Source organism: Pithys albifrons, chromosome 5 (genome assembly GCF_047495875.1).
Source record: "Pithys albifrons albifrons isolate INPA30051 chromosome 5, PitAlb_v1, whole genome shotgun sequence".
In the NCBI taxonomy this organism is placed as follows: Eukaryota; Metazoa; Chordata; class Aves; order Passeriformes; family Thamnophilidae; genus Pithys; species Pithys albifrons.
Genome location: NC_092462.1, coordinates 39,208,496 through 39,352,674, shown reverse-complemented (window position 1 = coordinate 39,352,674; position 144,179 = coordinate 39,208,496). Strand labels below are relative to the sequence as shown.

The 144,179-nt window shown below is 36.4% G+C and overlaps 1 protein-coding gene across 4 annotated transcripts; it reads left to right on the top strand.

The window, feature by feature from the left end:
- Positions 1-39,261: 39,261 nt before the first annotated feature.
- VEGFC (vascular endothelial growth factor C) lies at positions 39,262-141,472 on the top strand. 4 transcript variants are annotated; one of them, XM_071556280.1, is made up of 7 exons: positions 39,262-39,331; positions 122,846-123,059; positions 124,953-125,143; positions 131,956-132,107; positions 135,871-135,980; positions 136,235-136,565; positions 140,956-141,472. In XM_071556280.1, exons 1-7 carry the CDS (start codon positions 39,329-39,331, stop codon positions 141,068-141,070), a joined length of 1,116 nt encoding a protein of 371 aa, XP_071412381.1. In that variant the 5' UTR covers positions 39,262-39,328; the 3' UTR covers positions 141,071-141,472. The 4 variants fall into 4 exon arrangements, with proteins under 4 accessions (XP_071412381.1, XP_071412378.1, XP_071412380.1 ...); XM_071556277.1 differs by lacking the exon at positions 39,262-39,331 and adding an exon at positions 64,048-64,423; XM_071556278.1 differs by lacking the exon at positions 39,262-39,331 and adding an exon at positions 67,188-67,315.
- Positions 141,473-144,179: the final 2,707 nt, after the last annotated feature.

Here is a 144,179-nt window from a genome sequence, read left to right as displayed (position 1 = left end):
ATGTTCAGGTGAGGCCATGTCAGAGAAATGGGAAATCTATTTTTAAATTTTGACAAAATAATTATATTGGAAGCTAAGCTTAAAATTTTCTCTTTTTGGAAATATAACCTGTCTGCAAATGGCAGTTGGTTTAAAATTACCATACCCCAACTTATGCTACTAAATCATGCAGACTTTTATGATCATTGAAAGTCTGTATGAAGTAGCTAACTCCAGTAATTTATTCAAGTGTAATGAAAATAAAATATACATTAAAATTCTATTTAATAATGGGCTTTGAAATTCATTCTGGATGAAATGGAGGAAGCAGCAGAAGAGAATGGAGATCAAATCTTTGTCTAATAGGTTAACGTGGCTCAGATTACTTCAATGGTTTTTCACTGATTTATACCAGCTGAAGTGCTAGCCTGCTTACTGAGTTTTCAGAATCACATATGGCTTACTGAAATGTCTTTTTTCTCAACATTCATCCAATCTTAGCTGTACTATGTTTACACTAGTCTAAATTTCAGTGGAGTTTTTTCACATTTCAGTTTTCAGTTTAGATTTCACACCAAATAAATGCAAAATCCAACATGGCAAGGAAAAACCTGATAATAAGTACTATAAAATTGGTTCATAATGGTTTGTAATGGTTTGACCCGTGGCTTCCCCAGTAACCATTGTATCTAAGGAAGTTACAAGTATTCCACACGTGTCTTCCACGTAGCAGTGGGGGAGTGGTGGTGCTTTCTTCCGGTCCTTGGCTGAGGAGCTGGAGGGAGGTGGTGGAGGTCTGGTCCCTCCGGTCCCTGGTGGTTCTCCTGTCCTGGGTGAGATTGTTTCATTCTTGTTCCCCTTCCTTGAGGTTTTTAATTGTGTTTGTTTTGATTCATTCGGTTTCTTTGGGTTGGGTTGGTGTCTTCCCTATTTTCCAGCTAATCAATCCCCTTTTCTCCCTTCCCCTCTCCCCTGGGAGGTGGGATCCTATGTGTTGTGTATACAGTGTGGTTTGTAAATGTTAGTAAATATAATTTATTCTTTTTATTCAGTTAAGTTTCTTTAGAGTGCGTTTCTTTTCAGTTTTTTTTTCCCTTTCCTTTGCTGGGAAGGTTCTGGGAGGGGGAAGGGGGGGGCCAGTCCAGGGTTGGCAACAGCAAGGCCAAACCTGCGACATGGTTAAATTGACAATATGTCATAAACATTCATCTAAAACTTATGTACTGTTTTAGGAAAAATATGCCAAAGGAACATATGGGGGAAATCTCCTTAGAAGTCACATAATTTCTGTTATTTAGAATGCATATATTACATTCCATAATATACCAGTGGTTGAGATTAGAAATAAATTGCAATATTACATATTACAGAATAAAAATCATAATTTTTACCAAAAACTATCTTAAAAATATGTTTCTGAACTCCATGTGTATGTATAAATTTATATTTATATTACATATTATTATTTGTGTTTTTAGAAACCTGTGGAAGGTCTGTCATTAACTTCAGTGATTGTGAAATTTCACTCCAGTGTCAAAGACTTGTCAGAATGCCTTTAAATATATATCTGTGCCAGAATGAAACACCATGGAGGATTTCATGTGTTTAAAAGTTTCATGGGGTTTGTTCAAGAATGATTAAGTGACTATGCTAAATAAATCCTATTTATCTATGTATGATGAGATAATCTTGTTCATACCCTCAGGCTAATGAAAGCCAAGTTAAGAATACATAAAGCACTTTTACGCACAGTGTAAGGGAATTTGAGGGTCATTGGCATCTACATGAAGATTTTTCAGTAGCCCTGAAATACCAGTTTCCAGGCCAAATTGTTTCATCAACCTTCTCATTCCCTAATTCATCATTTCATTACCATGTTGCTAACTTTCTTGCTCCTTTCCTCTAGCTAAAGCTGTGGTGTCAGCCCTATTACATTACTAAAACAAGGTGTTTTTTACATGTTCTAGATTGTTTTCATTGATGCTGGTAGTATCTTTTAAGTCACTGTCTTATTCAGATCTCTTAGAGTAACCTCTCTGTGTTCAGTTTCTACTGCTGGGTATTGACTCAAAATAATTGTAGAAATAATTGAACAGTTATAACTAACAACAGCAGAATTGAGAGAGAGAAAAGTGGTAGAGCCAAAGAAAAAAGAGGTAAAGAAAGGACAAAAGAGTGCTCAGATGGCAACAAATAGATTATCACAATACTCTAAAAGTTTGATTTCACTCAGTAAGAAAGTTGCTGAAAATTTATTCCAGCTAATGAGTTTTTGGCAAAGTCAGAGGCCGAGTTAAAGTTTTTTTCAAGTCTTTATCTCAAACCACTTTTCAGTTGTTAAAGAAGTTATGTGGATAGTCTAGTTTTGGGGGTTTTAGTATATTTTGTCAGGCTCCCAACAGTTCACTCTCACAGGCTGTATATGATAGAACAATCCATTTGTCTGATTAGTGACTTTCACTCAAAATTGATTCACTATGGTAAGAAACATTGTGTCAGTCTCCAAATATTTCTGAAATAATGCTCTTAACCCTTCAGCCTGTTACTTCAGCTGCTTAAGCCACTCAAGTTAAGAACTCATCTTTGTCCTCAGTGCAAGTGCAGCTTATTGGCATGAATCACCTCTAAAACTGTTTGGGAACATGTTCATATTTTTCCCCTAAGAAAATGTAATTTTGGCAAAAATAAAGCCTTTTTGGAAGAACATTTTCATTGAAAAAGTATTTCTTAGGTGCAGATGAAAATTTCTAGCCAAATCTGTGGAAAAAATAGATCCAGCTTACACTTCCTAATCGTCTGTGAGACTTGAGTGAGGTTGGTAAAATACTGGGTTCTTGAATTGTAGTAGAAACCATAAACACTGATGATGTCTTCTCTGTTTTGTTATGCTTTGTCACATTTTATAAATAATGAATTATTTTTTGGGACAAAGTAGTGCAGTAATAAGAGTCAATGACTAATACATTAATTGTTCTGCTAATTTATGTGAAATATCATTTTTCCTATGTTGTTCTGTTTCTGGAAGGATGATTTTTAGACAAGCTTAGAAACAAAATTAAATATATCACTCATGTATTAAAATGGTTCAGAAAATTTCCAAACACTTTGTCAACATAGCAGAATATTCCCACCAACAGCAAATTAGGAACTGGATGAACTTGGAAATACACCTACTTGCTATCCATTTTTCCTGGTAGATATGACTGATCACCTGAATCTCAAGGTGATTTTTTCTGCTTTATGATTTACTGACAGAACTTCTTTAAGCTGAATAAAATGGCATCTGTACATCCCACTGAATACACTCTATTGTGCATTCATTCTACATTTCATGAACATTTGGGGATGCCATGCACATTGTAAATACCTATCGGTAATCATCCAAGTACTTAGGAATGTAATAATATACCTGTAGATTAAACTTCTTGCTCATAAATACATGAATGAAAATTGTGTAATTCAAACAGTTGCCTCCATTTCTAGAAAGGACTACTTTCTGAACCAAGTGTTGATCAAGAAAAATGTTTGGCTATTGTTAATACATGGACAGCAAAAAAGCTACTGAATGTCAGCAGAGAATTTTGGACTCCCATGTCTACACTGATTTTCCCCAGCCAAATAAAGTTCTCTTTATTCTGTGGGAACTTTTCTCAGTAACACTGATCCACATACTACTGTCAGCTACATTCTCACTAAGTGTGATCTACCATGTGGATCTCAAGCAAGAAATGTTAACAGCTCTGCAAGTAATATGTGGTCTTCAGTATATAAATATAAATTCACTTTTCTTTGTGCAACTATACATAACTGAATCAGTAAATTATGATTTAACAGAAGCTTGTTGAAAAATAAGTTTTCTGTTATTTAATGAGACCAAAATGTCAGCTTTCTGGAGGAAATAGCTAAATCAAACATCTTGTGTAATTTCTGTTCAGTATTTGGTAGAAAATGTAGCTGCCTGTTTTCTTCTAAACATTGGGTTCTCTAGTAAGACTATATTTGGTTTATTGTGGTTTTCTTCTGTAAAATAATTTCCTCAAAAATGAATTGTCTGAGAGCACAGATTCATACATAAAGGAGAATGGTAAAGGAGGAGATTAAACTACATCTTTTATCAATCAGTACAATAGCATGTACACACAGAAAATACTTTGAAATATATTTATTTTTAACAAAATAAAGACTTTGGTTTTCAACAGCTTGAAGTTTCCATGGAGAAAAATACTTTAGGAAATAATGTTTCTATTGTCAAATCTGCTTTCCATCAAAAATCAGTGTTTCTAACAATATTAGAATAAATTGAAGTTTTAATACTAGAGAAAACTGATTTTTTCCCAGTAGTTATTGCAATCATTTGTCCTTGAAATGTCTATTTTCAAACTGTGATAAAAAATAGGATACTTGGGTCAAGACAGTTTTTCCTATAATAAGTTTCAACAGGTTAATGAATTTCAACCAATTAGCTGAACAGAAATAGTATAGGTATATCAGTAGAGTAGCAGCTGCTTTTCTATAACATTTCTATCCTTTCCTTAATGAATTTTATTTGTGAACCTTCAGTTTAAATGTGTCCTAATAATTAATTAACTGAATGTGAGCACTTACATTCAGTTTGCTTATTTAACCTGACACCGACTTTCTATGCTAAACAGAAATGTTCAACTTGGCCTTGATACTGCTTCCTGATTCTTTCATTTTGTCTAATATTCTCATAGTATGCAAAAACAGTTATTATGGGGAAATTTGTACAGCACCCTTAATACTTCTCTTTTGCTTGAATTTTAATATTTCTACAAAAATAAAATTATGATTTATACTGAAACTATTTATGCCAGTTAAAACAAAATACACAGCTGCTGTGGCAAGGAACTTTGTTTTCATGGAACTTGGACCCTACAGATCTCTTCCTGTCAGAATGTTAATTTCAAAGTTTCTGTTTAGCTTCGCTGCTTGTGCTAGGAGACTTGTCAGTGATGTGGGCTCTACATAAATGCATTGCAGAGGATCAGTGATAAACTATAAAATCACCATTACTTTCAACGTGTGCAAAGTGGGACAAAAAGCAAACAGACCACTGATCAGCCCTTGGGTAACCAGGCAGTTGGGTTTTATTTTTTAAGCTTTATTCAGTGAGTGCCAAGCACATGATCAGTATAAATAATAATCCCTTCCTTGTGAATGTTGCTTCTATTGGCATTTTTGTCCTTGGACAAGCTACTATGTCTAGTTCCAACTATCAAATCATAATTTAGAAATCACAGAACCATATCATTATCATAATTGTAGATAACACTTGGCCATGTGAAAGACTGGATTGCTGATATTTTCCAATCTGAAGGAGAAAAAACATGTAAATATGTGAACAGTTCCATATTAAACATATTTTTTTTAAAAAATTGTTGACAAGGCAACATTTTTTCCATTGACAGAGAGGAGAGATGAGGATGAGAAACATATACAGGAAAAGATGCAAGACTTAGAGTAGGCACAAGAGAAATGTAAAAATTACCAGTGTATTCCACACAATTAATCAGGCAAATTGCCAGGTTAATCTTTCTTTCCCTCTTTTTCCCTTAATGAAATCTCATTTGTTTTTGAGAGAAAATAGCTTTGTAAAACAGTTTCACATCCAGATAGAAATAAAGCCAAGGGTGAATACAAAGCTTTAGACATGAAGTACAAATGAAGCAAGGTTCTGTTTCAGAAATTCCAGCCAAGATCCTTCTCGCCAATCTTTTCCCTTTAGTCTTGCTCTATGACTTTCATATTGTCTGGAAAGAAAAGCAACATTTTGTGTTTTTTTCTTTCTGTTCATACTGAGTCATATTGTTACCAAGCCTGCTGCAGAAGTGAAGCACAGTTCACAATTCACAAAGCATTGAGAGATATTTCTAACTTCTTGTTAGAATTTCTGACAGTATTATCTTTAGTAAAGTTGTGAAATCTGTAGTTTTATGTCTTTCCAGTTTCACTGAGTTTCATTTGATTGAAGTTTCACATAAACCTTAAAAGCTGAACATCTATTGTGTCATTCCAGTGCACTTGCTAATACATAAGACCACACATTTTCACACTTGACAGAAACATAACCAGTAAATTAGGCAAATATATGGAAATGTAAGACATATTCGCAATTAAAAAATATTTGTGTTAAAATGTGAATAAAGCTTTTTCCACTGGAGGAGAGAAGGTTTTTAGTTTCTCTGTCTTTTTTTTTTTTTGAAAGAAATAAGGCCTTTGTCTCTAACTAACTACATAATGTGCAAAACAAGAAAGGCAGGCAATGAAGTTGTTAAAGCTAATGTTGAAGAACTGGGCTAGGATTAAGCACATAGACTTCCTTATCCATAGCTCAGGTGACCTCTGCTCAACACCCTCACTGTTCTGAATTCCACTCTAATTCTTCCTAGGCTGTATTTAAGGGCATACATTTGACTTTCCTAACCAATGGCTGCAGTATTTGCATGAGATTTTAAAAGCCAAATTTTGCAGTGCCTACATTTCAAAAGTGCAGTGTGTCTGTGTATGTAATCTGTAGATTCTATATCTTATAAGAGGGGATTAATAACATCTACTTCAAAGGTATTTTGGAAGAGTGAATACAATAAAGGTGAAAAGTGTCCAGACATTTAATATCACCAGATTCACTCATAAACTTGACCAGTACAGGTTGTTTGAAAATAATTGCTATTGTCAAACTAGCACTAGACATATTCCATAAATGAGCAAGTGCAAAGAACAATTTAAGTTAAAGAGTCTGATAGCTGCAATGAGCAGTCCCAGGTCCATTCCATTGTCTTTCAGTTTCTTAGCTGGAGGTTGCAAAGGGACATATACGCACATACAAATATTTCTTTTTTTGTTTTTTAAACATTCTGATTTACTTGGTGAGGGATGCCTGGAAGAGGTTGCATTTTAGATTGATGGTACTAGTGACATGTTAATCTGACTAAAACTGCAGTGCTATTCTTGTTAAAATAACAAAAAGTTGTAAGCTTCTGAACTCCTCCAGACTCTACTTGATTTTGGATTTTGTTTTTTAACTCACTGTCAAAAAACTCAAGAAAAATGCCAGAAACCAAGAATTCATAATCCTCTGCTCAAGGATTGCAAAGTGTAATGGTAATGCTGGAACATGAATAAGACAGAAATAGAAGTTACATAAACAACACAGATGACCTCTCTTTATCAGCATTTACTAGAACAAATACTGTGCCTGAGAAAAGAGAGATAAAGTCAAAATATGACCAAAATAAAACTGCCACATTTCAGTTAGAAGATACCTGGAGATAGACGTATGGTTGGATTTTCACTCAGTCGGGTTCTTCAAAAGTACTGTAGTGATAATAGAGACCACTTTAGGCACTTAACTACCCATTTAGGCTACACTGATATCACAAACTGCCACCCTTCTCCAAAGGCAGGTACATTTTTCCTGCATTTCGGTTTCTGTCAATGAGTTTGTGTTCACAATATCAGTTCTGATTGCAACCCTCTGTTAGCTGAAGTTCAGTCCCAACGGAAGACTCCTAACCCAAGCTCTGTAGACTAGATTTTATAGGCATGTTCTGAACACAGACATGAAAACAGAATAGAATAAAATTGCTCCAGGTATTGGCCAACTATTTTCACTTTTAGCCATATTGTAAGTGCAGAACACCTAGAAAGTTTTACAGTAAAAACACTTTCTGCAGGATAAGTGAGCTCAGCTGAAATTCCTATGACAAATTAGGCAAAGGGTGGATTTGTAGTTATGTCCTGAGTGTTTCATCTGGGTCATTTGTTATACAAGAGCTGTTTGTTTCTGCTTATTGCCTCTGTTTTGGGTTCCCATTCTGCCTGGACATACATAAATGAGTAAAACTGGAATTTATGACCTTGCTTCCAGGAAAGGAGTGTACAGGTTTAGGACTGCATCCTGCTTTTGGATTAGTTCAAGACAATTTTTTTATGATCCTTCCAAATGCATGTAATTAGGTGAAATGTAGGAGTGAATGATTTCACTAGGTAATATCTGCATAAGAATTAGTGGACAATGGTATTATTTGAGAACAACTTTACAATAAAATACTCAGATTCATAACTGTCCGCTTTGAAAATCAAATACCTTAGATCAAGTTTAAAGATATCCCTGGTGAATTACTCATTGTGAGGACCCAGCAAGCAGGATGAACATTGGATTCAATGTCATTAGGTCATTTCTTATAGCACCAGAACTGAAATTATAATTAGCTATCCTGTGTTTTGATGGATGCCTCTGTTTATAAATACTGAAAAGATAAGTTCCATGCTTTAAAAAATAACTAATTTTAAAATAATATTGGATAAAATACTATGAGAGTGATTTGAGTACCTAAACAGAGATGACTGCTGTGACTGACATAATTCTTGTCCTTGTCTGTAAGTCTAATCATAGAATCATAGAATCATAGAATCGATTGGGTTGGAAAAGACCTCCAAGATCATCGAGTGCAACCCTTGGTCCAACTCCAGTCCATTTACTAGATCATGGCACCCAGCGCCACATCCAATCTGTGTTTAAAAATCTCCAGGGATGGTGAATCCACCACCTCTCTGGGCAGCCCATTCCAATGCCTGATTACTCTCTCTGTAAAGAATTTTTTTCTGATATCCAACTTAAATTTCCCCTGGCAGAGCTTAAGCCTGTGCCCCCTTGTCCTATTGCTGAGTGCCTGGGAGAAGAGACCAGCCCCCACCTGGCTATAACTTCCCTTCAGGTAGTTATAGACAGTGATGAGGTCACCTCTGAGCCTCCTCTTCTCCAGGCTAAACAACCCCAGCTCCCTCAGCCTCTCCCCATAGGACTTGTGCTCCAGTCCCTTCACCAGCCTTGTTGCTCTTCTCTGGAACCGCTCCAGCACCTCAATATCCTTTCTGAACTGAGGGGCCCAGAACTGAACACAATACTCAAGGTGTGGCCTCACCAGTGCTGAGTACAGGGGAAGGATCACTTCCCTGGTCCTGCTGGCCACGCTATTTTTGATACAGGCCAGGATCCCATTGGCCATCTTGGCCACCTGGGCACACTGTTGACTCATGTTGAGCTTCCTGTCAATTAGTACTCCAAGGTCCCTTTCTACCTGGCTGCTCTCCAGCCACTCTGTGCCCAGCCTGTAGCGCTGCAGGGGGTTGTTGTGGCCAAAGTGCAGGACCCGGCACTTGGCCTTGTTGAACTTCATCCCATTGGAATCAACCCATCTCTCAAGTCTATCCAGATCCCTCTGCAGAGCCCTCCTGCCTTCCAGCAGGTCGACACTCCCTCCCAGCTTGGTGTCATCAGCAAATTTGCTGATGATGGACTCAATCCCCTCATCTAAATCATCAATAAAGATGTTAAACAGGACTGGACCCAACACAGACCCCTGGGGAACACCACTGGTGACTGGCTGCCAGCTGGATGCAGCTCCGTTCACCAGCACTCTCTGGGCCCGACCCTCCAGCCAGCTCTTAATCCAGGAGAGGGCACACTTGTCCAGGCCATGGGCTAACAGCTTTTCCAGGAGTATATTATGGGAGACAGTATCAAAGGCCTTGCTGAAGTCCAGATAGACCACATCCACAGCCTTCCCCTCATCCACCAGGTGGGTCACCTGATTGTAGAAAGAGATCAGGTTGGTCAGACAGGACCTGCCCCTCCTAAACCCATGCTGGCTGGGTCTAATTCCTTGTCCACCCTGAAGGTGCTCTGTGATTGCACTCAGGATGAACTGCTCCATAACCCTGCCAGGCACGGAGGTCAGGCTGATAAGTCTGTAGTTGTCAGGGTCCTGCTTGCAGCCCTTTTTGTGGATTGGGGTGACATTCGCCAACCTCCAATCATCTGGGACCTTCCCAGAGAGCCAGGACTGTTGGAAGATGATGGAGAGTGGTTTGGCAAGCTCTTCTGCCAGCTCCTTCATCACCCTGGGATGGATCCCATCTGGTCCCTTAGACTTGTTAGGATCCAAGTAGCTCAGTAAGTCGGTCACTATTTCCTCCTGGAATACAGGAGGGGTATTCAGCTCCCTCTCCCTGTCCACCAGCTCCAGAGGCCAGTTGTCTTGAGGGCCACCTGTCTTACTGGTGAAAACTGAGGCAAAGTAGGTGTTAAGTATCTCAGCCTTCTCCTCATCTTCCTTAACTATATTTCCCTCCAAGTCCAACAGAGAATGGAGGTTTTCCTTGCCCCTCCTTTTGTTATTAATGTATTTATAAAAGGACTTTTTGTTATCCCTAACTGAAATAGCCAAATTTACTTCAAATTCCACTTTTCTTTCCCGAATTTTTTTCCTGCATGAATTAGCCATAGGGTCAGAATCATATCTGCTCACCTTTTGTAGACCACATTTTTCCAAAGTTAATAATTCAACTTTAATCAATTATGTACCCATTTTTCCTTCAGTTACCTCTGTGGTTTTCCCCTCTCCCTCCATATGCCACTCCCTCTGTCTTGAAATATTCCTCTTTGATGTACTCTTTGCTGTTATAGTAGTTTAATATTAATCAACAAATTTGAAACATTGTCTGGAAATTACACATATTGTTATTCTATTTCTTTCCTTCTTATTCATACCTTCCACATTTCAATTTTGGCTTATTTTTGTCTGAGCAGGAATAATTTTCTTCCTTCTCTGTCCAGTGTGTTCCATGATGGAGACTAAATTCATAAATAAATATTTTGGTGTTAAAATAATAGTATATAGCCATGCTTTATACCCCTAGTGCTGTCAGGTATATTATCTATTACAATAAAATTATTCTTAAATACTGAACTATTTTAAGTAAGAACCTTCTGAAGCTGCTCTAAACAAGGATTCCAGAGAGGCAGAAAATGGTACCTAACACCATTTTCCTGGCACCAAGCAGAGTTTAAACCCAGTGAAATTATATTTCCACAAGGTTCAATCTATGACCTCTTTTCTATCTAGTGTCTTTCCTCTTTAAAGTCATTGTCCTTCTTTCAGTAGGGGAGAAATATCAACTAAACAAGCACCTTCTCAGAGCAGCTCACAGAAAATGCCATTTATAATGTCCTTTCCTGGACTTTACCAGTACTCACTGGAGATACAAAATTTCTGGAGACAACTTTAGTGTGAAAGGTTTTTGTGTTTAGGATAGAATTTTGGATAGAATAGCTCGAAGGCTCCATAAGGGAAGATCCTGTTACACTGGCTGAAATATTGAAAAAGTCTGGCTTTGCATTTACTACCCAGACAGAAAAAAAAATTTCATTAAAAATGTCATGCTGAGTAAATAACTGAAATACTTCATGTTTCTGCCATCCACATTTATTTCATTTCTGGTATTGTCCCATTCTAACAACATGCAGAATACCTCCTAGCATAGACTGGAGTTGAGTATGTCTGCATTTCCCAGCTGATAACTGAATTCCATGCTGGTGTACTGGTAAGAGTCAGATATGGATGTGACAGGAAATTATTTAGATGTCCTTGAAAAGATCTTATTTTAGAAACAATTGGTCCTTTGGAAGGAGAATGGAAACAGTCTAGACTGTAGGAAAGGGCTCTTGTCTTGTTTGAAATCACTAAATATTCAAATATTTAGACATGTTAAGTAGAGCTGTTTTAAGACAGCACTTTCTACTTTAAATTAATTTGCTGAATTTCAATGCCCAGCTCCTATCCTTTAACTGAAAAATGCAAAATATACATTTGCATTGCCTAAAGGAGGACAGTCTGAAGAACAAATGAGTCATGGAGTCTTCTGTGTTGCTACCTTTACAATTCAAATAAGCATTTCATTTTTTTTAAAGCATTGTTAGCCATTGCATTAAAATCAAGATAGTTTCAGCCTTATTTATAATTTGTTACTGTGTAGGATAGAAGCATTGTTCCAACACATTTCATATATTACATTGTTATGGAAAGCACGGATACAATGTAATAATATTGTGTGATACATTGAAAAGATTCAGTAATATTTTCTAGAAGTAAATACAAAATTCATTTTCAGCCCAGTTTTTATTATTAAACCACAAATAATGAGGGGATATGTTGGCTAATCTGAGCAGCTCTGTTTCAGATTCAGATATCTCTGGAAAAGGAATTATTTTCCATTTTTAGTTAGTTGTATTTTCTCTGTTTTCCATGGAAAACATTCATTGACTAGCACAACGACTGAAAAACACATTTAGACATGGCTGTACTCTGATCTTGTCTGAGTTCTAGGTCTGCCTTCTGAATCAGAGAAAAAAAGTGTTTTAGGTCAAACAAAACATGTTGACATAAAAATCCCAGTGAAAACAATTTTACAGCAAATACTTTTCATTAGTTGAGATTATCAGCTATTTACTTTGGGTTTTGTCCACAAAATCTTTCAATTAGTATTTGCAGAAGCAAATTGGCTACTGCAAAATGCTGCCAAAGACTACTTATTGAAGAAGTTGGTTTGAAATTAAAAGCAGGAAGTGAGATAAAAAAAAACCTTTAAAACATGCCAAGTGCTAAAAGAATTTTATTTGTGAAATTTATACCGTAAGGCCTCAAGTAAAGTGAAGAAAGTGAAAAAAAAATATTTGAAACACAATTTTTAAAGATAAAAATTCCAAATGTAATTGTGATTTAACATTCTCCAGTAGAAATAGCATGAGTTGTTCAATGAGAAATATTTCAACAAAAAATATTTTGTTTAGAATTTCCTTGGTTTTTTCTATTCATTAAAAACAACTGTCTTGTTAGAAAAAAAACCTGGCAATAGCTGTTTCTTTTTCTAATTCGAGTTCTCTACCCCAAAATTAAACATGTATGAAATACAAGCCATGTTATTTTGTATCAAAAGAAATTTCCCTGTGTTTAAAAAAACCCTTTAAGTACAGCTAATTGCACAGACTTTATGCCATCACTGCATCTTGACATCACCATTATTATTAAGTGAACTTGGAGCAAAATGACAGAAATCCCATCCTAACAATGTTCAAGGTTGCTCAGACACAGAATTGTAAGAACATTGATAGAGCTGAGCTAGAAGTCTTATGAAGTTTTTCTGCCTGTAATTCTGGGGACACCCTGCCAAGAGGTGAGGGGGGTTTTTTTAGCTCTAAGAAAACGATGAGGTCTCTGGATGCTTGCCCTTTTTTAAAATGAAATACCATTATTAAATACTATTATGAAATATTTGGTCCATTAACCCTGTAATTCATACTTTGGTTAGAGTTTCTGTATAGCTAATTGGGAGTATCCTGTCTAAAATTATTACACATGCAAAACAGAGCTTCCTGATTTCTGTCTTTTCCTCCCCACTTCATTCAGTATCCAGTAAGTACAGCAGTTAATTTACAGATAATTCACCTTGCATTGGATCTTTTATATCCAGTATCCAAAAATCACTTCTACATATATTCTTTTTCTATAGAATAACCACTGTGCTTTAGAAGCCCAGTATTAAAAAGTTCTACTTTTGTACACTTCCCAGAAAATTGGAAAACTTGTGATGTTTTGCACACAAGGGAAACCCCTAATTACGGAAAGTGCCTTAGCAGTTTGCTTGTCACAACAAGTGAATAAAGGTAGGTGAAAGCAAACACAATATTTCAAAAACAGATAGGCAAATAGAAGATTATACTTTCTGAAGAGTCAGATTTCACTTTCCCTTACTCTACCAGTTGTGTGTAAGTAGGTGAAGTATTATATCTCCTTTTATATAATATATATTGTATAATATATTATATTACGTACACATACGGACTATGTATTTGAAATATAGATCATGTAGATCATTGCTACCGACAGCAGTATATCCATAATTAGGAGGCCCGTGTTTTGGAGTTTGACTGTAATAACATTTTACAAGTAGATCCTCATCATATTGGGCTAAGTAAAACTAAGCTCAGTTTAGCACATTTTTTGCAGAAAAGTAAAATATAAGTAATATAAAAACTGATGAACAGCACAAACCCCCCAATCTTAAATCACAAATAAAATGAGCAAGAAATAAATTGTAGTCCCTCATTTTCATAATTCCAACTGATCTCAGTAAGGACCATAAACTACAGTACAGGAGGAGACTCCAGCCTGTTTTCTGAGATAACAGCAATGTGAACAATGAGAAATATATACAACCTTGGGGAAAAAAGTAAATGCCAACTTTCCACTGAATGCCTGGCAAGAACTACCAGCAGCAGTGTCTCTAGCCCTTTCAAAATGTACACCTATCAAAATATTCCCCAAAATATCGTAATCTTAAGAATTTTCAGGGATGGATTACAAATCTAGAATTAGACTCTCAATCTCCACTGGATAGCAGCAGCAGTTAGAATAGAAATTGAGTTAGGCCACTCTTGAAACTTTTAGAGGAGTTTATTATCTGAATTTGGGAATTGGTGCTATATGAATTAAAGAAATTCTGTCTTTCATTCCCAGAAATAAGTATTATGTATTAAAATAAATTAAATACTATTTTAGAAACAATAACAAAACAACAATATTGGCACCATTAAAAATTAATTGGAGTATGCTAAAAATATCACAAGATACAAAATTTAATCTGACTGTTCTTAGTTTAAAATCACCACAGATTTTTTCTAAAATTAAATTTTCTGTGAAGTATTATTTTACTGTTTATTTTCATAGACTAATTTGGTATAGATTTAAGCTTATATACTTTTTCATATAAAAAATACTTGCCTGTCTGATTGAATGCACCACTGTCATCTTAGAATGCCTAACATATGGGAAATTATTCCTTGTATCTAAATTTTCTTATAGATGTGTCATGGAAGATTCACAATGTGGGGAAATTGGGATCTTGTCTTATTTTAGCAACTTTGGCTTAGTGAAATGAGAATTATGAGTGGTGTCAAATCTATTGTACTACCATTTATCTTTTTCTCATGGTCTTCACATATTTTATATCACATACTATTTACATAAATAACAAAGTGGTTCTAGCAGAATTTTTAAGATTTATAAGAACAGTTAGTGATTAAATTTATGCAATAATTTTAAGCATACACCTCTAGAAAAGATCTGGGATTTAGTTTTGTAAAAAAATATTGCTATCAGAAGTTTATCTTTTAGGCAAATACTTGATCAAAAATTATGAGTACACATTTTCCATTGCATATGAAAACAGTTTACACATAATTTGTCATTATATGTAAATTAAGATTTTATTCCACTTTTAAAAATTCTCTTTAGGCATCCGATTACACATCATGCTGAAATAGCTAAAAGTGTGTACTTGCTCCTGTTTTAACAGATATCTTGAACTGGGTCATTATCATAATACATTTATTCTAACTTTTCCTAAAAGAAAATCAGCCTTCCCAGGAGGATTTTCTTAGGTGACAGGCATCTGGTTGTTTATCTAGGGAAAGTTAGTTCTTCAGATAATTTTGACAAATCCAGTCCTTTCATGGGTCATAAGGAGAAAAACTGCCAAATTTTATAAATAGACTTTTGGATTCTTTCTAGCTTCTGAATAAAAGCCAAAAGGCAATGCACTAAGTCATTAAAATGTTTTGAAATAAAAGAAAAAAATTAGTTCATACGGGAAGTTATTAAAGTATCTGATAAATTTCAATATCTGCAAAATATCCTGCTGGTTGAGGCAAATATTTTCAAGAGTAGATGATTAAAGAACTTTTCAGTCTTCAGTAGTATCAGCACTTGGTCAAATCACTTTCCTGTGTATACGAAACCTATTTGGCAAATTTTTTTACTGAGCCTGACATTATTTATTTTATGTTCATATAGATTTCATGTCAAGTGTGAACTGGACAGACCTTTGCAAGTAGCATAAGAGAGAGATGAGAAATCAATTCCTTAAGCAGACTGAGACTCCTAAACAGGCCAATGGCTAATTATGTGGGATATTCATCACCTAACTAATGTGTCACTCACAGTTGGCATGCTAACAGTCAGAGTATCAAAAACACCCACTTTGCTTTCAGGAAAGTAATAATTTGGATTAATTTTTCCCAGATCCAGAGTCTGATAAAATGTCCATCAACATTAACAAAATCTGTGAGTTGACTTAACTGATTGTCTATCAGGTTGCTAAGTTAAAGTTTGAATCTACCATAGTAAAAATCAAGTTTGAGATGCAATTTTGCGCTATGAAACATTGTATTTGCTTTGTTCATCACTGTGTACATGCCTTAAAGTAATACAAGATGCTTGATTTCTCCTTGTTGGAGAGTAGAAAATGACAGGTATAATGAAAAGGAATCTCTGAAATACTGTACATTCCTACTCACTTAGCACAGCAGTTGGGTTTGGGGCAGTAACATAACATTTTGGAGTGCCCTCCACTGCAGGATATCTTTTAGCTGGAATGTAGTGGCTGACATGACAATGTTGAACCAGACCAGATAATGTTTCTAAGAAATAATGATTCTTTCTTTGAATAAGAGGAGGCCATATTTCCCAGGAATAATTTTTAGGAAGTTCCTTATCTAGAAGTAATAATTCAGATTTTTCTTTCTCTCTTTTTTTTTTTTTTTTTTTAATTTGTGATTTGATCTCGTGAAATTTGGATGGTTTTGGTATAATTGAGAGTAGAGTTTGACCTAGCTGGGGATCTTTCCTACATTACTGAAATTTTGGCTACTCTCACATAAACAACAAGAGATATCTAGGGAGTATTCATGTAGATAGGAGCACTGAAAGTTTCATAAATCATGTAACTTCAGTCTGTATTTTAAATTTGTTACTCCAGATATCATTTCTCACTCAGATAAATTATTCTCTTCCCACAAAGCTAATTTTTAAAATTATGGTAAGTATAATATACAGTCATTATCTAAAAAGAACATACTCTAATGAGATCTAGAGGTCCAAGAAATTATGTCATCAAACTACTGAAGATATTAAACATCTGTGTTAGTTATGCAAAGTTTATCAAGAAGCAGTCTCCAAATATAGAATGGAAACAGGTCAGATTTGCGAGACTATACTTACTTCATAGTCACATTTTGAATTGAAAATACTTGATTCCTTTAACTGTAAAGTAGTTGTGCAGGTAATCCAAATTCACATTAGATGATCTCAGGACATTCTTTAAATCAGATTATACAGAATCAAAAATTACATACCAGTGTGAATCCATTCTTTTGAATTATAGTCTAAGAAAAAATGGTCATATCACAATTTACCATGTGAAGCGTTCTTACAGTTTTAATTTGTGCCAAACAAGTTATTGTCAGGATAAATATTTTTTTTTATGATAGCCATTCAGAATGACAGAAATATAGGTAAGGAACTAAGCTTATGCAATATCTGTTTTCAAGATGTCAGAAATCTGAGAAAAAAATTATTTTGAAGAATAATTTGAATTAAACAGCATCAAGTTTGAACATGCTTTGATCTTACATTCATAAACCAATTTGTCGGTCATAAGTGCTTAAGTATTGTTGCCTTAAAGCTTCTGCATTTGGAAAGGATGAACAGTGGTTAGCTTTTTTACCTTTTCATTTTATTCATTTGATGTGGAAATCAAATATTTACCATTCTGAAAGAGTCATTATGAAATGTTTTCTGAATACTCTTAAACAAAAAGGTACTTGTTAAGTGTGTGGAACTTTCTTTTAAGCTTAAATAACACAAAAATACTTCACATAGGAAGCACTCATCAACAATGGGAAAATGATGTACAGAAAAATTTTAAGACCTATGTTCCCAAAAAGAAAGTAAGATATTTGGGCATATTGCCAGAGAGCAAATTATGTGCCTGAATGGGATTTAGGTACCTAAGTAATTCTGAGGATTTAGATATTCTTCTGTGGAAATAAATCATAAGGCTGAACTTATAGAAACTTTTAATTTAAAAAGTTAATATTCCATGGTATTTAAGTTAAATAAATAATGTGTATTCTTCTTTAGAGAATCTTGGTAAAATTTTATTATATTTCTGGTCACTAGCAGGCTCAGAAGTATGTCAGAGTTTATCCAAAATTAAGTCATATTCTTTGGAAGTAAACTTAGACCTTGTTTTTTCCCTTCATTCCTCCATCACTTTTCACAGTTTATTAGTACACTGCATTCCTGATGGGCATTGAGCTAAAATGAATTTTAATGTTAGAGCTTACTGATCTTTCTCCAACACCAGAATGTTTCCTTTTCTCATGATGAAAAAATATATACTTACAGACCTATTAAAGGCCACTCTGTTTTCCATCACTACACTGGTTTAGCTGACTGGTCCCTTTTTATTTGTGGAGCATATATTGTTCTTAGTGCCACTTTTTCTCTTATCATAAATCCCATTCCCCACAGAATAGGAAGATATTTGTTCACATTACTTATGTTTTCAAGTAGGAACATGAAGTTCAGATTCTGAAATATGTTTGAAAAGAAAAAGCGCTGTTGTTGTTAGAAGGAATTCAAACTCCTTGTAACACTGACATGAAACATTGTGCTCATTGTTATGGGAGAGGGTCAGTAGTTCAGATAGAATCTGTTTTACAGACAGTTCCAAAAATGAAGCTAAAGAAGCACTGGTAATATAATTTTGAAGCACCTTTCCCTGTGCTCACTTATATGTTATTCATAAAAGTGCGGTCGCCTTGCAGCAGAGAGACAATCAAAGCAATGATTTATAGAACAGCCTTATCACAACATGTGTTAAGGAGTGAAAGGAAAATGGAGTCTGAGATTTCATAGTCACTCCTGTTTTTTTAAAAACTGTGTATAACAGAGGGAGACTATTGATGAAGTCATATTTACTTTTAATGGATAGGGTCCTAACAGTAGAGGATGGGCACTTACTGAAAAGCTGTCAAGTGTTACAGACAAAATGGTAACACTGGAATCCTAATAACAAGAGTGCATGCAATATCACTGCAGTGCTAGGATTACAAATGTGATTCAATCGTACCATTAAATAACAAAATGCATTTAGGGATTTGAAACAACTTTTAAAGACATAAAATCATCCTAATTCTTGGACAAACAGATAATATTTGAATTCCTCATTCTCAGATGTTCTATGAACACTTAAATATCCACAACAGGTTGACTGTTTTGTCTTCTGTTTGCCAGGCAATTATTTTGAACATAAAAGAGTAATTTATATTGCTGTGTGCTCAACAATTACTACAACATTTTTCTGATTTAGCGTGTTCATCATATGTGAACATTTAACTATGCCTGATAAAACACCTCTGTCATAAACAGCAGTGAGACGGAGAACAAGATTGTCTAAGCAGTCAAGCCAAACAACTTTTATTTGCTTACTTAACATTATGGTATCACAACACGTATCATAGACTGCTCTCCTGTGGATGTGAAATGCAGCAATAAGTTGCCCTGTCAGTTTTCTGAGTACTAGTGTATCAACTCCTTTTGGGTAAAATGGTTGTATTGATAAAGTTTTTTTGTGAAACACTAAAAGATATTATATTTTATATCATGCTACAAAATAGCAATTATTTTTAGGAGCTCTATAGTTCATGTTACATCCACCAACAGGCATGTAGTTGAGATGCATTAGTTGGAAACCATGACTAAGCTATTTTTAGCAGTAACTGAAAAGTATTATTAATGACTACCAAGAACCAAGCTGTTAAATAACATGAGATTAATGTCTGTGTGTTCCAAGATTACATCAAATGGAAAGATTATCTCTCACCGTCTTAAAAATCCCATTAATTATAATTTAACCCTATTAGCCATTGCCCAAGCATTGGGCAAATTTAAACCCATGGTTTTTTTCCTTTCTATATAGAAATTGTTGAATTCCTTTACTGATATAATACATTCATTGTACTTTATCAAATTTTTACATTCTCAGTATTGTTACTAATTAATTTTTTTGTCAACCTTATAGAATGAACCTTAACCAAGTATTTAGACTAGGTAAAATGTGACTCTAACCAAATAAAGAGGGGAGATTTTCTTCAAATTGCTGAAATGGATCTCACTATTAAACACTAATTCTTTGGTTGGCATGTGGCTTGAAATATTCAACAGTAGACACTCAGTGCATGAGCAACACAGTTGTGGAGCTAGGACGAGAGCCACAAAAACTTAAGCATTTCTTTCCTTACTGCCAAAATACCCAGTTGTTATAGAATCTGAGTTGTACATCCAGTCTTCCTTGATTATGCAGAATTAAGTGAAAAACTGTAGGCAGATGAATGAAGTTGGGAAGATATTCTATCATGTCTAGCTACTGTGACTATCAGCAAAGAGAGAGCAGCAGCCACTATATGCTCCTCCAAGAGCCTTAATTTGCTGTTTCCTTACATGTCCTAAAGTTTGAGTGCTGGTGGTTTTCATTCTGTTACCTGTGTGAAACTAGCTCAAGTGTATATCAGTCATAATATCCCATGGTCATGTAGATAGCATAACAGACTCATTACAGCACATGCACTAGATAGGCAACTGTGCAAGGTACAATAGGAACACCAAAGACCACTCTGTTACTTGTTGAGGCTGTTTTCACCCTGAGAGGATTTTTTCCCAGATGCAGACTCATATTTGAAGGAGGATGTATATTTCAGTGCCATAATTCCCAAAAAAATTCAGGGTGACTAAATCAGGTGCTGAGCTATTCCCAGCACGACACTGTTGCTTCTGACATGCAAGTTAATAACTGCAAGGCACTACACATTTATGCATGCAAAGCTTAGAAGACATCTCTCTCTTATCTTGTCAATAATTTAGGTGCCAGTTTAGATGAGAATCTTTAGCCCTGCAGTGAGGTGTGCCTGAGCTTTTCTCATTAAAAAGGCAGTTGTGTCTAGTGCTCAAAAAGTCAGTGAGATTACACATCAGAGACTTAGCACTGTAGTCAAAATTTGCTCACAAACTGCCTTCTCAGCTGCCTGTTAGCAAAAAAGGGTTTCACCTGGAGATTAAATACAAGTTCCCATTTACTGATATGTTTTCCCACCTCTTAAGCAATGGCTTGCTCATGTAAATTTTGGCCATTTCTAAGTGTCCCAAACCCCAAATTTCTCACTGCCTATCTATCTTTACTCACAGAAGCTTACACATTCAGTGATTTTAGGCAATCTTGGGGTTAGACTCTGAGACCAAAATTTTGGAATAAAATTCAACTGAAAAAAAGTTTAAATATGCAGCTCAGTCATCTGTGATGTTTCTCTATGTTTTCTATGAATCTAGCCTGTGAACAGTGTCTCATCTTTCTGTAATGAAGAAAACTGACAATGAGACAGATGCTACTGACCTCACTCCAGTTACTTCTGTTACTGTTTTGCTTAATTATCTTTCACCAATTAGTCTTAAATGCAGGAAAGGGTCAGAGAATTGAAAATGCATATGCTTTAATTCAGTAAGGCTGTTTGATTACCAATTGTAGATGTCAAAGCAATTTTCTTTGTTATATGTAGTTGAATCATTCCTGTAGATTTGCCAGAACCTGACCTTTACTTACCAACTGAAATATTAAATACTGAGTGACAATATTAATATTTCATTTCCCTGTGTAGTGACTTGACTAGGTTATCCACAGTCCAGAAAGTTTAAGATCTTAAAACTGCACAGATTTGAAGAAGCAAAGGAGCAGGCAATCATTTCTTGTGCACAAAATACTTACAGCAAAAGTATATGATATATGTTTCAGTACAGTAGAAAGGGTTCATTATCTAAATGAAAAATACATTTTTATTTAGTAACAATTAAAAATATAGTGGTAGCACACAACCAGGGTAACAGACCTTTAGATGGTTATGTTTGAGTTGCACATGCTTTCTGCTAACGCGGGACTCTGGCCAGCAGAGGTCATACTGAGTCAGTGGGATTTCATGTTCCCACTTCTCTTAATATCCCTTCAGGTAAAGTTTCCAGTAAAAACTGAAATCATGCTGTCAACAAAAATATGGCTGTGAGAATACTCCTAGTATGAGCTGAGCACTTTCTTTCCACAGCTGCAGGATGTCATTTATTAGTCTGCACCCTGACAGTAGTGTCTTGCAATCATGGCAAAGTTTGTTTGTTAAGATTTGCTTGACTTCATTATTCCTCTTCTCTATAACTGTCCATTCACACAGCACAAACTGCCTCACTGGTAGACGACAGTTTTACAGGTGGCAGAACAGAATTCCATGGCAAAAATGACTTTCTCAGGGCAACACAACAACAAAAGACACAATTCAGAGGAGAACTTTGCCTCCTATATAATAAATGAACATGTAAATCACAAACCCATGCAAATTTTCATCAGGCTGCACAGCCTGAGTAGTTTGCCTCAAGTGCAAGAAAGAAATAATGTAGGACTGCCATAGGTATTAGAGGATGTTACTTCTTTCAAAGGAATAGCAGAGAATGCACTGGGGGAAGGGATGGATTGATCAAATGCGTGGAACTGTACCAAAACTGAAACATGTATACGAATTTTTTCCTCCGTGAAGCAAAGGCAGGGATAGTCACATGGCAAATTTCTCTTTACAACTCTAGAGCAGCATTCAGCAACCAAGACCAAAGCAAAGGTCCCTGCTAGATAATTAATTCCATGAGGTAGCCAGAAGGAACTGTCAGAAACCAAGAGAAGAGAAAAATGAGGACATGAGCTGGTACAAGAAAAGGAAGAAGAGGCATCTGTCACTGCTCTGGGTGGCTGAACAGGGGAGAATCACCTGGGAATATTTTGGACAGCAAAGTAAAATCAAATAAATGCTGGATTGTAGGTGCAGAAATGTCTCCTACTTGTTTTAAAAAACAAATTTGTAGATACTAATTTCTCCAGTCACATTTAAATCTCACTACTTATATTATATTAGGTGCTGCACCATCTGTGAAGACTCATAACGTTATTTTGAATGTATGCAACAGTAAGCTTTATTGAGATTTACTTAGTTTACCAGGCTGACCTGTGATTACAAGATGTGTTCATTATGTCATCACCCTGAGTGAATTCACATGGCAGCAGAGAAGCCTAGTTGCTTGGAAACAGTAAATGGAGGATGAAGTTGTATTAGGTGGTAATGGCTCTCATTCTTAATAGACTTCATTGTTTGATAGAACTCATTGTGTATTCAGGAAAGGAGGAAAACTACTTTTGCTCCTTAATTTCTGATTTTGATATTTTTAAATTTATTTTTAGTGAGTGTAAAGTTACTTGTGTTTTGTTTCTTGCCTTCCCTGTACCATAATAGTTAATACAATTTTTGCTCTCTATGCTTGGACACCATATGTGGGCTACAACGTGTGTTCAATACTTCTCGATTTTGACTAAACTATAATGGTGATCAGAAAATTTCAGTTATGATTGTGATTTATTCTGCTATTGACTGGTTGGAACCCATACCAATATCAAGGATTTCTTCTGAAGATTGTCCCCCCTTCCTTTCATCTGTTGATCCTCTAAGTACCATTCATGTCTTGTTTATCCAAGACCTTGAATGAAGTTTACTTACAGAAGATTCACGTAGGAACTATTTACTTCAACTGGTATGGACCAGCCTAGGTAATATTTATCTTTGCTATATTCAATATACTGTATACTGTAAAGTATTTACTATAGACTGAATACTTTATATCATATATATATTTTGCAATTAACAGTTTATCCTATATATATCTGTAGTGCCAACGATATATATAATATGCCAATGAACCAATGGCTTTTTGTATTAGCAATTTAGAAATGCATTTGCATCATCTTACAAACAAAAGGATTCCACTGAGTGCTATGATCAACAAAATCTAGGTTTATAGTGTTAGGCTTCTACAACAAATAAATAATTTTCTACAATGTAGAATTCTTTCTGTAAGAAACTGGTAAGTGTAGATTATAAGACCAAGGGATGATATTTTATATTCTGCTATTTTTATACTATATGACATATTGTCATATTACATGAAAATACACAAACATACATTTAAAGAAAATAAATCTGTAACTGGATAACATAACCAATTCAACAAATAATAGTCCAAGACAAATTGTTTCATGTTTGGTGTACAGCCAACACATGCTGAAGTATGCACATTATTTTTGGCAAAGCTTGAATTCAACTTGGAGCATGCTACTGGTTGCTTACTTTTATCACAGTTCATGTAACTCCTGTGTGTACTGAATATAACAGATAACATAATGAACTGAAAAACTGTATTGCTTCCTTGTACCCCTGCTAGAGAAAAAAAAAGCTTCTGAGAGCACTTGGAATGTGTGGGGTTTAAACTTCTTAGTCATTTTTGTGCAGTGCTGGATTTGTGATATTCTGGGACATTTTAGGATTCAATTAGCAGGAGTCTGCTTTGTTTTCATATTTAGTATAAGGTAGAAGTGCAACACTGTCTAAATAAAACTTTGTATGAAAATAACGTCTCATAGTCAAATGATATGAACACTGGAGAAGAGTAAACAAAAGCAAAGGATATGTAAACAGCAACTTCATGAAACTCACTTGAATAGCATGAAAGCATTTTTGTTTCTATTGGATGTGTTAGGACACTACTGTAATGCCTGTTTTTTGCCTCAGAATCATAAAATTTTTCAAAGTACAGAAAACACACTTTATTTCTGCAGATTGCCTTGTCATCAGAGCCCTGTTCATATTGCGAATGCAAAATATTTCTGGAAATATAACTAACATTTTTTACTGGAGATGGATTCTTGTTATATCAAAACTAATTTTCTTTAAGGATTATTTTGGATTTCTGTCTTAAAACGCAAACATTTCTTTGTAGCCTGAAACATAATTTGAGTAGCAAGTGAATTTTTAAATTTTGCTAAACACATTTTCCATGTTTCATTTCTTCTGAGATTCAATGTGATCTTTACTAGAAGAAATTATGAAGGATTTGAAGATAATCTCTAAAGTATTTTGAAAGAGGTACCAGTATGCCTTTGTATCTGTTTGACCTACCACAGTTTTTAGTATCATTACTCGGCAATGATTCTAAAGCAATCAGGTATAAATAAAAGGCCAAAAGGACAGGCTTCTTTGGCACTTCTTGTAGATTACACAGCCGTAAAGACATTCCATTAAAGATTACTGATAATATGTAAGAGACACATAAAAATTCCTGTTTTGGTTAGCAAGAGAATTAAAGATGTTTGCTTAAGAGTGAACCCAATTAACTCAGAATATATTTTCAGCATAGACTAAACCCAGCTGTGTTTCTATTGTGTTAAGAGTGCCTACTGGTCAGCTGTCTTTACTTAAGAAGACACCCATTTCCCAACAGTTGCCACACTGTGGGGTGTAAGATAATGTCTTTTACCCTGGCATTATTTCAGATACTACTGTGTACTGACTTGGTAAAAGCAGACTTTTAGTGTTCAGCTGAGCTGTCCAAATATTTAAGTGCTCAAAAAATCACCACTGTTCTCTTATTTTAGTGGGGATTCTTAGTGGTATTTTCTCCATGAGTTTTTTGTTTGGAAAACCTGCCATTTTTAAAATGTGAAGAAAATTTACAAACTACAAAACATAGCTCTCAGCACCAGTAAATGAACAACAAAACATGTTGGGTCACTGATAACTCCTTGTCTAACTTGTGAGAAACAGACTTAAGAGGTCATTTCTTCCAGCCAAACTTTATGCATACTGGGAGCATTCAACATTTATTTTATAAATATTTTAAAAATAGTACTCTTGTTAAAAGCTATTCTCATGTATGTGCTTTACAAAACATTGGTAATATTTTTGGAATATCATAATAATAAAGTGTAAAAGTTAATGTAAGAAGTGTAAGATATTGCTTTATTTATTTCTGGATGTACTTTTTACAACTTATAAGAAATATTTTTCCCTTGAAATAGAAATTTCCTAGTAGTCTCTGAAACTAACAGCTTGAAGGAAAAGACATAAGACAAATATAAAACATTATTCAAATGTAGAAATTAACATATTTACAGTGTAACAATTATTAAATTAGAAGGTAAGATGTTACTTTGCAGAACCACAACTGTGGTGACTCATGTCTGTTGTAGCTCCTCATTAGGAACGTTGATCCTGTGGTTATGGCCAGGAACTGTGACTCAGAAGATACACATTCAGTCTCTGGTTCTACTAGTTTTCCTGGTGGAATTTAAGGCTAGATTTAAACAAAGAAAAACAAGCAAACACAAACAAGCTTGATGCTACAGTGCTGAGCAGCTCTGTGCCTAACCTACTTCATTGCCCCCAGTTTCCACACACTGCATAGGAAACGTTCAGCCACACTTGATGCAGACCCTCTTCCTGCTGGTCCAACATACTCCTGAAAACAGAGTGGTTTAATTTAAACCCTTATCCTATATTTAGATGCTTTAATTTAAACCCTTATCCTATATTTAGATCCTTTTCTCAGTGTTGCAGAGAAATGCCTGCTCCCATTCAAACATCACAGTCCAAATTCTACTCTTCAGATAGCTGCCTGTATTCTTTCTTTCAAAACCTGTCTAGAAATGGAGTGATGATAGTCACACCCTCTCACATTAGTTTTTATACAGTACCTTACTGATTAAAGCACTTTCTAAGATAAGACTCAGATTCAATACACTATTTTTGACTGAGAAAACTGAAACTAAGTTCCTTCAGCCTTTCAATCTCTCTTTTAATGACAAACATATTGCTCCTGAAAAGAGAAGTACAATTTCCATCTCACATATCTTAATTCTTCTGTAATGGGGGGAGGAGGGCGGAGAAGTTGTTTGTTAGATCAGAGAGAATATCTAGTAGTAAAGGTCTTCAGCTAAAGGCAGCAAGATAATAAAAGCCTTTCTACTAAAACTTGATCCTACTTCTGCTGTCTTTGGAAGAGTCTTCTTTCCCCATTTCCACTGTCCACTTTTGATAAGAAAGGCTGCTGTCTATAAAGGGAGCTTAGAGGCTCCAGCAGTGCACAGGACAAGATCACTTGTTTATCAGAGGGTGTATCAGATGCTCAAGTTTGGCAATCACATGTGACCATACAGAATATGGGTAGAAAATGGAAATAGAAATAGTATTTTTATTGAATCTTGAAAATAAGTGAGAATTCCTGATTCTTGGTAGATTCAAACTGTCTCTTTGGGTTCTAGTGACAATGTTTTATCAAATTGTTATGGCTCTCTGAAGTTCATTCTACAAAACATACAGTGTGCTCATCAATGAGAAGCTTAAAGATGGAGAGAAAGAAAATTGTGCAGACAGCGGTCTTAAGATAAAAAGATAAGAATTTCAGCTGCTGTTTATTTTTAAAATATTTCTAACTTGGAAACATTTGGTATTTTTTATTATCTGCTTCTTAATGGCTCACAAAAGAATTTTTAATCACAGTGTTTTGATTTATGCTGCCTTTAGCTGTGTTTTTCCTCTCTCTACTAGTATTGTTCAATAAATGTTCACTTACCTTGTGATGATAACAAATAACCTCAAATGGAGGACAGCTTTGCTGTTGGCAACATTGGATTATTCTGACTGATAAACAGTGCTATCAATAATACTTCATTAGCAAAATGGGAATACTCTTAAATATATGTACCAAAAATACCCAAAACCCAATAAAAATTACAACTATTTATTGAATCTCAGTTTTTCCAGTAGGCACCCAATTTGTAAAGGTAGATTGAGTAATGAGGGACACTCCACAGAACTGAACTATTTCTGGTTCATAAAACTGAAAATTTATTATACCCACTGACACGTCTAGATGTTTTTTCCTGATGACAATTTTTGCAACATTCCGCATTAAGTTGTCTGCCACACTTCTTTCATTTATGTGAAATAACTAAATATCCTTAGACACCACAGGAGTCAGTGGGAATGTGTTCTTTGAACTTCACAGAATTGCATCAGATTCTTTTAAAACTGAGTTCATTGTTTTAATTGTTTATTACATCCAACTTAAGTGCAAAGCTAAATGCAAAAAAAACCAAAAGAAGAATATAATCAATTCATTAAAAGTATATAATCAGTTTATTTATTTTGAAACTTCCAAATGTTTTTACTGTTTTAAGGAAGTGGTGGCTACAACAGTAAATTTATTGAACCTCTGCATTTTACTTCTCTATATTTTTTATATTTTTCCCTATATTTTTAATATCATATAAAAATTCCGACTTTTCTAAACTTACCTATGCTTATAGTTATGTTTCCTTCTTTGCTGAAAACCAAGCTTTTTTTTTTTTTTTTCCAAGCAGTCAATTTGTAGATTTCTATCTCCAGTCAGCATTATCTTACACATGTATCTCTTTTTAGAAAACAAACCACCTTTGTCATGATAGCTATGCTATACATGACAGTGATAAGCTTCCTGTTGTTTAACACATGATCTGTTAATGAGGATATACAGGTCTATAAATGACAGATAGAAAGGATCTGCAACTTTATTTAACTATTGAAGACATAGGAAAGCATAATAATCTTATCTGGTACTGTGCTGCAGTTACTGTACTGGAAGTTTCCTTGCTACCCAGATCATTCAAACTGTTCCTATGTCATTTGAGATGTGTCAGGTACAGAGCATAAATATAATTTGGAGGGGAGAAAGGGGCAGTTGGATTCCCACTTCCATCTATTTGTCTGTCAATGTAAGAATGCCACAAAGACACAGATATGTTTTCTTTTACTACACGCAAACATTGCAAGGTTTAAAGAGTCAAGAGAGATCTCTCTGGTCCAGCTGAATACTATTCCCATCTTGTCTATGGTTTGTAAGATTACAGTAAACCACAAAGAACATATTTCTCCTTAAATATACTGCTTGGTAAATTAATACTTTTACAATTTTTTATCAGCACTTAAAATATTATGAAAACCTAAGCCCCAAATAATATAAAACAAATCATAGTGTATACTTTGTTGACTCTTTGTGGCATTTATTATCTTCCCATGCAGTTGCTATGTACTGCATTTGAAAACTGAACACCAAAAAGTTCTTGTAAAGCTTGAAGGTTAATAGCATTAGTCTGCCCCTTGACTATAGGAAGCTGTCGATCTAATTTAAACTGACAGATGTGCTTTTACAGCTGGAGTAGTACAGAGATCTTTAAGTTTTGGCCTTCTGGGAGAAAGTAGTGGGTAAATTAGCAAGATATGCCACTGAATAATTTCTCTAGAAGAGACTGATCAATGTTTGGAATGTGTCCTGTCCTGAGAAGCCCCAAGAATTCACAAGAGTCTCTAAAAAAACCTCTTTTGTTGACTTAAAACTCAATTATACCAAAAGCAGTTGGGAAACCTTATGATTACTGTAGTATGTGATTTCATCCAAATGATATTTATTAATTTGATGGCTTTAGTGTATTTGAAAAACCCACTGAATAATTTCCTCCCTATATAAAGTGCTTTCAAGTTTGGGGGATTTTTGTTTATTTGTTTGGGGTTTTTTTCTTTAATTTAGAATGATTGCATATATGAGTAAAAGTTTCTTTTACAAAACTTGTACATTAATGGAAGAACAAGTAATATGTAAGTTTTGGTGGGCTGAATTTGAAGGCTCAAAAATGTCAAAGTAGGCATTTTTCTAGCCATGTACATTTCCACAAATGAACAAAGTCAGTGATTTCTGCAAGGCTTTTTTACTTTGTGTTTCATCTAAGAATCCTGAGGTAAGTTCTACCTGATAGTGGCTTCTATGAGTTAAGAAAAAGGCTCTTTAAAAACACATTTAAGAAGTAATTTTCTACATTTGTGAAAGAAATTATATAACATAAGCTGTATTACAACAGAAATGGTTTTTGTGACCCAGAAAATCTATTTCAGTTCTATAATATCCTAAATATGCAGAAAAGTGGCTCTAGCTTCAGAATTATTCACATTATAATGTCTGTAATAATACGCAGTTTAACTTCTCAAAAATAATTTCCAAAATAGAATTTTTGCCCAACTGGGACTATTCTAAGAGAATCAACAACTACAACATACTTGGAACTTAATGGATTCAAGAGTCATTTCTTCATTCTTTGTAGAAAGTGAAGAAAGTGGTACAAAAAGTGCTACTGTTGATCTCTAAGGGCTAGCACTGAATTCCCCTGAGATAATACATAGATAGCATCTAAAAGTTTGTTTGGAGTAGAACTGCACTGAGGTCACTTTTCAAGACAACAAACTGTCTGCTGCATTCTCTGACCCTGAAAGGTTAGAGTTGAGGAATTTCCTGGAGAGATTCTGTTTGGTCTAACATTTTTATGAAAGTATCAAGGGGATAGTTAAGAGCAATAGTAAGGTTATTTTCCCCAGAGCTGTAAAACTCTTTTATCTAGCCAAAAATACTTTCAGGCAGTTGCCTGTTAACTCTGTGTGAAGGCAGACAAGAAATCAGAAAAAGGAAATTGTTTTTTTTTGCAGTAGTCTAAGAACACACCAATTTAAAAAAAAAATTAAATATTTTTACAGTTACTAAAAGTAGCATAGCATCCTTTTATGTTTATGTTTTGTAACACATGTAAAAAAAGGTTCTCTAACACTTACTCATTTTTAACCTATTTTGTATAAAAAACTCTTTAAAAACATGTAAGAAAACAGATACATTTTTTCATTGATGTATTGAATTTGCTAATGACGGGTCCTGAAAAAAACAGCTGGACACAGCTGACTGGACTCTTAAAGATACAACTATATTCATGATAACTAAGAGGAGGTCAGGGAAAAGTTAACTTTGCCATAATTGTGTTTGTTCCATTTTCTTCTACTTCATTTGTGGAATATTTAGATTCTCAACACGTACTGCACATTGTGCCATTATGATATCAAAACAGATCAGTGAAGAAAGAAAATAAGTTTAACTTTGTACAATCCATAAGACTGGTAGTTTTATAGCAGAAAACCTGATTGTGTCCTTTAAGAGCATCAAAAAGATAAATTTTAGGCAAACTTAGGACATGTTCTTCATCAATGTCTACTTTATGTTGACAGTAATAGCTCATTAGTACATCTCTGGGCACAATGTCAGTGCAAATACTGACCAGTCAAGGCAGACAAGTCCTCTGAAACAGGAGTCAAACACCAACATGGTGGATAACAATTGATAGTGTGACTGCTAGTACCACTGTATAGCCAACATTCTCGAGGTCAGCCCAGCCAGAGTTTCACAGAGACACACCAGAGGTGAGCTGGTGGTAAACAGGGATGCAGCATGGATCTTCAAACAACAACTTAGCTGTAGATCACATAATGGGGACAGCTCTTCAGGAACATCCTAAAATAACAAAGGAATAGGTGTTAAACCCATGTTGTATATTATATATTGACTCTGACTGTTAGTCACTAGTCACCTAGCCTATCCCATTTCTACATTCATCATCTCCACTTCACTGAGGCCCCTTCAACTCAAGTAATATTCACATTTAGCACTCAACATCTTGATTAATTTGAAGCATTATCTTGTTTTCTTCTCTGAACACTTAGTCCTTATTGCTGAGGGTCTGTTCAAGTTTCAACCATATGTCATTCTATTGTTGTTCACAAGAGTGTTTCTTCATTACCTCTCATGCCATCAACCAATTTTCTCTCTTCCACCCCTTTTCCCCAGACTTCATTTTTCATTTAGGGCCTTACTGAAGGCTGTCGCTACAACTAGAACTGTTCCTTTATCCTTATGGTTTCATATGAATTCTCACTCAAATTTTTGGGTTATGTTTTTGTTTTCTTCTCTGAATCCTATAAATACAAACAATTAACAGTAATAGGGTTATCCTCTATATAGGTTTAATGATGACTATTAATGGCATTACTCTTCATATAAGTTTATTATTATTTCATTGCTTTCTCCTGGGGGTTTTGTAGGTTGTCACTTCCAATAAAAAATTTCTTTGGAGAACTGCTTTATTGATCAGTATTTTGGAGATATCCACAAGAAGATCTTAAAGACAGACACTAGGTCTGTTTTCGGTGTTGCCAAGTAAATCATAATAACCTCCATCTCACAGCCGTGCAAAGGACAGTCCACATTTCCAAATATGAGAAAGAATATTTTGCTACCTGGAGCTAATTTGGGTTATCAGAACTAAAACTACACCAAATGCTTCCTGTCCATCATCATTCCTCTCATTCCCTATGAGTGAAGAATGATTAGATCAAACACATCTGAATGGTACAACTTAAAGAAGTCAGTTCAGTTTAAATCAATACTGAAAACCTAAGAGACATGTTGCCAAAAAGAATCATTAATTTTAAGCAATAGATTCTTTTATGTGTCTATCATGTTCCTAATAATACACTCATATTATAAAATGTAACAGATTTTGTTACTATTTCTAGGCTTCTTATGTTAACAGTATAATACAGCTTTCAACAGACCAGTTGTGAAATGTAACTGCTAATAATATGCTGTTTACTGGACCAGATTAATAATAAAATTAGGCACATTGTATGCAATTCAGATCTTTATATACAATAAGTTGAGCTTTGGGTGTGTTGGATTCTGTATTTTCACTGAACTGCTGGATTACTTAGTTTTATAAGTCTTTTGTAGAACCTTTTTTTCTATAAACCTGTTTGTAGAAAAAGCATGTATTCTGACAAGTAGCTCACTGATTAAGAAAAACATCATGAATATGTAAAAACAAGATCTGATACTGAATTTCAAAAGTCAAGGAATATTCAGTTTTTTCAGAGTGGTGCAATACCAATTCATAAGATCTAAAAAAAGGTACTAGCACTCTGGAATAATTTTTTATAGTAATGTATTTATCTCACCATTTTGTATCTACTAGCAAGGAGAATGTTTGTGTTAGCCACTTGTATTGCTGTGTTCTTTAGTGTAGAGTTAGGTAAAGACTTTTAGTCTGCAGAAAGGAAAAAATGCAACAGCTCCTTAAGCGTTCACTCATAGAGTTTGGGAAGAGAAACATGGTTATTAAGAGAAAGATGAGGGTAACCCTTAAACTAGTAACTGGCTGGGTGAGGATTAGGACAGCCTGGTTACTAAGGACTATTCATGAATATTTCTTCTATTCTCAGTGCCTTTTGAGAGCTGGACGAGCTGCTACCATCTGCTAGCACCTGCACAATGAAATAAGACATTTTCTGCACCTGTGAGGAAGAGCAGAGGTAATTGCCCCTTGTGTACCAAACCAGATTTGGTAAGAAGGGAATCATGACCTTTTACAGAGTTCTCTGAGGAATTGATGAACCTGTAATTTATGAATGCAAATTAAAAGATTTCGTGTTCCATGTTGTTTTTATGTCTAGACTTGAGATTCCATTTTGCCATTAAATCAACAGTAACACAGCGCATTTTGGTTTTGAGCTGCTGCCTATAAGATGTCAGGGCTCTTAAAACATATTTTTAAAGATATCTTTCCTAACAGGAGCTATAACAACTAACTTGAAAATTCCAGGTTTTCCTAGTGACCTTGCACTTGAATAGCTGTGTTTATCCCCAGAGGGTTCTAGAGCAAAGTGCTTTAGAACAGGATGCAAAGAATCCTTCACCAGTTGAAACTGCGTGGTAGAAAAAGCAGTTAAGTGTCGTTGTTTCACAACTGCACCAATTTCAGCAATTCAGGGAGGCATTCTGTAGGAAGTATGTGGAGCAGAAGAGGAGGTTTTTTTTTTTCCTAAAATATGCCTGTAGAAGTATGAGTTTTAGTTGTAGTTGCCAATGCATATTTTGTTACTGAGGTTTTGTCACAGATTCTTCCTTAGGTGACTTTTTGTTTGAAACAAAATAATTTAATCTGTTAAATTCCAAATCATCAGCCTCAAAGACATAAATAAAAATTTTAAAATTTTGTCTTCTAAAAAATTTACTATGATGATAAAGCTGAAATAGGTATGAACATTTTTCCCACACTGCGTATTGAACCAGAATGAGCCCTAGGTTTTCAGTTAAAAGGATGACATGTCCAAAATAAAAAGAAGCCCGTTCTAAAGCTGAAATTTAACCTCAATCAATGCACACATAGATGAAAAGTCTTCACTTTTCTGATGGTGTTTAACAGCCATTTAATGGGTAATAAACCTTGGTCCCTAAATACACTGTATTGTGTAGTTTGTGCTTGAACTCTCAGGTGATACACTGGCCTCCCACTGTTGTAGTGCACCACACTGATATTAGTAAGAGGTATCATTAGTGAATCTAAATGAGAAGAGTATTTAAGTTACCATGATCTGGAACATAAATAATCTCTTACTACATATCCTCTATTCAGCTACTCTTTATGTCAGTGTTTACATCCTCCTGCTGGGACATATTATTTTATGAAATACAGTCCAAATTAGACACATGTTCAGGGAGTGTCATGGTTCCCATCCAAATCAGAAAAACCAGGTCATCAAAAAAAAGTTTAAAAAAATAAAAAAAAATCAGCCTTGGGTTTTCAAACACTGTGGCTGCAGTAACTCATAGACCTCCCAGTTCCTAAATTTTTGTTTGTTTTACTTGGGTACTTTTAGAAATAGCAATTCTACAGCATTGTAATTTTTTGCTGAGGAAAAAGTTATTCTAATTTAAAAAATACAATTATTTTATTTGCATGAAAATTAAATGTTACTTTTCTTAGCATAAAGTAACAAATACTTTTATTCTATTCATTATGCTATTAATCATTCTACTCATCTAATAATTTTTTATTAATCTGATAATATGAACTAAGTGTAGAAATAGGGGAGTAAGATTTTATTTTTGAATGCTCCCTGATTCCAAGAAACACGGTCCTGCACTCTGCATCTTTGTCTCATTTGAGCTATGGTTGTTAAGTGAAAGTTATAATACACTGCCTGATTTTACTGTTCCCACCAATATGGCATGACTCTGAAAACTTGGGAATGAAAGAAGACATGAATAAAAAGTCTTGCATTCCAGAGCATGGGGGTATACTCAGGAAGGTGAGGGAGCAGTGGGGAGAGGGAAACTGGGGCTTTGTCTTTCAAAGCATAACAGCATGTTTATAACAGAGGAAACACATACCCTTTAAAAACTGACTTGATTGGAAGAAAATTACTTTTAGCCAGCTACTGAAATCCCTAAGCACATGCTGGTTTGTTTAATGGGAACCGATTTTGAAAGCATTTATGGAATGTATAGAGGGATCCTGTCTGAAAACATATACAAGGAAGGCATGCCAGCTGCACTTATTCCCTTCATCCTCACTGACATTAGCAATTTAAGATTTAGCCAAGCACAAAACACCCATAACCTTCTGAGCCATGAAGTCCCAAAAGAAAGCAGAGTTGAGCTCTGCAGTTAGCCATGCAATCATGAAGAAACATCACTGTACCACGGAAGACCTAAAATAAATCTGCAGCAGTATTGAGACCTGTGGACAGTCAAATAAGAAAAGTCATAAATCTGTGCTTTCTCTCATATGTTTCAATGCTCTGTTCTCAGAATCTTTATCCCTGTAAAGCTAGCCAGAGAACAAGACAGAAGAGGACTGTAACTCAGCATGCTTGGTTTCTATTGTTTGCCCTGACATCAATTTTTCTATCTTTAAAAGTCAATCAAAAACAAATGCTGAATAATGCTCCTACCTGGTTTCTGACTGAAAAAATAATCCATGCTTTACAGAGAAATCTCTGTACTCTATGACTCTGAATACTTCTTGGTGTAATACTGAACAGTTCCTTTTACATGGCCGATTGGAATCTTAAAGCAGTAGTGCTATTGTCATTTCAGCTCTCTAGGCTGCTCATTATTAACAAGTGTCTGTTCAATATAGACAAATGTACTTGCCTGCTTAAAGTATTATTTCCTTTTTTTCATATTTTTTGTTCCCAAAGTTTGTGCAGAATAACTTAAAATATACATAAAGGATTCATTTTATTACTCATTAAATCTCCATTTTAGTAGTAATTTTCATTGTTGTAAGTCAGAACTTTTTCAGTGGTCCAGTTTTACATTACTATGAAGTTATGGCTACAGAACATAAAAGCTGTAGGAAGTAGGTATGAGGGAGGTAAAAAAGAGTTTTAGTAGCTGCTTCACTTTAAATGTGCTTCAGTACTGGTACTCTCATTTCTTTATAGAATACAAATTGGGCTTACAGAACCTCTTTTATTTTAATAGTTTAATGTTTCAGTACTCTACCAAAAGAGTGAGATTAATGGTAACATGAAAAGGAGGTCAATGCTCTCTGTAGGAGAAACTATGAGGCCAGAAATGGCTTGTATTTGCATTACTTTTAAGTTAAAATACTGGCAGAAAATATGGTTTAAACAATGCTTACAAAACAAGAAAAAAAAAAGTTTGGGCTTTTTTTTTTTTTTCCTCCCAGAAGGAATCTGATTTGGTCCCTGGAAGAACATCAAATTTTACTTTATCTTAAACTATTCTAAACCAGATGAGTTTTAATCATAATTGTAATATTACTCAATGTTATAAACTAAGGTTGATAACATTTCTTTCAAAGACAAAATTTCTGCTGTAATGAATGGGAAAGGAGTTTAGAAACGATTAAAAGGAATTAGTCCATAGGGTAAGAAAATACTTCCTTGCACATGCATGTGCATTTAGCACCTGATTTTTATTATAACCATTGGTAAAGTTCTTATTTGACTACACGTAAAGTCTAATAGTTAAATAAACAATTGTTTTCTCATCTAAGTGCTTTGTTTACTTCATAGAACCTTTAGGTGGGGAAAGAGGGGAACAGTGTGAAATAGAAAAGCCAAGGAAAAAGTAACGTTAAGATCACAAACAGGAAATCTATTTATGTTAAACAGAAATCTAGTTCAGCATTACTGAAGGAATAATGTTTCAGTAATATTAAAGTAGACCAGTGGGAGTGAATATATCATGAAATATATACTGACAAATTGCAACTAAAATTCATACAGATCTATTGGTGTTATGACAAGTGCACTGTTGTTCAGTTTGGCCTACGTTTTCCTAACCACTGAAATCACTCAAGCTTATTACCTTGCTCTGTATAATGTTTTAGCTAGAGAGCTGTTACGGAAACCATATCATGTCAGTGAATGAGTCTTCCTATTTTCTTGTGTCTAACTCTACGTAATTCACTAATGGGAAGCAGAAATATGATTTTACAAGTAGAAACCAGTTTTAAATAAGTGCCATCTAGAGACTTTGAAGGCAAATTTTCCTACCTCTTCACGGATTTTTAGTTGATGAATATACTTCTGGAATTAAGAGGTAGATAAAATAAGATCCAGAGTAATTTCTGGAACTCTGAAAAGTCATGTTAATCCTTTGGGATTTAGTGATTGGGTCAAAATGTAAGCAATCATAGTACTTTGATACACTTTTTTCTTTTTTTGAATTTTGAATAGGTGTAGCAGATATTTTCTAAGGAAATTTGAGTGCCCCAATTAATTAGTTTTAGTTAGTGATTTGTTTTTTTTTTAAAGTGACAAAAGTTGGATAGCAAATGAAAGAAACTATACCTCAGTTGACAATCGGTAACTGAAGGAAAACTAATGGAGTAAGTGAAGAGTAAAAAATTAAATGAAATGAGATCTTCCTGTGAAACTTGTTCTTTGTTTCTTCTCAGAGTGGAAATACAGTCAATAGAAAACTGTTTTTCTTTGAGATCGTAGTGTTGATAATTATTTTTGGTCAATATAAATTTTTCTACTCTTATTAAACATTTGGGACTAGAGCATCTAAGGAATTACTATATTGTTCCCTACTCACTGGATTTGGACAATTAATACAAAGCTCACTATGAAAAGACAATTTTAAATGTGCAAAATGTACTAGTTTGTAATTTGACATTTTCTCCTTCATGGCAAGTGACTAAAGTTAATCACAGGGAAAGAATACACAGATAGTAGTACTTTGATTTCCATGCCTACCTGCATATGCACACCTGACTGGTTAAAATCTAATTGACAAACACTTCTGGGGTTGTTACACAGATTTTTTTTTTTGCTTTGATGTGCATTTTATATTGATTTTTCTTGTAAGCACCCAGATTTCTTATAAATAACTATTCCTGTTTCCTGGAAAAATTCAATGGAAGAGATCACCAAAAAGGAAAATGTCATATCTTACTTTATCAGATTTTTTGCTGCTATTATTAGATTTTGTGTCACCTAAGAATCTGGGATGTTTATGTGCAGGCAAAACTTTGGCCAAAAACATTAACCAGAAAAAAGACACCAAAACTGCTGGTCCAAGTGTATTTGCGTTCACAGTAAGGGGAGAGAGACTTGGTGTTAAATACAATAAAGAGGAATCTTGTTTCTGAATCTTAAAATGGTATTGTATCAATAAACAACTCTGATATTCTGAAAAATAAAGCCAAGTTCCTTTTTGGTAAGAGTTGGTATAACTCTTGTACTAAAACTGTTGCAAATGTTATGCATAGAGTAATACAGTTAGTAGAAGGTGTGGGAAACTTGAGAGCTACAAAGGGAAATGGGTAAACTTTAATTGATCATCTAAGTACTTTTTTGTAAAAGACATATTCAGTTCATTTTGGAAACACTATACCTAAATCACATAAAATAATGCCTCTGAAGATAATATTCTTGCCTCTTTTACTGTTTCCTTGTATGTTGTCCTTGCAGATGCTCATTTTATTTATTTTAAAATACTTCAGAGGCTGTTAATCTAGAAGCAAAAGATCTAATATTCAGATTCCATTTATCTGATACCATGTTGGCATTCATGTGTGCTATCCTTTACTCCTCATCATGTACTAATACATCTTGTAAAGCATACCTGTTATGTATTAACATACAAAATTCTGTTACATTTTTTGTCAATAAGGGAATAAACACTATCAAATTGTGTGGAGTTTAGATCTATCAAAATTCCTACTTGAAAGAAAAGGATAAGATTTGCCAGTCTGTAGCACTTTGTGTCTCATATTCTGGACTGTAATAAAAAAAGTATTGAAACATAATGCTTTTTTACCACCTAAAAAATGAATTCCCTAATGCTCTAAAGGCCATGATGGTTATTCTACTCCCATACAAAAGCATTATTTGTGCCATAAGCTTTCAGCAGATCCAAATGGACAGAGAGATTGTCACTATTCTAAATGTTTATGATCTTTGCAGCACGACATCAACACACAAGAATCACTCAGTTTGTTTAAACCAAGTTCTCTTTCTGGTTTCCATGTGGTCTGTGATTGTGAGGCAGTCAGGGAGAAAAAGGGGAGGAGACGTAAGACTTAAGTCTCTAAGATAACCATACATCTCCCTTCAGTATTTAATTAAGAGGAAAAATAGAGAAAGGGAAATTCAGACAACTTGGAAAACAAAAGTAAAATATGCTACTAGTATACAGTCCATTGAAATAAATAGGTCAGGAAATGCATTTTAAAACTGACATCTCTTAAAAGAGCTTGGAATTGCTTAAAATGTTTAAGCATTTTATGTGTGGATTAAACTAATTTAGGAATTGAATTTACCTTTTGTAGCACTGCTGCAATAATGAAATAATGCTATATGCCATGCTGCAACATAAATAGACTCAGTAATGAGGAAACAAAAAATATAGTATTCTCACTAAAACTTTATTGGACTCTTCTAGAACACTGCATGAAATATTGGTCTCCAAGGGGATTTGTCAGTTCATGAAGGAAGAACCCAAAAGTTATGGTGAGTTTTAAGAAATCTAGCCCACAGTCAAAAGTTGTGAAAAATTAAATCAGTTATTGTTTGAATACATTCATTGACATTTTTCTTTTGGAATCACTTTGAAAGACTCTGTTAAATCAGTTTTTACGATACTTCTGTTCTTATGTTGGCATTGAATTTTAAAAAGCAATTATTTTTAAAGACTGAAGACTTCAGGCCTTCATTCATTGTTAGTTAATCCTTACTAATTTTATTTGGGTAAAAATCTCCTGGTTATTTTATTTTACACAATCTAGCTATAAGAGGTTGATGTTACAGTTCTTAGCATTCAGACAGGACCAACTACACCTGTGATATTCTTACCTGAAAATTGTCTAGCAATATTTTTAAAAGCCTTCAGAGCTGAAGAATGCAGTTTTTCCAAGCAATATGTGGATTTTTTTAAGGAAAGGTAAGTATTACAATTATAGCATACATTAATATCTGAACAGGATAGTAAAGTACAAACCAAATAGCACCAGGCACTCAAGACACAAATGCTACATTGGAGAAAAGTTTGTTGTTTTGGGTTGTTTTTCCTTTTGCAAATGGCCAGTTTTTAAAATTAACAATTCTCAGCATCTGACACAGGTAGAAAAAAATATTCAAAAATTAAGGACAGTAAAACCTCAGTTTTTAATGCAGTTTTCCTAAACATCTTCTTAAATCTCTTTCAATATTAAGATATTTAGGATCCTCTCTTCAAAATACCAACACTAAAATTTGAGTAAAATTGAGTCAGATAACAAGTGTCTAAGTTTGTATTACCTATCCAAGGAAAAACAAGGTTTCTGTTGCCAAAATCTTGAAAATAAGGATATGATGTTAACCTTCCACGTCCTAAATGAATCACTAGATATTTTTAAATAATTTTTTCTTAATTTTGATCCAATAAACCTTTAGTTGCTGTTTCAGAAGCTCTTTCAGCTCTAGAAAAACTGTTCAAAATATAGTCTGAATTTGGTGACTTATCACTCTCCTGAGGGGAAGGACAAATTTTGGCTTTTGCATCTCAGGTAAACGACCTACATATGTTGATGTGCCTAATATGGCTGAAGCCATACTTTAATGTTTGTTTATTGCTAGTGTTCTAACAGACCAAAACATATAGCAAACGTTAAAACAGCAGAAGAAAAGCAAGATTTTCACCTTGCCTCACTCTTTCTAAGTTGAGCAAAGTGCTACTGAATCTTGGGCAGGTGTCCTGATGCTTCTTTCAGTTTATCCCTCTGAATATAGAGTACTGGATTTTGACATATCTCTGTCAAGAGATAAGGTGTTTCCTAAAGACACTGAATTGAAGGAGAAATAAATGAGAGATAATGCAGCTTAAAGAGTGAAAGGCAATGGTTCCAACAGGAACCATCCCATTTTTCACTTTAATGCCTATTGAAACATAACAGGGTTATATATGCATGTTATTAGATGGACAAAAATGAAATAAGTAGAGCTTCTGCTCCCTTCTTGTGGTGGAAGTGCAGGTTACTAATTTTCTTATTTTAGGCTCTGAGTACATGAACTAAGAAATGGTAGAGAACTCACTGGTAACATGAATTGGACATACCTATGCAAGTTGATATTCTAATTTGCATTTTTCTCCTGTAAGTATTGTATTTTAAGTATTTATTTATGACCATATAAGGGAGAGCAGTGAAATACTGGCTTCATCTAAAGCAAAAAACACTCAACCAAATTAGAGATTAATAATGGATATATTTTCCTCTTCATCCACTGTGTAATATTTCTAATATTAAAAAAAAATTAGAATTGAATATTTATGCTGACTCATGCCAGCCAAGTTCCTAAAACAGCAAAGCAGCATCAATTCTAAAAGTAAATTGCCATGCCATTGATCAGGCGTTATTTAAAAGGCTTAAGCAGACTTCCCAGGGAGGCTCATTTCCATCCAAATCAAATCTATCACAAGTGTAACCCCACCCTATTTGTAATGCCTGGTGGGACACAGAGGGTTCTGTTGTTTATGAAGTATTGCAGTGTAAGTAATTTGCCTGCGTTAAGAGATCTATAGCTTGAAGGTCAAAGGTCTTGATCGCCTGTGACCCAGAAACAAGAAATGTTTAGGCTTTCTGTGTACATAAAGTTTGGCCACTTCAAAACCTTTTGAATGTGTCTGTGCTCTGTCCCTGCAGCTTTATGGTACTCTTCTCTCAACACTAATTGTTTCAAAAATTCCTTTAAAAGTAGTACTTTTCAGGGACTGCTTGGCCTCTCAGACTGTGAATAAAAAATACATTCACTGTCACAATTGAGATTTTGGGAGTGAATGATATACTTGCCTAAAAGTTTGTTGCCTTGGGGTGCTGTGAAAACAGTAGCTTAAACTGTGATTTCAAAGACAGTGTTAATCTCCATGGTTCTAATTACCTGTGTGGCTTTGGGTATGGTAATTGGCCCTGCTGGATTTTACCATGTTCCATAAAATCTCAGTTTACAATAATGCAATAAATATAAATAACATTACCTAAGAAAATAACTTAGTTTGGTTAACTTCAGGTATCTCTCAGACAAAGAAAGGATTTTGCCAAATGATCTGGAATTTATTACTGCAGCTGCTGGATCAGGCAGCAAGGGAAATTAATCCAGAAATATGCTAAAAATTTGAATGCAGGGATTTTAGTGCAGTCTCTTTCCCAGTCTTGAGTTTGATCTCAGCAACATTTTTAACACTTTTTATTTAAAGTATGCTAATCACTGTGTGATGATCTCTCAAGGTTCTTGACAATGAGATTTTTAGGATGAGTTGACTCTATCTCCTTCCTGCCTTGGTCTAACTATTCTCATAATATCCTTTTTTTTTTTTTTTTGGTAGAGTACTGCTATCCTACTGGGAGTTCTGTTACAAATAGCCCAAATCCATTTTGGGCAAAACAGTTCTGAAGATGGTCAATCAAATATCCATAGGTCTGCAACTTGCAATCTTTTTCTCTTCCCTACTAATGAATGTAGGCTGGTAGCAAACTAGAGTTTAAAGAGCAAAAAAACAGGATACAAATTTATTTTCAGTTCTGAGTGCAAAACTTCTCCCTGACATTACCCCAACAAGGAGGAGCTTCTCTTGTTCAACTGTGTTGGTCTCTCGCACTGTGTACAGGTGAAACATCAGGACATGGTGGAGTGCAATTAGGATAAGAGTTTACACCTGGGGCCTTATAGCAATTCTAGCACAAGTCACCCAGGCTTGATGTTGCACGGATACTTTGCAGAGACAGTGTGTCCATATTGTTCCAGGTACATGCTTATTTAGCTGATTTAAGGCATAATCCAACTGATTTTTTTAATTCTACTGAAGTTTTTATGTAGGCTTATCTCTCAGCTACTTGCCTTCTCAAACTTTTCACATGCTTCCCTTTTTTTGCAACCTTTTCTTATGGAGAGACTGACTAAAGAAAAGTATGTTTTGATTCTTTTAGCTTCTAAATTTTCTTCTCAAGGTCTGAGGCAGGAGAAGGGAGAAAAAGCATCACTATTTGAAAGGTCTTTGTCCCCTTGAAGTTTTTGTTGTTCCACGCTGGCTAAAGGTAGGATTAGAGTTGAGAAACCTGGATGGAAAGAAAAGCTAGGATACAGTTCTGTATGCAGTTTTTAAATTATTCACATTGCTATTTCATTTGGGGATTTTGATATCATTAAGAAAATTGCTGAAAATAAGAACATAATACGTTTTTCTAACTACATATTTTTTGCATGCCATGTCACATTTTAGTAGTAGATACTAGTGTAGCCTTACATGGAAAATATAAGTTATTTAAGATATGCAGGTTAATTGCAATTCTGAATCAGACATGGTATGCCTCCCTTTATTGATTATCACAGCTTAACTTTAATTTTTATACTTGACAATGTTTTATCTCTTTTATACGTGGATCTTAGTCCCTCACAGATTACATCCAACTATTAATTTTCCTTTAGGGGACAGGGACTTACAGGTCAGTGCTGACTTTAAATTACCATTTGTTTTTAAAGAAACTCAAGTAGCCAGTAGACCACATGGGCTGCTTTTCACTTCAGGAAAATACCCGTAATTGTAATGATATTTGTAATCTTAAGATTAGGAGTATGACCTGAGTTCCTAGGCCCACATAGCAAATAAACACTCATGTCTCATGGGAGTAGTACTACTATCCTACTACTGACTTTGGCTCATTATACTGAGCCCACTGAACATGTAGTCCTTTTAATGTCCTATGTATGTGATATATGAGAATGAGTGAGTGGGTGTTGCTTGCAAATGTCCTCTGTTCATCTGTAATATAAACAGGCCACACTTACTGGTCCCTAGGTAACCAGTTTCTGGCTCAGTGTTTAATCTGCAGTCTCCTGGAAAGATTGTGTGTTGGACCTGATTCTGTTTGTATTAGAAAATTATCTAGAGTTTGTAGGAATTCTAATGATTTACTCTACAGGATTCTAGCATAAATAACCTAAATTGAATGCCATGATAATTCCTTTACCCTATATATCATAGATGCTTACACAATAAATCATTCTAGTATTTTTTGACTCCTACAACATCCTTTCAGTGTCTTTTAGAGGCTACATCCAGCAAACTGAAGTTCATTAACTCATGAGCTGACAGTGTTGTACTTTGTTGCTTTTCCTAACTGCCTGCTCCTTAATGCTGTCACTATCAATTTTTAAAATATTTACTAATGATTCATATACAGTAAATAATCTCACTATAATGATTTGAAAAATGTTTCTTCCAATTTTCAGTTCTCTCTCTCTTATCTCAGACTCTTAGAATTAGAAAACAGAAAATGAGAAGGGGACGTGGGAGAGTCTTTGTCTTCACCAATGGTAATTTTCTCATGCTCTTACTTGTAGTGCATTTACCACCACTTGAACTGAGGTTGTGATTTTTTTTCTAGCTGTTCTGCTTTGTACGCAAATGACAAATTATCACTCTTCTTAGTACAGTGGAACCTTCATTTTATCATCTTAAAGTTTCCTTTCCATTAGAATTTGGAAAATAGACAAGAGAAACAGAGTCATATTTGGTCTTTTTTTCATTTGTTTTTGGGTTTGGTTTTGGTTTTTTTTTTGCATTTGCAGAAAGAGGATTTTCAAAGTGAGTTTCAGAACTTCCCTCTTACACTAAGTTCTCAAGGTGTCTTAATCTGTAAAGTCCTACTTAGATGGTGCATGTGATGGGTTCCAGCATATATTGCTGCCTGTAGAATTGTATCAGGCAACTTCAGAATCTCAGAGTCTTGTCACCTCTTGTAGACCTCTGTTGTATTTTGTTTACGATATACCATACACTGTCTAATTGTTATGGTGGTTATCAGACAAAACATTCTTTTCACTACAGAATCAACCACGATAATTGATTTCCCTTTTTAGGATTGCTAAACTGTCTTTTGTATTAGATCTGTGCTTCATCCATCCCAAAACACTACCATAATTTTCTATCCTGCTCTAGCACAGATACATCTGTAGGTAGATGATATCCTGAATATAATTTTGTAATGTTTCCTTATTTTAGCAGGAGTGAATGCCTTCTTTTTCTCTGCACCCTGCCCCTCAGTGTCCCTTTGAGCACCATGCTACACCAGCAATCATGTCTATGTAACACAGGCATTCCTCTTGAACAACACTGCTTATAATGTGCAGGCAGAATGCAATATACAGTAATCTTTCCTAAGGGAAAGGGTTGTGACATGAATTCTTGGAAGACCACACCACTCAAGCATTTTCATTCTATAGCAGCTGTTAGTTACTTTTAAATGGTTATATTAGAATAAATGAGTGGAAAAAACCCAATGAATTTCAGCCACTACCACAGATATTTCCATCCTAAAACCCCTTACATACCGGTCAATATGGCATAATGTATAGTTTAACATATGTTTAAATGTATTAATGTCTTACACCAGAGAATTCCAAAAAGCTCATAGAACCTTTTGACTGTTCTTTTTACTGTATTTCACTACTAGAAAGTTCACAGTTTTAGTATTTACTTCAGAACTCCTCTTGTTAGGTAGGGTTTTAGAGGCACTTCAAAAACTAACCAAGAAGCAGTGCCTTGCAAAATGAGACTTTTTATCTGCTTCTGATTACTACTCACTTGGACAAATTAGCTTGTGAGTTCAACAGTGCATAGGATCCATTTATGTCATTTGAACTGCATTTGCAATGTATGTTCCATGTTAGGCAACTGAAAAAGAGAAGCAGAGAAGTGGAAGTTCAGGAAGCCACAACTGGCAGTTTAATAATTCATAGAGTAAGAGCTCATACCTGAAATGCACAGGATTTGTCAAATGAACACAATTGAAAATATACTGTTATTTCTGAGTCCATATTGCTTACAAATTTGAGTACTATGAGCTCAAATAGTAGCAAATGTTTTCTGTTCTACAGCCTCTCTTGCCAAGTATTTCAATGCCAAAAAAGTACTAGTAAATATGACATGTTCATACCCATACCTTCTAAAAGAAGGATAACAGGCCTTTCAGATCCTTGCCACACATTTTGTAATTTGTCATCTATTTGAGCAAGGTCATCTGAAAAAAAAAAAAGCACATAGTATTAATGAGTAAATGCTTTGTTTTATTAGGAAGCTTTACTGGGACCCGGAGAGGGGAAAGGAATAAAATAAATTTTTTAGCTTTCCAGATTAAAATCTGATCAGACCAGCATAACACCCCATGTAAGAATTAGTTACCTGGAGTTTTGAAACTTAGAACATCTTCAAAAAGTGTATCTAGATCTAATTAGAAGACTTGTAGTAACAGTTTGTTTCATTGAGTGCAGTGCTCACTAATTACAAATAGACCTCTGTTTCTTAATTAGTACTTGCTTGTGTTTGTTGATTGTCTTATATTTGTGCCGAATTAAGCTTTATCATTTCCACCACTGGTTTTTCATTTGTTTTTAGCTTTCTAAAGCCAAATGCCTGAAATAAAGGCGACATTAGTCTTGCAACAAGACTGCATCTTACTTGGTCAGTTAAAATTTTCTGCTCTTTAACTAACCCTAAATTCAAAGTGAAGATCACTTAAAAGGATCTTTTATGGTATAATAGAAAACTCAAACTGAAAATCATAAATCTTTTGAGAGCTGGCAGCAGGAAACCACAAACCCAACGGAATATTTTATCTCACATGTACATATCTTTGTCTATGAATGTAATTTTCCAGAAATGACCATCAGTTAAATAACTGTTACAGATGTCACTATCAGTTGCACGTTGGATAAAACTGCCTCTGACATGCTGACTAGTGCATCACCATCAGCCCTTACAGGAGATGAATCTGCTACTGCATGTGTATTTTACTTGCTTTGGTTCATACAGAGGTTTAATACAAGTGACTCTCCATTATAGGGCAAAATGCTTTCAGTCCAGAGGGGGGACAGTAACAGGAGCATCTGATCTTATTCTAGCAGCAATCGTACTGATAGTCCCTTTCAGGTTCTATAGTGTATTGTTGAGTCTTTTATCCACAGAGTGAAGGTCTAAAGTATGTGTGTCTTTATTTCTTAAGAAGCTTCTGGATGGTCTGTATGCATCAGATGAGACTTTAGGAAGAACAAATTATTGCAGTATCAGTATGTTATCCTGGAAACACTAATACTACTTCTTAGGAACGACAAGTTTTGTGATATTAGTAATAAAGAAAACAATGTAAAGAATTATTAGGAATGAAATAAGGACATTAAACACAAAACACCACTGCAATTATTTCACTCTGTAACAAACAAAAAAAAATTCATGGATTTTTTTTTATTAATTTCAGTTATGAAGAAAAGGTTTAGAGAAGAATGACAAAGATAATGAAATGTACAAAACCATCTTCTGCATGAACAAAAAGTAGACTGACTAGAACCCTTCAGGAAAAAGAAAACTAAGGGATATATGGAAGGAGGTTTACAAAATCAGGTGTAGAGGAGAAGGTGACCAGTGATTTATTTCAGTTCCATCTTAAGAATGAGAAGCATAAAATGAAACCAGTAGTATTCAGAGCAAAACAAGGAAGATGGTTCTTCACACAACATGCGACTGAGCTGCCACATGGCGTTATGGATAGCAAAGACTTACATGATCTCAAAGTGGGGCAGCTCAAATTCCTGGAAAAAAATAACTGTTGGATTAAAAAGAAAAGATAACATTTCTGCTCAAGAAGTTTTTAAACTGCATCTTGCTGGGGTCTAGCAAATATTCTGAGAAAATATAGATATTTGCTTGCTTTCATCTTCCTCAGGCACCCGCTGTTGGCCACTGTAAGAGTCCAGATAGCAGGCTAGACAGACTCTCTTTCCCCAGCATTTCTACTCAACATACAAGCTACAGCTATTTCCAAAATATTTTAGGATAACTAACAATAAAACTGGAAGTAGGAAAGAATTTTGTACAATGTGTCAGAATTTATATTTTGAAAAGAATATCTTACTTCTCTGAAAAAGAAACATTATTGTAAGGATACAGCTGTCTGAAAAAGGCTTTAAGAGTTTCATGTTTATTGCTTCTCAATCCCTTTTGGTTCAAATAAGTTATTATTTCTCACTAAAATTATACGGGCAATATAATCGATGAAGGCAATTATATGTTGATTTGATCAGTTAGTTTTAAAATGACTAATACATTGAATCAAAGAGAATTTTGCATTTTTTTAAAAATATGCACTTAGATTCTTTCAGGTATTTACTGGTTTCCCTTATTGGCATTTTACATAGTTTTCACAGTTATTGTCTTTGAACACCACTATATTTCATATTTACTTTTTAAAAGCAGAAAATAAAAAATTCTAGTACTCTGTTACATCTGAGCAAAATAATTCATCGAATTTGATATGTGCTGCATAAGTTATTACTGTTATTATTGTCTCTTCTCTTGCTCACTTATTTCTTTTTCCATAGTTATTTCAGTTAAAATATTATGGTAATAAAGGAGGTGAAATAGCTGCTTTATTTGTTTTTAATAGGGAAAGCAAAGATCTTTTGATCTGATAACTGCTGGGGTTTGGGGTTTCTATTGTTTTGGGTTTCTTCTTTAACTGAGATCAGTTTAAAATTAATTATTTATTTACTACTTTATTAGTTCTCTTACTTTTTTGATGACTACTTCTGTTTATTTCTTGTGTTTTCCCTATTTTTGACAGCCAGAAAGTTTTTTGACTTTTTTTGTCCCACATGCAACTACATTTCAGAGAATTCAATTTCAGAATCAGACAAAAGAATCCTCAGCTACAATTACATTTTCTTGGCAACATTAAATTATATATTTCACATTTTTTATCTGTCTGGTTAAAGAAATGTCATTAAAGCGAATTAATATGGAATTTTACAACTAAATATACAACCTGACAAACTCCTGGACCTGAAGTTTGTGGGCTGAGGTGGTACACTGTCCATTAACCTTGAAAATAAAAGACTCATCTTTCTCAATTTGTACTTATCACATGCTTACTCATGCAACAGTACTTACCAACTGATAGAAAGGAATGGTGGTTTTGGATGAGCCTGGAAGGAAGGGCTCAGTTATATAAGAGCTGACATTTTGGATAAAGATGACATTTTCTGCGATACTAAGGGAAAAAAAAAAGCAACTTGGTAATATATGGGTTTGGTTTTTGGTTCATGCTCTGTAGTGGTTTGCTGTAGGTTCCTAGTACTCATCTTTGGCTGCATTGTTTGAGTGTTACAGAGGCTGGTATGAATACCCTGCTTCTGATGAATTTTATGACCTTGCAAACCCTGCTAAATCACATTTACAAATTTTTTATCAGTTTAGGTTCAAAAATAATTTATTATTTTTTAACAGGAAAAAAATAATCTTATGTAATGATAGGTATCTAGAGAGAAAAATCCTGAGTTTATAGCCAATTTCCCATATTACATAGTATTTGTTATTACTATTCCTCTTCTTCAGTGTTGCAAAACATTAAATTACATGTTTTATTTGAGGGAGGAGGGATATATTGGTGGTTTTCTTGTTTTGCTTTCAGAACTAGGTATAAATATTTCCAGAGGCATATAGTGGCATAGGAGGGTTTCCTCCATCAACTGGGATTAGAAGAGGGAAATATAGAAAACAAAGTTCTTTTTTAACAGAGGGAAAACAACCAGTTAAGCCTTGCCCTCCCTTTCTGAAAGCACACACCTGTAAGTTTCCACTGTTTAAAAAGAAGTATTTTTGTGGGACCTGTTTGTTAAAACAGTGTTATCTGTCTAGATTCTTGGCTTGCTTTCTTCTATCCAAAAAAGTACTAATTTTTAATTGGAAAAAAAAAAAGCATTTTTGTAATGACAGAACTTACTGTAGGCCTCATCTTGTCCTTAAATTACATTGTCATTCCTATACAATGAAGAAATAGAAAGATATGTTGTTGAGTATGCCAAGCTGGAAAAAGAACACTTCCCTTGCTTTCAGTACAGGACTGAACTTGATGAAGAATCAAATCCTGGGTTTGCAAAACAGAACACTGGCATTATGTTGCTATCAGTTTTGCCAAGAGTAATGCATTTAAACACACAAATGTCTATATATTTCTTCATCATGTATTCTTCTGCCTAAAAAATCCACTGGGGACATTCTCCTAATCCCGATCCCCCAAGCAAATAATGAAGACAAGGCTCTAAATGATATCCAAAGTGTAACTTATAACAGAAATTATATCCAAAGTGTGACAACATTGTGACTTGAGTCAGATTCACATGTAAATAGCTTTTCTGCTAATTAAGAACAACATAGATTCTTACTTCATTTTAACACTTTGGTCTTTGAATTGAAAATAAAACCTTACTGAAGAGAAATGGGAAAAATCATGGATATGAAGGAAGCAAATCTTTAGAGCAAGACAAAGCAATGCCTTCCTAGCTGGGTATCAGACTCCAAAAGGGCAAAGTACCTATCTAAATCTCGTATTTGTAGGATCTTTATCAAATGTTGTGTTTGTAGGATCTTTACAGTTTTTCCGTAGGTAACCAATCTTATGCAACATTTTGGCTACATGTTTTATTCATCTTATTTTAACTATTCTGGTAGCATGCATGTGACTGAGCAGCAGGGTATCTTTCATGTACAAAACACTGAGTATTAGTAAAACTGCAGTCCTGTCAATCTTTTATTTGAACAAAAGCAAAAAAGAGGCCTCAGTAGATCTACTGAAGGTTAGTGTTGCTTTCTGCCAATACAGGGTGATTACAAGTATGGGAGGATAACAAGCTGAAAATTTTTGATATGCAGGTATAAATAAATATTTTCATAAAGTATAAACGTACTGTAAAAGTATTAGCAAAATGTCTTCTACTTTCCATAGTTATCTTGTGGCCTTCTGCCTAATCTTTGGAAACAATAACTGTGACACTGATGTATTCAGTGCTATTGTGCCTGCTGAATTAGACAAAAAAAAAAGACACTTCAGAATAAGATATTCTGTTTAAGATAGATTTGGATGAACCTAGGGTAAATCTGCCTGGGAAAATGAGATTTAAGTGTCTAGAAAACAAGATTAGCCTTTTCCATTTGATCTTTGGTGAAATCATGTTGAACTGAGATGTTTCAGAGTGACAGCTCCTAGTGAACTCCCTTTTTCTTCACAGTATGGAATTGGAGAGCAGAGGCCACAGGCCCTGCTGCCCTTTTATTGTCTTATAGCTCTGTTGAGTCAATTCTCATGCAAGAACTTGTTTTGTGTATATTGAGTAGCTAAAGCTTCACTAACAGTATTTGACATTATAATAGATGTCTAGCTGAAATTATAGAGAAAGATTATATGGATTCAAATCTCCGTGATTAATAGGATATGTTACTTCATGCAATTTTTTTCTTCTTTGAAGTAAAAATACATAATGAACATAATAATGTAATTACAGTTTTTACAACTTCCTAGAAATATTACCTCAAATAGGTGGCAAAAAAGGTAAATGACAACTACCTCTTTCTTGTATTGGTATATGTCAAGAATAAGTCTCTGTAGCTAATACAAAGAGAAGGTTACATGCTACTTTTTTTTCTTAATTATATAATGCTGAAGGCCACATGCATGGTATCATTAAAAAAAACAACTGTGTGGCAGATCAGCTAGATTCAGGAGAAAAAAAATTGCAGTGGAATCTGTTAATAATTTTGTAAAAGACAATTAGTGCTCTAAATATAAAGTACAGTGCCTCCAAAGAACAGATCTTTCATGGAAATTGTATCTTAGTTGGCACTTTCTTTCAAGTCTGCTATTAATTCAGTTGAGCAGTTTGCATTTATTGCATAAGAAACTTAGAGTGAATAAATAAGTATGGAATTTCCTCATTCTCAGGTAGGCATTTACTGCATGCAATGAGAATCCCTATAGAGGTATTGGGAAGAATTTAATAAACTGAATCTCAAATATTAGAGAAATCAAGTGTTGTTTTCAGATAACTAAATTTATTAGATCATAAAATATGATATTTCAGAGAATCAAACCACTTATAGAATAATTCATATTTAGCTATAAGTGAAAGAATACCTGGAACACAGTTGTCTTGTTTCCATTTATTTAATTCTTGTGACATGCACAAAGGAAAAGTAGTGCTGTTTAAACTATAACCATAAATGTGGTTCCAACAGAAGGAATGGATCAACTTGTGGGGAATTTTCACATCTGGTTTGCTAAAAAAAAATGAAAAAACAAAACCCTCATAATACATTTAAGTGCAGGGACTACCATAGTGCTACATGAGTAAGGAAACTCTGCATGCTTCCCCACTAGTTTGTGGAATTCTGAGGCTCTTATTGAAAACACCATTCCACAATAAGTCTTCAAAAAGCTGATATGGACATAAAATGAGTCATGCATAACCAGATGAAAATCTGTTACGATCAGAGTTATGGTTTTGAATCAGAGGAGTTCCTTTGCAATGAGATAGACGTACAGAAGTACACTTTGTGTCTCAGGTATCTATATTTCTAATTTAGAAGACTTCATAATTGTAGATAAAAAGTAGGGGGTTTTTTCCAATTTTTTTTTTACCTTTTTCATATCTGTTGGGAGAAGAACAGTATTCTAAATCTAGTCTGAAAGAGAGGAAATTATTAGGTTTTAATATTTAGTATTAGGTATGTTGGGCATCCATGATATAATCTAAGAGGCTTTGTTAGAGATGTTGTTAAATGTTTTTTAATCTATAATAAAATCAGATTTTTAAAATACCCACCTGCCCACTTCTTTACAAGGGAGGGCTATTATATGTTTTGTGTATATTATGTGATGCATATAGCAATTCCAGGAATTAACACACTCTATAAAAAATAACAGTACTGTAGAAATCTCTACCAATTCACTCAAAAACCCCCAAAACAAACAACAAAACAAAACAAAAAACAACCCAACAGAAAACCAACATCCTTACTATCATAAAGATCATAGAGAGACTAGCAAGGCAGCTTACTGTGTCAAATTAAAATCCTCATGAAGTTATGATTATCAATAATACATATTGTAAAGGCTTGTAGTTGCAGTACAAGGAAAAAAAGGGAGAAAAAATGGCATGGTCTCTCTAATGGCAAAAGCATGAACCTACAATACTGTTTCTTCTTCCTTGATAAAACTGTAACCTTTACTTGTTGAGATGTATCTGTTCACTTTGCTAACCAGAACACTTTCATTGCATTATTTCTGAAATACCAAAGGAGCTATGAGAGAATCAGTATATAACAGATTAATCAGATCACCAAAACTGTTCACAAGTTTGTCTAAAAACATATTCTTTTATAAGACAGATTCTTTAAACAGAAAGAGACAAATTGTTTTTTAGTTTACAGAGTTTACAAGATTGGCCAGGAAAAAAAGTGTGGGGAGGTGTTATCTGGGTTTTCTGAGGCTAGGAGCATAAAATTAGAACCTTTTGATATTAGTCTTCAGAGGGGAAAAAAACGCCAACTACCACCAAAACCACCCCAACCCTCTCCCCCCAAAGCAACAAACAAACAAACAAGCACAACACCAAAAACATAAACAAACACCCACCCACCTCTCCAAACCATGAGGCTCCATCATCATGAGGTTTTGAAGGCTCTTCTAGGCCTACTTACACTTCTCAAAATCTACAGCATGGTATTCCTTGTAAAGAGCTACTACACCCTGAAAAAGTAAACTCAGAATTTGAAAATAAGACTTTTGAAAATAAAATTATTACTGTAGTTGTAATAAAGTTATTACTCTAGTTGGTGTTACTTTAGAAAGATTTCATACTGATCAGATGAAATGTAGCATTTTTTTCTTTTCTGACCTGGAATCTATTCTTTATCTGATTCTTGCTCCACCTCAACTCTTTAACCTTTTTCCAAGCCTGCTGTGGCTCAAATGCAATTTCCGTCACTTAATCTGTAGTCTACTTTCATGCTTTGTAGACCACCTAGTGCTTTTTATGGCATATTTCACAACAAATGACTGTATCCCAGAATTCATTCAGAATTTCAGATCATCTAGCAATAATATCCTATTTCCATGCGGCTTGATTTTGACGGTTCGAATGTCTCTGGAAGAAATCAAAGTCCATGAGCACTCCATGAGCAAGATGAGAGCAATAAGGATCTAACAACTTCTAGACTGACTTCAGTCAATTGCAACATGGGGTTTTTTTTTGATTCACTAATTTGATAATTCTCTAGTAAAACCTATTGACATGCCTAATCACTGATATATCAGACCTTTCAATTTTTGTTCAACAAAGAGCTAAAGAAATGAGCACAACTCAAATCTTAAAATGAAAGCATGGTCAGTTAACAACCAAATATTCCTCTTATTTTATCAAGTATGCCACTAATACCTTTGCTCCATTTTGATAATCAATGGACGAGTTGGAGGCTTATTTCCTGTCCCACTCCCTTGCTATGTTTCTTGGACATTTCCTTATGACGTTGGGGCTCTCCAGGGACAGATTTTCCAATGTCGATTTTCAACATGAGACTTCTCTTCTGTAACTTTAGGGATCTCAAAGTTAGCTTATAGCCTCCCCCTGTTACTAACTGAGAGAAATATTTTAGTGCATGTCCTAAAGTAAGTGCCAAAGAAATGGAAAATTACTTCCCCTTTGGAAGAGGCCTTTTACATTTCACTGACTGTAATATGCAATCAGGCTTTAGACTAGAACCTTAATTCTGGGATGTCAAATGGGAGGTGAGCTCCTTTTCTATTTGTTTCACTCTTTCTGGGCACAGTTAGTTTTGATGAATATCTGCCCACACATGACTATAGTTGCAACAAATTCTAATGCTCCGTTTTAATTCCTCATTCTTTGGCCCCTACGCGAGGCAGTGAATGCTGGCATAATGCAAGAGGAATATCAAGGCAATGGTGCCCTTGAGACATCCTGGCATTTGCATGAATTTGAATATTTCTATGTATGCCAGGGGCTGGAACAAATACCGTTCAACTGATGACCTGAAGAAAATGTCAAACAAGAAGAAACTATTTATTTCTTTTTAATCTTTTCATAGAAAAATTAGTAGAAATAGCCTGTAAATGTCTATTTTTAATATAAACTATCTTTTTAATGAAAGAAAGCAGTAAAACATACTTTGAAATGTCAAACTCACAGCTCTGGTTTGTCAAAACCAAAGGGTTTGGCTTTGCATCTTAGGAGGAGGGAAAAAAGGAGTTTGCTTAGGAGGTCAAGTGTTCAAGCCAACCTGAAAAAATAAGTAGTGTTACAATTACTCCCACTGCTTTGCCAACATGAAGCTGATTGATGAAGTGAGTCTTCTTAATTATGAACTCTGATATTGTATATTTAGGGTAAGCTTTTCAAAACTCACTGAGTTTGAGACCAGCTTCTTTGGACCTTGACTGAGAGTATATTGAACTCAAAAAGTTGTTTTATTTCTACTGGTACTCAGAATTATTATTTAACATGGCATCTGTTACACAGTTTAACTAAACAATAGGTCACACAATGTACAGAAAATCCCTTGAAATTACTGTACATCTAGACATTGAAGTTCTGAGTGAAAAAAAGAGAATACAGTTTTCCTCCATAGTTTTAAAAATCAAGTGATCTTTCAAGACCTCTTATGAATATTACCAGCCTTGCTATGAATATCACTACATGAATAAATATCTTTCTTATTTGAGCCATATCCCTTTTGGATAGATTATTGACATAGTTGATAAGAGCAAGAAAAGGAATATGGACTTAAAAAAATCAGGTGTGATTGGAAAGAAGACTATTACAATGTAAAAAGATATAATTAATTATTGCTCATAATTCCCTCTGGTTGCTTTAAAGATACTTTCAGAATTGTATGGAAACAAATATTCCTTTGGACTATTTTTATTTTTATGTAGTTTTACCAGCTATAATAGTAGAAATCCATAGATCCACCAATAAACTTCTATTTTCATTATAAGAGATTAGAGACTTACTAGGAGTAACCCAAAAGCAAAAAGAGTGTAGTGCAGCCATCTGCTAGCTACAATCTTTTTTAAGCAGAATAATGCTTTTAAAACTATTGTATAACTTGTCTCATCTCTCTTGTGGCTGTCATTGTAGTCTCAGCAGCAACACCACATAGTTTGGGTTCACTGAGCTTCACCAGGTTACTTACCTAATATGGCCAGATCCCAGAAAAAATTCTGTGTCTCTTGTTTCTTCTCTTTCCATGTAGCTGAGCTCATGGGGTTTGACAGGTTGCCTTTGACTGCATACTAGTCTGTAAAACAGATTAAAGTAAGCTAACAACAGGTTCTCTGACAGTCCAACCTCCTCTGTACCTCCTCAGCTGGGGCAACTGAGAATTCAGCACCATCATGTTCCCCCATCCCACAGTCCTTCCATAATAGAGGACAGAAAAATAAGATGGAAGTATTACTAGGACTTTTTCTATCCTGTTTAAATGACAGAGCTATAAGTGGCCTCACAGATACCTAAAGGGATTAGAATACGATTACGACTAACTTGATGCTGCTACTAGGAAAAAACCCCAAGATCTGGCTCAGAAAGAAAAAAACCCTGATTTTTGGCCACTCAAAATTATAAGGCTGAAAAATAAGCAAAGCGGACTTCTGTGCAACTCTGAAAATTATTTTAATATAATAATCCACAGTTGGAAATACACAAAATATCTGACATTTTTAGCATTTTTAATTTACATGCTTGCCTCTTTCTCAGTACAGGTCAGCTAGTTACACTGGGAAGATGCCATCACTGCAGGGAGTATTACTAAGAATTTGGGATTGGTTTTAGTTTTGAATACTCTCAGGCTTATATTCATTATCAATAGAGATTAGGTTGAGTTCCACAGCTGGAATCTGCTACTGAAAATGGTCTGTTGATCTACCCTTTGCACTTAGAATTTTATGCTGCGACAGATTAGTTGAAGTGGCCCTGTGGACTCTAGCTGTAGGTTTGTGATGAGATAGGAATTTTAAAAATAGATTACACCCAGCATGCTCCCTTCTTTTTAGATCAGTAGTAGCTGCTTAAATTCAAGTTAGAAAGAGATAAATAACCAGGAGGGTGGTGATATGCTGTACTGAAGCCTGCTTTGCCCAGTAATGATCTCATTACATGTTGCATCCATCAGTTTTGTGATTAGTCTAGTTAGTCTGTATTAGTCTAGTTTAGCCTGAAGTGTTGAACGTCAAGTCAAGACACTGGTCAAACGAGAAACATTAACAGGTTGTGATGAAAGGAAGAAACAGTTAAGAACTGGTCTAAGAATGTCTCTTATTACAGAAATTCATTAGTGATAATGGGGGAAATTAGCACAGCTTTCAGTATATCACAGGGAACTAGAATCTCTGTCACCTAGTGCTGTGTGCTTAGGGATAGGAAGTTTCCTGGCCAGATTGTGAAGGAAGGAATTATTTGTGGCCTCTGATGCAATGTGCATATCAATGCACTTTTGTTCTTTAATTTGCTGTAATTTTGCCTTTGTTGTTGTTGTTGTTGTTTTGCTTTTCCCCTTAGCAGCTTTTGAAAAATGAAAAAGTTATGGACTGAATTTTAAATTTTTACAGATGGTCACTCTTCATCCTTCTGGGTTTGTGCCCAGGATGCATCCTGCAGTCTGATATTAACAATAACACTCTTGGTTCAGCCCAAAACATACAATTTTTTGGAGGGAACAAGTTATGGTTTTTATTAAGCAATTCTTTAGCAGAGGACAAAACCTGCTTAGCAACCTGGTAAAGCACGGTGCAAAGTTGATACATGGCATTTGGTTTACATATTTTCTTTAACAATGGAATGATTAAATCTAGTTTCAATGATGATGGCAATAGCACTCTTCATTAGTTTAATTGAAAACTATAAAGAATATTTTAAAAATTGGATTTCCTGTGTACTTCCAACTCTATCTGTTGGACTGACAGTGCAATAATGATGTGTAAAGATAAGTATTTTTGTTATTACTAAGTATACATGGTATGAACATGAGACTAAAAGACAAGAAGAAGTTTACTTTGTGGTTTGGACCTGAATCAATGAGAAATTGAATCAGTTTGCCTCAAACTATATGTCCTATTGGCTTAGACAAACCATCTGTCTAGACTGTCTATCTATTTTTTTGTCTCCAACAGTTGCAATAGAATGTGCTATTTAGGGAGAGCAGTCCATTTCCTTTATGCTTTTCCAGCATCTGCATTTATTGAATTAGGTATGCAACATTGTACTACTCCTACCTTTTTTTTGTCCCCTCTTTTTTAAAAATCAATTTATGGTTCTGATCCATTTTTAAACCTCACAGTTCAAACCTCTCATAACAACAAATTCCACAAGTTCACTACCTGGTGTATCAAAACAAAATAAAACCAACAAACCCAACCCAGAACTCAATCCAAACCACAAACCTCTCTTTCATCCTTTTTAAACTAATCTCCAACTATTTTCAACTATGTGAAAAATGAAGATGGACCTAGGCAAGAATCTCAGACCTGAATAACCCACACTTCAGCATTTTTTTGTTTCCGAAGCAGTATGATGGGCTCAAGCAAACCCTGCAGTCTGGATCAGCAAGTCAAGAGGGAATTTTTGACGTTTAACCAAACCTTCGAATAGGTTACTAACAGTGCTTTTTCTGACCACAAGGAATCAAGGACAGCACAGGTGGAACACACCCTTACTTTGTTATATTTACAGATGAGATCTAGGAAGCAAGGACAGCAAAGACACATAGGCTTAAAATTGGAAATAATTTGCATAAAGTGAAAAAATGACTAGAAAAAATAGATAGTGAATTTCTGTTGGGAAATGTGAGTGCTCCACTTACGTTGGAAAAGTCAGATCTATAACTGAAGAAAATGGAACATCTGTCTTGATAGAAAATCCTCAAAAAATATTCAAGAGTTACAGCTTATTGCAAGCTGAACGTGAAGCTGCCTAATAAGCAAATACCACAGTGGAATGTACATGCAGAATAGGTTGGGGTGTTTTGTTCTGCACAACCTAGGTCGGTTCCAAAGTGCCCTTTTTCAGTGTTGGGTACCATCTTTCAATGAACTGGATAAACTAAAGGTTATTCAAATGACAGGATAGGCATGACTTTAGAAAATGAATCTATTAAGACATGTTGGAAAAACTGATCTTATTTAGCTTAAAACAAGAAGATTAAGTAAGAAATGGTATATGTTCAAATATGTGAAAGGCTATTTTAAATAGGAGAAAAGAATAGACTTAGGTAAAGAAAACATATTTAGGGAAAAAGAGGATCATTACAATAATTATCAGTTTGGAAGCAAATTTATCTCAATACTGTTTGACAATTTTTTGAGGTGTTAATAACTCCACATTTTACATTTGAAGGTTTAGCATATTCTAAATTTCCAGAATAGGCAAAATATTGAACAGAAAGTTTGAAGTACTGAAGAAAAAGGCAGGGAATGAAACATAATGTATACAAGTGGAGAAGAGGTGTGCAAGAACAAAGTTAGTGGAAACTGCATCTCCTTATACAAATAATTATTTCTGCCATTGTTTTAGTATTTGTATAGAAACATCCCTTGAATTGGTTTAGGACTGTCTCGTCCTGTAATATTCCCAAATTTTATATGCTATCTCATAGATTGTCACTTGGAAGGCTACTGCAGGAAGGTATGTATCATGATAAGAGTTTGTATGTTTAGTGATCGTGTGCCGTTAGGTCCTAGTATGTTTTGTTTCATCTAAGTTTGTTTATTTAGTGACATGACTTCAGTTATCCACAGTTTAAACTGTACACAGCTTTCAGTTAAGAAGCAGCATAAATTTACACTCATTTTATTGTTTATAGTCATAGGTTATAACAATAAACATCATCAGTTTACAGGATGTTAAATCAATATTCTATGCATACCTGCTCTTCTGTGAGACCTTACATCACAAGAGGGAAGGAAAACTATGGTAAAGAGAAAAATTCTAATGTAAGTCAGCCGAATAAAATGTATGCTAGGGCTTCTTCCATTCTAAATTTAGGGCAGCTTTAGAGACATATAATTTACTTCAGGTAATTCAAACACTTTGCTTGAGATGCAGCCTAGTGCTGTCCATTTTTGCATCATATTAACCCCTTATTATAGCAAAGCTTGCAAGGGTTTTACAGTATTGCAGTCATTTAGTTTGTAGCATAGAGAAATTCTAATGTTAGATGCCCATAGGTTTGATTTTAACAGTTAGAAAAGGGAATCCTTGAAGACAAAGAAATCCCAATAATCCTGTAATCCTTGCATATCAATGAGTGTCAAAGGGCTGAAGACTAAGGATTCTTTTCTTGTTAATCAATCTTCAAAAGGTGCCAACTTCCATACTGAACAAAAGAGAAATTTCTAGATAACAAATTGCAGGCTGCTAGGTCAAGCATTGCAGAAAATGATTTTGCAGCAATGACACCTTTCTCAATGAACTGAAATTAGTTGTCCTGGAAATAATTTTGGAGAAAGTGGGGGATAAAAGAAAAATTTAGGGTTCCTAGTTGGAGGTTTGGTGTAGAACAGTTTCCCACGGGTCAAGTTTTACAGTGAGGATGCTTGACCATAGTTACGGAAAATATTTCAGTTGCTATTGTAAATCTTCAAGCTACCATGCTTAGATCTTTTCCTAGGATTGTATAAGAAAATAATAAATGAAGGCACATACCACAAAAAAGATATGGTTTTGATTGTGTTTGTGATGACTGATGAAGGCCATTTACACATCTAATCAGTAAAACTAGCAGCACTCCTAAATATTTGCACAAAACCATATTTTATACAAATAGGAGTGTTTGAGAAGTGGACTATAGCCTCAAATTCACTGTAGCATCCTTTTTAGTAGCTAAGTCTTCTGTAAAGCTGGTTACACTGAGTAATATAATAAAAAATGTGCAATAAAACTCTTGATTGAAAAATTCAAGGGCAGAAAATGCATTATTAAACAGCTGTTCTGTTCAGTTTGGCAATGCATCTGAATTGCCTTTTTCTTTCCCCCCCTACCCCCATATATTTACAGCTAATTTACAGTATCTGTGTAGGACATTGATATTTAAGATAATGATCAATATCCTTTTTTTTAATGTCTTTAAGCATGAGAGGAAATATAGGGCAGTCCCGTCTGTAGAGAAACTAAGGAAGCCTACTACAACACCTGCATTTATTGAATTACCCCAGAATGGCACTTCCCCAGTCTTCTGAGATGCTGCGGACAGGGAACAATATCTTTTACCTTTGAGGTTTACATCAAACATAAATTCCACTGAAGATCACCAGTCAGATTATATGTGTTGAAAAAAAGCAAACCATGCTTAACTCTTGGGCACTTCTGTAGGTCTAATTAATAGGAGAATGCAATGGTGATTACTTTGCATCAAACAGAAAAAAATTAGATAGAAATGACATTCTGTAAAAAAAAATTGTTAATATTTATCTCTACAATAAGCAAATAGACCACATTATGAATGTGTGCTACTGATTATTCTTACTGCTGTTGACCCTATTCTATTTCATAGACTCTGCTTACATTTCTTGTGGTGGTTCCTCTCTGACTTTTCAGTTTGCTAATGACTGGAGATAGGAAATGGATATTGGAAACATCCATGTTTCAGAAGCTGAATGGATCTGAAAGGAACATACCAAGTATGTCTAAATACAGGGGAGGAGTGTGCTTGACAAACATATGTTACACCAACCTGAACAAGAGACTGGGGACTGGATTTTAAAAATGCATCCTTAAAAGAATATTAAAAAATTTTGAAGGAATTAAAAAACCCATAAAAATCATAAAAAGACATAAAAAGGTATTTAAAAAATCCTATATTTTTCAACAGTAGCTATTGTTGCCATTGAAACATAACAGGGTAAGACCCAGGCCCAGACCTGTGTCTCTGCACTGTTATCTCTTTATTCATTTGTGTTTATAAGGTCAGTTCACTGTCAGTGTACAGAGTGTCACTTAGAATTGTAAATTTATTGTCCTGTAGGTTGATTTCTGCTTCATTTGAAGACACAAGGAGGAATATTAATCATTAGGTGGTGATGAAAGGAGAAAATATATTTAAATTGCTAAACCTTTAAATTAGCCATATTTTTTGAGACAGAGAAAAATACAGTCTAGATTGAGTAAAACTTTAGTGTCCCAGAGCCAATGGAATATTTATTTGTTTGTACACCAAACATATAAAGTATCAGATTTCAACCACTTTATTTCTAAAATCTTATAGTTAGATTGTGGCTCGAACCACTATGACTATGATAAATAGCTTTCAATTATGACACTTTAAACTTGCTATACAGGGCAGTTAGTAGAAATGCTCTATCACATAAAAGCCTTTGATCCCGTGATGGATGTTCCATGTATGAATTGGGGGGGAAAGAATGAAAGTGCTGGGGAACTGGGGAAATAAATAATGAAGCCAGCTGATATTATGATGGCACAGCGGGAGTGGTATGTTCTATCCATTTTGTGATTTAGTTACGGGGAGGCTCCTTGCATGGCACTCAGCTACTGAAATAACATTATCTGTGCATGATTTGTCAGGCAGGTTTTATTAATGTGCTGCAAAACCTCTTCCTCTCTACATCAGCCTTCTGATGCTTTTGAGAGATTTTAACACATTTAAACTCAAATCAGTAATGCTGTATTTGTATTTAGATAGGTTTTGCATCCTGGACTATGCTCTTTCTAGGCTTTAATCCTGTGCTTTGATCTGAAGCGCTGTAAAGGGTCCCGTGAAGAACAATGGGCCTTTTAATTTATCAATGCTATTTTGTATCTTCATAACTGTTCTGCTTAACTTCTATCCTGTCTCTATTTCATTCTCTGTTGTAAGGTATTTAAAAAATATTAGGGCTTAATAGTTTTCTAGTAACTATACAAACTCCTAAAATGCAGATCTATTTAAACTTCAGATTTCATTCTGATTGCAAACAAAGTGACTACTTTCTAGCATCAAAACAATTTATCAGTGTAGTTGCAAGCTGAAATACTGTCTTGGAAATAATCAAAAAGAACAGGAGATACGTAAAGGCCTACTAGAGACACCTTTATATATAACTCCCAGAAGAGTTACATAATGGGATGCACGAAGAATAAGAGCAGTGTAACATGAGCAGACTGCCAGCGTCCAATCACGGCAGTCAGGGATCTGCCCCCACAGTTGGTTGCCATACAGTCTTGTTACCAAAAGATGTACTCAACTGATGCAGAAAACAATTGAAAAGCTTTCTAAATATTTACACAAAGTTCAATAATGCTGTTCACAACAAGCAAAACCAAATAGTATAGAGAATATGACTTTTTCCTTTTGCGTAGCTGAGATTGGAGCAGGCTCTAGTGTATTTCTTTGACACCAATGTACATTTTATATATTTAACTTTTAATCCCAGTGTAACTGGAACACAGTATCTATGCTCAGTTTTATTTAAGGCTCTCAGTGGGGTGTTGCATCTCTTCAAAGTCGGCTCCAAGATGTCATTGATAGGAAGGCTACAAATAATTATGGTACCCTTTGGGTTACTCTAACATGAAAAATAATCTTAGTTTTCTCCAGTCAAAAATACCTGTTAATTCCCTTAAGTGAAGCTGCCAACACTGCTCAGCAAGTAACTATTACGATTCTTAGAAATCGTCCTGCATCATTCTCTGTACGTGTTTTGTCCAACTTCATCCCGAGTTCGAAGCCAAAAGAAATGAGCAGGGCACGTTGCTCTCCCCTGGGGGCTGGGACCTAGAAGGGGCTTCATCTCCGCGGAGCCGAGTTTCGGGGCGCGACGAGCCCAGCTCTGCGGAGCCGGGTCCGCTTCCCTGCTGTCCCGGCATCGCCGCAGCGCGCCCCGGGCGGCCTCTTGCCCGCGGTGCGGGGCGCTGCGCTCCCCGGGGCGCCAGCGGCAGGCGGCGCCGCCGCGGCAGCAGCAGGAGGAAGAGGTGGAGGAGGAGGAGGAGAAGGCGGCCGCCGGCCCCTCTCGCCGTGCAGAGGCGCAGGCAGAGGGCGCTTTCGCCATGCGCGGCCCCCGCCGCCGCCGCGCAGCCCCAGGCGCCGCGCACCCCCCTGGCGCGCCGCCGCTGACAGGCGTCCGGCACAGCGCGGCCGCGGGAGCGGCGCAGGGGAGCCCCTCGGCCCGGAGCCCCCGGCCCGAGCGAAGGGAACTCCTCGGCTGCGACCGGCCCCTCGGTCTCGCTCTGCTGCTCGCTGGCTCTCTCTCTGCTTCCCCTCCCTCCTCCTCCTCTCTGCGTTTTCCACCTCCCCTGCTCCTGAGTGAGCGCAGCCTCGGATGTCCGGTTTCCTGGTGGGTCTTTTACCTGGCAAACTCTGGATAACTTTGGTGAGAATTTGCGTAGCGGCTGGGAAAGTTGGGAACTCCCCTGCAGGCGTCTAGGAGCTTCTCCTACCGCATCTTCTTCATCCCGCGGATTTTACTGCCTTGGATATTGCGAGGGGAGGGAGGGGGGAGAAGAACAGCGAAAGAAGGGGAGAAGAGGAAGAAGAGCCTCATAATTTCGCCTGCATTCCTCCGGCTGTCCCGCGGCCCCGCTCCGCTCTGCACCATGCACTTGCTGGAGGTGCTCTCGCTGGGCTGCTGCCTCGCCGCCGGCGCCGTGCTGCTGGGACCCCGGGAGCCGGCCGCCGTCGCCGCCTACGAATCCGGCCAGGGCTACTACGAGGAGGAGCCCGACGCAGGGGAGGCAAAGGTAAGCCCGTGACCCCGCTATAGGTGCCAGGTCGCTCCTCTGGACGTGTGGCTGCGAGTCTCTTTGAACGAACTGCTTGAAAATTGCACCAAGGAAAAGATCTGGGAGAAGCCTTTTGAATTGTGTGTGTGGGGTGTCCTTAAAAGTGGGGGAAGGATTTCTTTTTTAAAGTTGCTGGGGTTTCAGGGCTGCTGGAGGACAAGGCTGTGTAAGGAAGAGCGGCATTTACAATGAGACGCGAAACACCTGATGGGCAGAGGCAGCGCACGGGCTGCGCCCCTGCCGTGGCACGGGGTCTGCCTGGCGGGAGCGATCGTGGCCCGCCGGAGGCGGTGGAGCTGTGTCGGGACAGCAGCCCGAGGCTGATGCTGGCCCTGGCAGCTGGGGCGCGCCCCGCAGGCGTCTCGGTGCGAGGTCCTGGGCTGGGGAGCGTGTGAGGGAGGGCTGAGAAACAGGGGAACAGCTAGGCACAGGAACGAAGCGGCGAGGGAGGCGTGGGGGGACGATGACAACAAAACCTGGAAAGTCTCTTGGAGTTACTGATGCTCGCTTTGGGGTGAGCCGCTGTTCCGTGACAGAGTTGACGGGAGGTGTAAGGTGACACTCGAATCTGAAAATCCTAGTTCTGCCCAGTTGCACGGTGAAGGTTGGGCTTAAGTTCTCGGATTCCACACACAAATTCTCTGTTAATTTTTGTTTGCATAGTAAGTTTCGTAACAAAATTCAAGTACCTTTGGTACTTTGGTAGTTGTGGTTTTGCAGTTCCCGGTATGTTGATGCATAAAAAGATGCATAGTATGTGGTTGTATAAGCATGTGGCATTGTTACGAAGACCACTGATGTCTGAGCTTGTTACAACTCTTACCCTCATCTCATTGTTTTGAAGATTTCTGACATACTTATTGAAAGCAATCATGACCCAGCTCATTCATTATTCATTTCAGTATGGGGCAGGGAAGGAAGTGTGTGGATTAAAAGTTAAGCTAATAGTCTAATTCCCACCCCTGCCATGCTGTTTGTTTTACTGATTAAAAGTTTGGGAGATTCTGCTGTCACTATGTGGAAAGTCAAGTTTTGATAGTGAATGTTGTACTTACTTCAGGTATTCAAAGTGTTGTAGACCATATGTTGTACACAGAAGTTAAACTTTTCAAATAATATTCTGCATGGAAGAGGTTACTGATTATACTGTAGTCTCTCTTTGAGTATTTTGATTATGCCCAAAGGCTTACATTGCAGTGCTCTGAGTGCTAATACACTATGAGTGATCATATTGCTTAAATGTTTATGAAGTGTTTTTCAAACTTAGGTATTTAAAAGTAGGAACACAAAATTAATTCAGTTGGCTACTCTTATCACTTAGACTATTTATAAAAGTTAAACAATATCCAACAAAACCCAAAAACTTAGTAGGGGGTAAAAATACCTCAACTCTTTCCAACCCATGACTGTAAGTCAGTTATTTACTGGGTAGAACTGGCATTTGAGTTGTAAAGCCACAGAATAGCTTATATTGAAAAGATAGACTCCAAACTGGAGCACAGTGAGTATTTTGTAATCTTAAACAGCTGAGGTGGAACAGCTGATAGTAAAGGTATTCACCTTAATGATGCTGTATGGATCATTTCCATGCACACGGTGTGGACAGTCACTATTTCCTGAAGAAACCGTGAAGTCTTCGGGAGCTGCCACTGTACTGCATTGTACAGAAGTGCAAGTGCTCCCTGGAAAAAGGAACTGTCAGCAAACCAAAGGAAGGAAAGATCAAGAGACTGGGAAGTGAGTGGGATAGCATGTGTTAATGGAAAAAGGTTTTTGTGCATGACTGCTGGTGAGTAGTAAGCAGAGAGAAAGGCAGATTCTGGATCCAAGCAGACTTAGTCATGTTGGAAGTCTTTAATTGGGAGTTTGTTGCATTTACTGGAATCATTTGAGTGAGTGAGTATTGCTTATTTTTGTTACTGTGATGAGTGAATATCAAGATGAATATCTGAAGTATTTATGGAAGGATTAAATATGTAAATTGCAAGTAATTGTTTCAAGGAAAATTTGATTTTCAGTATAGTGTCATCTGCACTTTGTTAACTTAATGAAATTCATAGATGTTATGCTTCCTCTGTTTTAACATCCTATCCATATGCCATGCTGCTCCATAATAAGCTGATACCTCATTGCAGGTTATACAGTCCTTTGGGTCAGCTCTTTACACAATGTTTCTCTCTACTCCTGTGTTGAGAAAACTTTAGCTTTAGAAAACACTTTAAAAAGTGTGGATGATGTGGAGGGTCCTCCAAACAGGAAAAGCTGGGCAGAAAAAAGCGTATCATGTTTTTAAGCAGATAAATTTCGTGTCTAGAGCAGGTAAATTTCATCTTGTCTAGAGATTTGCAGCAACTTGGAAGTGTTACAGATACAAATAGTAGTAGTAGTTCTTCATACACGGCTCTTGCAAGGGCATGTTCTGCAGCAAGTGGGCACTGATAAGCTTGTGCAACATTGCCTCCCCTCCCCAAACCCCGCCCGCCTTGGGTTTTTTTCTCAGCCTAAGGGTAAAGTTCGTTATTTAACAAGCTTTCAGGGCCCAGATTAATACTTTTCAGCCGAACTGTCAGCTCAGTAGGATGGGAATGAACCTGGCCCGTAAATCACCTCTTTCGGATTTCCTGCAGCACAGGGGTTGCCCCGACAAGGGCAACCCCCTCGCAGCTACACCCCACCTCTCTGCAGCGGGGCAAGAAGGGCAGCCCTGGCCCTTTCCTTTCGCCTCTGTGGTTTACATGGTATTTCAGTTATCTGTCTGCTTAAGGTGGGCCCGGTGGAATCAGCCCTCCTTTCATGCAGTTTGGCAGGGACCTGCCGCCCCACAGAGATGCTTGCAGCAGCTGCAGCAAGGTGAGCTGTTGTGCCACACTGGTGGCTTGAAACTTTATCTCCTTGTACTGTTTATGAGTGTTTTAGAAGCGCTTACAATCTGTTTTGTCTGTGGCTCTTGTTTTTTAGGTAATTTTGAATGGGGAATGTGGGGTGAATATACAGTGTCAACCTGGGAAAGTATTATTTAAAATAAGTAAACTTCTGAAGTTATTGAAATGAAGGTGTGACAGTAGTATGTACCTAGACTTCATTAATGGCAGTAAAGTTACAGTAGATTATTATGGTAACAACAGCTAGAATGAAGCCACACAGTTGTGAGGGTTTGCCATAGCTGCGCCATTGTTTTGTTGCATAGTCTAACCTTCAGGATTATGTGACTATGCAAAAGCAATATTGGTCGATTTTGCCATGTAGTTTTAAGAGGCTTAAAACTGTATTTATGCAAGGATTCTTAGTTTTGTATTAACGAGAGCAGCAAACAAAAACATATTTGCCTGTTCTAAAGCGCATCCCTGTAAATTCCATTGGAGCCTCTTTACGTGGACAGCAGTAAAGTACAGAACAGTCTGTGCTAGGATTCCATGATTTGCTTTTTATGCAATGAAAGTACATGCGCTTACTTGAGCTGCATTTGTCTTGGGTGCTACCTCTCCTGAGATGCACATTTTTATTATTTTAAAATTATTTTAAAACTGACCTAATCATGCAATACTGTTTGTTGATGGCTAACAGAGTTTATATACTATTAGTGGGAGTGTGAGGGAAAAGCAATGTGCCAGTTTCCAGGATTTCCTCTTGTCACTGTATCTCCATGGTATAATCTCAAACCCATCGGTTTCATGGCCGCCTCTAAGTTTATGCAGTGTACTTTACTCTGTGTTGTAATGATACATGCACTGGTGAGAGATGAGATTAGATTCTCTGCTCTGAAAACAAGCATAAACCTCACTCCCAGTGCTTAAGCAGTGCTAAATTGAGCGCGTAGGAAGAATGTTATTTTTTGTGCTACTGCTGTTTAGTCTGCTGAAAATTTTCTTTTATGTATGTGTAGCCACTCTCTTTTCAGACACATGCACACAGAAAGATGCTTTTTAAGGAGCATGATTGTTTTGCCAGATGTATCTATTGTATCAGGTGCAAAGGGGTGAACATTGGTAATACGACCTATTACAAAAACTAACCAATGCTTCTTTAAACATAAATATTAAACCTTAGTCTGGCCTTTTATGTGAGTAAAGTAAAGTACTAAGCTCTAACAGCTCATGGCACTCTTTAGTTCTCAGTGTAGGTATGTGTATTCCTGGATATCTTGTGTAAGCATGCTTGTGTGCCTGTGAAGGACTTCAGTTATTTGTGAGCAGCAATATCATGTATTTAGGAAGGTTCTAAAAATGCTTTAGAGATCTCTTGAACTGCAATGTTTAGGGGCATACAGAAGCATCTCATCAAAAATATTTTTATGCTCACTTAGGTTCAGTGTGTGTTTAAACTCTTGCCTGTTTTTTCAAGGATGTCTGTTCACTTATTTTAGTAAAAATAAACCAGGACTTATTCTTCAGGCTGTTGTAGTTGAGGGCGATGGTAATAATCCTCATCCATTGATACCCTGCATCCAGGCTAGCAAGTCTGTGTAGGACCTTGTGTTCATCTGTTGTTTTTTTGAATGTGGTCAGTGATTCATTAAAACAAAATTCTTGGAGCAAAGGGAATCCAACTGAAGTCACACTAGTTTCCAATCAAATTTAATATCCTGTTTAACGTAAAGGAATGTGCTACAGCTGTTTGTAGAATGATTTATAAGAAATTCCAAGCAAGGTTGTTACTTGAAATTTGTAAGCTCTTTTGAAGTCTAAGTTGCTTCTTAAGAGTTTTGTTTAGTAAGGTATTGGGTTTTGCATAGTGAGTAGAATAGGTATGATTTTTTCCCTTATCTGTCATAAATGATGTTTTATTTTGCATTTATCTGTCTTCAGAAGTTCTTCTGGTGACAATTTTTGTGTTACTGTTTTCCTCCTCTTTGTTGTATTTTGGACTTTAGTTAGGAAATAACTATAAGACATTTATTCTCCTATTCTTCCATTGTAATCATCATAAATCAATCCCTCTAGCTCTGTAGTAGTTTTTTTTCTCTTTTGCCATTTCTTGCCTTGTCTAAGATGGCTGTAATTCCTTACAAATATTTAGAGACTGCAATTTTCAGTGGAGGGAATGAGTGTCATGCTAAGAAGCTCCTTGTTAGGAAAGTAAGCAAGAGGAACAGTGTTCTTTCGGGGAGGAGGAGAAAACATAGGGAAAAACTTCTGACAAGTGAAGGAAAAAAATAGTAGTAGTTGGTGTATTTTGGCTATATTGTAGTCTTTACTTAGTATAGATGAGTATATAACCATCCTACATGTAGCTACTAAGGCCATACATGTTCTGCAGGAAACTTTTGGGATCCTGATTGTGGTTAACATCAATGAAAAATGATTGCTTGGGAAAGTTAATGGCATTAATTACCCAATACTGTCATCACCTTGAACCCTGTAGTAATCTGTACTGTTCGTGTAATGGCTTCACCTACTCAGTGACAGTTTGCAATAGCTTAACCTCAGGGATGCAGCTTAAAAACTGTTGAAGATGTTTTACATCCTTTCCCTTATTGAATTGAGCAGGACTTTTTATACTGGATAAGAGAAAACACTGATAAAAAATTGGACAATTCTTGGGAGGTGCCAGAAGGCTGCAGGCAAGCTGATGACACACATATTTCTCTCTGGTGGCACAGATGTGGCATCCCCTGTGTTACTCCTACCTGCTTGTGGCAGCTTGGAGAAATAAGTAATTTCAGGAATCAGATGCCATCTAGAACAAAATCCTTTACACCATTAAATTGTTTAATATTTTTATATTCCTTACTCAATAATTTTAGTCTGTTGAGAAAGAGAGAAGAGAGGAATTCACTGGAAGGGATAGCTTCTGAGAACAGACACAACACTTTGCATTTTCCCAAATTTTTTCCCCAGAGAAGACCTGTAGCAACTCCCAAAAACCCCATATGCATGTGTGAAAATTTCTGGTATTTGTAAAGGTTTTCAGAAACAGCAGCTATCCTGCTCTCTTGCTGTACTTAGCATTGGCGCAGCCTCACCTTGAATGCTGTGTGCAGCTCTGGGCCCCACAATTCAAGAAACTTGTGGACATCCTTGGATGCATCTAGCGGAGGGCAACAAAGCTGGTGACAGGACTGGAAGAAATGTCCTATAAAGAGCTGCCGAGGACTCTGTCTGACTACCTTGGAGAGAGAAGGAGTCTGAGAAGTGACCTCTTTTTCCTCTCTACAACTTTCTGAGAAGGGGAAGTGGAGAAGGAGGTACTGATTTCTTCTCCCTGAGCTCCAGTGGTTGGATGCATGGTAAAACTTAAAACTGCACAGGGGAAGTTCAGACTGGACATCGGGAAGCATTTCTTTACCAAGAGGGTACTCAAACACTGAAACAGCCTTCATAGAGAGCTGGTTGAGTCTGAGCCTGTCACTGTTCTGCCCTTAATAATGTGCTTTAGCTTTTGGTCAGGCAGTTGGACTAAATCATTGTTGTAGGTCTCTTCCAACTGTAATATTATATTCTATTTGAGATCATTCAGAAGAAGCAGAAGTACTGTTGTTGTCCTACAACTTTATTCAACTGCTGGATTCAGCTGAACAAAAAGTATTGTGGTAGACTGCTCCAGCTGTCCAGAATGTACTTGCTGCATCAGTTGCAATGTTTAGAGCTAAGAGACTGGCTAAGTGAAGCTTAGGCTTTACCTGCTGTTGAATTAGTCATGTTTGTGTAGAGCATTAAATGTTTGTAGGATTAGTTAGTTTGTTTCATGTGTGTTTTTGTTTCAAATTGAGAGAGAGAGAGAGGGAGTGTTACAGCTGGTAAGTAACCTCTGCAGTGTGCTCAAGGAACAGTTTTGTTAGGGTGACAAAGAATAGCAGTTTTGGAAGTTGAGGTATTTATTACTCCCAGGTCAAACATTAATTTTAGCAGGCCTGGATTATAATTATTTGGTTAAGAGCTGTTCATCCTTTTTGGAAGAGGAGGCTAATGCTCCTTACCCTCCAAGTATGGGAACATTTACACAGTCACATAAGGAAAAGCTGGTAGATGTTTGCAGTGTGCTGCCTGCACCTGGTGGAACCCGCATTTCTGCTCTGCCAACTGGTTCCCGGTCTTGAGGGGTTCTTGCTGAGGAAGGAGTGCAAGGGCAATGTGCATCAGTTCCTTTCTCTGGACCTGTGACCCAAAGCGAGCCCAAGCGGACACTCCTGTGAACCTAGGTTAAAACCTGCAAACTTGAATTCACATTAACTTGTACTTGAAAGTGCTCATAAAGAGCTGAGCTCTGTGAACTGTGGTCGTCTCACTTTGTGTTTTATGCATATTAAAAACAACATAGAGAAAGAAAAAAGTACTGAAGAATTTAAAACATAAGGAAAGCCTGAGAAATGATGAAAACTATACAGAAAAACTTGCTTAAACAACTTTGGTTTCGCTTGTTCGTTAAGAAAAAAACTGTCTCAGTTTGAGGGGAAAAAAACAAAATGTTTTACCCACAAGCAGGGGAGGGGCCTCCTCCATGATAATCACACCACTCTTTATCAGATTTAAGAAAAGGAATTTTAATACAAGAAGGATAACTGATATATATATATATATGTAAACAGACTAGTGCAACCCACTTCCCCAACACCACAAGAGAAAGAAAAAAAAAACAAAACAACAACAAAACCCAGCAGGTTTTCCTCTGGGAGGAAAGGCTATATTAAGTGTCCATGTCACAGCCCGGCTGGCTGCAGAGTGAGTTTCAGTCCCTCTCCAGCGAGACAAACGAGCAGTGAGCTTTCAGATGGACTCAGTCTCTTCCCCCTGTGTTCCCCGTCCAAGAAGCAGAAAGGTACGAGCAACCAGAAGCAAATCCAAGGCAGGCAGCAGCAGCAGCGCGGCACGGAAAAGTAGTCCGGGGTAGGCAGCAGCGAGACAGCCAGGAAAACCCCAGCAGTAACCAGCAGGGCAGCCTGCCTCCTTGGAGCCCCCACTCCCGCGTTCCGCCGAGCCAAGACTGGGAAGAATATCCAAAAAAAAAAACCAAAAGAGACAAACCTGCCCCCACCCGAGCGATCAACAGTTAACTGCTTCTTTTGTTAACCGCTGGCCTGGGCAGTTAAGTGGCAGGGGAGAGAATTTACATAATAATCCCAAACTACAACAAAAACAAAAAAGGAGAGTATTTTTCACCACAAGTGTTGGAAGTTAGAATTCTGAGAGAGTCGAGGTTTGTTTTGGCATTGTTGTTTTTTTTTTAATAATCTGTTTTCTTTGAAAATGTTACTTTTGAAGCTCTAAGAATTTACCATAGTCTTGACTTGTCATTCGTCTTGACTAACAACTGCTAGGTGTTGCAGACTAGGTGACAGCTTTGTTGCTGCTGTGAGTTGGAGATTGGGGGATACTATGAAAGTAGGTTTCACTGAATGTCAAAGAAAGTGTTTGGATTTTGTACCCCTAAAAGGATCATTCATTATTTGGTGTGCTGCTGAGGAGAAAATCTGCTTATTTGCACACTCACTTCAAATACACTACTCCTGTTTCTTCTTAGAAATAAAGTAACTTCAATAATTGCAGTGATAACTGCAACTGGCCAAGATAGACTTGACAGAAACACCTGTAAAATAATAGTTCCAAGAGTCTGGATGGAGGCTGTAAGTATAATTTTTATAGAACTGCTACTTACTGTAAGATTACTAGTGCAATTAACTGTGAAAGGAAAATAAGAAATAAACTTGCAAGGTGGTGCCTTACTGACATTTGTCACTTGCTTGGGGACAGATGTTTCCAAATTAAAACAGAGCCTAAGATTCCCTCTTTACGCACTCTCTAAGACATCTTGCATAATGGGCAGAGTGCTGCTGTGGTAGAGATATGACAATTTACTTAGTTTCATTTGATTTATGAATGTCAAAGTATTCATGCTAAGATTTCAGTATCTCTTTGATGCAAGGATATTTTTAATTTTACCTGCTTTATTTACTAATATTAAAGTATTCTATAATTTGGAGAAAATGAGACAAGTTTGTTAATAAGCAGGTTGCACAGTAGGTTCAGTAAATATGGAAAGTTGTTTTTTTCCAGGAAGGAAGATAGTTATGGACAATTACTTGGTCTTTCCAGTTGAGTGTGTTTCTGGTTAGCTAGAGAAGGGCAAAACATTGGTTCATTTAAAAACACTGAGAACCCCATTGTGCAGGCCCAGGGCACAGCTTTCAGGAGAACATTAACAGCTGCTAGAAGGCCCACTAACATGAGACTGAGTACAGTCAGTATTGGCCTACCTCCTTTGTAAAGTTTCAAGGTGGTTTTATCTAAACTGCCAGACAACAGAAGCCAAGAGGCTGGACTCAAAATCAGATTCTCTGAGGGTCTTCTTGCTTGCTGGAGTGTTAGTGATGCTGAGTATGTGCCTTCTGCCTTGTGTTCCCAAGTGCACCCTCAGACCTAAGATTGTACTTTTCTGAACACAACGTTTGGAAAGGTCTGAGCTCCACTTGTGGCTCATCAGAACCTAGCAGGTGGGCAGCTCCTTGCTACCTCAGTGCAATTTATTTCAGCTGCCAGGAATGCCATATTAATAGTACAGGACATGTGAGATTTTTTAGAAGGGAATTTACTGTGTGTGTTGAAGGAGGTGGGTTTGATGAACAGCTGGACTCAGACTGAGGTCAGACCACCTCAGAGTGGCAAATTGGTTGATAAAAGGCTGTCTCTGCTGTTATGGTTCCCTGCAAGAGCATGGTGTTCAGGTTAGAGTAAGCACAGCCTGTACAACTGAAAGTTGAGCAGTATTGTGTGATAAAATGCCTTTTTTTTTCCCCAAGAAGAGCTGCCTATTTCTCTGATTATCAGCTGTGAAAATGATAAAGATCTTTAAGAGTAGTGAAAACCCTGCTTTATTTTTTTCTCCTCTTTTTTCTTCTGAGTGGCTGGGCCAGCAGTTGATCAAATCATTAAAACCAAAAAAAGAAGTAAAGGTCTGTAGAGGAGCTCTGAAGTACTTTCTATTTTGAAATATGAGTGGATGGGCCATAAGGGAGTGAAAGCACACGAAAGTGTGATTTTGGAATAGGAAGTAGGGGAAGGAGCAATAAAGAATTTTCAGAGGTCAAGGTCATGCTTCAAAGGAAGGAAGAATTAGACTGTTTTATTGCATCAGATAGAACTAAAGAATTAGGCAAACTCTAAATTGAACAGTCACTACTAATCTGGATTAACAGCATAAAAAGGCTCTTTGTAGTAATGAAACTCTTTGAATATCTTAGCTAACAGTTTCAGAAAATTAATGAAAATCCTTATCTCATATGACGGATGAACTGTTGTTCCCTTGAGCTTGTAAGTTGCTGCTTTACTCCATGAAAGTAGAAGTATGTCTGTACCTAGTTGGACAAAATTCCCAATAATCCCTATATGCCATTTTCAACAATACCCAACATGAGCAATATCATTGCAGAGCTCATGCTGCACAACCACTAAACTGTGGTTCAGCCCTGTCCTCCACTAATGTGGCAGAGGATGACATGGAGAGTAATGTAGGAAACCTCATGGTGAGAAGCGATCTGTTGCACCTTCCCCCCTGAAACTCCCTTCTCCCCAGTTCCTTCCAGATGAAGGCTGCCCTTTGGCCATGGGCATGTCTGTTTTTACAAGCAGACAGTACCCGCTGAATCCTGTCCCCCCAAAAGTTTCTTTTTTTTTTTTTTTTAATTCTCTGTCATGTGAGGTGGCCTGTTTGATTAACCTGTAGGGAGCTTGAGGACATCCATCTGATTTGTCCTCAAACCACCCCATAGAATGGCTTCTGATATTTCTACTCAGCTGGCTTTGTTTCTTCATTTTTCCATCCTGCAGACCACATTTAGGAGAAATCCTGAAACCTTAGTGTGCTAACATATACCTGCTGCTTGTTCCTTGGCCAGCTGGGGACTTGAGTGAGAAAATTCAACAGCAGGTGTTTACAGGATCCCCAGACTCATGTTTGTCACAGTGAAAGGGCAACCATGGCAAAGTGCACCTGACTACAGCCACTTCTCTGGCTCTTCCAGTGCCTCTTAGTTTTTTGGCTGGCCTTCTTCTCTTTTTATTTATACCCTTACCATGCAAGGCCCTGCCAATTACAGGACCTGCTTGACAACCTCCTGAGCAAAGAAATGGAAAGTGTCACTACATGCTGACAGACTGTTGGCAGCAACTTGTGAACTTTGTTGCCTTTAATACTGGGGGCATGTGTGCATGTTGTTTTCTTTAGTAGCTTTCAGTTGACTTTTTATCTAAGTTTGATCCAGGTGCTTATTGGGCCCCCAGAAGCTTTTGACATCATCACCTTTCTGTATCAACAAGGATGGGTCTGAGTGAATATTCTGTTTAGTATACATAATAGTAAATTTAAAAACAAAACCAAAAAAATAAACAAAAAAAACCCAAAACCAAGCAAGGTCCAAAACAGAAAAAAAACTCATTCCTTTTACTTGTCTAGAGCCTGACACCTGCTAATTAGGTATGAAAATTCTCCAGGCTTTGTTCTGAATAAAGCAGGGAGCAATGCTGTCTATGCCACTTGTGGTTTTATTGAATCCTCTTCTCCATTGTTTGTTTTTTTTTTCAGGCTGAAGACCTTTCCTTTATGCAGTCTGCTTTTTGAAATGAAACTGTTCCTTACCTTTGATCACTTGACTTCATGCCTTACTTAATTGTCTTTTAAGACTGCAGAACAAGGAGAGGGGAAAGCCAGGAGTGAACACAGAATTCCAGATGTGGGACTCCACAGATGTGTTTTGTTCTCTTTTCTGATAATTTCACTGGTATTTTTTTAAAGTGTGTTTTGGTTTGAGAGTATTTTGTAACATGTCAGACATGAGTATGATTAAAATGCCTCCTTTAAAGAACTACCTTTATTTATACTGAAGAACAGGATGGGGAAAGGCATTTCATAGTTATTACTACTTCCTCAAAATTCACATAAAAGCTGTTCTTAGGGGCCTATTTCAAGATGATGATTATTTAAACCTCTGTGTTCGTTATGCTTTTAATGTGTTTTTCTGCCTACCATATGTGCTCAGTGAGAGATTTAATGGGACTAGCCATCTTCTGAGTTATAAACTAGGAGCTGTATATTTGTCTAATGATTTTTCTTTAAAAATGAGATGTGATCTCAAAGTGATCCATGAAATATGCCAGCAGTCTTGCAAAGGCTGTTTATACCTTTTAAAAATAAGATGTTACTGTCAGGCAAGGTTTGTGAGAATTTGGTTATGTGCACTAACTAGGTGCATATGAGCAAGTTTATCAGAAACCTGCCCATACTTGCAAATTTTTAGATACATGTCAAACCTAGACTAAAGCATAAGAATATAAGAAATACCCCACTGGGGCGGACTAATGGTCTGCCTAGTCAAGCGTTTGGCCTCTGTCAGTGTCAGCAGCACCTGCTGTTCTGATTAAGGACAATATTTGGGCTTAGTCAGTTTCTGCTGTTCAATCCCCTCATATCCTCCTAATCCACAGTTGTTGGACTGAGTCTATTAGAAGACATGCCTCTGCCTCTTCTCTTCAGTATCTCTTTATGAATGTCTTATCCATGGATATGTCTGTTTTCCTACTGAAGATGCCATGAGCAGTTAGCAGATTCTGAGCTACTTCATACCACGATGGTGCTGGTTTGGGCGCAGCTTCTTTGGTTTTGTTGACCTGCAATATCTATGAAGACTTATTCTGCAGTTAATAGTCTCTACTTGTGTTTTCTTTGAATTTTGTGTTTTAACACAGGTGCAAAAACTATTTTCAGTACTTGGGAAAAAAATGTGCAGTTTATTTGGAAATGAGAAGTGTGTGTCCTGAAATTTTTGAAGACCAAACTAAGGCAGAAACATGAATGTTTCATTTAATTATTTAATACTATATTTCAATCAAATAGAAATCTGGTTGTTTTTCATATTTTGGCCAGTCAGAGTGATTAGGTCCGGTGTCAGATTTTCCCCACCATTTTGGTTAATTGATTTTATTTTCGTCTTTAGACCTTTATTACATGCATGGTGTCTCCTTAGTTGCTGTCTGCCTGTGGTTTTTCCAGTCTGGGGCAATATTTTCCCTGTATGTCAGAATTAAAATCTATAGCACTTTTGAGGTGTTTATGGTGCCTGGAACCCTTATTAGAGATGTGTTTGTAGGAAATTCCATCTTCAAAATGCTACTTGATGAACAGTACTGCAGTGCTGAGTACAGGGGCAAACCAGGAGACACTCTCTTGCTCTTGATGTCCTACTCCATACAAAAGTACAGAACAGTTGCAAAAAGGTGGTGGAGTCGAGTCCTAAACAGTTGGGTCATAAATCTTTCATTCCCTTTTCTCCTCTTCCAAGAGGAGGAAAAAGATAAGGGAATTAAGAAAAGCCCTTCAGATGAGAACTGTATAATATGAGCTTTAGCAGACATTCAAGTGTTACCCTCTTAGAAATATCTCTAGTCTTCCGAAGAAGATTAAGTTCCTTCTTCTTGTGTTACTGGGACATATTTCCTCTGTTTCGCTAGAGAAGTACCATGTGCTGCTCTATTAGAAGAATCTGTGCATCTTGCAGAGGATCCCATTGGGGCATATTTGTTTAAATCCTTACTGATATCCTAGAGATATTGTCTAACAAGTGATATATTGAATAAAATTGAAGTTCTGGATAATCATAACATTTTTTAATTCTAAATATTTGTTTCATATTTGTGCCAACCTATTGATTTCTACTATTGTTCTGCATTTTCTTTATTAGAATTGTGGAAACTGTAGTTACTATTGATTTTATTCTTTCCTCATGTAAATATTATGCACCATGAATTCCTTGAAATCCCTGTTACATGCATTGTCATAAATCCCCTAGCTTAGACTATTTAACAGATGCTCTTTTAAAGACTTAAATTTTTATAGTCACTGTGTATATAATTTTTACCCTTTAAGCTGCCTAATGAGGAAACTATTAAAAAAAGCTTATTCTTAGCCAAAGCAGGCTGTGTTCATTAGCTAATTAGTATAATTAGAATGGGAATTTCCCTTTCACTTTGAGTTAGTGTAGTATTGAGAAATCCAAAGTAAATGCAGTCTTACTTTGTGCAATGCAAATTGAAATGAATTGCTTGTCTTATAAAACTTGCACTAATACCTGAGTAGCAATCTTGAAAGAAAAATAGAATCAATAAACATTAATTTTGGTAATTGTTAAAGTGGCTGAATTTCATCCATTGCTTACCAATTTTCTCATGTCCTTTCCTAAAATCAGAATTATTTTGCAACAACATCCTGGTACTGCTGTCTTAGCTGAACTGCAATATTGACTTCAAAGTCTTCTAGAACACTGAAAGAAAACAAAGAGGAAAAACCCACAACCTCTCTGACTCTACTCAGTAAAGATTACAGCAGTGTGAGAAATTTCTACTACCCTCTTCAAGGGCACTGTATTTCATTACAAATTCTGACAGAGCTGTACCTGGGAAGGACAAATTGTTATTCATTTTTCCTTACTGAAATTGCAGTGTTTTTCCTTGAGTTGTCTGAAATATGGTAATTTTATATGTATAGTATAATTAGGCATTACTTATAAAAAGGTGTAATTGATAATACCTGTCTGGGTCCAGCCCTAGTAGTTGAAGAAGGTAGTATATACCGTACAATAGTTGTATATATAATGTGTATATATATATATATATATATATAGTATATATAGTTACTGCATTGCATCTGGGTTATAGTAAATAAGACTGTACTTAATTTGACAGAAGAGGTGCTCCAACCAAAAGCCTGTCCTTGTTCCCCTAGTTCTTACTTGTTCCTCTGCATATATTGGAAAAGCTGATAGGGGAAAGGTAAGATAAGGGTACTCCTTTTGGTAGAAGCATGGAGTTATGTTGGATTTATAGTGAGTGTGCAACATTTTACACATGAGTACTTCAGGTAAATAACTTGTAGCGGGCTGATCTTGTTATACAGTGTAGCAAAATTATATAACACTAGTCATGTACCTGGTTGCAGTGGTTCACAAACATTCTCATGAACCATGCCTCCCAAAGTGACCAGATAATACAATTATCTTTTTCATTAATCGTTGTAAGTAATAATAACCAAACTAATTTTGCTATTTTACTTTTTTCCCCTCCTTACTTATGAATGAGATTCAGTAATATTGAAGTGAAGGGCTGGTAATACTGGACCACATTGCTAATTTAACTAGTCAGCTATGCTTCCTTAGGATCAACTATTAAGCTCCAACTCAACTTTTTGTCATTAGATAGTACTGTGGGTGTGTTCTGTGTAGCAAGAGGGTGATGTGGTTATTTGTAAACAGGTTAATATTTGCAACAAAATCCATGAGCAGCTAAACTTGTGCTGACAGTTTGTCCATTGACGGGTGATTCGTGTTTGAGTGAAGGCAGTTGTCCAAAATTGATTTTATAGAAGCACTGTAATTAAAGTGATTGTGATCCCTATTAAACTACTATAAACAAATATTGTTTATCTTCTGCTTTGTACTTGGGCTTTCAGTGACACAAGTTTGGTATCTGGAAGTCTTTCTCTTGCTGTGATATGAAGATGTATAATCAATGTCTTGCTGTTGTTCTACATAAATAGTATGTTAGCCTAGAGCCAAGATAAATGTAGTACTGTTGATGGCATTGCAACCATGAATGTATGTAGTATATCAATATATACACTACAGCTTGGTATTTCAGTAAAAATCAAGTGTTCACAAATTGCATAATACTAGCAGTAAAAACTTTACTTTTTTTCTAATGTTCTTCTGATACTCTCTGGAGTTGCTTGATGTTTAGGGACTTTGAAAAAATAAACAAAAGTGCCCACAGCTTTATTGTCTGAGTCTAGAGGACAGCCTTCAGTGGACATGGGCCTATGTTAACATTATCCCAAAGTATTGGAAGTGCTGCCTTTTTATTGACTCCTCACTGTCATCCCACATTTCAACCAGCTCCATCCTCTTTAACTTGGCCCTCTGCCTTAACTGAATGGGGCTGGGTGTGGAGAGGTGGAAAGCAGGACCAGCCTAAGTGCTTCTACCTACTTCCCTTACTATAGCACGTGTTAGCCATGCTGAACCTAAGCTGAGGACTGTGAATTCATGTGGAAACTCATCCAGCTGAAGAAATGGAAGCTCATGTCTTAAGATCTTTGTGGGTTTTTTTGCCCATTCAGGGCTGCTTTGTGTAAACACTAAAATAGCCAAGGGGGTCAGCAAGCTGTACCTTTAGTCTTCTCTCTTTCACCTGTGTTCTTGAGCAGTTCCTGTGTTTTAAATCTATCCCTAGTTTCTTGCAGCTTTCTCTATACCTTGCTTCTCTTCATCAAACTGTGAAATAATCTGATCTCTCCCTTTCCCTCTTAGTACCCATTATCCTAACTTTTAATTACCCTTTCTCGTGTGAATAAATGATGATGAAACTGCATCAGCCTGTCACTGCTCTTTGATTCCTTTTGTTTTTTGCCCTGCATGAAAATTTAGTGCCAACCCAGGTCCCTCTTCAGTGTATGTCTCTCTCCCCCATCTCCCTCATTAGCTTCAGATCACAGCTTTCGTTTCCTGCTTCTCCCACGCTCTTCTCTCAGATCTGGGTTTCAGCTGCAAGTTCCAGCTTTGTTCCCTCTCTGTGTCATTTGTTTTTATCATTTTATTCTTAGGGCAGACTGAGTCTTTTTATGCTTTCTATTCCATTACACTCAAATTTTTTTTTTTTAACTCTCTGCTCTGGAATCACTGGGAGCACATGAAAGCAAAACTTCACTTCTGCTACTTCATGACCTGCTGCAGACCAGAGCTATACCTGCAAAGCAAGTCTTGTTCAGCAGCTGCAGGGAACATGTACTGATTGTTCCTTAAACCTTTTTGTGTTTTAGCAGAGCTATCTGGCAAAGTCTACTGGAACTTCATAAGCTGTGATGCTTATTTGTTGGGTAGATTTTGCTGAATATGTTAAAAATATGCCCCTGAGGCAGCCCCCATTTTTAGTTTTCTCATCACTCCATGTACTTGCCTGTCAATTTAAGGTGCTGCAAATCTTCAGTGAGGAGGCTCCACTATTTTAATGTGGACAAGAAACAGGCATTAAGACAGTTTCTCAGTGGAAGATCAAGCTTCAGATTCAAGTCTGTCAAAACCTTTGAATAAACAGCTAGAAATAAGGTTTTATAAGTGGGAAAACTGGAGCAGTTCCAGCTGAAGTTAATTGCTTGAACCTGCATGGTTTGGGGCCACTAGCCCAAATGGTACTCCTATTGCTCACTTGCATTTTTGTCACCTGCACTGTCCCTGCATGAGTGCCAGTAGGAGTATGTGGGGAACTGCGTCAGGATGATAATCTGAATGACAGCTCTTGTTGGGGGAAGGTGTGAGGGCTAAGGGATACTCAGTTGCACTGACTTTTTTAGTCTGGTTTACTTATTGGCTTCATATGTGCTTGTGTCTACATAGGACATAGACTTGTGCGAGGGCAGGAATAAGCAGTTGATAAAAGAGTGGATGTGGGTGCTTGTTTTAGTGACAGTCTAGGACACGTGTTGATCAATAGCTTAGATCACAGTGGTACTGTTCTCTGTGAGGACCTGGTTTTTTTCACCTTGCAATGTTCTGTGGAAAAATAGCCTTGGAGCAGAAAATGCCTTAAGGAGGCAGTAATTCTTTGGAAAACATCTGTGATTATTGCTTGGCTTTATCTTACTTTGACTGCTCAAAGTTTAAGAAACTCAGTCACGCTGTCTGGACTCCTGTTTTAGCTAAAAGTCAAGACCTGCAGCTATGAGGAGGAATACATGGCATAGCCTCATCAAGCACAGTTTCAAGGTTCATTCAGAAATTTCAGTTTTCAAAAGTTACCATGTTTAAATGGACATGCTGACTGAGGGGGCATTCAATGAAATTAGTGTGTGCATTTATCCTGTGTAACTGCAGCAACTCTTCTCAGTTGCATTCGGAGTTTTCTAGCCTCTTTGGGGAAATTGTTGAGAGAACTTTTTAAAGCATATGAAACTTTTGTCCTCAGATCAAGCTTGAAAGGTTGCTGCCATGCTGAAGCTTTGCTTAATGTTTAAGTCCTTTTGGTTGATGCTGAGTTATACATAGCAAGTAGCCGAAGGAGAAGATGGAAGGGATAAAGAAAAGCAGCAGTAAAGAGATGGGAACTGCTGTCCTATTATTCCTACAGCTCCAGCAGTGTGAATCCAGAACCTAAGGTTAGTAGGAACACTATATAGCAGACTCTATCCTGAGAGAGTCTAAAGTATATTTTAATTTAAAAAAAAAAAAAGTGTGTAGATCAATGCATACGATACCTAGCACCAGCTCTTGTCATGGTTCCCATTCAGTGCTAATACAGTGGAATTAAAGGAAAGATAATTTTAGTATGGAATTTCCTGAGGCCATATAGTTTTATTTTAAGGTATTGTTCTGCATCCAGACACTGTTGCTTAATTTAGATCTAACTATAGGATATAATTATGCTGTTTCCACCCTCATATGTGTAGACACACAGATGCACATTCACAAAATGTGTCTATGTCTATATATACACATAGATTCTGTAAATAACTTGAAAATAATAATACATGTTTAAATGTGTGGTAAAAATAATCAGCTAACAATTATGCTATAGCTGAAGTAAAACTACTTATAATTTTATGGTTTGGTTTCCAACAGGTCAGTTAAAATTTAGAAAATATAGAATCTAAGGGAAAACAAAGTTAAAAGGAAAAGTCTGAAAAATAGGTATTTATTTCCAAATTTTAAATTTTTTAAGTGTCTATTTTTACACAATACCTGAAACTTTCATACCAACTGCCATAATTTAACACTAGCTGCCAACTAAGTACCATGCAGCCACTTACTCCCCACCTACTTCCCACAGGAGAATCTGGAAAAATAAAACTCATGTGTTCAGAAAAGTATAGTTTAATAATTGAACTAAAATAAAGTATAATAATTGTGATAAAAACAGTAATTGTAATGAAAAGGCAAGAGGGAGAGAAAGAGGGGGGCAAGAGTAGTGGGGGAGAAGGGGAGAGAGATAAATTTGCTCACCACCTGCTTCATGTCCAGCCCATCCCTGAGCAGCGATTGGCCCCTCACAGCCAACTCAGGGTTGGTACAGAATATCCCTTTGACCAGTTTGATTGAGCTGGCGGTGCTTCCTCCAAGCTTTTTGTGCGCCTGCTCATCAGCAGAGCATGGAAAACCAGAAAGTCTTAGACTTGGGGTAAGCACTGCCCAGCAACAACTAAAATATCAGTGTGTTTTCAACATCACTCGAATACTAAATTCAAAACACAGCCTTGTACCAGCTACTAAGAAGAAACAAACTTTATCCCAACTGAAAGTAAGTCACTGCTGCCGATAGATGATTGAGGAGAGACTCAAATTGCAGCTTAAGCTGTTTTTCAGGAGCTAGTGACAATATTTGTTACAATCTTGATGAGAATATCCTACCCAGGTGTGTCACGTGAAAGGGAGGAGGGAGACAGAAATGCAAAGATTTCTAATCTTAACGATATTAATAAGAAACTATTAGCGATAAGCGCTTCCAGACAATCAGATCCTTATGTTCCCAACACTGCCTATCGACTATGGACAGCACACAGGTTGGAAGGGTTTCTGACCTCTGATATGAAGCCAACACTTAAGCCGGGGAGAATTTCTCACCTAAATTAGCGCTTCCAGAAAATTAGAGCCTTATGAACCCAGCACTTCCTGCTGAACTTCGGGACAGAACACAGGCTGGAAGGATTTCTAACCTCTGCTTTGAAGCCACACTTAATAGCTAGAAAAGAACTTTTCCCATAACAGCTCCCGAAATAACATTTATTAATACAACTATGTGATAGTTATTGTGGGTTCTGCTTTGTCGGTGGTAACGTTTAGCTGCAAGATTATATTTAATTGGTAATAAAAGACCCCAAAAGAAACCAGCACAAAACACATTTTACAGAGACAAACACACCAAACTCAAGTTTCAATACAGCAATGTATCCCATTTTCACGACAGACAAAAACTAGCAACAAAAAACTACTAACCAGAAGCATAGCCACCTAAAACACTTATCTAGACACTCTTTCAATAACATAGGACAATAAATTAGCTTGCACACCACTCCCTCTGTAACACAAAGCAAAAGGAAAGAACAGAGCTGCTTCTTATCCACACAAATGTTGAAAAAGCAACTGCACATTACAAAAGAAAGCAATTACTAATATGAAGTAGCAAAGTGTAAAGCAAGTTACTGGTATTAGTATTAAGGTAGCAAAACACAGTTAGTAAAGGAGGTGCTTATAAAGTTAGAATCAAAGTAGCTGTTAGCATAAGATGTAAGATAGAATGTATAAAGGAATAAGCTTTGTAAGAAAGTAAAGTTAAGAAAGTAAAGTATAGAAAAATAGAAAGCACATGGTCTCCTGACCCTACATTGTTCCAGGAGGTAGGAGGAGGCAGGACAAAGCTGCCAGCAGCTACCTCAACAGAGACGATGGCATTCCTCCCTCTCTCCTGCAGTTAAAACTGCATCTCTTTTTACACCTTTTTTTTTTTTTCAGGTGGTTGTGTGACTAAAGTCAATCTTTTTTGGTGGGGTGATACAGATGCGTGAGGGTGGTGGCTCCTTGAGTGGTTATAGAAGATATCGCAAAGGTGGGCTGTGTCATTTTTTAACACTCCGTCCTTTGTTAATCTCATCAGTTTGAAAGCTTTTGTCCTCAGCTGGGAGCACCCCGCCAGGGGCTGAGGCGTTTCCCTCAACCCATCCAGGCTTATCAGGGCTATCACCCCACAAGGTGTATGTTAAGGCTCTAGGATATTCACTTCTTATGCTCATTAATACTTTGCGGACTAAGATTTTAAGTCTGTGTATTCACATGTAAGTATACGATTGAAATCTAAGTATAGTAGCATGCAGAAAAAAACACATTATCAGGAGAACTGTTTTTATTTGGAATGAAACATATTTTCAAGCCAAAATTATGTTTTTGTTTAGAGAAGGTTTTGTAATTGTTAGCTGCCTGACTCACTATACAGTGTACACTCTGTCTGACATGGATAAATAGAAGGCTGACTTGATCTAACTTTCACTGCTTTCACTTAAAATACTGCATTGCCCTGTATCACTTTGTAGTGTAAAAGCTGGTAACGACAGGCACGAGGCAGAACCAATAGACTTAGTAACCTTCCTTTAATTAATGAGATACCTTTAAGTAGTTTTCCAGGTTTTTATTCCCTGATTTCGTGAACTTAAGTACATGCATGACTATAACTTGTTTCGTAACCAGATATAACTGTCTGCAAATGTGCTTTTAGATATACTCATTTGTCTTTGTGGCAGTACCAATGAAACAATTGCCTGTACTCTGCTGTCTCAGGTGCCAAAGGTGAGGTCTCTTTCAGTCCTGCTCCTGCTTGCTGGCTTCATCTTCATCCTTGTGTAATAGTTTTATTCTGAGTGTGGAAGTGAGACCTGAGTCACCTCTCTCACACTTACTCATTTCTTCTGAGTCAGAAGTGTTTTGTAGTTACCTTATTTTTTTCTCATATTTGCAACTGTGAAGCATAGTATAATGCATCTCTCTGCTTTAAGTAGAAAAAAAGTTGCTTTTAGTAGACCATGATTACAACAAAACCCAGGTGATTTGTAATTGAAGGGCAGTTCTTTGCCTCACCACTCTGATTTGTCACTTTCTGGTGACAAATGAGGAACACTGAATGCACTTCCCTGTATTTCTCATTCATGTTTTTTATGGCAAGAGGCTGTTACACTTTGTTAGAAAGGAAAGCAAAAATGAATTAATTAAAACGCTTACTTCAAATCCAGTGGAGTACCTTGATTTTGCAGCTTGCTAATATACTGACCCTGTCAGGTTTTATATTTATGATTGCTAATGTGCATTGGCAGAAATAAAGTATTAAGTAAATGTCATCTTGAATGCCTGGAAGATGTAATTTGGGACACCCCCTTGTCGCGGGAGAGAAGCTTGCGTGTCCTCATGAGGTTGAGAGCTATGCTGGAGGTGGTTTGTGCCGCCGGTAGGGTCTCCCATGCCACACAGGTCTCAGCTGAAGGGGCAGACAAAGTGTGTCCACGGGCAGGATGGGCTCACCAGCCGTCTGGCAACCATCCTAGGAGAAGGACAACTCCAACCCCAAACTTGGGCAGATGGAGCTCGTTTAGCGCTGTAAGGCCATCCATCTAAGAGAAGGATACTCTAACCAAACCTGCATCCTGAGGTACTTGCTGTCACCGTCCAAGCTCGCTAGGCCATGGCAGATGAACCTTAGGAGTAAAGGGTGGGGCCAGTTCTGTGCGCGCTGTGCCTCACCTAAAAAATCCATTGTGCAGGCTTGAAGGGTTCACCCACATTGCAAAGCCCTGTAGCGACAGGTGAGGGTCGAAAATGGCAGGTGATAGGAAGCAGCTGGAAGCCACAGACCCAACCCTGCATGCAGGCGGTTCAGGATATGGGTCAGGAGAAAAGACAACACAGAAAGAACCGTTCCTTGCCAGTGTCACCTAGGGAGACGTTCCGCTGTGCCTTTTGTGACCGGACCTGCCTATCCCGTATCGGCCTTTTTAGCCACCAGCACGCTTGCAGCAAGCGTGGGTAGTGCCCTTCTCAAATCTTCGTTCGCGAAGCCTAGCCATGATGATGATGATGGTGATGATAATAAATTGCAAGTGTTTTATATGGTCTGTGTTGTAGTTTGGGATTATTATGTAAATTCTCTCCCCTGCCACTTAACTGCCCAGGCCAGCGGTTAACAAAAGAAGCAGTTAACTGTGATCGCTGGGGTGGGGGCAGGTTTGTCTCTTTTGGGTTTTTTTTTTTGGATATTCTCCTCAGTCTTGGCTCGGCGGAAGGGGGGAGTGGGGACTCCAAGGAGGCAGGCTGCCCTGCTGGTTACTGCTGGGGTTTTTCCCTGGCTGTCTTGCCGCTGCCTACTTCGGACCACCTTTTCCTGCCGTGCTGCTGCCTGCCTTGGATTTGCTGCTGGTTGCTCGTACCTTTCTGCTTCTTGGACGGGGAACACAGGGGGAAGAGACTGAGTCCATCTGAAAGCCCACTGCTCGTCTGTTTCGCTGGAGAGGGACTGAAACTCACTCTGCAGCCAGCCGAGCTGTGACAAGGACACTTAAGTATAACCTTTTCTCCCGGAGGAAAACCTGCTGGGTTTTGTTGTTGTTTTTTTTTTTTCTCTTATGGTGTTGGGGAAGTGGGTTGCACTAGTCTGTTTACATATATATATATATATATATATATAGCAGTTATCCTTCTTGTATTAAAATTCCTTTTCTTAAATTTGATAAAGAGTGGTGTGATTATTGTGGAGGAGGCCCCTCCCCTGCTTGTGGGTAAAACATTTTGGTTTTTCCCCTCGAACCGAGACAGTCTGTAAAACAACAACCTCTAAAGATAGGGAGAGCAATAAGCAAACATACGTTACTGCTGCAGAAGTGCTTCCTGTGTCATTTTTTATGTGCTATATCACATACAAAAGCTTTTTTACCTGCTGTAGTAAAATGCCAGCATTCCCAAATGTGAAAAATCATGACTCCAGTGAAGCAAAATAATGAAACTTTAAACTCATAGCACTTAAAATAAAACTTTGTTATGCCTTCTAGTTTTAAGATTGAATATGCTTGGTAGAAGACTAAATAATATGGAATTGTACTAGAAGAAAAAAGTACATACATTTAAAGCCATAGTTAATACATTTCTATGTACTCCTTCATTAGAGTGTTGTGACTGAAACAGGATCATCAGAACCTCACACATGTAGAAGGCAGCAGTGACTTGTGGCAGAGACATACCCTCCTTCCCTCTTCTGCAATGGCACTACTAAGACAGCTATTGAGCTACTGCATCCAATTTCAATGTCAATAGATAAATCTGTACTGAAAAACTGGTTTTGGGGAAAATGCTGCATAATAATAGAAAGAGAGAGACAGAAATAACTTCTAGTAAGAGCTAAAGGAATTGCAGATCAAAAGATGACTGGGAAAACCATGTAGAAATCTTTGGAAAAGATAAAATGTAACAGGGCAGAAAGCATAAAACTGGTCAAAGACGTTGGTGTGGTTTTTTTCTTCGGAACTGTGAGAGCGACTAATCTCTGGAAAAAACTGTCAATGGAAATGGCAGTTTTAACATGTATTCTCGTCCTCAGGTCTAGGAGTTAGGTGCTCAGTTAGGAGCCTTAATGTTTCCAGGAAAGTCGATTCAGTGTTGAGACACATGGCCGTTCCATGCAGGAGGTTGAAGTAGGCTTCCTTTGGTGTACCTGGCTCTCCAAGCAGCATACCTTTGTATGAGCACATATGGTATGGCATACCCCAAAATCTTTGGTATGATGACAAGAACAAAAAAGTATTGGAAATACCATGCTGAAGTCTGTCTAGGTTAGTATTTGGTCTAATTGTGTTGTGAATACAGAAGGACTATGGCTGAAGTGGAGATGATTTTTTTCCTGTAGCAGATTCAAGCTGAGCCAGGGTAACTAGCCCACCAAGTTTATTATCTAGTTACATACCCACCCTAGTTTGTTGAATTCCTTTTTATGGCTGTTTATTGCTGTCAGATCCACAGTCTTCCATGGCAATGAGTTTTAGTTGCATCATGTAATTAAGTCTTGACAGTGAAATGAGACTCTCTACCCCCCTTTCTGTGTAATTTGGTTGCTTCTTTAGATTTCAAACAGTTCTAGTTTTGTAATAAATAATGTATAAATATCTGTGGATTTCCATTTGTGATAGTATTTTTATTTTTCACCTCTCATATAGAAACAGTTTAGCATTGTGGCTTGTTCTTCTTGTCTTTTACTGTCTGCTTGTCAGATCCTCTTTGCATTTTGAGGTAGGGTGATCTGATTAGTGTGTGTTGGGAGAGAAGATGGGCAATTAATGAGGTATGATCATACAAGACCAAAATGTAGTTATTTCCTGTAGAAACAGCTGATAATAACATTCTTTTTTAGTAAAGTGGTGTATCCAAACGTGATTTCATCTCTATCATGCTTATCAGTGAGAAATGACATACGGATGTCTCTTCATTGTAATGGTTATATCCCTCATCACATGGTTGGAGATTGTGTGCTGCCTCTTACATGTCCTTCATGTCCTTAATTATCCTCTTACAAGTATGCATGCTGCTTTTGTGTGAGTAGACATTCATTCATCACACATCAGTAAACCAGTATCATCATGGCATGTCTGTTTCCAGTTAAGTGAAGAGAGAAGAGCTGTGATCTTTCCATAAATGTTATGACAGGGAGCAAGATGTGTGAGTAATTCATGCAGCCCCAGCTTGCCCTTATTTACATCTAGAAGTATCTGAAAAAGAACACTCCATGGAGGAAGCTGTGGCTACGTGCAGAAGGAATTATTTTAGTGAGCCAAGTCCAGTCAGTAATTTTGGGCACCTCAGTCCAAATGACTTTTCTGGCTTTGGAAGAAATACCAATTTTTTTGGGAGTTTTTTGACATTGCTGTGTTTTGTGTCAAAGCATATGTGAGAGTTTGAATTGTGATTGCCTCCAGGAGTTTTAAGTAAAGCAGTAGAAGTGCTGTTTGAAGATGAAAATAAGAGTTGGCAATATTGCTAGCAGGAAAGAAAATAAAACACTTTCAATGCTTCACTTTTCCTGAAATGAGCATGCTAAACAACCTATCAACATATCAAAAATATGTGGCTGTTCTGGTTTGTAAAGGGGTTTAAAAATCATAAACTAAAGTTAAATCTATAAATCTAAGAGTTATTTTGGCTTATGTTCTCTGATTTGCTCAGTTTTATATCCCAAATAAATTAGGAAGTCAGTAGTTACTCTGGGCTTGCACTTACATGAAAACAGAATGCTATCCGTGTTTTTGTCCCAATCTGCAGTCCTACGCGCAGATACACACGTAGAAAGAAGCAAAATACGTAGCCAACATCCCCAGTACAAATCTCAAGTCTTGTTTTTTCTTTTTGGTAAAAGTTCAAGGGTCTGATGTTTTAGTGGCAGCAAAGTGGGGAAAAAAGGGCATGAAGCTGCTATGGGCCAGATCCTGTGAGCCAGCATGACCACACGAGGAGTATCCATGCCTGACCTCTTGGCACTGAGATGCTGGGTAGCGGCCCAGTGTGAAACAAGACAGCCTGGGGATTGGGTAACTGGTAAGACTTACTGGGTGGTTTTGAACTTCTGATAGAAACTGTGCTGGGGTAATAGATCCCAGGGAAGCATTCAGGATACTAGACCACAGATAAAGAGTGGTCAGTGACCTATCTGCTAAGTGTGGTTTTTAGACAGAAGCACCTGTTGCCCCTTGCACAACACTCAAGCTCATGAAATGCTTCCAGAGTGTGCCATAGTGATCAGCTTGCTGGGGAGATACTGTTTGGTGACCCTTCTTTGTGAACCCAAATAACTGCATGTGTGCAAAGGGTGCTAGGACTCACTATTTTTTCAAACTGGTATGCAAACACAGTTAAGCATGATGAAATGCCTTAGGGACTGAGCATGGTTAGACAGAAAATGCAACTCCAGCTCATTTTGTTGTCCCTGTAAATGTACCCAGATAGAGTGCTGTTTTGCATGGCATGTGATAAAAGTATGTTAGATACATCTTCAGTGTACATTGGGTGTTTTCTATTATAGGTCAGAAGAAAACTATTAGTATGGATTTTTAATTTTCATCTTCTGATAGGCACAAAGATAGTGTAGGTGGGTACAGGGTGATGATCAACCTCAAGCCCCTGTAACATGAGTGCTGTGAAGCAGCCTGTCATTCCTTCATTCCCACACTAAGAAACTCTACTTACAAAACCTGCAAGACTTCATGCAAAACATTTCTGCTCAAGAAAATGCTCCTTTGAGTCACTGAGTCCTCTTCCCAGACTGTGAATGCAGCTGAAGCATTGTATACAGAGGGCAGACCAGGTCAGACTAATTCCATTTAGGAAACAGTGAAAGTATGCAAGAATCTAGTTTTGGAGGACAGGTCATGGGCACAGTAGTAAGAGTTGCTGTAATTCTCTCCTTGTTTAGGGAAAAAGAAACCAAACAAAAAAAACCACAAACCCCCAAACTGCTGCATTGCTCAATGTGTGTATATAAAGCCATATTAATTGCTACAGAAAGTGTAAACCAAAGAAACTATTTTTGTTTTGCTTTTGTAATTTCCAACTGCCAGCTATTTGGTTAAGGATCACTATTGGAAAAGAAGGTTAGAAAGCAGTTAGTATCTTGAATTTATGAGAAGACACCTGTGCTTAAACTCCTGTTTAAGATTACTAATGGGGTATTTCTAGGCATGTAGCTGGGGCAAGATGAATCTCTGGGAAAGCCTGCATGAAGTTTCTTGGAAGGTTTATATCCATGCTTAGTTCTGTGTTGCAACAGACACTTCACTATTAGTTCTTCACCTGTTTGTACCTTCACTAGCTAGCTAATTAACTCATGCATTGTTGTGGTCTACCTTCATGTTTTCTGTTTGAACTGGAAATAAATGCTGTGATGTAGGTACAGTGAAGACAATTCCAGGCTTTCTTAATTCAGGTGTCTCACTACTGGTTTGACAGCTTACTTTGGATATTCAGGCACTGGATAACAGCTGTGGTATATGAATGGAATTTTATTTAAAAATAAAGACATAAATGTGCAGTGTTTGACAGTATACTTCTGATCTCTGTATAGGTAGTGTTGGCTATGCAAACTGGTAATTTCAACCTTTTTTTTTTTTTCTAGCAGTTATAATTTTGGGATATGTATAGCCACTTTGAGTTTACTAGCTACATTTCTGTAGTTGAATATTCTTGAGCTGATATCCATGTACACGAAGCTTAGGAGCTCTTTGTTGATAGTTAGGAGGTTCAAGATCTGATGCAGAGTTTCTGTAGCTGGCAAAAGACCTAACAATGGTTTTAGTAGGCTGTGAGTTAGTCCTAGCGTGCATAAATAGTTATTTTAGTGGGACTCCTTAAAGAGTGTACTTCAAGATCATATAAAAATTACTGCTAAGAAATTCTTTTGCTATTTCTTATAAAAGTCAGTTTAAGATTGAAGTACATTAATATTATTAGACAACTGTGTAGGGATATGTGAAAATATAATAAGCTACTTGGTTTCTTTATATTATGTGTTAATTTTAAAAGGCAGTATGGAATAATTTCAAGTGAGTAATGGTGACTTTTTCCACCCAGTCTAAGGAAACAATCTTTTGGAAGATGAGGTATTTGCAAGATGGTGAGCAAAGGAATAGTCACTACCATTTGAGGACTTCAGTGTGCTTGCTAACTGAATTGCATTTTGAGCATAGTCCAGCATCTATGGGCATTTACCCGAGTGCTATATTAGAAACTTGGTTACCCAAAGCTGTCGTGAGAGATCAGGGAGTGGGAAAAACTTCAAAGGATAAACCCATGCAAATTCTAAATGAGCCTCTGGAAGTTATCTCTGCCTGGACTACAAAATTGGGAAACCTGAGATTACTTAGTGCCTGAAGTGGAATGCATGTATGTGTTGGATTTTTTTTTTTGAAACTTGTTCTCTTTTGTGTTAACAAAGGTCAAGTTTATGTTTTACATTATTTCTCTTGAAGACAGATTTAAAAATATTGACCTTTTTGCTTCATGACCTGTATCTGGTTTTAGTTTGGGTGTGCAGAGGTTTGGAGGTTTTAGTTGGTGAGGTTTTTTAGAAATCCACTGTTCATGGATTTTCTGTGCTTTGCTCTCATTATGATGAATCCGCTTAGGCTTCCCTTAATCAAGATAGGCTAGAACGCTGTATCTAGGTATACCTCTCATCTGTTGGAGCAGGACTTTCAGACACCCTGTGCATGCAGTACCTTAAATGTCTGCTTTCACAGAGTCCAGCTATATGATTTCTTCACTTCAACTGAGATTGAAGAGCTTGGGGTTTTACAAAGGTTTCTAAGAGCTCTGGGTTCAAAAAAAAAAAAAAAGAAGTTGAGGCACTATTGGAGAGCCTCTCCATGTTCTTGTCTGCTTCAGTTCTTCCCCACTGCATAAGCTTTGGAGGACACCAAGATTTCTCTACTACCAGATGGCTGCTAAAATAGAAGTTCCTTCTTCCTCTGGTGGAGTTTTAGTAGTCTAAAATACCATTCTGCTATGAAGCTATCTTCCTTCATTCTTCCCTGTTGTTCCAGATTTCATTCTCTCCTGAAACCCATTTACACGTGCCTCTGTTTTCCACACTACTTTTTGAATGCAGGGAGTCAAGCTGTTTTTCACCTCTCACTGAAATTTGGTTGTTTTGCTATGAGATCTTTGTGGCTTTTTCTATTGTATTTTCAAACAGTAGTCCAAACAGAAAAATCTAGATGACATCCTGAGAACTGAGTACACCAGGTTGCAATATGGACTTGCCAAATGATATCTAATGCAACCATTCATTTGGCCTTAGTCATACCATATGAGTTATGTAACAAATTTCCAGGTTCTTCAAAATCAAAACAATAATATCAGGAAGTTTAAAACTTGGTATGTATGCCAAGCAAATATCCACAAGCAAGTGATACAGATCAAATTTTAATTGACTCCAGTTTGTTTTCTTACTGTCAAAGCTTTATTTTCTGCTTAGTCAAAACTTTAGGCTTTTATGAATGCAATTAATAGAAAATAAAATAGTTGTTGCTCAGCTGTTGGAGTATGCACCTTGAAAGGATAAGAGTTTGATCCTTTTTGCAGTGGAATTTTAACATGCAGGAAATGAGATTATTCTTCGGAACGTTATCTTTCAGTTTATTTAGAAATTAGCTAGAGTTAGGATTCAATATGAAGCTGTTTCAGAGAGAGTTTAAAATCGTGTCTTTTAAGAGTCTGTTGTTTTTTTTTTTAAATATTTAGCAGGTGTTAAAACAAAAACATTTGAGCTCTGTTATATAAATGTAACTTCAACGAGAGCAGCTTTTCTTTCTGAAAAGTCAAATATTGCAGCTTTTTATGACTTCATTTTTTATGAACAATGCTCACTGTAAATTGTCATTCAACTCAAGTAGACTGATGATTTGATTTCATCTTCCTCATGAGGCAAAGAGAAGGGTCAGACACTGATCTCTTCTCTGTCGTGTAAAGTGAAAGGGCTTGAGGGAACTGCATGAAGCTGTGTCAGGGGACGTTTAGGTTGAATATTAGAAAGAGTTCTTCACCCAGAGAGTGGTCGAGTGCTGGAACAGGCTCCCAAGGGAAGTGGTCACAGCACCAAGGCTGACAGAGCACCAGGAGAGTTTGTACAATACTCTGAGACACATGATGAGACTCTTGGGCATGGTCCTGTGCAGGGCCAGGAGCTGGGCTTAATGATCCTTGTGGGTCCCTCTTCCAATTTAGCATATTCTGTGTTTCTGTGAATTCTCCTTTAGATTAAAGCCATCATATGGTAGTGAGTGTGTTTTGATGTGATTAGTCCATTTTTAGAACTTAAGAACACTTTCGATGATTAGAAAATTATAGTTTAAAAAAAGCTTCTTGTTTAAATGCAATGTTTAGTTTTCTATCTGATTCACTTTTCAGCTCTTGAGATACAACCAGACTGTTCCTGATACTGCGGCTTAAACCACCACTAAAATAGTTAAATATTCCATTTGTTAAAAGCATTATTTTGAAAGAAAACTTTAGAGTCCTCACTGATGTATTTCTGATAATTAGCAGTCTAAAATTAGCACTCTGGCTGTTTTCAAATTACTAAAATAGTTAATTTTTAAGAATTCTTATTGATCTTACGATTGATGGTTAACTTGGTTTTGCTTACATTTTTTGCTTACTGTGAGTTATATGTAGGAAAGAAAAAAATGAAGCAATGAACATATGCTAAGTGTAAATACCAATTATCACTACATTATGGGCTTATTTAAACACTGAAGGTCTGTCGCAAAGGCTCCTTTAAGTGCTCCTGTAAACCCCCTTGAGGAGATGACTTAACTGTGGATTTGGCTGTATGAATTGTTGCCAACGGCAGCAAAGCTGAAGGAGTTTGCTTAACGCCCCTCATGTTATTTCCTCTTCTTATATCTTCCACTTCAGATCACTTTCAGTATAATCAACAGACTGAAGAATTTTGGAGGATGGTGACTCAAGAGGGCAGTACTCGTGCTTACCACGTCTCAAATCTAGTTCTGTAGATTCAGGCACCCTTTGCATATGTTTGGTTTGTTGTCCACCAAAAAATGCTGGAGATTTCATTATTGATTTTAGGCAGAGTTGGACAAAAGTCTGGATTAGTGTAGCAATCTATTTTCTTGAAAATTGATCTATTTTTAGTTAGAAGTTTTACTTGCATAAGTATGGCTTGTGGGCTTCTGCATTTTTTAGAATGACTTACCAGCTTTATGGGGTTTTGTTTTTCAGAGAAGGAGGTCCAGTTTCTGAGGTTTTTTATGTCCTAAGCTACCTTACTTTGTATGAAAAAAAGAAAAAGATAGTATTTTATATTACTTTGATGAAATACGCAGTAAATTGTACTATAAACTAATGAAATTCACATTTTTCACTGCTTTACTATCAGGATAGCTCATTATAATAAGTATTTTACTAAAATGTTTTTTTAAAATAATGCCACAAGTTCTTTCTCTCTGTTTAGTAAGTTATCGTAATTCTAAATTAAAAGCTTCACCTATGAATGATCCCCAGCATTATGTGTATGCGATTTAGAAAAGCTGGAGTTGGGGTGCATGTATTATGTGAATGCATTTTTTCAAGACTACATTTTCTTCTCCTTCTGAAGAACTTAAAATTTTTTGTAGTGGGTCAATAAATGAACTGTATGAGTGTTTCTCACACAAAGGGCTGTTTCTTACACATTCTGGTGAATATCTACATGATGCAAGATAGAGTGGAGGGTCATTTTGTAGCTAGACCGCAGATCTTTTTTTATATCAGCCATGTGCTGGGTTTTGTGGCTTACATCTGAATTCTTGGGTGGGAAAAGTAGCCAGACAGTAATGTGTGTTCAGTTCACTGAAAGGGAATGTTTTACTGCTGTGGCTCTCCTTGTGTATTATTTTCTTAAAGCCTAATTAGATTTCTGCTTGTGTTCGTGTTCGCTTTTATATATGTTTAGATATGTGGCCTTACTTGGTTAAGTATTTTGTAATCTGAAGGTCAACGTAAATTTTGCACAACTACAAAAAAAAAAGACCTCCTACATTTCAGAGCATTTTGAATTGTTTCATTAGTCACAAAATGAGCTGTTTCCCTTTTATTTCTTTTCCTCTCCCCTGTCCTCTTAGTGTACTGGGTGGCAATATGGTAGAGTGAGTCCTGATTTTGGAAGAAGTGTCCAAAAAACATCTGTTAGGCCATTTTGTAACTGTAACAGAAAGTAATAGTCTAGAAATACTTCATATATCTTCAGAAGGAGATTTTGTTGGCTGGTTGTATCCAAGACATTTACATGCAGAGCTGTCCACATGAATCTTGAAGCAGTTACTTGGTCACTGGATCTAGCTGAAGCGTCATGATAAAGGAAATTTGAATCAAGATGTCCTTATTTTATTGCATATACTTTATAATATGTCTGACAATTTCTAATAAGATATGCTCATCTATCCCCATTAGATAAATTTGTCTTGATTTCTTTCTGTGACTTCATCTGTAGTGGTACTGTTTTATGACAAGACTGGTAGAAAAGGAAGACACTGGCTAGATTAAAAGCAAACAAGCCTTGATAAGACTCTGTGTGGCACAACAAAGGGATTTTATTATGAGACGAAAAGGGAACTTGGCCTATATAATTTCTTCTATAGATCTCTAAAAAAGAAGATTATTCAATGGAACTCTTTTTCCTAATATCCAGTGTAAATAGTGTGTGCTATAAATACAAGTCTGTTACTGTTTGTCTGAGATAATGTGGATAATGGAAGATGACTTATTTCCTACTCCCTTGTACTTAGCCCCTTACTCCCCTCAAGCTCCTCTTTTTTAGACTAAACACTGGTCCCTTTCTAGTTTTTAGCTCATGTTCAGCTTGTGACTCACAGATGGCTTTTCTGGAGAGCTGCTACAAAGTTGAAACTTCTTTATCTGTGTTTGTCAAATATTCCTGCCTGAAGGACAGAATTTAAAAGATCCTGAGGAATAGATCAGTCCTAAAAATCTATCATCTTCTTTTTTTTTTCCGCTGTAAGTATATCTCATACTGACCATGTTTCTTTTGAATTCTGATCCTGTCATCCAAAGTTTTTACATCCTCACAAACTGCATCACAAAGCAGTCAGAAACATATTTTGTTAAGAATCTCCCTCTTCAGCCACCCAAGTCCAGAATGAGTATGTTAAACTGCACAGCAACAAGTGTGTTCACTTTGACAGTGAAACATTGATAAACAACATAGGGTACAGTTTTCCAGCAGTTTTGCTTCCCTCTTTGTAGTAACTTCCTCTACAGTGTATTTCCTGCATCTTAGAATATCAAGGAAAAAGCCTTACTAAAGTCAAAATAAATTACAGAGTGTACAAGATGAGGCTTGTAATTCACACTGAGGTCAGAAGCTTTCCAAGAAATCAAGGGTCAGGCATCTGAGCTGGCAGAAAAATTTACTGATTTTTCTCAAGAATAATTTTAAGAGGAAGTGAAGCTCCATGACAACTGTTTGTATTTCTTGTAGTCCTTAACCAGTGCAACACATTGGAGAAGGGGCCAAGACTGCTGATCAGTATCTTTTAGCGGGTCCCTTTGGCCACAGGACCTCAGAAAATCAGTCATGGGACAGGAGGAGGGGACACTTTTTATAAATATTTGACATGCAGCTGTGGCGGGTTTTGGCTTTAAACTTTATTTATGCTGCAGAAATAGAGAGTTTAAAAGTATGTATGATCTTTGTAGCAGCAGAGGCTATCTGCATCTGACTTGTGGCTGCATGTACATGCAGGGATGGTGCAGGTTTGGGAAGACGGCTGCAGTGAGGCTGGGTTGCAGGCAGGCAGAGAGAAAGTATGGGTCTTCCCCACCTGAAAATGCTACAGTGCTGCTTATTACCATGCAGAAGGTTCATCCTAACTCATCTGATCCCTATTGCTACTCCCTTATCAGAAAACCATTTCCCTGTCATAACAGGAAAAGATAATTGTACTGATTTGACATGATTTGTGTGTTACATATGGCTGTATCAGATGTTTACAATCACTTGGGGGGTAAGGAATAAGGATTCTTCTTCATTTTCCACTTCCCAAGGACTTGCAAATAGCTTGCTTGTTTATTGTTTGCTCTACTGTTTGTGCAGTTGGAGTTGAGCCTGGGATAGGAAATCTGGTTTTCTTTTTCCAGTCTCCTGAAACCACCAGTCCTCCAGATTGGTTGTCCTCAAAGATAGCAAGTAATAGGTCTGTTCTTTCTGTCAAAATTGAAAATATCGTAGGGAAAACTAGACAAAGTGCTTGATTTTAAAAGTGTCCAAATTAACATGCAGGAGAATGCTTCCCCTGTTTTAGTTGAAGCCCTCTATATTAGCCATGTCAGCTGCCTGGTTGCAATTGACCTTTTTTTAAAATAAATGGAAAGACTGAAAGGCATAAATCTCTGTCTTCTCATCTCAATCTGTCAATAAGCTGCTCCTCTCCATTAGGTAGATCAACTTTCCTTTGAAAGTTAATGCCATATTCAGTGGAAAACTATTTCCTCTACATTCTGGATTAAGTCCTCCCATGTAGTTTGAGTGCAATTTAGGAATACTTGCTCTCTAGTGGTTTGCTTTATCCTCTGTACCAAAAATTGTGATAAGCACTTAACAGAAGCTTGCTGGACAATCTGTTCTGCTTCATTCTTTCTTCAGCAGATGGGAAAGTTAAAGTACTTTTGTTTTACAGTACTAAGGTCCTGTATATTGGGTGGTCGGATCCCAAGAGGCCTCATCCTACTTATCTCTCTGTGGTTAATGTTCTTTCCACTGCCTTTATTCTTTTTATTCTTGTCACTATCCAGTTGCAGTAGATTGCTTAGAAAGAGCACATGGTGTAGTAGAGATAATGATGTACAAATTGGCATCTATTGCAACTACAGCTTTGACCAAAACCAACAGCACTTGCTGTTATTCTGTTTTGCTGGTGCTGTTTATACTGTACAAGCACTCTGTGTGAAAGTCAATCACTTGGTTAAAAAAAAAAACAAAAAAACCAGAAAAACAAACAAAGCCAAAAACCAACCAAAAAAAGAAAACCAAAACAACAAAAAACCAACAACCCCCCCCAAACCCAAACAATCCAAACCAAACAAAAACCCCACAGCCAAACAAAATAAAAAGAAACAAACCCCTCACAAAGCAACAACAACAACAAAAAGAACAAAACTCACCCCATAATTTTTTGTCTATTACATAATTTGAACAGATTAGCAGACAGAGGGCTGGACTTAAAGCTGCACCAATTTGCACAATCTAGCAACCTTGTCTAGGAAAGGAAAAACAGCTCTATATTCGTAGGGACATAAGGCAGATTTATCAGAGTTTGTGTTGCTGGTGATTGATGTAGTACATAGAGATAATAAATGCCAGCTGTTCCTCCCGCATAAATCAGAATCAATAATATTTCCTTTTATTTCAGTGTGAACTATCTGACTTGCTTGAATTCCTTTTAAAGAACTTTTTATTTGCAGTAACAAATTAGAACTATATCTACAAAAAACAAATTAGAAACATTGTGTTAGAATACTATAATGCAACCTGAAAGTAGATGCCAAATATCTATGTGTTGTCAGGGTTTGTTATCTTCCTGAGCTAGATCAAAAGCATTTTTCCATTTCTGCCCATGTTTCAGAAATATGTATTTCTGTCTTTCTCCATTAAAGCTGTATATGGAAGCTTTATGTTTTTGTTTTGTTAACTGGACCGAAACAGATTTGACTATTTTAGTCCTTTTGATTTCCACTTTGAAAGTTCCTGCTTTGTTAGGAACTGTTAAATAACTGATTTGCATATTTAGCATGACAAGATCTGGAGGTTTGTTATGCTGTCAGATAAATCCAGTGAATGGTATGCTACAAGTAGCTGTCTTAAACTCATGATTTATCTGGTCTCTTTAGTCCTCATGGAGATTACATTTCCATACTATTTCTTTTCACTTTTCTGTAACTAGTTATGTTGATAAATGTCATGTGTGATGTAACAGGATCTAAAAATAGAATGTTATGAGTTTGCAAACTGTAAATGGTTGTGAACTGTGTAAATTGGAAGACAGTGAAGTTGAAATAAAGCAATTGTTCAATATGCATAGTCATGTAATGCAACAAGCACATTCCAGCAGCCTGTTAATAAATTCAATAAATGAGAGTTATCTGCAGCTGGTATCTGCCTCTGTTTGTTAGCCAAATGAACAACTGGTGCATGGTGACCTTTGATAATTTATTTTAATTATATTTTAGTGACTCTTTAGAGTTCTCATACAGGTTTTGTTAATAGGAAAAAATTCTTCTCGCTGGCATTCTCAAAGATAATGTATGTTTTACAGTGTTTTTCAACCTTGAAGTTACATAATTTTTGCCTTTTTTAAAATGAAACCATGCTGTTGCTTGTAAAAGAAGACAGCTATTTGTTCATGTATGACAAGTGGCATCAATTTCCTTGAACATCTTACTGTGTTCCACATGTTTAATGTGTAGGCGCCAATCCTGCTAACTTGTATGTACTTTATATGGTGGGAGTTTTACTGAATTTTAAATTCTAAACGAGGATAGGTTACAGATAGTATAAAGTAGACAAAATTTGTTTGCACCTGAATTGTTTTTCTATTTTAGAATATAGGAAAAAAAATTCTTACTTTTGTGGTGTGTCTTTATGATGTTCTGAAATTTACAGAGAAATTAACTGAACCATTTTATTTGTGGAAACACACAAAACTACCATTTGCTTTAAAATATGATATTCCATAATTTGAGATGTATTTTTTATAATTTTAATCCTTTTACTTTTTAATAAGATTATTAGAAGTCAAAATACTGAGGTGCTACCACTTGGAAATGTAAGTTGAAGCTTTATTATTTTAGGACCTGTGCTTTTCAGAAATACATTTCCCTAATTTGACCCTCAGTAACCCTTGAGAAACCTAAGCACAAGTTACAAAGTAATTACATGAATTGCTTATGGGAACTTGTTAGGCATTTTCTGTTTATACATTAATGTAATATAAATATAGCTTAGGTAACAAAAGCCCTTGGGGCAAATTTATGTCCTGAGTAACCCTGTTCTTGTGACCTCAACAGAATTACTCAAAGTCAAGACGGAATTTAATGGGAAGAGCAGATCCTCCACTGCTGTAAATAGCTTGAACTCCTTTAAAATCAGTGTAGTTCTGGTCATAACAGCAGGAAAGATATGATTGGTCCTTAAAGTATATTTTTTGATTTGTGGGTGCTTCTAGCAAAGGGGTTGGGCTGCCTTTTCTTTCAAGAGTTTAAAACTCTGCAGAATTTGTCTATAGAAATAATTCCAGTTTTAGTCTAGAGCTTTTATAAGGTTACACAGCCTTCCTTTTGTCTGAATTTTGAAAAAAAGGCTTCATAGAGTAGTGAGTAACATAGCATCTTTTGGTCCTGTTTCTTTGGTTTTTCTATGCCTTTTTCCATGCTATGATGTAGCTTCTAAAAAAAGTTTCTCTAACCAAGCAATATATAGGAAGTTATACTTAACACTTATATAGTCTTGCTAAAGTGTCTATATAAAGATAGGAATATTCAACTAGGAACAGACAATTTTTTTGTGTGTTTCATAACAGCTTTTGTCAAAAATAAATTGAAAATAAAGGCTAATCTGTACTCGAGCCCTACAGATGTGTGTATCACTTTATTTTCACCTTGGGGATTATTGTCATGGTTTAATTAGAAAAAAAATGTGCTTAGCATTACATCTGGATGAAAGAAGCTTCTCAATTGATAGTTTAGATTGAGAGTATTTTTACAATATTATAGCAATAACCCGTCAGTGAGAGTTGCTTGATGCAATTTTTAATTCAGTAATCAATATTAACACTTCTTTTTTCAGCACCTTGGAATGTGTATCTGTTTTTCCTCTCAGAGATTCTCTGAACTAAATGTAGGAGTCAATACCATCTTGGTTTTTTTAAGTGACCTCCACTCACTAAACAAATACTAAGTTACCATCACACAGTTGACTTGCTGGAAGAGAAATGGCATACATTTCTTATAAGTGGTAACTTGTAATGAGGCTTTCTTCTCACCCTTCTCTAAAGCTCTTCTACAGGCATGGCCAAGGAAGTGAAATTGTAGTTCAAGATGTGAGGCCGGTGATCCTCACTGTTGCTTAGTGTTTCACTGTCTTGCTGGGCAATATCCCCAGCAGAACCGAGGCCCTGCTGATTTTTCTGGCTTAGGGAATGTTTTCTGTCAAGGCCTCTTGCCTGTCAACAGAGTCTACAGCACCTCCCAGGCAGGGAGGCTGTGTGCTGATCCAGAGTGTGTCCTGTGCAAAATGAAATCAGGTTAGACCATCTCAGTACTACAATCAGTAGATTTTCCTAGAGTAACTTCCAAATTATGTAGTTGGAGTGCCAGTGCAGCACAGCTGTACCTGTGTGGCTGTTCACTCGATTCAGAATACTTTATTCAGTATTCAGTTCTGGTCTTTAAAATCTCTGTGCTAGATGAGATTTTATCCTCGCTTGGCTAATAGCCCTTTGCTTCTCTTGCCTATATAGGTGATACTGTTCAAATATGTTATTGCATAGACTTCTAAAGGTTTTTCATAATTTTAATTTACCAGTGTACAGTTTTTCCCAAAGTTTTCCAATGCTAATTTGAAAGTGTGATAGCTAACAGGCAAACTGCTACTTTGTGAAATTGTCTTGTATGCACTCTTTAATTAATGGGGTTTTTTTACTGGAGTTGAAAGGGATAGAAACAGATTTTCAAGAGAAGAAAAAAATCTGTTGGAAGAAAAGAATCAAAATTTGGATGACAGACAGAAAAGTACTATCAGCAGATGGTCAAATCTGAGGAAGAACAACTCCAAAGCAAAACATAAATCTGGTTTATAGACTGTCAGGGAAGAATTGCCTCCAGAGAGATGCACACAACTTAGGAATCAATCAGTAGGAGACAGAGCTCTGCATGCAGACACATCACTAAGGCATTATTGGAACAACTATGATGGATGGATATGGGAAGACAGGCAGGGGGAAAAGGAATGGGGATTTCCCTTTATATGAAGAAACAGTTTGAGTGAGTGGGTTTCCTGTGGATTAGGATCAGAGGAGGGGGCTGGTATGTTTGACATAACAGTGAGTGTATTTTACAGATCACTTGGTTAGTATGAGGAAGAGGAAAAAGTTGTATTTAAGAAACTCTGAGACCCTTGTTCATGTGATAGACTTTAGCCTCCCTGACACCTCTTGAAGGGCAACACATAAAAGCAACCCACGATGTTTCTGGAGACTGTCAGTGGACTCTAATGAGGGTGCAATATATCTGGATGAGAGAATCTTCGCAAATAAAAAGCTGGACAAAGAGGGAATAATCAATGACAGCCCTGGCTTGTAGCAACTGTGAATTACTGAAGCTCATGTGAGGAAGTCTTAGTAGCAGAGGATCATGCTGGCCTTTGATAGAGCCAACTTGAGTTTATTCAGACAACTGGTAAATGAGATCCTTTTGGAGTCAGCCTTTTTATGCCAAGAGTTAATCAAGCTTGACTAATCTGATCGCCATCTCTGATGAAATTGCTAGGTCTGTGGATGAGAACCCTGTCCTGTTTTAGTACAGTCTCAGATTCATAGATTATTCTGAATTGGAAGGGTTCCCCAAGGGTCACCGAGTCCAACTCTTTAAGTGAATGGCTCATACAGGGCTTAAACCCACAGCCTTGGTGTTGTTAGAACTGTGCTTTAACCAACTTTTTTTTGTATGTTTGTGAGTAACAGGAGAAAAGGGTACAAGGTGGTGAGACAGAGTGCACCCTCATATGTTTTTTGGATAGGAGCAAACTGGAAGTGTGGAGACAGCGAAGCTGATAGACTTCCATGCAGGGTTGCCATTCAGAGCGACCTAGGTGCACTGGAAAAATGGACTGGCAGGAATCTGATGCAATTCAATGAAGACAAATGCAGTCTTTAACCTGGGATGGAAGAGCTCATTTGCAGTGATAGAGGCTGAGGCTCACTGGCTGGGGAGCAGTTTTTCAGGAAAGGACTTGGGGGTCTTGCAGAACAGTTAAGCTGAACATGAGCCAGTATTGTGCCCTACCAGCAATGCAGACCAACAGCATCCTGGGCTCCATCCAAAGGAGCATGGCCAGTAAATTGAGAAAAGTGGTTATCCTGTACCTGATGAGTGTTAAACCTCATGTGGCATACTGTATTTGGTTTTCAAGGAAAAAAAAGCCAAACAGGAAAGATGTTAATAAACTTGATTGAGTCTAGCACGGTGCCACCAAGATAGGTGGAAACATATGCCCTATGAGAAGAGTCTGAGAGAATTGGACCAAATAGTGATCTTCTACTTAGAGGTTACTAAAGATATGGAATCAGTCTCTCACTGAGTTATACAGGCTTAGAACAAGAGATAAGGATCATATGTGGAAACAGAAGTGGCTTCCAAAGGGAAAAACGTGTTTTCTCTGAGGGCATTTAAACATCAGAACAAGTTTCCCAGAGAGGCTGTGGATTTTGTTTTGTCTTTTGAAGTTTGATTGGGATGTTGGACAAGATGGCCACTGGGAGACCTTTCCAATCTAAGTAATTCTGTTGTTCTAGGAGGAATATGAAGTAGCCAGTACCACTCAGCATTAAGCAAGTAAACAAAACAAGAAAAACAAGGATAAAAAACAAACCCCAAAACTGCTTCTATTGAGTTGGGTTTTTTTTGCCAAACTCAAATAATAGTTTAATGGAATAAGGTGTGTGTTTATAGCATACAGATACACCATGCTTTTGCAACTCAAATGTTTGGTTAAAGTTTCTGGTTTATGCAAACTATTATTTAGTAATAGGGTGGGAAGGCACATAGAAACACATGCATTCCCAGTTTTAGAAATCATCAGGTTCATTCCCTGCATTCCAGTAGGAAATGTGCAGATGTCAAAAATATCAAAATCTTGAATGTTGCTGTAAAATTTATTGTTCTTCGGTTTCCATTTTTTGTATTTAGCCTTGATAAGGAGACTACTGTTGTACTACCCTTAATTCTTTCTGTATAGGAGTTCTGGTTTCTGTGATGATATCCAAGGGGATGAGATCAGAAGGTAAAGCCCTACTCTTGAGTCAATATTGAAGGAAATAAGAAGAAATTGAGGGTCCATGGGGAGGATGGGAAGGAGTAGGAGGGAAGATTTATTGGAAGGAGTCCTGTCACTCATGGTCAAAAACAATGCAAAAGGAAGGCTGGCAGTCTTCTCCAGATTTTGTAATTTCTTTAGAAATTAAATGTAAATAATTTGTTTTTAGTTTGTTGAGAAATTATAATTTTTCTGTGTAAACTGTTTCAGTGACAAAGTTCATCTGTCTTTCAAGGTAAAATAACTCTTGTGTGGGATAACATTTTCTAAATATTAGCTTTCTCTGTGTGTTCTTAACACCTGTCCTTCCAATGTAGTCAACAATATAATTAATAACTTGTGTTATATTCTGTATGTTCATTTTTTTATGAACATATGCATATCAGAAGAAAGAATGTATTCATGCAATAAACTTCATTAATTCTTGTTCTTTAAAAGAATAACTGGTAATTAAAAATTTTCCCTTTATAGAAATTGCAGTTTTCATTATACAGTTCAGCTATTCATGTGTTAAGGGACATCTATTATCTAAATATTCATTAAGAATTTTGAATTCTGGATACTTAGAGAAATACTGTAGTATTGAAATAATTAGAAATTGGAAGATGGGTTAAAAGTAGAAAATACAAAATTTGATTAATTTTTTTTTGATTCTGTTTCTTTAAGTTTTGTTTTTTAAAATTGCCCTCTATCAGAAAATGTTAAGTCTGTTTGAAAGACATGATTTTTTTGTAACTTCATGAGTTCCAGAATCTGGACTTCCAGCATAAGCTACAAATGTTGGCAATGTTTTAAAAGTTTGGCTTCTACATCCTTGTCTTTGTGCCATTGTTGGGGTTTGTTTTTTGTTGTTTTTTTTTTCTAGAGCAGCTAAATATATAATTGCATTTGCAAAATATGTCCTTCTGTAAGAAAGTCACGCACATGAATTAAAAAAGCAATAGCCACTCAAATTTCAGGGTTTAGGTCACATTTATCTATTTTAGTTACATTCGAGAGATTTTTTAGTGAAATTTTATGTTTCCAAGTTCTTTAACTCTTCCTGTACGTTGTCTGTTGTTAAATTATTAAAAATGTTTCCGTGTGATCCACAAATATGTCTAAAATCATGAAAATGGGACTCACTAATATATCTGTGCTAAATTTGAAATCATGAAAGAGCAAATACATAATTATATATTAATATGTGCCATTTATACCTTTGCTGGATTTGACAAGGCTGCCTTGTCTAATATTTTCTGTCTGGGTATACTTTTTTTCGCATCAATTTCTATCTAGAATAGCTCATGCTTTCTGGAAACCAGATTAAGTCCTGAGGCAATTGCTTTAAATATAATGACAAATCAAAATCTTTTTGATGTACTATACCTTCCGATTCAGGATATGATAACAAGTGCAACTTCTGCCTTTTATTAGCAGGTGTAAAGCATTTTGTCAGGGATTTTGGTCTGATCAGTTACAGGGCACTTTGTGTTTGTTTTTCCTAGAAATTTTGTTGCTTTAAGTTTGGAGGTATTACTAAATAGGTATAATTCTGCCTGCTAGTGATGTTTGCCTGACATGGCCATCTCAAAGAATTGAATGTGTGTGGGCTTCTGTGCTGACACTGGACAAAGCTGTAGAAATTGAAGGCTTGCAGTATTGCTCCCTTGCCCATCTATATTCTGTAGTTACTATGGGAATACTAATTTTGTGGATTGAGAGTATAATGAAATCTTACTGTTCATGTAAAGAATGTCTATGTGCTTTCCAAAACTACCTTCAAGTGTGTTAGCCCTAAGAAAGGAGCTGAGTTTGGCAGTCCTGGAGCCTCTCTGTGGGAGCAAATGTCATTGTTATATAGACAGTTGGAGCTGAGAGACTTTAATACATGTCATTTGGTCTTAAAGACAGTGGTGAGGAGTTTTAGGCAACTCATGTAAAGAATGCTCTGAGGGAACGTTGGAATTGAGAGTTCGGGAAGCCAATACATATGATTGCAGAGAACAGGGATCCATCCTTAAATGACAAGTATTTGTTAAAAATCTGAAAAAGGTTGAAAATGGAAAGGATATATTTGGTTTGAAACAATTTGAAGGGGTAGAGACCTTGGACAGAAGTATCCTCCTTCAAATTCAATACCCCTGGTTTCTCCAATGCAGAATGACAGATGTAAGTGTAAAAAAAATAACCCTTTACCAAGAAGAATGCTAATAACAATGCTGGTTAAACTGAGGTAAACCAACTGATGAGGAGAAATTTCCCAAGCTTTGCCCACTGAACCAAATTAAGATGGTGGCCAGCGTCTCCCACCTGGAAAAAACACACGTGGGCACAGGACAGAGAGCAGATGGCCACCCTTCCACCTGGTTCACGTTCTCCACACCTAGAAAACCTAGCAGGAATGGTTGGACAGTCAGTGCTGGCAGGAAATAGCAGATAGCCAGGATTCATTACCAACAGACAATTTCGTGGTGCTGGAGTGAGGCTGTGCTGCCGGTACAGGCAGTTGGAGCAGGGCTGCAGACCCTGCAGGTGACTGGAAGGACCTGCAAGACACCCATTGGATCCAGCGACAAGACCTGGATGTTGCAATTTTGGTGTTTGTTGGTCAAAGTGGTGGTGGCAGTCCTGTTGAAATGGTGGTCATAGTCCAGATCCAGTGAGGTGGTGGTGGAAGCCTGGGTGGTTGAGTGTTTGAGTCAATAGTCACAAGCAATTCAGTCTCTTTAAAGAAGATAAAACACCAAACAGCCAAAAAGGCATATTTGGAGAGAAAAGATGGGTACTATAATTTATATGTAACCCAGAACATATATTTGAACACTTCAGAGAAGTATTTTCTGTTCTCATTTCAGGCTACAAAATACTATGTCTTAGTGCAACCTTTACTGAAAGAAGGTCAAAATAAGGCACACAAGTGTTTCAATTCACAGATAAAAACATGGGTTTAAGTTCCATTTAAAAATCTGCACTTACTCAGCAGGGCTCTAGTTACCTTCCGAAAAGTTGGGTTATCCAGTTCTAATTCATACCCTCCATGTGCGTTTCATGTTGCTTACAGAGAGAATAGTGAGATAACAGGTCTTTCTTTTAAATTATGACTATCTCGCCTTTGAACTGAATCAAACTGCCAGTTCTTGTTACCTGTCCTCCCTTATTTGATGGGACCAAATACCACGAAACCAAAGGAGACTAAGAAGTTCTCATGCAAAGCCCATAAGCATGTACTGGTCCATACATCATCTAGCAATTAGCTGTGCTCTCTACTGCTACTGTATATGGCAGCAGAGAAAAGATTACAATGGTCAGGCTGGTGCTTGAGCCCCAAAAGTGAACTACTGTTTCTGCATATGGTCCAGCACCTGTTGACTGTAGCCTTGTAGCAGTGGCCTAAACTCAGCACTGTTTGCATCCTCTTTTTTATCAGTAGGAGTTAAGCGCTCTTTTGCATTTAAAGTAAGTAGCTGATAAAATCGCCTGACAAGCATGTGCTTTCCAAGCACAAAAAATATCAGTGTGTATGTCTTTTGGCAGTGACTGTTTCATGCTGCACTGGAACATAATGTAACCTTGAAAGTGAATCCAATTAAATAGTATTCTGATCACTCACAAAGTGATACCAGAGAAACTGCAAAACTTGACCAATGATTATATGTTTGCTGCTGCTTGCAACTCGGTAGAGACTTTTTGACTAAATTAATGTACTTTACCCGGTGTGTCTCTTTCATTAATGCTTGTGATTATCATGTAAGCAATACTGCTCAAGAAATTTTGTTCAAAGGACAAGAAAATTAAAGTGAAATGCATGTACACCAGAGGATACCAAACTATAGTTATGTTTCACCACAAAGTCATAGATGAGGAAATATGATATTTTTTCCTAGTCTTTTAAAAGCTTATAGTTCATACTTGCAGAGAAAAGAGCCTTTGCCAATAAAAACACGTTACAGTATTGGCCTCCTAGAAGACAAAAATCAGTCAGTGAACTCACCCATTCTCAGTCTGTGGCTCACAGTTAATGTGTTGCTCACAAGTAAGAAATGAGTATTTAGAACTGAGGCCAACAGAAGCATTTGATGTTGCCCAAAGACCAGCATAAGCTAAGACCACTGGCCCAGGTCTCTGAGGCATAGTAACTGTTCTTATCGTTTTGGAGAGTCCATCAGTTCAGAGGGATTTTTTTGGTTATGTTGTTTTTTTGAATATATTTTGGTTTTTAAATTGTCAAGGGATGTGTTTCAGCCCCCTGGAAAGGTGTTTGCAGAGTGTAATGCTGCAGGTGCTCGCTCGTTTCATGCTCTGTGAGGGGACAAAGGATTTCGTTGGTGCTAGAGCAGCTGGGATATGCTGGAGACAAACTCAAACGCGTGGTGTTTGTTTCTGTGCTCATAGAAGCAGGCTCTTGAGTGAACTGTCTTGTCAGCTGTGTCTGGGTTTCCTCATGGGTTGAGTGTGGATGAGGAAGAGACCAAGAGGCCTGAACTGACAACATAGAAACACCCTTGTCTTTGAGTTGTTCAGCTGGGTCTGATAAATGATGGCGTGTGCTTTGTCTAGATTTTAGTGTTTGTGTAATGATGCAAAAATATTTCATGAACATGTGTTGTGTGGTAAACTAAGGAAGACTACAGCTGACCTGATATAAACATGTTTAAAAACTGGAATAGAGAGTTAATCATACAAACATGCTAGGCCAAGCAAAAATATTTGGAGAAGTCAAAAAAGCGATTATGGGCATTTGTAGGATCATGTAAAAATCAACAGATTGTTTTAATAAGGACCTGAAATGTAACCAAGAATTTAAGAGAATGATTTTGGGGTAGGAAAAAAATATTGTCTTTGTGTTTTAGCAGAGTGGCTAATACAGTAGTTAGGTCAACAGGTTTTGAAAGCAAATTAGCATGTTTGAAATGAAAAATACAGTGGTAGTGAAATAAACATGGGTTGCCAGGTAACTGTGTTTCAAAGTCCGATAATGTTGACAATAGAAGAACAAAAGAAATTAAAGTATAGCAAAAGGAACCAGACTTAAGGCTTTGGGAAGGGGAAAGTCTTACATAGCTCAACATGACATTTAGGCCTAATAAAACTACAGATACTGCAACTGTAGGGACTGAAACCTACTACACACAGTGGTGTGTAGATGCAGTGCTTAAGCGAGGAGGTGAAATCCTGTAATCCTCACTAAACAAAAATCCCATTGAAGTTGGAAAAAGATTTGGGTGAACAAGGAATGTAGAACTGGGCAATTAGAGAGAAACTTGCAGCCTGACCTTGACTGGGCCTTTGTGCCTGTGATTAGCTGTACCCATAGCATCTGGACACATTTGTTTAAAGGCGCAGTCACTTTTAATGACATCTCCAAAAAGAAATACAATTACAGCATAGTTTAAGTTCTAATTGATCCAAATGCAAATAATTGCAGAGAGACATACTAAGGCAACAATAATCTGAATCTTTTGGAACAGCAAAATTCTGCATACTTTGTTCCTTTCTTTCTTCAGGAAAACAGTTTAATAGATCCTGCTCAAATGTTGTCCCCAGTAGTTGAGGGTGGTAGCTATTTGACTTTTCAGAAATATAAGAGAGTATGGGAGATTATTTTGTGAAGTGTCAGAAATAACCTCCAGGTAAATTAATAAAAATATATAGTATCCTTTGCCATACATGGTTATAAAGTTACATTAATAATTGCTCTACAAATGGTTTTAAAACTATTTCAGTGTGAAACAAAATGTTCTTAAAGTTCTTCCATTTACATTTTTTCCTTCTTTTGCTATTCTAGTTCAAATAAATTTGAAAATAAACAAAACACTTTCCTTTGAAACAAAATTTAATTCAGTTTACCATAAATGTTGTTCTCACTGCCAGTTACGGTAATGAGACATGTACCTTCCATCTTAATCTACTTTGTTTGAAAAGTTCTGCTGTTAAAACACTGGGGAAATTGCATTTCACAGTAAAAGAAATGTTAGAAACATGGAAGAACAAACAGCAATTGTTTTATGGCCTGATCCTGTAAGTGGTGACCTCAGTGACTCCAATGAGCTCTTCGTATTAATAAGTTTGTGTCCAAAATTCCAGTGTTCAAGACTGCATCCTCTAAACATATGTGTGTGCTTTGTGGTACACACGGTAAGCTACTGGGGAAAAAAGTCACTTGAATCTTTCTACTGCATTAATTTTGTGTTCACATAATTCCATCATAGGTTTATATGCAAACTATTACAAATAATCTCTCCAGATTAATTTTGGGAAGCAGTTTCATATGCTTGAAAAAGCACTTCCTGAAATGTTGCTGACAGTGCTGTAGAAGTTGATATTTCTTTCTGCGTCAAGTTCTCCCGCTTTGACACTTTCTTCTGCTAACATATAAAAAAACCCTCTAGAACCTTTGAGTTTGGAGAAATTGATGTATATGATAGGATCTATTTTACTCAAAAAATCTAGAGCCTTTTATTTTTTTTTCTACTTTTTGTATTAGAATCTGTAATCTCAAGATGTGTACCTTTACTTCTGAAAAATAAAATCTCTGAGCTGGAGACTGAGTGTTAGTTTGCACTGTCATGGCACTAACCCACTTTTATTCCCTTATCTCTTTGTTCACCCATTACTATTTTCATGTCACAAACCTGATACCTGGATTTGTTTACTTAAAGTTCTTCTGCTCAAGACTCTGGCCAAGTGAATACAAACTGCAGTGTAGCAGAACCATTTTTTTCTTTAAAAAATATAAGAGTAAGTTTTATGCCTATGCTTAGCTTAGTTTTATGCATTCGTACCTCTTTCTACAGAATCTGAGTAACTACAGCCTCTTTCCCCCTTTCTTCTACTCTCTGCATGCCTCCTTTTAATATATATACGTACTCCCTATAAATCCATTTTATTTTTCATTAGTTTCTGTACTGGGATAAGAATGCAGGCAGCTCAGCAAGATGGTGTAGGATAGGTTTCAGATAATGGCACCTATTATGGATTTCGAGATGCGATATTGTCTCTTCCTTCAGAGGTTATATGTATTCTTGCCATCCAGTGGAAGTTGATACCTCAGGGCATACTTGCAAAAACTTCATTCTGCAGTCAAGCCTCATTCAAAAAGTGTTCTGATAGCATACTGTGTTCAGCATTGGATTACCCTGTGTCCTGTCAGTGTAAATTAAGATCCAGTTTAATACTGCTGATGTTTCCTGATCCTTTTTAAGTAACATAGCTATACAATACGCTATTCAGAGTAATTTAAGCCAAAAATAATGGGAAACATATATTTCTCCTTATTTGATTGCATGAAAGGGAATTGTCACCAAGTCTCAATTTAGTTCTTGGATTTGCCATTCTCACAGATTTATTTGCCTTTCCCTGTCTCTTATACCTTGCTGGCAAATCTCTTAATACCCAGCAAGTTTTGCATGTTAAAATAAGCTTTCTCCTTCAGTGATATACAAGCATTACTTCTATTTTTGTGATCAAAGACCTTTGATTTTTACTTTTAACTGCCCATAGGTCAGAGGGGATGTGACAACTCCAAACTAACTTTTATGCTGTGGTTTGCAATGAAGTAGCCAATCAAGGAAAAGCAAAATGGTAAAAAACAAATGGGGTTTTTTGTCTCTGTATAAATTTCTCTGTAGCAGGTGTCAAATTGTCATCCACAGAATTTAGAATGAAACAAATTTCAAACACAGGTTATCAGGATAAGCACAAGTCGGTTGTGGGTAGCAGGTCCTCTGCATTGTATACCTGCCTCAGGATAATGAAATTCAGATGATCTCTTTTTTTTGCCAAGACTGGCAAAGGACACTTACATAAAATATTTGAGTAGTACTTTAACAACAAAAATAAAAGTTCCTTCTGGCATTTTGTTTATTAATGAAATTTAGTATTTAATAACTTGGTTACCAAAAGCTGTGTGATATGTTAGTCTGATGTGTTACTTTGAGTTATCAAATAGACTTGTGTAAAATGAACTGAAAAAACATGACGCTAAATAATATAATCAGATAATAATGTCATTTTAAAGACATGGACTTAGAACCCCTAAAATTTAAAAAAAATGCACAGGTTTCTAAGAACTTTTTTGTCTTTCTTCTTTCATATGTACAAAACTTGATTGTAATAATTTAAGATTTTGTAACTGGAATTGCTTTGTTATAACTTGCTCATTATTCTTTAGGGTTTTGTTGAGTTTTAAGTAGTATGTTGTGTTTATGGCTGGGATATTTGTTGAAATAGTGTGACAAGGTAGGTGGTCTTGTAATTAATATTTCTGTGCAGATCTGTAAACTGTGTAAGACTTGTTTAACAAAATGGAAATCATGTCCTTTTAGATTAAGACATTTGTTTTGGAATAAAGTTCAACTTTTTCTTTGAAATTCAATTGATCTAGATTCATGGCCTCTGTAATTATTTATTTTAAGAACTATTTTAAAAGTATAATTAATTCAAGAAGTTTTTGTGTCCTGTTGCTAAATATTTAGACCATGAATTAATTATATTTTCACAGGGCTTCAAACAGTGATTTTAAAAACTCAGTGAAAAGGAAGGTTACTTAGTAGCGAGAGAAATTATCCAACACTGATGAGATGTGATGTGTTCATGTAATCCTTCTGTCCTATAAATGCCCATATTTAAAAAAAAATCAAGAATAAACAAGAATGTTGAATTGAAAACTAAGTACTCTCATCACAGTGAGAACACACCATATGCTGTAGCCTGTGTGTTCAGCATAGCTCAAAAGTGTTGTGAGAATGTGCAATTTATTATTCCTGCTGTTAGTGGAACCTTTTTGTATGTACAATTGACCTGTAGAATGGAAAATATGATATAAAAACTCTAGCTACTGCCTTTTTGAAGCACTCACTTGACACATGGCCATTACTCCTACTTCTGACTGGTTAGAGCCTAGGACGTATTCATATAGCACAGATACTGTGCTCAAGCCGTATCTCAGAATAGGCTGGGATTCAAATTAAAATGAAGGAGTTGCCCCTTACCTCTCCACTTAGTAAATCTCTACTAGATACTGAGAGGTTTTTAATTCTCACTGCCTGTGTTACACTTGCTGAGGTGATGACAGCTCATTGCAGTGCTACCATGTTAATAGTTTTCTTCAAAAAAGTCTCTATATTTGCTTTGTTTTTTACAAAGCTAATGGCAGTTGTTAATGAAACTAATGGTAATGCCAATGAAAGCTCAACAAACACTGAGAACTGGGTAAGTAATCTTTTTATAAAGATTTCTGATTGTTTTATTCTCGTTTACTAATTTTGGTAGGATACATCTGATTGTTAAAAAGAAAACAAAAGGTTGCAGGGTACTTTGAAAAAAAAACCTGCAGTAGTAAGACCATTAAAAAAGATTGCTTGACTGGCATTTTATCTTTTTCTGAGAGCATTAGTTCTTGCAACAAGGATTTTTAGTAGGAGTGCAAGTTTTCCTTTCTAGAATTGCGTGGTTCGTTTTCCTCAATGTTAATTAGAAATTACTCGAAAGTATTCAAAGTGAACATATTTTTCTTATAATGTGTCAAATTGTACATAACTGCCATGTGGCATCAACCCAGATGTCTCATAATCAGAGCACATGCAATTGGCACCAGAACCTTGCTGGTGGCAGTGGTTGCATTGTAGAGGGCACTGACATTGTCATGCTGTCTCCTTTCCGGCAGAGTGCTGTGTTGGTTCATACACCTTCATAATGCAGCAATCATCACAGTGTTGTCCTTTATTTTCATTTTACAAATGGTTTTTACTTACAAATGGTTTCCCCTTTATTCTGGTCATGTGTGGTGATCCACATGTTTGTCACCACTGGTCACTGGAGCTGCTGCTGACCAAGAAAATAATACACAAATCTCGTCTGGTGCAGATTGCACTGCCTGGTGTCTCCAAGATTTAATCAGATGTAAGCTTTTCAGCAGCAATAATCCAAATCCTTATTGATTCCAAATCTGTCTGTAATGCTAGCTGGAAGCTTCAGTATGAGCCCTTGAATCAACTAAACAATCCAGATGCAGCTGCGCTTAGACAGCAAATGGTTATCCCCCAAATTTCCATGACTGCTGTGCTGCCATCGACCTGTAATTTGTCGGCTCGTGTAGTGAAAGCTCCTGAATAGTCAAATAGGTCTGTTGATAATGGGTTTAATGGTATGTATTTTATTTTGCAGTTACAACTTGCTATACTCTTAGAAATAGTCTGCAGGGACTTGGGAACACAAGTTAAAGACTACTGCTCTGGAACAATGCAGATTTCAAATATCAAACTGAAGTGCATGAGAGCAGAACCTTTCCCGTTACTATAATGTAGTTGGGAAATTGCTTCAAAAACGGATCTAGCTAAAGTGCCATGAACCCACTTTCTCACAACTGTTTTCAGTCATTGTCAGGAATGGTATTCATTGCCCAAGTTTGTAAAAGCATGTGAGAACTGGCTGGCAAAAATGAGTTTCTAAAGAAATTAGGCAGCAGTGCACAGAGTTGCTCTAGAAAGGAACTAGAATTGATTTTTTTTTAATCTCTGTCTGCATCCCTGAAACTCAAATGCAGATATAAAAGAGTATTTTCGTAAGTAATTACGTTGAACATTGAATGTATGAAAGTACTGGCATGCTTTTATTGAAGGTTGAGAAATGTTGAGGAATGCAGGTACTTGAGGAATAAGTACCAGCATGTTTCAGAACCTTAGCAGCAGCTAAATGTTTGACTAAAGGACTTAACGTAAGTACCTTTGTGCAAATCTATCAATTTATTTTCTAGCATTTGCTGAGAATATCTAAATAGAAAATTATCCAGTAAATGCTGACTTGCATAAAATTTGATTTCCCTTAACATGGAAATTTTACATACCTGCCTCAGCTTAAATACTTGTACTTATAAACAGGAGGAACAATATAAAATAGTATAAGCCTAGGATGATTTTCTAGCAGTTAATGCATCTTCCTCTCAAAAAATTGTCCAGACAAGAGGAAAAAAAAAAGTGATATATAGTAAATAAGTGAAAATTCTGTAGTCTTAAGTTTGTCTTCATAGTCAGTGTATTTTTCTTCCTTTTAAACAAATTTTCTTTCAAATTTCTCCTCAAATTCATTTTTCTTTGCCTATCTACTTCATACATTCCCTCTCTTCCCCCCCCCCCACTTACTTGTTTTCTTTCCCTGATGTTATTTAAAATAATAGAGTAAATAAAGTCACTTAAAGCATAATATAGTTCAAACTGATTTATTTTATACTTTCATTCTGACTTTTTATGGTTTTTTTTTTCTGATAGGCAAAGCCCTACAAAGTGAGCTCTTTGGAGAAGAGACTGATTCTAATCTCTCTGCTGTTCTCATGTTTTGATTTAGTTAATATTGACTGCAGTGGGGTCTCACCATTTATTTGAAGTGATGTGAAATAAAAATGTATGCTCACTGTTACTGTTTTGCTTCTGGAAGGCACTGTTTTGTTGCTGTAGTGAATGGTAACTTAAATGTTGTAACTATGGACAGTCATACAATTTTACTGGTGACAAATGGGTGCATGGAAGATCAAAACAGGGCTTTTCTAGCATAATTATAAGAAGTGGACATAAAGGTTGAATTTAATTGCTAACTATTGCTACAATATTTAATTAGGATATTTTATTTTTGGTGGTGGTGGGTTTTCTGGGAGGGTTTGGGGGTTTTGCATTGTTTTTTTGTTTTGTTTTTTTTTGGTTGGTTGGTTAAGGGTTTTTTACTGGCATCAATTTCCAATGAAATACATGAAAATAGCAATAAATTATTATGCAAGTGAAATGTTTATCCATACTTTTCTCTTGCAATATTTCCATTTGCTTGCATACCATTTCAACATTCGGATTTGACGACTTGATTTTAATACATTTCAGACAGTCAATAAATACAGAATATAAGCATATTAAAGTGGAGGGGTTTATAGACAGCATTTTCCTATTAAGAATTATCAACCAAATCCTTGAAAATGAAATGAGCAGACAACTGTAGTTAGAGCAGATACATGAAGTACTGTTATAGCACATTGCACCATCAATTATGTGTCAAGCATGCTGCCAAATATTAAGTGTTTTGACCTTTGTTATTAATAGTAGAGGCAGACACTGGGGACATGTGAAACATAAATAATGTAATGCATGGAAAATCTATTATAGGTTTGACTTTTTTAATGGATATAGAGCCTGTTTGGTATCCTGCCCCTTCCCTTGCAAGCTATATTTTTATTAAAAACTGAACATACCATGTAATGGAAAGCCAGAGTGTGAAAAACATACTTTGATAGAACAAATGCTCTGAAGTGAAATAACAGCAAGAGAGTACTTGTCATCCAGATTTACTGCTTTATTTATAGGTGAAATTATTTGTGAAATAATGTGAAAGAAGTGAAATGCAGTAAACACGTCTTTATTGTATTTTTCAATCATTCTTGCATTTTTAAGTTGTTACTTTGCTCAATATCTTCTATCATCTAGTAGAGTTTGGCTTGTCAGAGGCTCAGTCAATGTCTTTCTTCAGAACATACCTTCGAGTATTTTTAGGTGATCATGCAGGAAGAACAACATTAATAATAGTTAAAAGTGACAAAACCAATAAAATGGCTGACCAAAGGACAGAGATAAACACTTAAGAAGGGAGTGGTATTAGCTAAAAGAAAAAAAAGGCACAAACCCCAGTCCCTTAAATGACTTGAAAGAGCAAAGAAAACATAGGATAGAGAAAAATCCCTTCTGTACAGTCACTGTTGGCACTGTTTGCTGCTTCCTTCTTGATGTAGAACATAGATCCCAAAAACACATTAAGCAGTTGGTCCAGGACTTCATCAGAATTGCATTGTAACTGATTATATGAAAATCAACAGACTGTTTACGGTTTACATTTATCTAAAAGCTTTCTTTGGTCCTAAAAGTTGTAGAATTTCTCTTACCACAACTTAAGTTAATTTTTCATTAGTTTTTTTTTTCCTTTGCATTTGACATTTGGAAATAACTTGCCTGGTGACAGTACCTGCAGCTAAAACCATATTTCTTCCTAAGCTTCACTAATCTGGGATTGCATAAGATGAATGAAAAATTAGAGCTCCTCTGACCTGTAATACATTTTTGTGGATGTTGCTTTCTTTGTGTCTAGTCACGTATTCTAAATAGGTGTTGAAGTCTCAAAATTGTTTTGCAATGGAAATCCAATACTCTACACTGCAATCCAATGCATAGTTAAGAAAGAACAAAGTATAAAAGATATGGACCAAGACAGTATATCTTTTAAAACTTAGCCAAAATTTGCACAAAAATGAAAAATATTGCCAAACCATTATTTACAGAAGCATATTCATTCCTCTCTTAGAAATTTAGAAAGTCTTTTTAACAATCCTTAACATTCTGATTCTTGGTACTTTATGCAGTGCACACTCTTCTAATCATCCAGAACTTAAGATTTCATCTGATATTCATGTCATCAAAAAAGTTTGGCAGTTCTAAAAAATTGAGGTGTTCCACAGGCTTCTTAAAAAATTGTTCCTTTAAACAGTTTGTCATAGATGAGAGTAATTTGCTGGAGTTAAAAAAATCATAGAGGTACAGGAAGAGATCATTGATTAGTCTGTCAAGGTAACACTGTAAATATATTGAAAAATCAGCGTTTTCTTTCTGGTTTTTTTTTTTTTTTGTTCCCTAACTCTGGGCACAAGGAGTAATGTATTTAGTATAAATACATAGATTTCCTTCTCCCTTTCTTTCTAAATTGGAAAAGGGAAGAGAACAAAAGTCCACTAGTGATCAAATTGGTTTTCCATGGTGTAAATTTGAATTAAAGCCATTTTACAAGCAAATGGCTTTGTTAAACTGAGCACAAAATGATTAATTTGCAATAAAGATGATTTTTTACAGTAATTTATATATCCACTCCAGAAATTGTTTTCCTTTTCTTTTTATTAATGAATACTTCATAGAATCATAGAATATGCTGAGTTGAAAGGGAGCCATCAGGATCATCAAATCCAACTCCTGGCCCTATGCAGGACAACTCCAAGAGTCACACCATGTGTCTGAGAATATTGTTGAAACACTTCTTGAACTCTGTCAGGCTTGGTGCTGTGACCACTTTCCTGAGGAGCCTGTTCCAGTGCCCAACCACCTTCAGGATGAAAAACTTTCTCCTGATACCGAATCTAAACCTCCCTGACTCAGCTTCATGCCATTTTCTTAAGTCCTGTCACTTTACACCACAGAGAAGAGATCAGCGTCTGCCCCTCCCCTTCCCCTCACAAGGAAGTTTTAGACCACAGTGAGGTCTCCCTTCAGTCTCCTTCTCTGGGCTGAACAGACCAAGTGCCCCCAGCTGCTTCTCACATGGCTTTCTTTCAAAGCCCTTCACCATCCTCATTGCCCTCCTTTGGACCCTCTCTAACAGCTTTATATCTTTCTTACCATGTGGTGCCCAAAACTGTACACAATATTCAAGGTGAGGCTGCCCCAGAGCAGAGCAAAGCAGGACAATCCCCTCCCTCAATCAGCTGGTGATGCTTTGCCTAATGGCCCTCCTGGCTGCCAGGGCACTGCTGACTCATATTCAACTTGCCATTGACCAGGACCTCCAGGTCCCTTTCTTCAGTGCTGTTCTGCAGTTTCTTGTTCCCAAAATCTATACAACCAGGATTGCCCTGTGTCAGGTTGTGGGCACATGGCAGTATAAACCCATGGAATATCCAGGATATAACTTATTCAATACAATATTTATTTAAAGTAACTAGTTTCTTCATGGTTTTGACTTCTGTTAATATGTATTTTATACGTATGTAACAAATTTTGTTTCCAGCTGAGAAGACATAATTTGATTTCCTGACCAAAGAAGAATTCGTCAGCATGCATTATTTCTAACAAATACTCTATCTTTCCTGCTCCATGCACTGGCTTCTTATCAGCTAAGTAATATTGAGTTGCTGGACTTATTTTCCTGAGGCTCTAGGCCTGTACTTTGAATATGTGAAACATCAATAGCCAACATTTTGTCTACAGTGGTCTACACAGCCTTCTAAAGGATTCTTGAAAGGTGATGAACCTTTGATTGGATTCTCTTTCCCTGTTACCTCCATGATCTACTAGGGCTTTCTAGGATCATCTACTAGATGTTTAAAGAGGTTTGACTCCGGTGCCTTTTACATAATAGTCTAGCATCCAGCCCTGTGACACAATATACGTGCTGTGGCCTCCTGTGCCATACATTTTCCCATCATGTGGCAGACACACATTTGCAATACTGGCATTTACTGTGCTGGTGCTGCTACTTGCTTCCATTCAGGGAGATGTGCTGCAGCACCCCCAGGAAACAGTCTGGCAGGAGTGAGGCTACTCAAACCCTCCACTTCTCACCTGTCAGAAGAGATGAAAGCAGGCAGATAGTAGCCAAATCAGTTGTTTGTTAAGCTTGGATTTCGGTCTGTGGCACACTAATTGAGAATCTGCATGAACATCCTGCAAGAAGGGGAGGGGGGACGGGGAACACGATGCTCTGTGTTGCCTTCAAATTTGGAGGCAGAGTCCCCAGACACTGCTTGATGCATGGCTTGGGTCAGGGATGATCATTACTATGGAGGGAAGATCTTCATGAGCACTCTTCTGAGATGACAGCTTGGTTGTTGAAACTTCCCAAGACAAACTAGTGTGCAATGACACTGTGGTTAGCGATGCTTTAGTGAAAATATTTTTTGTAACTTCATAACACTTTGTCATATGAAATGACTTTGAAATCACTGTTAGAATCACAGAATGGCCTGGGTGGGAAGGGACCTTAAAGATCATCTAGTTCCAGCCTCTCTGCCATGGGCAGGTACATCTTTCTGCTAGACCATATTGCTCAGAGCTCCATCCAGCCTGGCCTTGAACACATAGAGCGATGGGGCATCTACAGTTTCTCTGGGCAGCCTGTTGCAGTGCCTCATCACTGAGTTCTCTGAATTTGTCTTACCCTGAGATGTTTCTGCTGGTTTTGACACCAGATAAGGGAGTCGATGCAACTACACATGCCATTTTGTATACTTGTTTATGAGACAAGGAGCAGTTTTGATTCAGGTGAACTCATTCAGAACTAGTCATTTTACTCACATAAATTTCAAATTCAATGACTTGAAAGAATTTAATTTTTGTTAGTAGTGAAATCAGATAGGGAATCTTAAATGGCCATAGTTTTGTGTGTCTGCATTTAGACATGTTTTACACTGTTACATCCTGGTGTTTCTTTGACTAGAACAACAATTTTATAGTAAACTCTACAGAGACTGCAGCCAGTTGATACACTTTGTACAAAATGTACCTCTATATTTTGTGTCTCATACTGCCATCTAAGGGCCACATAGACTGAGAAGGTGGCTGAAGGTTCTTAATTACTTTCTTCTTACTGCCCTTCCCTTTGGGAAGTCAACAATTCCTGGATGAGAAAGGTGGGCAGGGAATAACAGCAGTCCTTTTATGGAATACATAGTTCCATCTAAAAAGACAGAGGAATCTTGCAGATAAGTGATAACTTGGAATGTAAATCTCAGTCATTTAGAAAACTACAATTGCAATGAGTTTATGTAAAGGTCGATGAATAAGAAAGATTACAGGATGAGTGTAGTGCTTATAGGCCTGATGAGTTTCAGTTGAAGTTCTTAGCAGTGAGGGAGTGTGTGGTTTAGATCCTTAAAGGTACCAAAGTCCTCAACTCCTACTGATTTAAGGATTAGTACATTGTAATAGAATTTTCTTATTAATATTGTCCCTAAAAAGGTACAAAATAACATGAATTATTGTCTCCTTTTTTCCTAATGGTTTTGCATTTCTGGGTGATTTGATTTTCCTGGATTAAGGAAAACTTGGTGTTATTGTAAGAGAATGTGATATTAAATAACATGAGCATAAATATTTTGCCATTTAAGCATTCAAAATTTTATCATGAAAACTTATCTTTCCAAGATAAAAATGTGGTTTTTTGTTTTGTTTTGTTTGTTTTTTTTAATCTGCAAACTGGATTTGTATATAGGCTTAATTCTGTAGCTCCCTTTTCATGCAGATGTTTTGAACTACAAGTGTGATGAAGAATTAGTGGCAGAAGCAAAACGTTTCAGTATTTGTCAATATAGTACTGTTGACATTGACTGACAGAAGCAGTTTTTATAATGAGGACCCCTTTGAGCACAACTTTATTTTACAATGTAAGGGTTGCTTTTCAGGCTAGTTCCCAGCAAACCTTGTGTAGTAGAGAAAGTAATTAATCTTGCATGTTACTTTGGCAGGCTCATGCAAGCAAAGACCTGGAAGAGCAGTTGCGGTCTGTGTCCAGTGTGGATGAACTCATGACAGTACTTTACCCAGAATACTGGAAAATGTTCAAATGTCAGTTGAGGAAAGGAGGTTGGCAACACAACAGGGAACACGCCAGCTTTGACACAAGATCAGATGATTCCCTGAAATTTGCTGCAGCACACTATAATGCAGAGATCCTGAAAAGTAAGTACAGGATGTAAACCATGTTCCAGCACACAGTAAATTAAAATCTGAAGGCTTTTCAGCTGTGTAAAAAATATTTTAAAAGCTAACCATTGTCAGTAAACCAACCTCAGTAGTCTGATTTGATGTGTTGTCCATAACATAAAATTTGATAGTCAGCATTCTATAATGAAACGAATTGCTCTGCAGACATAGTTTAGGTACATCCATTGTAAGGAAGTTGCTTTCTCAGCTAAGTAGATAAAGAAAGTGCTTGCCTTCATATATAAGGTACCTACTTGGTGGAGGCTGTAACAATTTTGCAGAAAGCAAAGAGGATGATAATATTTGGAATCATTGAACTGCTTCTGTTCATTTCCTGCTATTACATCATGGCTGGTAATGCTTTCTTTTCTTATGCATTATGGCTTTAGGTTGCCAAATAATTCACTTGTAACTTTTTCCCGTTAAAAAAAGACAGTTGTCATGATGTTATGCTAAAACAAGAAAAAAACCAGCTTTCAAACAAATACATCAATACCGTTTAGTGTTTCAGATGTCTTGGATAAAAATATGTTAGCTTAACAGTTTAAACAAGTGCATTTAGGCAGAAAAATGCAGGATTTATAGCAGCAAGTGCATTTTTTTACGTGATATTGAAAATCATATATCTTAATGGAGACTTCAAAATACACATCAGGCCAATTTTCCATTTTTGTTGAATAGTTTACCATAATCTAATGCCAAAAGAGAATAAAGGGTCTTGTACAGCTACAAGTCTCAGGACCGTTTAGTATAAAGTTGTATTTGGTAAAAGACTGTATAATAGGATACAAAATCTTTGCCCAAATTTCTGTGGCTAATCAGGGCACAAATATAACCCTTAAGATTATATTACATGTTGCTAAATAATAACCTTTTGCTTTAGATAATACCCTTGTAGTTAACTACTAAACCTGTATTTAAATTAATTTCACATTAAGTGTATAAAATGTAACTTTTCTAATACAGAGTATGTAAGAAAAGTACTGTGTGCCACTGGGTAAAATTACTTTGCAGAGATATACAGTAGTTCTTTAGACTTACCTCTGGCAAAGGAGAAAGAACATGTACAGTTTTAGTGCTGGTCAGCAGGTCAAGAGAGGTGATTCTGCCCCTCTCTGTTCTGTTGAGACCCTATTTGGAGTACTCTGTCCAGCTCAGGGGCCCCCAACATAAGAAGAATGTAGACCTGTTGTAGCAGGTCCAGAGGAGGGCTGTGAATATGCTCAGGGGGTGGGAGCACCTCATCTATGATGACTGGCCAAGAGAAATAGCCTTATAGCAGCCCTCCAGTACCTAAACGGGATCTGTAAGAAAGATGGGCCCTGTTGCATAGGACAATAGTAATAATTTTAAACTAAAAGAAAGCAGATTCACACTAGATATAAGGAAAACATTTTTTACAATGAGGGTAGTGAAACATTGGAACAGGTTGTCTAGAGAGGTGGTAGATGCCTCGTCCCTGGAAACACTGAAGTTCCTTCAAGTTTGAACAGAGCTCTGAGCAACCTGATCTGGTTGAAAGTGTTCCTGCTCATTACAAGGGGGCTTGGATTAGGTGACCTTTAAAGGTCCTTTCTCACCCAAGATATTCTATGATCTGTGTTTTAAGGTCTCCCCCACCCTGTTAGATTCCCTCTTATCTCTGCTGTGACTTTTCTTCTGCTCCATGTCAATATGTCATATTACTATGAAAAAGATAAATCAGGTAGAAGTTAACAGAGAGAGATGTGTATTTCACTGACTAAAGGATGTGACTCTAGCAATGGATATTCTGGTTCTAAAGTTTAAAAAGAATCCTAATTTACTGCAGGACAGTATTGTTTTTAAACAGTTGCTTTATAACACATGACATTCCCTATAACTTGGCAGGTATTGATACTGAATGGAGAAAAACTCAGTGCATGCCACGTGAAGTGTGTGTGGATGTGGGAAAAGAGTTTGGAGCAACTACAAACACCTTCTTTAAACCCCCATGTGTATCCATCTACAGATGTGGAGGTTGCTGCAATAGTGAAGGACTCCAGTGTATGAACATCAGCACAAATTACATCAGCAAGACAGTAAGTTCACTCTTTTATTACAGTCCAAGTGCTTCTTGCAAATCCATTTATGATCATGCATATTTTAAACCTTCTTATTGCTATTATGACAAAGGAAATAATATAAGCTATTTTTCAGATATTTTTCTATGTATTTTCCAAAATAGATAGGAAAAACAGCTGAAGAGACTACTGTGTGAAAAAATTGTTTAACACTCTTTTCCCAAAAATGTTTTATTTTTATTTTTAGGGGAAAACCCCAAATTTTTATGTCTAATTCTCAGTTTTGAGACTACCCATGAAATGTAATTCTGTCCCTTTTATACTTACCTGTGTGAGACTCTATAAAAAAACTAGCCTATAATTTTATTAGTGTAGACTGCTATAGGACGTGTACAGACAGAATACATGGAAATAAAGTCTTTTAGGAACTGAATTTTACTCTATTAAGAGATCTTAGCATAATGTGCCTCTTTGTTTTGTTGTAGTGCATCTTCCTCCAGGTGTATGTGCAGGTTTTATTCTTCCAGTTGAGGGCTAGAGATCAGGAAGGAGGTTATGCACTGAGCCTATGAGCTGCCTTTAAAGGAGAAGTATATGTTAAATGTTATTCTATTTTAGGTAGCTATAAGAATTATCACAGTTACCTTACAACAACATTTTCCTCAAAAAGGCATGTAAACATATTCATACTTAAAAGTGTTGCTAGGGTATTTTGCTGGTAGGGGGTTTGTTGGTTGTGGGATTTTTCATTTTTTAGTGTAAATCTTGCTATAATAGCTATAATATTGTAGCTCTTGGAAATGTCAGTCCTTATGACAATTCTGAGTGCTCTGAGACTTCTTGAGAGGAGATTAGTAAAAAAGGACATAAACAGAAAAAAAGCACTAATTTTTTAGAATGCGTTTTCTGCTCTAATTTCTCACTAAATATGCCTGTCTGAAATGGTATATTCTACCAAGAATTTTCAATCCCAAATTTAAGCTAGTGGTAGACAACCATACAGCACAGGAATAATTTAACTCAAATAGCTTAAATAAGAAAAAGTACAACACTGACTTGTTCAAGCCCTACTGGTTTTCCCATTATTAGGAGAAACCCCTGTCTTAATTCCAGATACTTAAAAGATGCAAATACAATTTTCATGTTAAAACCCAAGAAACAGGACTTTTTTTTTTACATATATTGAAAAAATTTAGCTTACTTATATAAAGGATGTTCTAGTCACACAGACAGTTGTTCCGTGTTAACACATTTCCTAGGCGTTGAGCACCATGTCAGTTTGAGGTAAATAATATCTTTATCTTTCTGTTGATGTCTATTGAGTGAAGTAGTCTTTTTACCCAGTGGAAAATGTTTAGTACTTATTTTCCTTTTGAAGTTATTAGTTAGGATATGATGTAGATGGTAGTTAGAGATGTAAGAGACTCTGAAATGAAAATCTTAAAGGTCTTGTCAGAAAGAAGAGAGACAATAACATTGTTCTGTTTTCTTACCTATTCTGTAAAAGCAAGCAATTTAATATCTGAGTTTTCTATCTTGCTTCTGCTTTCCAGTTTTATCTGGTCCTTGACAGAATGTAGTTTTAAAATACCCTTAATAAAAGAAGAGACCTATAGCTATATCTCTTCATCTGTCACCATCTCAAATCTTTTAAAAATTATGTGACCACAGCTTACCCTATATCAGATGAGAATTAGGAAGAAAAAAAACTATTGGATTCAAGACGTTCTGTGGAATTCAGGTATCCTACACATCTATTTTCACTGCTGTTTGTCTATTGTTTCCTGAATGAAATAGGAACAAACCAGTAACCAGAAATGTTCTAGGTTTTTTCATAATTCAGCATCTTTAGCTTTATTTTTGGTTGATAAACTCTGTAAGATAACTTCATAATGTTCACCCTGCAGAAAAAGTGCTTAATGGAAGTTAATTTTTCAGCTGGAGGTCTTAGTGTGAGGGCAAGCTCTAACATTATTTCCAGACATTAAAGAAAGCTGGTATCAGCTTTCATCAAAATTAATTAAAAATAAAATAACTAAGCATAGAAATTATTTTTTATAGGGGGCAAATCATTGATTGCTAGGGGAATGGACCAGGTCAGATGTTCCTACATTGCCTTGTGGAGTACCCTGGTGGTCCAGAGAGAGGTCGATAGTTCAGGCTGTGTTCCTCTTTTCTAGCTACTTAACTTTATTGAGAGAAAAAATAGAAAAGTATTCCCATTTTGTTTCCCACAAATTGCTGAAGGATGTTTATACTATGATTATTGAGATATGAGACATTTTCTTAATTTAGATATGGTATAAGGCTTACAAAGACTTCAGAGGACACCCTAGAGTAAAATCATAAAATGTGGTAGATGTTCTTTATCTATGACATGGCTATATCCCAGTTCATAAGTGGTGGCTTGTCTAGTAAAGGTCTGTAGGGAAGGTTGGTTGATTGTTCTTTTAGTTTGTGGTATGGATAGGGTTTTTTGTCTAATTTGTTATCAATCAAACAGCTGTTCTCTTTCCATGACATGAGTAATTTAACAGTAGTTACGAAGATTGGAACTACCTGGTGCAGCAACAACCTATCCCTCATATGCACCTCTTTTGTGCCCTGCCTATTGGCACTTCTTTATAGGTTGCAGAAAAGCAGAGAGCAGATGTCAAAGAGCCGTCCTGTTCCCTTCTCCCTCTGGTCTGGCAGGATGGACACTTTTTTAACTTCTTTCTGATGATTTGTTGTAAAGATCCTAAATCTTCTTGGTTCATAATTGCAGTAATAGCTCCTCAAGGGAAACATCTATCCAAGCAGTCCAAAATTAGATTTAGTGGTGCTTTTCTCACAGGAAACAAATTGACAGCTTGAAATTGTTTGCCATGTTTGAGATGTACATGGTGTTCCTTTGTACAATTTGGAAATGCATATGTCACAAGAATTTTCAGTTGTTTTCATAATTTTTCTGTGTTAGATTGATTATTGTAATGATATAGTAGTAATGACTACAGCAATATTAAGAGTGGGAGATACATAAGTTCCAAATGTTTTTTTCTTGAAATTTCTGGAAAAAAAAGGATTAAAATAGAAAAAGATAGAATGAGAAACCCAAGGATATTAAATAAATATTAAATGTATTACATCAGATAAGTTTCTTCTCGTTGCATCACACATAAGCCTTGTAGTACTTTTTTTTTGAAGAAAGAGAGTAAAATAGTTTATTTTCATTCTTTTCAGCATAGAGATGTTTAGTTTTGAAGTCAGTCTTGTATCCTTAGCTTAAAAATCTCTCTAGACACCTTGTACTCTGTTGCACTGGTTATATTTGGCTGGCCTTACTGTCACTTTAGGAAGTGCAAAGATCACAAGTAATGGAAACTTAATCAATTTGAGAGAAACTTGTCAAAATAAGCTATAGTACATCAGATGAACATAGTGTAATTAAAGGAAGTCTTGAGAAAAAAATCATATGTATATCCTGTATTGGAAAAGTATCTAGAATGATAACCTTCCCTTATGCTGATAAGAAAATAACAGTTTTGGTTAATTTATGTTTCATAAGTCAGTAAGTATAATAATAATTTTATGTGTGCTGATACAATGTATATTGACATATATGATGATAGTGCTGAATAATTTAATTTAGCCACTGAAGCAAAGAAATACTTTGTATAACAATCAACACTTTTTTATGTAAAGTATGGCATTAAGTTCTTCTAAAGAAGCAGCTATGCATACAGTGAATCAAAAATGCACACCTTTTGTGACTTTTAGTAATCTGGTTTAGCAGAAGGTGCCCTTGTCCATGGCAGGATGGTTGGAATGTGATAGTTTATAACATCCTTTCCAGCCCAAACTATTCTGTGATTCTAAGGACCATTGAAGAAGAATCCATGAAAATATTTCTTTTTCAGGAGTCCTGATGTCACTCATTCAGAGCTTCCTGCCTTCTATTAGACTATTTTTTCTTTTTTTCTTTTTAAAGTTTAAAACCATAGTAAGTTCTAGGTTGTAGACCAGACTCTTGTCCCACCCTTGTTTCTGTTCTTCCCTCCATCTCTGTAAATAGCTAAAGGTAGAGTGTTGACAGTGTATGAACTGAAAAGAGCCTACTACAGGGTGGGCTGCAGGATCACACAGCCCTGGCCTAGAAGATCTTGCGAGGATATTTGGAGAAATGACAAAGTGGGAAAGAAGGGCTACTGATGGATTTGGCATTGCAGTAATTGCTGGTTGCATGGTGCCAATGACCAAGTCTCGCTGGGTACAGCAATTCAGAGACACTTTTGACTGGTATCCTCTTATTGTGCTTCTCACCTGAGAAGTACAGTGCAGAGCATACACACTGACATTCCAGAATTTAAAAAAAAAAACAGACGTGTAAAGAATGAAAAAAACAGAGGAAAGGTGATTTTTTTTTTTTTGTAACTATAATACATGATAACTTGGAGATGATTAAAAATCGATACAGTTTCAGATCTAGGTACTGAAATACTATCTTACAGGGGGAGCCTGTCATTGATACACCCACTTGTTGGGAAAGAAGGAAATAACCTGCTTGATCCAAAAGTATCTGGGACAAAACCTATGTGTGCCAGAATGCTAAAAATTATTCTGATTCCAAAATGAGGGAAAGGAAAGCAAGCTTTGTGTGTTGGCTGTGAGGGAAACTTCATTTAGGCTTAAATGAGGGGAGGTTGGCATGAAGAATTATCAAACTGTATGAAGATCTAAGGAGACAGGGCTGAACACAGTACTTTGAGGAGAAATACTTGAAGCAGTGAGAAAGACTGGAAGATCCCCTCTGGCTTTCTGTGAAAAAACAGCCTTAAACTGGCTGAACGTCAGGATTTGGATTCCTAAGAAATGCACTATTTATGGTTTTCACCTGTTCTTCAGTTACACAGAGCTATTATTATATATTGTACACTGAGAATTAACTGTAACTGTATTCCTGAGTCATATTTATGATTATTAGCTTCTGTGGAGGAGTTAGGGCAGAGCTTTGTGCTTTTTTGTGGTTTCGGGGTTTTTTTGGTTTATTTTTGTTTTTTTAAATATATAATAGTGTTTACTTATGCAATCACATATTCTGTTGTTGCTTTCCACTGGTTTCCTGTCAACGCAGTGTTGGTAGCAAAGAGGTACACCACAGCATGGAAAACATGAATCTGTTTTTTTTCTTCTGAGTATTTGTCTCTAACTCAAGCAATACTCATTTAATGTACTTTAATTTGCTCTTTATTGTATTATAATTATTAACATTTTTCTGAAGTCTGCAAGCAAGACTTCAAAAAAACTACCCCAATCCCTACTACTGTCAGATCTCATGTTCTTCTGAGGACTGAAGCTCATTCTTCATAGTCTTTTTTTCTGCACATCTACCTTTAGACATTGATCCCTGAAGGAAATGTATGTTGTTTTGCCTGTATTATGAATGATTCTGGTTTTTACTATGATCTGAAGTTGGAAAGTAGAAGAAGGTTTGGGCCCCTATAAATGCAGTAAAACCAATCCTTTAGTGAATGAAGGATCAGACAGAACTATAAGCCATTTGATGTCCAGGAAGGGTTACCCATTTGGGCAATGCAGGTACCAGCCATAGTAGCCCTAGCCAATAATGCTGGCAGCAAAGTGTCAAGAACCAGCCTCATACGTAGATGTTACGGTGCATTTTTCATAGAAATATCCTTTCTGTGTTTTGACATTTGGCTGTTCCACGTTGCCAAACATGCCCTATAGTACCGGCAGCTTGTGCATATTGAGAGTTTATTCACTTATATTTAAATAGCTTGATTGAATTTAGAAATGTTGCTATCACAGCTGAGAGCAGAATATAGATTTTCTTTAGAAAGTATTTTATTTTCAAATGACAGAAATTATTTAAACTGAATTATTATTAGTATTAAATAACATTTCTGTAATAGACTACTTTTCAAGAATTTATTTCTTTTGAAATCTCTACTTGATAGATTTTCATGATCAGAAGAGAAGAGTAAGTATACCATTTTCCAATATGCATCAGAAGATAGTATTCCAATATCATAGAATCATGCATGAATTTCACTGTTTCTCTGTTATCATATGTTCATTTTTACCACAAGGTATCACTAGTGTTGTTCTATTTCACCAGTTGAAATATATTTTTCACCAAAATTGGGATTTTAGGAATTCACATACATGATTATTTTGTCAGTAGTGGTTATTTCTTAATACCTTGAAAAAAATTAATAGTTCAAGATATATTCCATTACAGTAGGCATATAATTTGCATTGATACAAATATTAAAAATTTAAAAAATACAATATGCTAGAGTTCAAAAGTTACTGAACTAAAAATGGTTTTATCTAAGGCTAATTTTTTTTTACACAAACTCTTATAATTGGGCAACTGATGTATTAGGTTGTAGCTTACCAGCTTTTTCTATATTATTCTTGTTTTTCGCTTTTTGAAGCTTTCCAAATGTTTCATTTAGGTTTTTTTTTTAAAGTCTGTCCTTTTGAAGTCATCTGCTCTAGAAAAATGAGTTCTTTTACATTTTATGCTTTTATGTTGAACGTTATAGTCAGCAAACAGGCACATAACAGGGTCTAATACTAAAAATGTTAATTGTCATACTATAGCTATTGTATTCATTTTGCACATAATAATTATTTAGGAGTATAATTGAATATGCCACTGAATGATGGAGGAGAACAAAAAACGAGATAAGCAACTGCCAACCCCCCCAAGCACAATTCTTTACAAAGTATTTTGTATGTCCATACATTACTGTAAGGCCCACTTTAGTCAGACTATTATTCATCTAAATAAAAAGGTTTTTGCTTTGCTTTCTCTTTTGTAGCTGTTTGAGATCACAGTGCCTCTTTCGCATGGCCCCAAACCCGTGACTGTCAGTTTTGCCAATCACACGTCCTGCCGGTGCATGTCCAAGCTGGATGTTTACAGACAAGTTCATTCGATCATAAGGCGTTCCTTGCCAGCAGCACAAACTCAGTAAGTATGAGACTTGTCTTTCCTTTCACGTCATGAGCAAGCCTATATAAGTCGATTTAAAACATTGCTGAAGTCGATTTAAAACATTCCTGAAGTCAATTTAAAACATCGCTGGAAGCTTTTGCAGTTAAGATAGGAGAACTACACAGTAGGAGCAGCAGAGTGCATTTTGTAAGGGAGCTACTGTATTTTAGATTAAGAGAATGTTACCGAATTAATGTCACCTTTTTAACCCAGTAGGTAAACTGGAGCAAGATGATTTAAAAATGAAGAATAATTTTGTTTATGGGATTTGTTTGATGGGAAGAGCTGCAATCCGATTGAGACTTAAGGGAAACATCAGCAAAATCAATTTTATAAAAAAAAATAGTAATCAGGAAAGCTAAAAATGCTTACCTTTGCAAATAAGTAGGAGACAACATTTCTCTCTCAATCTATATTTTCCAGGTTTAAATGCTGTTTTTAAAAAGGGCTGTTTTTATGGAGTCTATAACTACAAATCTTTTGTGACATTTTTATATGCCAGAGGTGAAAATAAAACAAAATGGAAAGGGAAAATAAAGGGTTAATTGGCACTCCTCAGAGTTACCGTATTGATTTTTGGGTTTTTTTGTGATTTTGAATGAAAAAAGTCACAGAGGAAATCTGGCATCCAAACAAATGTTATTAAAACACTTGAAAAACTCCTTCCTTCATTTAGAGGTCTGAGTGATGATTTTATGATATAGAAATATTTATAAGGCCAAAAATATGTAATAGTGTGAGGAAGAACTTAAAAAGAAGAACCAATTAATCGAAGTTGAACTGAAATTAATTGCAGACATTTTTCATAAGGTGAGTGAATTGTGTAAATTTTCTAGAGGTGTTAAGCTAAGTATTTTTCTCTGTGGTTTCATTCAGTTTAAGTCTGGCTGTTTTCTGACATGCTCCAGTTAAATACATATTATATTCTATTTGAATTCAAGTTATTTAATATGTTCATCAAAACATGGATCATAAACAGTGGATTAGAAATATATCATAAAATGAATCTATGAATATTTTTAATCACATAATTAACAGATTATTTAAAAATACTCAAAACCCAAGAGTCAGTAATAAAGTCAAAGTATCCTCCAGATTTTGCCAGCTTCTCAGTGTTTCCAAATTAGGAGCTGTTGTTATTTCCAGTGCAACAGTTTATTCTAGCCAGGAAACAGCTATCTGTAGTTGAGGGAGGTGAGCATCCAAGACACAAAACTTTGACCAGCACACAGGTACCTGACTGTCCTGTGAGTAAAGAATTATGCTTCAATAAAGGTAAGACAAAGTAATACTAGATCAGAATATATACAGGCCTTCTCTACAGTTAATTACTGCCTTTATGTTTAGAATCTATGGCTTTGTACAATAAGACAGGAAAAAAACCAATAAAATACTAAGCTCAGTATTCTAGATTCTAGAAAGAAAAGACTTTTGTATGTTCCTGGTGGGTTCCTGAATGCTTTTCAGAATCCCACTGGGTTTTTTAGTTTGTACTAAAGTATTTCTTTTTAATTTACTATTTTTCCTTAACATTTTTATTTATACGTTTAAATGCTATTGAAGCTAATTATCAAGCCAAAGTTTGGCAATCTACTATCTTGTCACAGTGGCAGATCTGCATGTGTGGATGTATATATATACAGACTCATTTTAACAGAAATATATTAGGCTTTCTTATGTATTACTGAAAAGAAAAGCCTAAGAGTACAGTCTCTGGTTTTAGGGTGGTAACATTTGGTATTTAATAAGAATTCAAGCCTGGATTATACCAAGATGCGCAAGGATCTAAAATAGAATACAAATAGTTTATCTTTTTAATATAAAATCTGTTTTCTGCACAACCGTTTCCTGAGAATTAAGGTCTAGGTCTTTGCCTGTTCTCCCACTTTTTTTTTTACCTTTTTTCCCTCTTCTAAAAACTGGTAGCTATTTCTACATACTTGTGGAGCTGAGGAATGTCAGTCTATATTAACCAATGTTTCAGAATACCTTCTGGATTAATGGTATCTTGAGTTCTAGTCTTCTCCATCTATATGGAATGTTATCAAGATGTGCCTGAGTTACAAAACTGTCACCCTATTTTAGAAGTTTAGTGATTGGAGAGAGGCAGGGGGGAAGAGAGAGGACTTCAGTATAAATATTTTTGGATCTGATTTTTTCCTTCTGGCCTTCCTGAACTTCTCTAGAATGTTATTTTAAATTTCCAGCCAATTATATGTATCAGAAACCATAGTAAAGCTTGTAAACAAGCAGCTGCATTCCTTTTGCTGGGTTTCCAACCCTGATACTGAAATACTTGTAATTCGGTTCAAGCTCTGGTAATTTGGGGGTTGTATCAACATTGTCTGCTCATGAATTCACATGCACTTGGTGTTTTCTTCATACTGTTGCTTTGGTTTCCTTCTGTAATTAGTTTTAAACACTCCCAGCTAGAGCCAGGCTGCTCCAGGTGTGAGAGGGGTTTTGTTGTTTTTTTAATTTTTTAAAACAGAATACAGTAATATTTCTGTAAATTATGTGTACTATTTCTGCAGCGGAATCAGGAGACAGGCTAAAGGAAATGTGCCAAGTGAGTGAGAACATTAGTGGAATGAAATCAGAAAACACCAGTTTGATAAAACATGAAGTGATACAAGGTGATGTTAAACTACAACAGTCTTTACAAGCAGACTGGTTTAATGTGTTTGAGGGGAGTGGTGCAGTTGAAGGGTGATCACAGAAGAATGTCCCAGAACCTGCATTTTTAAATGCATGAATAATGGTGCTCAGGGGAAAAAAAAAGTGTATCAAATCTGTAATATATGTGTTGCCTTAACAGATTAGAAGGATTTTAGAAATACTACAAAAACAATCAACGAATGAATGACACAGCCCAGATACGTGAAGTTAGGCTTGACTTGGACAGTTGTAATGTCACCTGTGGTGATAAAGGAATTGGAAGCAAGGAAGATGAGATAATACACATAAATATTTTATCTGTGGCTCACCCACCAGCTCAGTTCACTCATTCTTTGTAAAGGCAACAACTGCTGTTTGGATTTTTTGCTTTCTATGGTTATCACTACCTTGGCTACAAAACTGTAGCAGATAAAGAGGACTAAAGTGTTAACTTGTTTATTGTCTTTTATTTCTAAAGTGAAGAAGCATCACAGCTGAAGTCCGTATCTTTAGGTGCAAGAAACCTAAGTGGCTACTGAGAAAGTGTCAGTTAATGACTCATAACTTCCACATAAAGAGGAAAGGAATCTGACAAACTGATTCAAAAAAGTTGTGTCTACAGCAATCATTCAGAAACTATTATCTGCCGTCTTTTCACATCTTATGTGGGAAAACATTTTGTACTTCAAAGAACAACATAGAAAATTAGGCGTTACCACTGTGCAGTATTTGGCAAGCAAATATTTTTTATACTTTTCTAATTTCTATATGATTCTTATGATCTAGGGTTAGATCTGTTTCCAAACTGCATTAGCAAAGCACAAGTATCAGATTCTAGGAGTTACAGCTAAAACTTGAAATAGGAGGAGGTTTCTTCAACAAATGGTTGGAGATCCCTGTATTGAGGAGGACCTGAATTAGTAACAGATTTTTTAGGAGTAAAAAATAAGATTATGAATAGGGTGACACTCTTAGAAAAATATTTTTAATGGAGAGAAACTGAAGCAATCAACACCTAAAAACTGTTTTTTCCTTCTTGAGTTCTTATGGTAGTAAACCAACAGCATATCTGATTTCACAGGTGTCATGTGGCAAACAAGACCTGTCCAAAAAATCTTATTTGGAATAATCAAATTTGCAGATGTTTGTCGCAGCATGATTTTGGTTTCTCTTCTCACCTTGGCGATTCTGGTAAGCACTTTTTCTTAAAGGACTAAATGTAGCTCTATGTTTTGATTCAACTAAAGAAATTAAAAACAAAGAAGTAATTAGTTTCATCTTTTTCTGTATTGATACTATTACTCATTATTGCCTGTCATTTGATATATCCTTGTTCTTGAAAAATTTTGAAAGGTATGGATTTGCTGTCATTTCTTCACTTAAAAATAGATGAGTGGGCAGACAAAAATTCTGGTAATAGTGCAACTTCTCTGCTATATTTCTAGACACATCTGAAGGATTCCATATTTGTGGACCAAACAAAGAGCTGGATGAAGAAACCTGTCAATGTGTCTGCAAAGGAGGCATGAGGCCCTCAAGCTGTGGACCTCACAAAGAATTAGACAGATCATCCTGTCAGTGTGTGTGCAAAAACAAACTTATCCCAGCTTCCTGTGGGCCCAACAAGGAATTTGATGAAGAAAAGTGCCAGTGTCTATGTAAAAAGACCTGTCCGAAACATCAGCCTCTAAATCCTGCAAAATGCATCTGTGAATGTATAGAATCTCCCAATAAATGCTTCTTAAAAGGAAAAAGATTCCATCACCAGACATGCAGGTAAAAACTCAGTCTTCAGTTTTTCATTGTTTTTAAGGCATGAAATTGTGGGTTGTGACATTTAGCTGTCTTGTTGAATTGCTTTGTAGCCCTAAGTAAACAGTAAGCCTGTCTTAAGTTCAGGTTTATCTTCTGTGACTTTTATAATCTTTTAATAGATAACTACTAGGCATAATAAGTATTTTAAAACACCTTTAGTTTCTTGTACTCCTACTACTACTACAACATGAGATTTCTTTTCCTTTTGATGAAAATGAACTGTAAGTTCAATCTCTTTGTCTTCTGTGCTATTTAAAATCCCACTCTGTTTTTCCCAAGAATTGAGTATTACAATTAAAGTAACTGATTAGATTTCAGGGATTAGTTCTGGAGAAACCATAATTCATTTTCAGTTCCTAAATTTTGGAATCACCCAGCTCTGGGTGAATTCTGTGAAAAGTAGACATACGTAACTATTAAGCAGACTACCTGTGTTCATCTTTTAAAATTAGATTCAGTCAGGAAGAAAACTGTGCAATTTCTTTATATATGACATGATCTTTTCCTGCTGTGACTGCTACACCTATAGCATTAACAGCCTATATATAAAAGTGTGGATGACTTTAGGTTCTGAGAAACAAGCAGTGTTATTTCTGCTTTGTATATTATGTGAGCAAAGTTGTCTTGTACAGTCAGTTCTCTTGATAATTTCTTAAACCAGAAACAATTCCACTTGGAGCAGAAAGATAACTTATTTGATAATACATGGGAATTATTTCTATTATATCAGTGACAACTTTTCGGGCCCTGGAAATGGAAAATAGCAAATTGAGACAGTTAGATGTCTAGTAATGTGTTGCTTATCAAAGATAAACCTTATGTAATTTTTAATATAACATGTAATTGGTTGGAAAAAATATAGTGCATTACATTAGTCATAATGTAATGGAATGCATTAATTAATTTTAAATAATGAAAAAATGTCTAACATTAGGAATGACACATGTTAAGTCACTAAATTAGGGAAAATATTAATAGTAATGAGCATTATCCCATTTTTTATATTTGGCCTTTTGACTGGAATATTAGAGTTGTTAAACATCAGAAATTATTTCTTCTATATCATTCAACTCATATAATTTAAATTTTATGTTTGCAGAGGAAAAGAAACCAACCGGATTACATAAGCTTTAGATGTTACAAAGCCTTGGCACTACTCTAGTGTGCACTTCCAGCTACAAATGTAAACCACAGGCAGTTTAAAAAAACATTCATAACTGGAGAAGTCAGGCATTAAAAAGCTAAGGAATGGCATAATAAATATGCCACCTCTATTGATTTAGAATTAGTATTTGAAAGAGGAAATAGAGTTCATCTTTTCTCTGTTGTGTCATGGTTGTATATGATAGAGTTTGAATCGCTTTCTCACTTCCGAGGGCAGTGTAATATAGGATGCTTTTAGCTGTCTCTCTTTTGTAAGCAGTTTGTGTGCAGAAGGAAAGATTTGTATATGGTGTTACTCTGTTGATCTACAACCAATAGTCCTGTAGCTGTTACCACTATCAAGGGTAATAGATGATGCAACCTGCTCCTTAAGAAAGAATTTAGCATAGTTTTCTCATGTTTTGGCTCTGTCCGGCACAACCTAACTCCAAAAGAAATAAAAGTTCTGCAACATCCTGTTTGTCTTTGAAAGAAAGATCTCCTGCTGTTATCAGACCACATAAATAAAGGTACCACTCTATAACTTCATTCAAGATGCCTGACCCCTAGACATGAGCAGAATCATGTAGCTGTGTTCTAGACTGCTCCCTTTGGAGGGAAGTAATCCTTTTAGCTTTTGGTTTTGAAGCACTATACTTGTATGCACTGGACCTAAAATAATGCCTCTGCCTCTAGTGTTATGCCCTGCTTCAGAGGAAAGGAATATAAAGTCATCTACAAAGCACAAGATGGGAAGAAAAAAGAAGAGGAAAAACAATTAGTCTGCTGGCTTTTAAGGGGATGATGCTGTTAGCAGCTCCAGAAGTAGCATTTCTACTTGTTTCGTTTCATCTGTGGTATTGTTAGACTGCCCACAGGGACAGTCCAAGCATTTTTCAGCAAAAAAAAAATCACAATTACTGTCCATAAAGAGAAAGTTGCCACTGACTTGCCTAGCACTGTGTATAGTGACAGAACATCTCACTTCAATCCAGCATGCTCAGATTATCCTCATCAAAATAGACATCTGTCACATGAAAACAGCTCAGAAATAGCATTCAGCCCAAATAATTTGAAAGACCATGTCTTATTGTTCAGCAGTTTCCTAAGGAAACCACATCTATTTACAATTATTCTACTGCTATTCACCCTGTGCTATCACCTCAGAAATTTATTTTGGTCAGTTTTGGCAGGGTCAGATAACTAGGGATTTCATCTGCAAAGCATTTTAGAGGAAGAGAGAGTCTTTCTTGCTCTGTTGAAATGAAGGATAAGACTGCAGTAACCTGACCTTGACTGCTGCTAGGCACAAAATCACATTGGAGAGGTGCTATGTGGCACTCTCATCTGTTAGTAGAAGTTCACAAGGAGGCATGGATCCTAAACATACTGAACTCCTCATACTTAATGATTGCGTGACTGCTTTATGTTGTGTACAATCATAGGTGTGTGGAAGAGTTTGGCTTTGCCTCTATTTGTTCTTGGTTCATTTTACTGTTATTCAGTACATGAAATGGTCCAAAATTCCGTGGCAGAGAGCAGGCAAAAAGGTGAGTTCGGTGTTTTATCCATTGCATATCTATGGAGTACCCTTTTCCTAGAGCAGACCTACTACTGGCTGCCTCTTTACTCACAATTATAATTTTGCAAACCTTTTTGTCACTGATTACCAACATTTCCAGACTTTTGGGGGAAAAGATCAGTAGAGCTTTGAGAGATTCCCATGAGCTGCTACACTGATTTGAAATACCTCTATTAAGCGGCACAAAATAATGTTTCACCCTTAATTACAGAGACCACACTGGTGAACTAGTCTATGATTAATGACATTGAAAACACTGAACAAAATGTGACTAGTTAATAAATATCATGTTTGCAGTCTTCCTCATTCCTTATTGTTTTCCTCACAGCCAGATTCATTGGTTCAACTAGCTGGTGTGGATTAATGTAACTGTAATGCCAACCTCATATCATAAATAAATTATTGCGAAGTAGTAACTTGGTATCCAAAACAAGCACGCAACATTCCAACTTATCAGCAACAGTAGTAAGAGTAGCCACAAATCTGAAACAAGAGCTACCTAGGGAAGAGGGGGGATGATACTGCCTTATTATAGCATAATGTATTTATGTAAGTATGAATTACAGTCATAGATCATAATATCAGTGTTTCACAAACAAGCGTACATTATTTAAGTTTTAAGTATAACTGTGGTAAAATTCAAAACATATACTTTTGTCTTTTGACTCATTGCCAGTGTTGGAAAAAGAAAACAACCCAGACTTGTACTTTGACTCCATTATACACCAGAAAGTATTTAGCATTGTTATTGTAGGGTTATTTTAGGTCAAGTTCTTGTTTTAATAGAAAAATAAAATAGGAAAAGGAAGAGGTTCAGGGACAACCACAGATACTATCTTTGTATAAGTTCCATTTTTCAGTCGAGGAATTGGTGAAGGAACATTCTGCTGCCTCTTAAGTAGATGTGATTTTTGGTTCAATGCTCTGCTTCTGTTAAACATACTTTAATCAAGTAGGTACTAATTTTGTTCATTTCCAGTACTATTTATCAGAATCATTATAAATAGAATCTGATTTTTCTTCAGAATGTGCATACCTGCAATATGAAGTGTAGATGCTTTCCCACTCAGAGACTGGCTGTGTGAATTTGCAGCTTGAAAGGAAGTGTGGTCTCTTTCAAGATCAGAGTTGCAGTGTCATATATGTAGAAAAATTTCTCTCAGGCTTATTACAGCAGGGGGTGAGGTGAGAAACAGTCCTGGCATAGCAGATAATATTTTGATTATTATGTGATTCTAGATTATCACCTCAAACTTGCAGCAGGCAGTAGGTCATAACAATCCAAATTGAATACAGAAAAATGTTATCCTATTTTCAAAATTAAATTTAAGGAAATACTACTCAGGATTAGAATGTGACTAGAGACAGTCAATGTGGAAAAAAGTATTCATGTGTATCTATGACAATAGAATAATTTCTCTTCAGTAGCATTCAATATTCTTTCCATGTCTTTTGTGAATAATAGTCCAACTAAAATTAGTTGCAAGACTGTAAAAAGAAGTTAAAATATCTGCATTTGTAGGAATTAAATAGCACATTGAGAAATGGCAATATAAAGGTACACAGATTTCTACTCCAGGTAAATATAAATGTTCATTAATGCCCACTTTTTTTTCATTTCTTTAGCTGCTACAGACCACCTTGCACAGTCCGAACGAAACGCTGCGATGCTGGATTTTATTTTAGTGAAGAAGTGTGCCGCTGTGTACCCACATATTGGAAAAGACCACTTATGAATTAGTGAAGAGAGCACTACTTGCTACGTTGGTGTACATTTTTCCATTAGAACAAAAGACGAACAGAAACTTTGCTAATATTTGGAATTAAATGTTCACCAGAGACCTGTGGGGCTTTCAGAGACAGACTCATGCTTTTCTCAAGATGTGGAAAGCAAATGTGGAAAATAACTGGGGTTCATGTTTTGTAAAGAACTCAATAAGGACTTATTTTCTGCCAATGAGAAAACAGCCTAGGTTCTCCTTCTTGTGATTTTTTTTAAAAGATAATGATTATATAATTTATTTCCACTAAAACCATCATGCAGCATTTCTGTTTATAGCAGTAACAATTGTTAAAGCTCACTGTGATCAATATTTTTATATCATGCAAAGTATGTTTAAAATAAAATGGAAATTGTATTATATAGTGGTGAGAATGTTTAATCATCAGCTTGAAAAGGAACTCAGGTTCATCTTTATTTTCGGGATTCTTAACAGAGGAAAAAGTGAATAAGAGAAAGCACTTTTATGAAAGGAAGACTACAGACATTGTGTCGTGTATGTTGTGTATGTCATTTGAAATAGAAAGAGTTATACTGAGGGGTTTCATGACCCAGTGATATTTCTATTTCTAGAATGAAACTTGCAAAGCAAGAGTAATTAATAACTAATGAATACACTGGAGATCCTGTACATTGCCCAAGAATAAGGACTGTGTTGAAAGCACTGCAGCAACTACTCACACATTCCAATATATTCACCTTCTATTTTATGTCTTGTTAACATTGCTAAGAAATAGCATAAAATAATGTCTATTCAAGATTATTAATATGGAATTGGAAATACCAATACTGCTTTTCATTTAGTATTACAGACTACACTGCATATTTTACAGCTAAATCATTCAAAATGCTTTGATGCACTTTACTCTTCCATATAGTCAGCCAGATATCTTGATCAATTCATGTGTATGCCAAAGTCTTTTGAAGGGAAAAAAATACAATTTATATTCTAATGAGGAGATGAAAGGACTTAAAGCAGTCTGGTGTGGATTGGCATAGCCTCTACATTAAAATATTCTCTTTTTTTAAGAAAATGTGAACTCAAACATCTACAGTTCTAAAAAGAGGTAAGATTTTTAACTTGCATGGGAATAGAAGTTGTTCAATTATGTAAACTTTTCTGAGTGCAGAAGTAGAACAAGCAAAGCTGCAAAGCAAGATTTTTGTGACACAAGTGGGCAGATCTGTAAAAATAATTGTAGACATCAGTACTGGTTCTAAGTAGCTGTTCTTAAAAGAATTATTAATGAAGTAGTATTGTACCTTACAAAGTTGGTCAGGAGGACTTGCTTTTCTATGTTCTTAGTATTCTTAGTATCATAGTTCCTAAAAGGAATGAGTTACTTCTCATTAGTCAGTTCCCATCATGGGTTGAGGCAGTCTAATAGCATGAGAAACTGAGTTCACACTTTCCACCACACTATGGTATGCTCAGTGTTCTTCCTAAGAGGCCAACTATTTATTATTCAAATAGGATAATTGGGTGAAGTTTAGGCATGCAAATACTGAGGAATGTCCTTATTACTATAGTACTTCAATCAAATGCAGGTAGAACTTTGGATGTCATTTAACACTGATATACAACTTTAGCTAGTATAACAACCCACAATTTCCATCAGTTGGATTTGTAATCATGCAAATAATCAGTGTCTAAATTGGCAATGTCAACATAATAGCAAGAGGCTAATGGTAAAACTTCAATTCAGTATTGGTAAAAATCCATGCATCCACTTCTGTAGGTCAGCTGCTTGAAGGAAGCATAAAATACCTTAAGAAATCAATTAGCAAATTTTTGTGAAGATTTGAGAAAAAAAATAAGCTTTTAAATTTCTATCCCAGCCTAATACAGAACAGAGACAGTGGGGGGAAGGACAAACCAAATCTGGAACTAGGAATAGAGCCCAAGTAAGCCAGTATCTAACAGATAAAATATGTACTTGTGGTTAAAAAGGAGGAGGGCACAAGTGAAGGCAGGACAAAACTACATTCCATCAAGTCATAGAATATAAAAAGTGCATGTTGCAACACTTTTCAAATTAAAAAAAACCAAAACAAACAAAAAACAAACACACACACTACCCCAAATTAATAAACTGAGCAATGTTAACTTACATGTCTAAACTATTTGAAAAGATTTCATGAAAACAGCTAATAAACCCATTGTGACTAAGCAGATACTTGCATTCGTACTAAGCGAGCATACCACGCTGCAAAATCTTAAAACCCATCAGGGTAGGGAAGGGAAGGCAGAGAATTTGAAATTCAGAGCAATGAACAAGAAGCTTCAACTTTATTATAAACATCAGCATTCTAAAAGATTTACTTTATTGAATGCATTTTTTAATCAGTTTCTTAACTTCCCAAATGTTGAGACTTCTGGACATAAATTGTGCTAATCACTACATAAAACTAAGATTTAGAGAAAGTAAATTCCTGACTTGTAAAAGTTACCACAAATCAAGTTTCTATCTGAGCAAAGATGAGTAATTAACCATTATCAAAGCTCTGCAGATGCATAGAACAATACATGCAAGCAGTTGATAGCATTTTCTGATGATCAGGCTATCCAATTCTGCTTTCCGTATTTATGAAAATGCATTATACACAAGAACCAAACAGAATTATTACCATTAATATTGGATACAGACTTCCCATTGTGTGTATAAAATGTGATTTTATCTCTATACTGTCTCAAAATAATCTGTATAACAGATCTTCCTTGCACATATTATGTAAAGTAGATGATAGGTCTACACTATTCTCAGATTTGAACTGTTATTTGATTATGATCTCTCTGAAATTTTCATCTTCACTTCAAATCTTTATTTACTATTCTTAAAATGTCTAAAAATAGTCTACGCAGGTTAAAGGAAATATAGGTGTTATTCTATATACAAGTTACTCTGCACTAATTATGAATAAAACCCTTTTATTGTTATTTGTCGAAAACCCCTGTGCCTTGTACAGAAATTGCAAGGTGGGTGGGAGAGGGAGAGTGCATGTAACTGCAGTAAATCACATTTAATGGTAAACAGACTTATGCTTGCATTTCATCAGAAATTTACAACAG

What these genes read in the sequence shown, in the direction of transcription:
- VEGFC (XM_071556277.1), top strand. Translation starts at nt 64,280, where the DNA reads ATGCACTTGCTGGAGGTGCTCTCGCTGGGCTGCTGCCTCGCCGCCGGC. An exon ending in CAAATTACATCAGCAAGACA is followed by an intron (nt 125,144 to 131,955) that starts GTAAGTTCACTC and finishes TCTCTTTTGTAG; the next exon opens with CTGTTTGAGATCACAGTGCC. An exon ending in TTGCCAGCAGCACAAACTCA is followed by an intron (nt 132,108 to 135,870) that starts GTAAGTATGAGA and finishes CTGATTTCACAG; the next exon opens with GTGTCATGTGGCAAACAAGA.